Genomic DNA, 143,793 nt, shown 5'->3' with positions numbered 1-143,793 from the left:
CCGCACTGTAGGTTCCCGCTAAAAACTAAAGTAGAATTAGGCTAAGGTAGTCGCTCTTCTTCACGTGATTTTGGTGATGGTCTGACGGGTCTGTGTCTCGTTCGTGATTGGTTATGGCTTCGAGGCATCCGATGTTGGGACGGAAAACTTAGATTGAGGTTGTGGCTTCTCCCATTGGTGGCAATCCTTCTCTGCGTAAATGTTTGAAACGGTTGACAGTTGAGGTTCAGGTGTAAAGGGTTACTAATGTCGGTCGATTGGTGTCTCTAACGTGGAAATGGCCTCGGTGGGGTTTGCGTTGATGGCGTCGCACGTAGCCCTGTCCACTGCGAATAGTGCGTTCTACATCCACACTACTCTCCGTCTCCTCCGCCCAAGTCGTTCTAGTCCTCACACAACTGACCCTGTCCTTGTCTCGCCTACCCTAGCGTTTCGCGACAAAAGCTGGACTAGAAGCCGCCAGCTAGAAGCCGGCCACTACCGCACCCACAGCTACAGGGCGATCGACGCAGGCGGTAGGCGATTGGCCGGATTGCAGCAGACGCACGAGTGCCTTAGCCGTAAGTTGCGCTGGCGAGCGGACTGCTGGCGTCGGTCGGAGCAACTCGTGGCCGGGCATTGGCAGGCTGGTTGGAGCCGGTCCCCAGCGCCAGCACCGTGCCCCTGCTCCGTACTGCGGCCGCCGGGGATGGCAGTGGTTGTTGCCGTTGGGCGCAGCAAGCTTCCGTGCCGATAGGAGCACCAGCACCTGAAGCAGCACCGGCAGCACCGCAGGGGAAACCCTTGGCCGTGTGGAGCGAGGGAGCGATCCCATACCAGGGACCATCTACCCAAGGCGTGGTAGAAGATATCCGACACCGAACGGGTGGTGGCCCACACCACGAACGACCTTCCTCGAATGTAACGCGCGTAACGCCACTTAACCACGTTCGGACAGTAGTAGTGTCAGTGCCACTGCCATCAGCCGACAGCCCCGAATACCAACGCTACGTTATCCCCTGCGAATCGAAGTTACCGAATATCCACGCACCGGCAAGCAGCTTCGCGCCGGGCACGTTCCAGGCATCGACCGGCCACACTCTCTCTCGCCAGCCAGTTGTCGACTCCAGGCCCTGATCTCATCGACTGTTTCTAGCCGCCCGGTCTAGGCCATCTTCTGACCACTGCTCAAAACGCACGACGCCGTTGGCCCGCTAAGTTTAATAGTCCTCCTGTCGTCGTATAGGGTCTACCACCCTCCCGTCTGTATTAGAATTCGAATATATAGATATACATTGCGTCACCCGAGGAAGGCGAAGGAAGAACGAACGAGGGTCTCGCAAGTCTCAGTGCCTACTTAAATACAACATAGACCACACACCAACCGACACACACAAGCAACCACACACGTGTATAGAAATACCTAATATAGTAATATTTGGGCAAGCAGAAGAACATTCGGCATATCGGCCCCGCGATCCGTACCCACGATCTAGTCAATCGCTGAGGTTTCATCTCATAGTAGTGTAAGTCGACGGTGGAACCAGAAGCGGCAGCAGCAGCAGCAGCAGCGGCGAGTGCTAGCAGAAGAGCTATAGACAAGACTTTCAGAATGAAACCGAACGATATTGTGGAATCTGGCGGCGGCGGCGGCGGTGTTGCCGCCGATGGCGCGCGCCGGGACAGTGTCGTCCCGTTCGATACGCTGGACGCGGTGCTGCTGGACAGCCAGGGCCCGGTGGCGCTCGGTTCGCGGGCTGCCAGCGTCCGCTCGAGCATCTCCAGCGCCGGCACGGCGCCCCTTCCGCACACAGTCATTTCGCTCGACACGGCCATGGCGTTCCGTGCCGGGCCCGGTACCGGTGCCGTCGGGGGCCCGCAGGCCACCGAGTTCTACCGGGTCGATGACGATAGCTATCGCCCGTTCACGATTTACGGTGGAAATGGTGAGTTCGTTTATTTTTCGTTTCGTCTTTCTTACTTTTACCTTCCACTGTTCGGCTTCTCCTGCCAGCAACGTTCTTCCATTCCTGTCTTGTTGCTCTACCTTTGTTTGTTTATTTTCTTCTCACTTCTCTTCTTCTTTAACTTCAAATACTACTACTTACAGTACCAACCGTTTCGGTTAAAGTTCGATCAATTCTTTCGTCAGCTTCTTTCTGATATTCTTCTATTACCACTTTTACATTTATTTTCTCTTTTCTTCTCGTCTTTCAAGTTGATTTTACTACTCTAGTTACTCTCTTTACATGTTATATCATATATTTTACATCTCTTTTTACTATGATTATGCTACAACTTCTTTATAAACCACTCAACGAGATGGCCTATTCAGGCAAAGGTGTAGTTGTATGTACCGAGTTTTCGTACACTAAGTCTCGGTCAATCGAGTTCGAGTTGTGTGCTGCAAAACACCTTCACCGTCTTCAATCGAACAGAAATATACATGTCTGCTCAAATCTTATTCAGCATTTCCGTGGGCTATCGGTGACTAAATAGTTCGACCATATATATTCTAGGCCCGGAGCGGTTCGGTACCTGCCTTTGACGGCTAGTACTAAAGCGTGATTGATCATGATCGAATCGGTTGGAATTCAGTGTGATGTTCCGTTGTGTTTTTTTTCTTTTCTCCACGGAATGCAGTTGTTGATTGCAAGGTTAACGCAGCTGTTGTACCTGAGGCGACAAATGCGCATCGCTTCCGCACGCGAATCGGTTTCCGGCGATTCGAGTAAAAATAAAACAACATTTTCGCGGAATTTATGGTCCTCATCGAGAGCGTGCTGCTCGAGGTAGCGGCTTATAGACAGCGAGCAAAACGCGCCCCCTGCCATGGTGAGATGAATCACCGTTACGAATCGTAAGGTTACGTTCGAGCAGTCTTACATTGCCTTTACATTATCGGATGGAGCATCACATGCCTTCTCCCGCTCCCTCTCGACCCCTTCTCCTTCAATTCTGCGTGGGAAAATGTTCGGCGTGTTTGGGGTCCAGCAAGTAGAGCGGGCTTTCCGTCTGGTTCAGGGGGCTTCAAACTTAACATTGGTCCGTGTTAGCCGTCTCTCCTTTCGTCAGGGTTGAGGTTTTTTTTTTTTATATACATACCGAAGTTGCTACTCCGACAATTAGACACCGGTGCCACCACCAGCCCCCGCCCGTCTAACGATATGCAGATATGCAGATTGCGTCGGTTACCCTTAACCTGCATCGGACCGGGAGGGGGGAGGTCCACCGGCCACCACTTGCCTCTATCGCAACTAATCTAGCCAAATTAACTTCCACGAGCTACAGCTAGCACTCGCGCCGTTGTCTCGGGCATTCAAGTGGTGCGCATCTCCGCGTTCCAACTTTATTTCAGTGGAGGTTCTGGGAGAGGACGGGAAGGGAGAGATGATGCGGTTGGAGACAGCACGCCGCTGTTTAGCGCTGGCTCGAAGTCGAAACACCGCCACCACCACGCGGCCATAAAAAAGGCCGATCGATTAAGGGAATCTGGAATCGAGATTAGAGGACAGGACGCGATGTAGAGTGTGGCTCACGCAATTTAAATCACGACCAAAGATATCGCGCCCGACGGGAGGGCGGTAGATTGTACCGCCGGGGCTATACACCTAGTGGTCGTCAAGTGTTATCCACCTTATCGGCGCTCACCCGACCGGTGGCAATAAACGACCGAAGTCAAAGGGCTGGCTGGGCGATAATGATGCGAAGGTGATTTTATTGTCCCCAAGGAAACTCTGCTCCCGTTTGCATTAGTCACGCTTTATCGGCATTCAGCTGCACCAGACGAAGTCGAACTTCTAGCCTGGCGCCTTCTGTCGCCAACCTTTGGTCCCTTTACTTCTGCCAATATCTAGAACTTGGGACACCCTCTGCCCGTCATGTAACCCGTCGTTCCGTTCGGTGTGTCAACCTTGGCGTCCCTCCAAACACCAAGAACACATACGCCACATGAGCAGATGCTAGTAAGCACGTGCCCGCTTGTAAGGACCGGTCACGGTTTCAAAATAGAACTCCCAGGACCATCTCGGCCATCGGGGCATCGAGCTGATGACGATGATGGGTGATGGTGAGGCAATCAGCCAACCGTTCGGCTGCGCCAATTAGTCCGTCTAAAGTCGCGAGTCGTCCTTAGCCGATGCCAAGGCACTGTAGAGTCGTATCCCGCGCACGGGAGGAACACTGGGATGAGGGACGGGTGTTATCGACTACCAGTTGATTGTGAACTTCCACGTCACGTTCCACTAGCAGAGCGTTCCGTGTGTTGGGTGCGCTCGTGTGAACAATGGTGACAGAAGAGGACATAGGAACGCACGCAAACTGGTCGGACATGGGAAAGTGGACGCAAATTTTCACAAAACCCGTCGGCAACAGCTATTCTTCACCTACCTGAGAGCAATGGAACTAACTGGTTTGCTTGTTAATGGCCGGAAGAGGTCATTTTTCAGCTATTTTTTTTTTCCTACTCCCAAACTTGCCAAACTGGTGAAATTACTCGATCTCCCCGGGGACGGGGGACGGGGAGGGGGGTGGGGGGCAGAGAAGCTCTAACTCAAACACCTCGACACCTCTCTGCCGATGTGGAAAACGTCCCTTTCCCCCCCTCCCCCAAACAAAAGCAAACAATCGGAAAAAGACAATTACACGACTCCTATCATACGTCCCAGGTGACATCTCTATATGTCATGTGTTTGTCGTGTTTGCACCTTTTTGTGTGCAACCCCCCCCCTCCCCTTCAGTACCTTCTTCCTATGTCCAATCAGGACGGACAACGGGTTGAACAATAGATAAGGGGTAGTGAAAAAGTGAAACCATGATGGAAAAACAGCGACATCAATTTAGCGCCTCACCCCCGTGTCGGCGGAGAACTACATCCGAGGCCTGGGAATGTACTGATAGAACCGGTAGGGCAAAGGTAGGGTTTTCGGGATTGACGGAAAGAGATTACAAGTATGTGTGTGTTGGAGGGAGCGAGAAAGAGCGGCAGATAATTAGGCAGCTTCCACCGCTAAGGTACACACGTAGGGTAATTAATTTAGTAGCACTGTTGTTGCACCTGTCGGGGCAATAGCACAATCAAGTTATATTATCTGTCAAATCATCTCCCTCATATAAGCCTATTATCATGCTGTTGTGTCGTAGCTGCTGCTACTGATGATGATAGTGACAATGATGATGATCATGATGATGATGATGATGATGCTACTGATCGGTCACGGTCGCAATGGGGAAAGACCTTCAGAAGAAGCGGGTTGTGGAGTTGGGTTATCTAGGAATGTATTGTCTACCCGTGCAGTCGTCACCGGCAAATGACGTGAGGCCCGTTTATATTTGGAACAGGTGTAGTTTCTTTCCAGTGTAGTGCTGCTAGTGTTTTGGCTGTACAGTTGAATAAAAAATGTGCTGAACGTAGCCGCTTCGAGCTGCACTTGTAGAGCGTTGAGTAGCATGCGTTAGCTTTAGTCCTTATTGTAGCTCCAACAGTTCACCGTTCTGTTAGGCCCTTTGTTCCTAATCTGGATCGTTTCTTTGTATCTCTCCTGTAGCAGGTGATGGATCCGGAAAGCCAGCGTCCACCACCGGCTCGCTGAGCTCGATCATCACCACATCGATTGCGTCGTCCGACCCGGACCGTGGTGATCACCGTGCGAGCAGCAGCTGCTACACCGGTAGTTTGGCTGGCGATGTTGGAGATCTCGCCGGTCCGTTGGAGCAAAAGCAGCGTCCCGCCGTGACCGCGTTGGAGCGCGCCGGAGACGGTGGTGGTGATGCCGATGGCAACGCAGGCGGTGGCAACGCTGGGTCCGAAGTTGTGCCCGCCGGAGGAGATGGGGGAGACGGTGGGCACGGTCCGGTCGCCGCCATCCGGACGGAGAAGTGGTGGCAGACGACGCTGCAGATCGCCGTACCGTTTTTCATCGCCGGGTTCGGTACAATCGCGGCCGGTATCATCCTGGGACGCGTAGAGGTAGGTAACGGAGAGGTATGAACGTTTATATAAGTAAGGATGTGTGGGCTCTCCCGTGGGCTGCATGAACCCACCTACTACACTAACGTTCCTCGGTCCGGTCAAAAGGTCTGACCGCCGCAGCGCTAACACACTTGCATGGCTTCTACTCTCTACCACTCGACCTACTTGATACCTGATTCTCCAAAAGCCTTCCCCCCTACTGCGATAGAATGGGCCAGTGTCTCTCATACGCTGCAGATAACGCCGCGGAATGTGCAACTCCAGCAGGTTCGCCATTGACGACGCCGCGCAGGAGCCATCAACAAACCCGAGTCGACATGGTCGCTGATGAAGTGGCTCCAGCCGCAACGCTCCCTGGTGTTCACCAACCGGCCCTGCCGGTCGAAATGAGCTGATGTCAGTTGAATGTTATGTCTATTTTGTCAAGCCCTTGTCGTACGTTTGGTATTCCACCTTTTCTTTCCGCTCGCCAACAATCGTAAACGAATCAAACACCTCCCAGATAAGTGTCCACTCCCGTGGCACTCACCGGAGACCTCTTTCGCGTTATCGGTCCGTTGCGTGATTCTGCGTTGACAATTCCCAGATACTTCACGGCGTACTCCAGCGCAGGCTGTTTACCTGGCGCGAAGCTGACTTCGAGCCCGCGAGCGAGAGGTGTTTTTTTTCCCCCCGGACTAGAACATTTCACCCGGAATGCTATGTTTACTCACGCGAAATCAGGACACATACGCTGTGACAGACATAGACTGAAGATTCCAAGTACATTGCACCCTCCAGGGAGTAATCATTCCAGCGCTTTTTGACCGCTTCGTCACTAAGTCTACGAATCGAGCGGTTATCTTAAGAGACGTCGTCACTCCAAGAATCGTGAAGCACAGGTGTGTTTCCTTTGGTGGGAATCCCCAATCGTTTGAAGTTGGTGACCTGCAAGTATCACCTGTTGTCATTACACTCTCCACCGGCATAAGACGTTATCACCAACCAGACTGGACTACGTTTAGAACTTACCTACGTATAAACTTATTTACCCCGATGACTGATCGATTGGTCCTTCCAATATTTTAATTTCGCAGGGACGCACCACGATGGGCATTGACATCGGTTTGTTCACATACCTGTCTCCGGTAGGCCTCCGGTGTGCTGTGTTGTGTGTGTTGTTACCGATTTGATCTGTTTGGTGTGCCTGCTTACTTACTCTTTTCCCGTTGCCCTCTTCCGGACGCGTTCATCTCCACGACAAAAAGTCTACGACGACTTGGACTCATGAACTCCCGTGACTTAGAATTGTGTGGCTGTGTGTCAGTTTGTAGCGTGCGATGTTTGCGATGCGATATCCTTCACTGTCGTAGTCGCCGAAGGATAGTCATATACGGCATTACTCCATGTGTCCATCATCTCACCAGTCAGTGCTTGTCGGCGTGAGTGCCTTCACACGCGCGACACATCCTCCCGTACGTCGGCGAGCTCATGGCGACGATTAATCTACTCACGGACAAGGGCACCAGCGCCTTACCTTCTCGAGTGCTGGGGCCCACCGTCATCATCCAATCAATCAAAGCTCCATCCTTACTGTAGCGTAGATCCAGCCATCCCCATAACACGTTGCTTTAAAGTTACCTTCTTCTATTCCACTCACCTCCCAATAACCACCCGGGGATCACCTTCTCTCCAACGCCAATGCCATCAGAACTGGAATGTCTTTACCCAGATCTCGGAGCTGTTCATCCTGGTGCCGGCCCTGCTGGGCCTGAAGGGTAACCTGGACATGTGTCTGGCGTCGCGCATGTCGACCCAGGCGAACCTCGGCAATCTGAACGGGACGCGCGAGATCGTCAAGATGATCATAGGGAACATCGCGCTGGTGCAGGTGCAGGCGATTGTTGCCGCGTTCATCGTCTCCATCTTTGCGATCGTCGTCGGTGCGATCATGAACCAGAGCTTCCAGTTCGATCACGCGATGCTCATCACCGCGTCCAGCATGTTCACCGCTACGAGCTCCTGCTTCGTGCTCGGTACGTCTACCCGCGTGAAGCGCCGTCTCCTGCGCCATGACACTAACTCCTCCACTGCTCCCAATTCACAGACTTTGTGCTGGTCGGCGTGATTCTCTGCACCAAGCGGTTCCGGCTGAACCCAGACAATCTGGCCACGCCGCTCGCCGCCTCCATCGGCGATGTCGTCTCCATCTCAATCCTCTCCGGCATGGCGTCGCTTCTGTTTGATCACATCAGTAAGATGACCGCACCTCACGGTAGACATATTCCGGAAGGTACCTAAATCGTGCTTTTACTCCCTTGCAGAAACGCACCTCTGGGTTACGTTCGTCATGGTCACCGGGTACTTCATCCTGCTGCCGTTCTTCGTGTTTGTGGTGTACCGGAACAAGTACACGAGCCGCGTCCTCACCTCCGGCTGGGGTCCGGTGCTGGCCAGTCTGTTCATCAGTGGGTAAGTGTGATCCGCGTGCGAGCTGCGAATTGTCTGATGTCTAACGTACCTCTCATTCCTACACACACCCCAGCATGGGAGGTCTGGTGCTCGACACGGCGGTCGGCATGTTCAACGGTTTCGTCGTGTTCCAGCCCATCATCAACGGCATCGGCGGCAACCTGGTGTCGGTGCAGGCGAGCAAGATCTCCACCTTCCTGCATCAGAGCTCCATCCTCGGCATCATACCGCCGCACGCCAAGATCGCCGAGCTGCCGTGGAGGGCGTTGATCCGAGGAGGTACGCAGCCCCGATTGTTTGACCTCCGTTTCAGCCTCACCAACCCGCACGGGTGTGTTCTCCGCTCTTCTCCTCCACAGTGCCGTACGCTAAAACTGCGCGCATTCTCATCATGATGTCGATTCCCGGGCAGGTGCTGTTCGTGTTTGTCGCCGACTACATCCACATGTCCCGCTCGACGATCGGCTTACCCTTCGTACTGACCTACCTGTTCGTCAGCACGCTTCAGGTGAGCCTTCAGCGCGACGTAGACGCAGCGGAGCGAGGTGCCTATAATGCCCATCATTTCAGATCATGCTGCTACTGTACATCGCCCACGTCATCATCCATCTGATGTGGAAGCTGAAGATCGATCCGGACAACTCGGCCATCCCGTACCTGACGGCCCTCGGCGATCTGCTCGGCTCGAGCTTCCTGATGCTGGCGTTCCTGTTCCTGCGCTCCATCGGACACCCGTACGGCGAGGAGCACACCGAGCAGGTCGCCGGCTTCACCCTGCTGACCACCGAGCCGTCGTACAACAGCACCGTGCTGTCGGACCTCATCCACGAGGCGTCCGGCTTCTAAGTACGGCCTCTCAGTTGCCGGCGTGCGGAGCACTAGGAGCCGGAGTGGTTGTGGGTTGAACGAACGATGGGTGCCTGCCCTGCTTTTTCTCAAACAGTTTCACCCCGCCCCCCCCCCCCCCCCACGCCCACGCAACGGGTCAATAATTTTGCACCAAAATATTTAAAACAGAACTACATAAGACTACAGACGGCCAGTTAGCGTACTCTTATTATATATATATATATATTACCTAGTAAGTAAGATGGATGGCAGGGCAGAGGAAGCGCGCGAGAAGCAGACGGTGGAGAACGCAGGGAGAAGTTGTAATGCGCGTAAAACGTGAGACGCTAGCCCATTTCAGACGGGCGGGAAATTTAGGAACGAACGGACGCCTAGAGCCGAGTGGTGCACCCTTCTCGAACCTCCCCTCCCCTCCCAAACAAACATCCGGTGATGGTCACTGGATCAGCAGCAGTATTAGCAGAAGGAGTTGGTCTTGCGGTTTTCTTTTCCTCATACATTTGCTGCTAAGCATTGTGCGAAAACATCTGTCGATTAGTGTGAGTGAGGTTTTTGTTTTCCCTTCCGGCACCGTGTGCCTCATGCTCATCTTTTATGCGGAGTATGATTTCCATCCTTGCCACAGGCGGCCAATGATTTTTCCTCTTTTTTTTTACTATTATCGGCTCGCAACCACTCGCCCGCTTGCTTTCGCGCTCTCGACAAAAACAATCTAGACCGTTTGTTTGTTTCTATAACTTTTAATTAGGACCTAAGCAGCACGGCAAGAAGCATTTCGAGCACCTCGAGGTTAGAAGGAGGATGAATACTGTTAGTTAGGATTTTCTATTTCTCTTGTTCGAAGACGCTCGTTTGTTTGATTGTTCGTTCCGTTCCTTGTCCATTACATTTCACATCGCCAAACGTTCCATTTCCATTCGATATAATCTATTCTGTATAGTAGTTAACAGAAAGGCACGGTTTTTGGGTGGGGGAGGGCGTTCATACCACACGAGCAATCCCCCCCCCCTTCCCCTCCCCCAACTGCCGCGTTGTAAAATAAGTATTTAAAGAATTTCGAACTCTGGGCATTGCGCCGCACTAAGGGGTGGATAGGTGAGAGACGCGCTAGCAAAGAATAAATGCATGTAGCAATGTTTAGGAGGAGAGATATAGAGCGAGGGAGAGTAGGAAAAAAAAAGAAGGATTAAGTAAGGAACGCCGGGACGATAGAGTCGTTAGGACGATGCAAACCGGGGGACAGGGGTTGAGCGGTTAGGACGGAACTACCAAAATGTACAATAAAAGTTAAGCAGTTATAAAATTGTGAATCCTAGAAACGGCACACGGACGCCTCCCGTGTGTCGGTAGCGAACGAACCAAGAGAGAGAGAGAGAGAGAGAGAGGACGAGGGGGAGAAGAAGTAGCGAAAGAAAATTAATCAGACCTAAGGTGCAGGTGATTTCCGTCGCCGGCGTGCCCGGGATCGAATATTAGTTAGTAGGTGGTGGAGCGGTAGGTTGTTTCAAGTTACCAATCTGTGTAGGCAAACAAGGGGAAGAAAACAAGAGAAACCATTACAAAACGTTGAACTTTTGCTCAAGGAGCTTTCCAACGGGGAGAGGTTGAATGTAGTAACATGAAACAAACAGCTAGCTGCACTGAACAACAACCACAACACAGGGCAGAAGATAACAAAAAACATCTTAAAGACAGATCTCAACGGAACGTTGTACATGGTTAGCGAAAATGGAAGCGAGTAAGAGCGAGAGGTCCAAGTTACTGTTCACTTAGGAGATAGTAGAGCTTAGCTAGTAGTGGTTGTTGTAGGGAAACGAAGGGACTCGCTGGGAGCTGGGAGAACATGGCTATCCCGTCGTTGAAGGGTAAGATGTGTGTGTGTGTGTTTGTTCCGCCCAACGAAAAGGGAGGAAAAGTTGGTTGACCAGTTTTCCACCCTCCCGGGGAATTGCAGCGCCACAATTCGCGTGCCACACATAATTGAACCATTTTTTTTCTTTTTGTACCGAATGTGAAATCAAATAAAACGGAGCAACTTGAATCGAGCTAGCTAAACCGTTTACATTCCCCCCTCCCGCCCCCCGCGTGCACGAAAACCCGTTCGCACGACAAGGAAACAAGTAGTCGTACGGTTTGTTTTTAATTTCTAATTTTAAGTCTGTCTCATAGTAAAATTTAGCCAAAGAAAGCGCGCTACTGTGGAGCATCTAGCGCCAGCCGGAAATTATAATTTTTAGTAGTATTAGCAACTAGTAACGAGCACATTGTGAAAGTTTCAGATGTGTACTATTTGTTTTTCGCTAAATGCCGTACAATGGAAATTGAACGATCAAAAATGAATCCGCACAAAATACTGGATCACCAAGGCAATTGACCAAATGGAATAGGCCGGGAATTCATTGAAAAGAGCAAAAAAAATATGACAATTATTTTTATTTTGTGCAGTTATATGCATAACGTTTGTTATAAAAATTGGATTTTACTATTTATGTGTTCCCTGTTCTTATACGTTCATGCATTTTGTTTTTTGGTTTCTGCATTAGCTCCCGTATCGTGGAAGGAAATCTCCTTTCACTTCTTCTTCCCAAGAACATCTCTTACTTTTCCACCACTTCGTCTAAGACGAAGTTTTGTGGTAGCCTAGTATTTTTTTTATGGGGCGAAACTCTGCAAAATTGGGTGTTGGTACCAAATGGATCTTATTGGCCCTGTACAACCTTAGGAAGCACGTAAATAGTAAAAACCTATTTTTATAACAAACTTTATGCACAACTGTATAAAAGAAAAATACTTGTAATTTTTGTTTTGCTTTTTCGTGGATTCCAGGCCTTGTCAATTTGTCCACCAGCGCTCCAGTATTTGGTGCGGGCTCAGTTCTGACAGTTCAATTTCCATTGTACGGCATTTAGCGAAACAAAATAGTACACATCTGAAACATTCACAATGTGATCGTTACTAGTTACTAATACTACTAAAAATTATAATGTCCGCCTGGCGTCACTAGAGGCGCCACAGTAGCGCGCTTTCTTTGGCTAAATTAACTATGAGACAGACTTTATGTTCTAGTAGTACCACATGAAAAAAGCATCAAAGAAGTGCCTAAGACGAGCGAGGAAAGATAGCAATGGACAGGGAGGAGAGTCGTGACGAACGGAAGAATCTTTAATCGGATGCGTGAGCCTCGTGCGGGACATCTCTGGGAATGGAGTTTCGGAAACTGCTCCTTTTTTGGCGAACCACCATTCAACGAGGCTGAAACAGATTCACTCACAACGCTAGTGCCGAGGGACGACCATTTGCCAGCGGGAAAGGGAAACACCGGGGGATTCTAACACTCTCCAAATAGAGGCTGCCAAAACAAAACACAAAAACGGAACCCGCGAAGCGATCAATTCGACCTTTTTATTCTGTGACAATAACTTTAAACGATCTGTAGTTTCCGATTGGTCAATTGGAGTGTGCCCCGGCTTTGGCACACCAATACATCAACTTGCGAGCGTGATAATGTTCCGACAAAGGGTAAAGAATTACGTAAAAGGATTCGGGTTCGCGATGAGAACGGAGTCCGAACCGACTTCGGAGATTTAAAAGGTCCGTTAGGGAATATAAAAAAAACCCCGCATAAAGAGGACAGAAACGGATCGGAAACGGCGTAAAGAAAACGAAACGGTACTAAACTAGAGCTAGTGGCACGAATTCGGCAAGTGGCTTTGCCGAAGGAAGACGCCAGGAAGAGTGATTTCGTTTCTTCCTAGCTTTTACCCCGTTTTTTTTTTTAAACTGCGATATTCAAAAGGCGTCGGAATTCGAGTTCCGTGGGCAACTCGCTTTGCCGTGAAAGGGAGACGATGCGAATGAAAGCAATCATGATAGCAAACAACAGTTCGGAACCATTTGCAATTCCACATTTCCACCTGCCATCGGAATGAAGGAAGTTTGTTCTTCTGTTTTTTTTTGTGATCTCATCTCAACAAACAAACCGGGGCAGAGGCGGATCATAGGGTAAGCGAACTAAGCAGCTGCTTGGGGCCTTCGAGTTATCGAGGACCCCGTCCTTTTTGCCCATTTTTTTTATTTTAATGTTGGATTAATTTTTACTATTTTTCAAAAAAGTTGCATGTCACATTTTTTAGGTTTTTTAGGAGGAACAAACGTCACATTTTTGAGGTTTTTTTAAAGTTCAAATATAAAATACTGATGCACTAACATATATAAAAGCGATCAGTCTAAAGATTGTTTTGCAGAAGAGGAAAATTCTCAGAACAGTTTTAGGATAATGGACATGGAGTAGCAAAAGTATTGCCTTGCTCATTTCCAAACATAGTTCTAACGCGTTTGCACTGTTCTAACCTTTTCTTTTCGAACTTTTCACTCAAAGGAACTTTTCCAGTTTTTAAGAGGCTCAATAACTAATTAGATTTAAAAACAATCAGCTTACTCGTCAATTTTGTTCATAGAAAATACTATTCGTGAAAATTTATTCTCCTAGGAAGTTGGCAAACATGGTTTCGCATGAAGTATGGTTTTGAAAATAAGGCTTTTGGAATTTAAAACTTGGGATAATATTGAGGAAATATTTTGTTTGCAGTGTAGATGAATTTTTTTTATATTTTAAAATATAAGGTTGAGTGTAATGTATGTTTTTGGGACCTACAACTTGTAGCTGCCCGGGGGCCTCTAGAACAATTCATCCGCCTCTGAACCCGGGGTGAAAATTATCTATTGCGCATGGGAACACGGGATGGTAAAGCGTAGGAAAAGCGGAAAGCGGCCGGACTGGGAACAACACACAGAACTGAGAAAGAGGAAAAGAGCAAGCAAGATGAGAATAATTTAAAAACACACACAAATCCTAATTAAATGAAAATATATCTATATATTATATGTATACATGTAGAACCGTTGTACTGGAGCTGGCGGATTGGCGGATTGACACGAGGCTTCCGCTGTGTGATACAAGGGGGAGGAAGGAGCAAACCAGAATCGAGGAGCTAAATCGAAGGAAAAATCAAAGGCAGTGGCGATTGCGGAAGGAGGTTGATGTGTGGAGAGTGCGAGAGAGAGAGAGAGTATATTTTTCCAGCAAAAATTAACTTAAATGTTCAATTGCGAGTGCGAGATGTTCCGCCTATCTTAAGGCAAAAGGCTAACGTGATTAGGTGAAAGTGGAAGCGACTTAAATTTTGGGAAAGTAGGAACACGGAACACGAAAGGTCTGGAATTGAGCTGAAGGGTAAACACGTGTGTGTGTGTTGGAAGAAATAAAGCGAGAGGAATTATGGAGGAAAAGTTACATAGGACAATAGGTTAACAGGCGAAGGTCGGAGGGCGATGTGCTGCTGCGGAACGGAAAGCAAAACCATACAAACGAAAAACCAATGAATCACAATAATAAACCGCGAAACCAAAACGAACCACTTGTACACACACACACGAGCGCGCGCGCAACCGGAAACACCGGTCAAGCGGTTCCCCACATGGACACTGCGCACCGGAAACTCGTGTAATTCTGTGTACGTGTGTGTGTGTGTGTGTGTGTGTTTGCGAGTGGGGCTTAGCCGCGTGATTTGCTCTCGTCGTGGCACTCGTGTAATTTAATCATCGACAAATTAAATAGAAGTAATAAAAAACAAACCCAAACATAACACTGTTTGCATTTAATTGGAACCCGATTTCATCCGGGTAGAAAGAAACTCCAAGCGGGAGAGTGTTTTCATTTTGAGTATTTGAGTTTCACAATCTTAAATTTTACTATCTGCAGAAAATGCTATTTTTTAGTATTACCTTAAGTCGACGAAACCAGATTAATACACATTTTGCATTTACTATCTAAATGGGTTTCCACCTTAGTGGAACCATTTGAAGCAAGCATGACAATAGATAATCGACGTCCGACTGTATAAACAAACGATAAGCCAATCCATGAAGTAATTATAAGAGTTGCAAAACTTATGTATTATGTTTTTAAGCACGTTTTAAAGTTCTTTTGCTTTATCGCTTAGAAATAATGTTTTGTGTAAGCTTGCGGGATAGGTAAAGAAAGGTGATCACATATACAAAATTAAGTTCAAAAACAACATTGACTACCCTTAAATCTAGTTTATAGGTCTAGTAAACTACCCTTAAAATCCAGACCAAAAGGTGTTGCCTAATACAATTGTATGTATGTCATCAAAATTCACCGCTTTTTGAGTCAAGCCAACATTATTTAGTTGTAGAAGAGGAAAAGGAGGAAAAAAGATGCTACGACATTGATACTCATTAAGTACTCTTGCCAATATTGAAATTGCGTGTTGTTTAAGAGCACTTCTACCGTCACTCCACGATATGTACGGTGTGAAGCTACTAAATGAAGTCTGAGATGAGATTGAGCACTTACACTGTGACCATAAGATTTAGAGACCCCAAATACTACGAAAATGATACCCATATTGTATTTTATCCATTTTTGAACTAGGCGGTAGGATGGGAAGCTCCCCTTACCCCTTCCTCAAGATGGATGAAATTATATCTACCGTATAAAGGTAGACTTAGTAGATTTTGCGTTGAATACATGTGATAAAAATTAACGCTTTTCGTTTTGAGGATTGCTATTGTTTCACTGAAGAGGAGGAGGGTAGAGGGAGCCTGGGCTAATATTGAACATTAAGAGTAAGGCCATTCGATTTATAGACCACAAATACCACGAAATTGATGCCCATATTGCCTTTTTACCATTTGTGTGGTATGGGGTAGTGTTAGAACCCTCCCCCTCCTTTTCCCCTTCCCCTAGATAAATGAATTTTTAACCCATGCTATGTCCCTACGTAAGCAGCATGTGCACCAATTTTGGTGAAAATCAGGTGAATAATCGTTGAGCTAAAATTGTTTTTCTTTAGCTTTAGAGGGTAGGTGTTTGGGAGGGGTTGGGAGGTATGGGGATATCAACAAACGAAGTTCAGATCATTCAACCTTGGAAAATTAGTTACCTTCCTGCCAAGTTTGGTGCAAATCGGACCGGTAGATTTGGCGTGATGCGAGCACATACATATATTTACATATTTATATACAGACAACGTTGACTTTTATATATTAAAAGAAGAAGAAGAAGAAAGAAAATGTACGCCAGGCGTTTTCTTCTGCACACTTAAAAAAAAACACCAAACGGAAAAACCTGTTTCATGAAAAACTGACTTTAGATGTGTGTTTTTATTCACTTTGACTCTCGACAAACATCGATAATAACCCTGTATAATGAAATATGTATATGAACTGTGTTGTGGCTTTACACTTTTGCGTTTTGCTCTCTTTGCCTTATGGTGGTTCTTTATTTCGGTTTCGGTTTTACATATGTGTACGATAAGTGCTTCCATTCTCACCGTTATATACTTTTCATATGACATGTGTTTCTTATTTGATTGTTTTCCTTTTTACTCCTTACTATACCATCGACCTTCTAAAACAAATCTAAATAAAAAACAAAACTGCATCCAAATGGAAATGGTGGTTACCTGGTATATGGTATACCTTCTTTTTTCTTATCTGTTAAATGCCAAAGCTAAACATTTCACCATTCGGGATGGCTTTTAAAAAAAAAAGAACCTCTTACTTAGAAGCAATCCTCGATGTTTGCTAATTTATGTAGTATATATATGTATGTCTATTCCGCTAGAAGATTATGCATAGTTTAAATGGGGCTAGAGAAGTAACGTAGAAAGGTTTTGGGTTTTCGATTCTCTAAAGAACCACAATAGTAATAGTGTCTACTTAAAATGAACATTACTGAATATAAAACCGTACCAAGGGGGCAAAAAAAAACCGAGCGGGTTACTCGAAATCCAATATTGCTTTGAAATTCCTGGGACGTAAACTCGATCGGAACCGGAACCGGAAGAGTCATCTGCCATCTCTAGTTTGTTTCGTAAACTTCACTCTGTTTTTTTGTTTTTCTCTACTCATCCGTTTCACCTCCTCTAATATCACTGGGTATCGGGTTGTTAACGCTCCCCTGCACTGTCGGAACAACGCGCCGGATGCCCTTCCGGTTATCTTTCTTAACTACACCCTTGTCGGTTCCTAACCTGTTGGCAGAGAGGGCTTTGGAAAAAAAGTTTTGAACGTATCGTCCCGTTTTGTGGTTTTCTTTTCTCTTACGTTTCCGTTCGGTGGGAAATCCCAAACCGCACCGCACGAAGGCGGAGGGGCACGAAGTTCTACTGAAGTTCTTAATATTTTACAGCGCTTTGGGGCACTCTATACTTTGTCTAAATAAACGCTTTGCTAACTAAAAATGAATTCAAAAAGGTTTAAAAAAAATATATGATAAACTACATCATACCATACCTAGTGGACGTGTTCGATTCGTCCAGTATTGAATTTTAAATTCACCTTTCCTCCCAAGTGGGACCTCTCTCTAACTCTCTCTCTCCTGCTCACTCTCGTCCGGATAGAACGTAGAGTTGCGTATCGAAAAACAAAATCTACAGAAAAAAAAGCCTTAACTTTTTAAACATACATCTTAGCTGTATATGTTTTGCCTTAGCTTCCTAGTGTCCACCCATCAATGTTGGTTTGCTTATTAAACTTATCCCTGACAAGCACACACCCACGCACACGTCTCCTAGCCGGGCGCTTCACCACCCCACCCCAGCACCGTATTTCATCGTGCCACCCACCCGTCCCAAGCCAAACAAACCGAATCTACTCTGGCTGGCGGTTTTTTTTTCTCCCCCGATCTCCTCCAACTGTTTCCGCTATCACAGGCAATCTTGTCCACGTTTTAGTCCCAAGCACCCGAGCATGCACGCACGCAAACACACACCTACATCACGCACATTCGTTTTACATTCCTTACACGCGAGCAGCAACGCAATTGTTGCGGAAGTTCCAACGTTCTGCTTTGTAACCGCAGATTCTTCATGGCTCCTCTTTCTCTTGTGGCCTAAGTTCTGTTCTTATCCTATGTTATCTATGAATTATGTATTTCTTATTGTTTTCACATAATCCTTCTTTTGTTTTTTTTTGTCATATGATTTTCCATTCCTATACCATGTTTCATATTCGATTTTAACGAAAAATATGCCATCGTTCGGAAGAAACAGGACGTGGCCAAACCCTCTTCTTTACAGGTGAGATATGGTACATATGTGCTCTCTACGGTCTGCTTCCGATGTATATTTCGCTTAACCTAGTGCACTATTACTAAGGGAACTCTCTTTCTCTCAGCTGTTGCGAGTGTCGTCGTCCTTACTAGCTTCCCGGTGGAAGCTTACGCTTCCGCTGGCAACCGATACCGACACCCTGCATCCAGCGGTACAGTCGCACGCTCATCCCGTTCACCAGCTGGCGGTACTGGGGTTCTCCTGCTGCCGCACCCTCACCCCGTTCGTCCGTCCTCGGTTGGGGTCGATAAAGCTGCAATCCTGCGTCTTCGTGTTCCGCTTCGAATACCGTTCCTGCACCTCCCACCGGTTCGTCATCATCCGCCGGCTGCACACCATCTTCCCCACGCTCCACCGTTTCGATGTACTGCCAGCCATCGTCGCCGGCGCGTTCCTCCTTTCCGGCGTTGGCTTTCTTTGGTCTGCGCGAGCGGTCGGGGGCGGCCTGACGCGCCGGGAGCGGCCGATCGACGACGATGACCTGACGTGGCCAACCGGGCACGGGCAGCCCCCGGCCGCCCACCCTGCGCGATCGCCGTATGGCGCCATGTTATAACGAACCGCTCGAGTCGCCGTGGAACGGCAGCAGACTTTCGCCGGAGGACGATTGGGCCAGCTCGAGCGAGGCCCGGCTGGCCGAGCTGAAGCTGCTGCTGCTCATATCCTCCTGGTCGAGGTGCACCAGTGAGGTTGACTGCAGTCCGCCGCCGCCCCCGCCACCCTGCCCGGTAACCTGCTCCACGTGATGGTGGTGGTGGTGGTGGTGATGATGATGGCGCAACAGATCGCCGGTGCTGTCCTCCATCCCGGCGGGCCCGTCTGGCGAATCCCACCAAACGCCAAAAATGGAAAAAGAAGAAAAACGAGAAGAAAAAAAAAACAATAGAGTTTAGCGAAAGTTGTACAAATGTTGGTGTGTGGGTATGACGACGACGGGCAAACGGTTTCTCGAAACGATATACAAACGCTGGAACGCGATCTCCATAGCAAACACACACACATGTCCCAACAATTAGGAAATGAACCGAACGAATCCACATACATTCAAACACCTCTCCTCGCTTAACAGTAACAATACATTCGCTTTTGTTTTGTATTTTTTTTTAGTTTTTTGTCTGTTTTCGATTTTTATTAGTTATTTATTTTTTGAGTTTTTTTTTTGTTGTTGTTCTCTTTTTTCCACCGTCCACGAGACGATTTTTCTAACCGTTAATAGATTTTTTTTACCTGCTTCAACGCAATATTTTTTTTATATATATATATATATCTATTTTTTTTCTTTTGTCTTGTGTTTTGCTTTACATTCTTTCTCAGTTTGCAGAAAGCCGACTTAAGCTTGCTTTCCCCCAGCTTCTTTCTCCTTACTTGGTTGTTTTGTATAACGGCCTGAAGTTAGATCTACGTGCTGTTTTATGAACGCTCTCCTCGTTCTCGCTTGCTTTTTGCCAAATTTAGCAGTTTTTAAGTATAATTGTAACCAAACCGGGTTTCGCATTTTCGCTCGCTGTGCTTGCGCGCCATCCATTACTACTGTTCGGCTTTCTCGATTTTCTAACTCGGAATAAATATATAAATAATCACATTTCTTCGGGGCTGTCAGCTTCCTGTATGCTGTACGTGTGATTTGTTTTTTTTTTGTTTGTTTGTGTTTCGACCTAGTTTTCGTTTGATGATTACTTTCGTTTCATAAAAGGGCTCCCTATAGGATTTCAGCACGTCCGCTAGGCTTTCCTGTGTTGATAGTTCTACGTAAACGTGTTGCTTATTTGTGTGTGCTGTGTGTCTGCGTGTTCTTATCACCCTATCCTTCTAAGATTATCGTAAGTGTTATTGCAATGGTAGCGGTGTAATTGATGCATGCTACTGTGCTGTTTCACTTTGACTTTGCTTTCGGTTTCGGTTTATCCAGTTTCACAACGGTCCCAGGATAATTTTTAAGCTATTCTTTTTTTTTTCTCAGCCTTTTTTCAACACTTTCTTTATCGTTTTTTTCGTAGTTAGTTTTTTTTGTTTTGAGTTTTTTTTGTGTCTATTAAAGAGTAACTTGTTTACCTATCCTTTTCTTAATTGTTTAAATAAATTTTATTATTATTTGTCGGAGACAGACGCCTCAGTGTTAGAGGGCCATTTCACGCCAATGTAACGTTAGAAGGGTATTTGATTAGGCAACGTTTAAAATTACCGTTGAAGCCAGTTGCTGCTTATATACCGAGAGCATACACTACCGCAATCCAGCAGCGACAGAAAACTGGTAGAGAAAATGGAGCAAAACATACCAAACCGGGGCACGACAAGTCAGTATCGTCGGAGGAAAAAGATTGATGTTTGTAAATTGTTAGATGGTTTGTCAGGAAACAGCCACCCTCAAAACAAAGGTAGGTGTTTTTTTCTTCATACAGAAAATGTATAGTTTGGCTTTGCAGACGAAACTAATATACACCTATTAATAACCTAAAGAAGATGAAAACAGACGTGCTTTTCCTTCTTTCTTCCGCTCCGTGAAAATGGGGGAGTTTTCGATTAAATCAGCACAAGTGTAAAAGCCGTTCAGTGAAAATCTCGCCCCGGGGAAAAAAATCGCTTACAGCACAAACTCCCGATTAAAAACTATTATTCTTTTTGTTGCGTCCTTACTCCATACTTTGTTACATGTTAGTTCTTTTTTTTGTACCGGCGAACACACACACACACACACTCAAAGTTACTCTGTTTCACGCGCAACTCTCCTAACCAAGTCTATGTCCTTTTATATCAGCACTTTTCACTTCAATTGCTTGTAATTTGCTTCGATTTGGGGTGTGTGTGTGTGTGTGTGTTTTGCCGCCTTACTTCGAATCTTATTGACTCACAAACCCTTCAGCGGAGACGTTAAGCTACTGATTTGATTGCTTTTCTATTCGCTTACATTGCTAAAAAAACACCACTTGAACAGTAACAACAAACGGCGAACAGGTGAGAGAAAGAACAAACGTGTTCGTTATTCTGAGCGCGCACATGATTCGAAAGGGTCCTTTTACGGACCGCATGCTGTTTGCGCTCTGCCAAAGCCAAGGTCCATTCCGCTGGACTTGTCGTGCATTTTTCTCCACTCGTTCTCTCCCTTTCCGTATCTAATTCCTTGTGTGAGCTGTCCGCAAAGCTTAAAAGCTAAAAATTAGACGATGAAAAACGAACAAGCTAAAATAACTTATCTGAGAACACGTGTGCTCCGTGTGTGTGTGTGTTTGTGTGTGGACGAAAAGGTATTCTGATGATGATTGGTGCACATTGAAACGCCTAAACCTAAACTCGAACAAGTGCAGCCGCGCGTGTCACACATTGTCGAGGTCGAACGTTGAGCAGCTGAAGTAGAGCTTCCTCGGCATGAAATTCGCTTCACTTTGTACATGGGGCCGAGCTGAAGATCCAACCTCGACACACTCCCGCTGCCTCCGGGGGTTGGGTTAAAAAATGGTTTCACACACACACGCATATCAATGTCTCATCTCAATGGCTGTGCACGTCCATCACGATTACCGTTTTATAGCTTTGATTAACAACGATTAGAAACACAACAGCAAAATTGGACGTGACGTGCGCCTCACTTGTAGTACGAACTAAAGAAACAGGTGTCCAGATTTGAGCTAATCCCTATCAGCTAAAGACACAAAAAAAACATATCGAATAGCCCCACCGGTAACGGGCGCGTGTGAAAACCCTTTTCCTACTCTTCTCTCACATTTCCCGGGAAAATTATCCCCCTCTCCACTCCACGCAACCCTCTCCCGTTGTTTGTTTTTCCACCGTTTTTGGGCCGGGATCCTCCAATCATTAGAGATAATCGGAGATGCTTTCCACAAATATTGCTTGAGACGTTCGCACGCAAGCGGTAGCAGCGCCCTCTAACAAGAACGCCAGGAAGCTCGAACAAAGCTGCAAAGTCATTTACTGGTGTTGTCGCGTGTCGATGGAAAGCATTTTATCCAGGATGGACCAAGCTGAGACCAGCGTTATTGTTAGATGACGCTACGGATGCATCGAAGGACAAAACTTATCCCCGCCGTGGGGAGAACTGAGATCGCCTGCTTTTAAAGGTAGCCGAGCAGCAGGAGGCCGAGGGCAAAGTGGTGGGAAAGGTTGAACAGCAGCAGCAGCAGCAGCAGCAGCAGCAGGAGCAGGAGCAGCAGCAGGTAGGAGAGCAGCAGCAGCAGAACGAGCAATGATGCCGCCGCCCGGAGCGCCCACAGCACCATTCGCTTCGCTAGCAATTATTTGCGCTTCTTCTTGGACTTTTTCTTGCCACCGCCGCTGCCACCAGCACTGTTTCCACTGCCGCCACCTGCACCACCGCCGCCGCCGCCGCCGCTGCTGCTGCTTCCTCCACTTCCGTTCGACGACGAGGAAGGCGCCACGGGTTGCTGTTTGCATGGGGCGCCGGCCGCTTTCGGTTTGGTTGCGGCGTTCTGCGTGGTCTGCTTGCTCGTGGTCTGCTTATCGTCTTCCTCGTCTTCTTCGTTTGTCGACTCGGTTGGCAGTGGTGTGTTTTTGTGGTGGGAGGGCGACGAAGCCTGCAGTGTAGTGCCATCCTCATCCTCCAAGGCTGGCTCGGAGGGACGCTCCTTCTGCGTGGAGGTTGTCGTCATCGTTGGCAGAGTGTGACCGACTGTGGCCACGGAAAGCGACGAAGAGGAAGTCTTGTTGCTCGGGATGAGCGGTTGCAGCTCCTCGTCGTCTTCCTCTTCATCGCCGTCCTCCTCGTCGTCGTCGTGTTCGTCCTGCCTGCCCCGCGGGGGTGCCGGGGACACGACCGTCGTCGTCGCCGTCGTGGCCGTGCTGCTGCTGCTACTGCTGCTGTTGCTGCTAGCGCTTGCCGTCGTCGTCACCGTGGCGCTGGCGCTGGTGGTGGCGCTGGTGGTGGTGGTGGTGTTGTTGACATTGCTCCGATGGAAACTGGGGCGTTTACGGCGGCGACGCTTGCCCTCATCGCGCTCGTCTGCCTCATCCTCCTCCTCTTCATCCCCATCAACCTCTTCGTCGTCTTCCCGTTCCTCGCTCAGCAAGCGTTCGTTGTTGGGCGGCGTCCTGCTGGCCTGCTCCATCTCGTCCTCCTCGTCCGAGGCCGACGACAGCAAACTCACAATGGTGCTGACCCCCAGTGGTGGTGGTGGTGGTTGCTTCACCGCCGCCTCCATCTCCAGCTCGAGGCTCTTGTAGTCCGAATCGTGTCCCTCGAGCGACGGTTCCTTGCGCATCCTAGCAACCGTTTCATCGCCACTTCCGGCGGGAGACGCCTCGCGCAGGCTGGAGCACATCGCCAACAGGATGTTACCGCGCGTCAGCACCCCCTGCATCTGCTCGCTGAGGGGGCTCTCGAAACTGATCAGCGTCCGCTCGGCGTCCTTCTGCTCTTCCTCCTCCTCCTTGACACCTTCCACGTCAGCCGCCCGGTCATCCTCCGGAGCTGCAACCATTGCTGGGTCGTTCTCGAACGCAGGCAGCTCGAGCGGAGGCAACGGAGGCGGCGCACCGAAACCTACCATTTCGTACAACTCATCCTTCGGGGGCGGTTCCGGTGTTACGGTTCTGGAGGGATTCTCCCGCGGTACCACCAGCTCCGGGTGGGCTCCACCAGCGTCCCCCTCCTCCTCGCCGAACAGCTCGAGATCGTCGATTTTAAGTGCCTCCAGGGGGGGTAGCAACTGTTCTGGTGCCACCTTGGCGTCTTGCTCCTTGCCAACACCACCACCTCCTCCTCCTCCTCGCTTGTTGGACGACCGCTGCTTGTCACCGGTGGCGGTGGGTCCCTTTTTTACCGACGACGGTGCGACGGCGCCGGCAGGGTCTGAGGCTTTCTTCGACTTCGACGCCAGCGGTGTGGGTTTCTCCTTGCGCGGTTTCCCCTTGTCCCTGTCCCGTGTGGTAGCAGTTGGAGCTGGTGGTGGTAGTTCGATGTTTTCAAACTCTTCGCAGCTCGTCGAAGCGGGCGGAACAGTGGAACCTGCTGTTGGGTCTTGTTTCACCTGCACCGGCGCCGGTTGCTTTGGGGCCGTGTCGGTGCGCGGTGCGGCTGGAGCGGTGATCCGGCTGGCGTTGCCACCGAAGTACGCCAGCTGCTTCTCCTCGATGACGGGCACGATGAGATCGCGTCCAATGAGGGACGCCGGTTGGCTGACGGGTCGCGGTTCGTAGCCGCCGAGCGCCGCCAGCATGCTGCCGCCGGCATGGGCAACGCCACCACCTGCTACCACACCACTCCCCCTCCCGCCGCCCGACCGATCAAGCGACGAACCGCGGTACCGGGCGCTGTTGCTGCTGCTGCTGCTGCACACGTCACGCACCGTAACGACGGGCCGGAACAGCGCCTCGTCGCAGTTCTCGTGCAAGTACGGTTCCTCCTCGCCGCACTCCTGCATGAAATCGTCCGAGCCGAGACTGTCCGGTCCTCCGGTGCCGCTACCAACGCCACCAGCAACACCAACACCACCACCACTGATCGTCGTCACCGTGCCGAGCGGGTTGACCACCTTCGCGATCGTGATGCCACCGCCCGCCTGCCGCCCGCTCGCGGCCGACTCCGGCCGAACCGACTGCTCCGAGGAGTAGCAAGGGTAGCCGCCCGCCGCCTTCGCCGGACCGCCGCCGCTGTGAACAACTAAAGCACTAGCATTGCCGCTACCGTCGCCGGCGCCAGCGAACGCCGGCTGCTTACATTCAATGTAGCCTCCCGTGCCATCGCCACCCTCGCCACCCGCCGCTGGGCCCTTGCCGCATCCGCACTGCTGTTGCTGCTGCTGCTGCTGGTGCTGCTGCTGATGAAGGTGCAGCTGTTGCTGCTGCTGGTGATCGCAGATCGAGCTCAGCGAGTGTGTCGACGAGTAGATCGAGGTGGACGAGCAGGACGAAACCGAGGAGAGTCCGGTTCCGGTGGAAGCTAGGGGATGATGGGTGGAGGTTGAAATCAGATGTTGTGGCTGCTGCTGCTGCTGCTGCTGTTGATGCTGCCCTCCTACAGATACGCGCGCCGAAACCACAAAATTTCCCGAAAAAAAAAGAGGATTGTGTTTTGGGAGGAAGTGAAATAAGGATTGGCCGAAAGTATACATGACAGGGAGAGAGAAAGAGAGAGGGAGAGAGAAATAAAGAAAGAAAGAGGTGGTGATCGTCGTCGATGTCGCAAATGTTTCGTCGTGGCCGTTCATCGCACCAGAGGCCAGGGACAGGGTTCGGAGACGGAGAGACACAGTAGCGACGACACGTCCGGTGTTGGGAGTGGTGTAGGCGGGGGGGAGGGCACGCACGAACCCGACACACCCGAGTGGGAGGAGGTGAAAAGGGTGCAGTAGGACCAGTAGCAGTAGTAGTAGTAGTAGTCGTAGTAGTAGATCAGAGGGCGGGCGTCGAGAAGGACGTGACGGTTTTTGCGAACACGGTTTGCGACGCGGGGCCGGATACACACGCACACGCACGGAGAAAAAGAGAGAGAGAGAGAGAGAGAGATAAAGAGAGAAAGAGAGAAGGGAAGAAAAAAGAAAGAAGCCAAAGGCAAGTATTTTAGAACCGGTGTTCATATCTTTCTGGTAGGTTTCATCATTGTTTTGTGTTATTTCATGTTCTGTTGGTACTTTGATTGCGTTCCGTAACGGAGGTTTTTGCTTCGGGTTTGGTGTTTTGCTATTATTGCATGTTTTGCATTACCTAAACTACGTCGCAAACGTTTTGGAACGGAAAAAAGCCTGCTTGCACAATTCAAATACATTGTTGTTTGTGGTACGCTCTTTCGTTCCATATAACGCAAACGGGCAACACTTGTGCTTTGCTAACTACAACGCGTTCACTAAATCTGTTCGATTTGCTACAGAGAAGGTGCGGAAAAACTAGAACACAACATACAAAAACGAAAAAAAAAGCGCGCGTTGCGAATCATATATTCAACAAGGGCTATTAGCGCCAGGTTTTCCGGAAAACAATCCTATGCGACACACTGAGAGAGAAGTTTGGGTAGTGATGGTGGCAGCGCACGTGGTGATAGGGGGGGATGGGTTGGCCATTGGGGAGCGCAATATGAACTAGCGAGAAAAATAACAAAACAAAAGAAGCTCTCCTCTTGCGCAAATGCTTTCAAACAAGATGAAACAAGAGCAACGAGTTAATTTGAACTGCCAAATGGTGCAGTAGACAACACAACAACAAAATCATGCGGTCGCGAATAAAGAGCAAAGAAAACAAAACCAATTTACTACAAACCGTTAATTAGTAAGCATTTGGAAGGTAAAGAACAAAGTAAGAACTATCAACAAAAGAAAGTAAAACGAAATGTCACACAAAACAAACTAGAGCTTTGGAAAACACCCTTGTTCTGGTCGCCTTAAAGCCTTAAGAAAATAGAATCATCTAGCAAATCTAGCAAGAACTTTCTTCCTCGCTGTTATAAAAAAACAAACTAAACGCTGTTGCGCTCGAACGAAAAACGAACTCGTGGGTAACCTAACTCCTTCGATGTTGCTCATCGTTTCTATCGCGCGAGTGGTTTTCCTTTCGCTATCCGGATTATCCTTTTCATCCAAAACACTTTGCTTCTTTCATCGGTTCCGTTTCCGTGTTCGAAATAAAGCTTGCCTTTGGCGTTCTCAATTTTATCATCCAGCTTCTCCTCTCCGCATCAACGCATTCTCTGGTGGGGCCCGCCGTACGGTGAACGATCGAATGGAAAGGGGCCAGATTGAAGAAGTGGATACAGCGGCATAAAGGAAGTGAGGGGAAGAGTGAGAGCGAAGAGAGTCAGAAAGAGAAAAGAGGTGCGGAAGGTGCGGTTGACATTGGTTTTTGCAACGGTTCATATGTTCGTTTTCCCTGCGCCATATATATATTTAATTTGTATATGTTTTGAATACGTTTTGAAACGCTTTTGTTAATAGACTAAAATCTTACAACAAGATACGCGCTCGAGAGCTATGAATAAATCTATTAGACAACGTATATCCCTAAAAATTCCTAACCTAAATTGGGTCGTGTTTTGCTGCTTTCTAATTACATTTGCTCTCGATTTCCCTTGCCAGTTTCAGTCGCTTTTTGGTACCGCATTGCATAACCACTAAAGGACAGCGTCCACCTTTTAACGCATTCATAAATGCAAAAGTTCTTTGCATACGCACATTCATACACAAACAACGCTTCACCCTTTTCCATCTGCCGCGGGAAACTGTGCATTACATCGGCATTAAAATCCAAAACAAAACACACAACGGAGAAATGAAAAAAAAAACCACTGGCAGCACATTCGTATGACAATTGGTGTGTGTTTGACTCAACACTATTGGAGTCGGCCGTTTGCATTGGGGCACGTTCGAACGAGCATTCGAAACCAACATCAAACATTCTTAAAAACCGCCCATGTGGAAAAGAAACGAATATATCTTCTTACAAGCTAATATTCCATTCGACAACGAAAATATAATATAAAATAGGTGAGATGTTATCGTGTTCGTGTATGTCTTATCGAACCTAAGAAGCGTGTGGTAAACAAAGCAAAAACCATGAAATCATCTGGCGGATGCCAGCATATGGTGGGTGCGGGTTGGGAAAGTGAGTGAAATTGATGAAACATCAAAACGTGGGAATTAATTTAGGCAAGTCGAATGGAAAAGCATTTAACGTGAACTATGAAAAAAGGCAGTACAGATTGAGCAAACATTTCAACGAAAAAATGGGTGTGTGGAAAATAGCGAAAACACTGTCTCACAGATGATGAATAGAATTGACAATGAAATTATAATGTGCTACAAAACTGAACCTACAAATGATGTTATTGCCATAGGCGACGGAACCGAATTGATGTAATTAGAGAAGCGAATCGGCCCGCACGCGAACACAGTGTGTACCTTTCGTATTCTAAGGAACAAAACAAGAACATAAAACCAAAACCTAAGCAAAGCTAATCGAAACGGAACGGAACAAGCACAACGACGGAACATTATGGCTAGTGTTTGTGTGAGTGTGTGTATTACAATGTATGATGTGCGTGTTGTATGTGGCATGAAGCGGTTCCCCACTCCCGGGATTAAAGATATGCGCCACAGGGGAACCAAGGGGAATGGATGGCGAACAAACAAAACCAAAACGGTTGGGAGCGTTCTTCGTACCTGTAGTGTCGCGTCCGGTCGTCGTGTTTGTTGCAATTAGCGGTGACTCGCGCATCGCATCGGCGAGATCCTCACGCAGCTGCGACTCAACCGGCCCGAGCGAGGAAAACTCCGTATCCAGATTTTCGTGGTGCCGAAATTCGTTCATGTTCATCATACGCGGGCTTTGCTCGTAGCTGCCTGCGCTCGCGGTGTGCACGGAAGAGGAACGGAAATGAAAAGGAATAGAAGGAGAAGCTCCGCATTAGAGATCATAACTGACGCGAGCGATGGAAAATATGAGTGAAAATTACTACATGATCCAGATTCAATGAGTACGGGTACCAAGGGCCTCATCATACCTCCAGCTAAAGGCATGTTCATCGGGTTGGAGCGCTGAGGAGGGCGGTTGTACAGGCTGCCCCCGGCACCGCCGGTACCACCACCGACACCACCACCACCGCCGGTGCAAATTTCCACGGCGTCCGTGTCGATCGAGGACAGCGGAGAGCTGGAGAAAAAAAAACGATGGAAACAGTGGTGAGAATGGAAAGCGTCAGCGACAGGTCCGTTTGGGTGACACCTACCCGCTCGGTGTGTTGTACGTCTTGAACATAAACTGTGGCCCCATCCAGAGCCGCCGGTGCGGACCGGCGTGCGTGATGATTTCCACCTGCGACAGCCACCGTTCGTCGTGATCGACCGAGACGGCGCTGCCGAGCTGTTTGTCGAGGTCGCGCGCACTCGACTTGTAGTGGTACTCGCCGTAGTCCAGCTTGGCGCCCCCGACGCTCTCCTCCAGGAAGCGATCCTTGATCAGCCAGTTGTCCAGCGGGAGCGGTGGCTGGATGTCGCCGGTCGACGCATTCTCCTGGCGCTGCAGGCACCATTGTGCCTTCGCTTCCACCTCCAGCTCGATCGGTGTATCGTCGCAAATCTTCTCTCTCGGCGTGCCTGAAAGGATGCAGTGAAGGAAAAACACAGGTTAAACGAGTGTGTTCAGTAGATTGTAGATTCAATCAGGTCAGAATCAGATCTGCTACGATATCCTTTTACAAATTGGCCTATGCCTATGGTACATTTGAACGTAGAAGTGACTAATTTGACTGACTCGTCAAGTAACTCGCTTACCCGAGGCATGCTTTGGCTCCAAATCGTACTGGATGAGGGCACCGTGGGCAGCCATGATGAACAGCGAGTCGACTGGCTTGCGCTGAATACGGTGGGCGGGTGTGTCGCGCACGGAACACCCGGGTGGATCCAGCAGCCAGGAGCGCGCCTTCGCGAACGTGGCGCAAACGCGCAGTGGCTTCACCAGATCGTCCGACGAAGAGGAGGACGAGTTGCGCTGGCGGCCGTGGGAGCCGTGGGACTTGCCCGCACCAACGCCACCGCCGGATCCGAGCCCGACGACACCGCCACCGCCACCGACACCGCCACCGACGACCCCACCGACTCCGCCGACGACGAGACTAGCCGGCTGGCGTAGTTGCGCCAGTGGCTGCACGATGGTCGGATGCGGGAAGGGTGGCGTGCGGGGGTTCGCATAAGCGGACGCCGAAGGTGCATGGTGCGCGCCGGAACCGCCCTCACCCGTCGCCAGATGCGAGACGGGGCTGCTCGAGCGCCCGTCGATGGAGAGCCCGGCGGAGCGATGAAACCGGGAGAGCCGATTGACGACGAGCGGCGTGCAGTGGGTGCGAACGCCGGCCGGTCCACCGTACGGCGTGACCGGGAAGACGTGCGTGGTGCCGCGCAGCGTCGACACGGCCACCCAGCGCGAGTCGAGCGAAAACGTGATGTCCTGCACCTTGGCCGTCGTGTCGCCGCGGTGCAGCACGTACAGGTGATGAACGGCCGCAAGGGTTGCCCCGCTCGGGTGCGGATGCAGCCGGAACACGTGAAAGTCGTGGCCCCGTCGGTCCGCCGTGAGCAGCAGCATGCCTGGCGCGTCGAAGGCGAGCGCTACAATGGCCTCCGAGTGTGCCAGAAAGTGCGCCACAATCGGGTCGCTTCCGTGGCACGTGATGGGCGTGCCCGTGGTCGGGCTAATGTCCTTGATCGGATGCTTGATGTCGAGCACCGTCACCACGCCCGGCTGATTGCCCTCGCCGCCGGCTCCTCCTCCCATAAGCAGCCCCCCGTGGTGATCCGCTGAGCCTCCGCCCAGACCGCCCATACCGCCCAGACCGCCACCACCGCCTAGGCCGGCACCGAGTCCGGAACCGCTTCCTCCGCTGCCACTGCCGCCACCAACGAGACTCGAACCGAGGTGGCTCCCGGTCAGCCCGGCCGCCACCTGCTCCCCCAGCTCGCGTAAACCCTTGCCGAGACTTTTGGCCGCATTCAGCACCGTCGCCGTGTAGCTGGTGACGCCGTCCCCCTCGCATCCGCCGCTCGAGCGCTTCGACGCGATCAGCCGGCGCTCGGCGTACGCGATCCAGCGCGAACCGAGCGCGACCGGGTTCGGATTGAGGCCCGGGCTCGGATGGCACGTCGTCACCGTGAGGCGGTCCTCGAGCGTGCGCGCATCGAACACGGCGATGCGCTCCGGAAACGTCACCACGATCGACGACCGGTTCGCGAGGATGTCCACGATCGTGCTCTTGAACTTGATGCTCTTCACCGTCTCGCCGTCCTTCAGCGAGACAAAGTTGACGGCGCAGTACTGGTAGCCCCCGTTGCCACCGCCGCCCGCCGCCGCTGCCGCCGCCGACGCCGCCGCCATCCCTCCAGCCGATCCGCCCGCCACGCTCGCGCTCTCGCACAGCGCTATCAGCGGGCGCTTGTGCGTGTACTGATCGACCATCGATGCATCCACCGTCGTCTCGCGCTCGCCGGCGGCGCTCGGTGTGGGCAGCACGCGCAAACACTTGACGCTGCCGTGGCGCCAGGACAGCACCTCGATCGCCTCCCCATTGGCCGGCACGATCCAAACCTACGGTGTAAAATAAAACGGTTGAGCTTCAGGGCAAGAGCGTTGTCCTGTGAGTCTTACCTGCACGCCCGTGACGTAGCCGAGGATGAGCAGCAGTGGGGGCGCGATGCCCCCCTCCAGCTCCCAGTCGTCGCCCAGGCAGGGATCGCTGATGTCGGCCGCGTTCTCGAACCGCACCCACAGGATGTGGTCCTTGCTGTCACCCAGCGGCGTCTGGCCCTGCAGCGTCACGTCGTTGATGAACCCGGCCACACTGTCGATGATCGAGCGGTCGCTGACGGCCTGCGGGGGCACGATCGTGGGCATGCAGCGCACCGCGCCGCCTCCACCGCCTCCACCACCCGACGACCCCGCCGCCAAGCGGGCGCGCTGAGAGTCGGCCGACATTTTCCCTTACGATGCCCTAGCAGCGGTGGAGAAAACAGAGGGGAGAAAAACAAATTGATGATTAAAACTTAACACCTTACATGAGGGAATTGTACCAAATGGGTTTAAAAAAGGGTAAATTTTGGTCGCTTGTGCATCGCACCACAAATTGAGTATATTTATTTAACCAATTTACAACTTGAAAAGACTACATTTTAGCGATTGCCTTGCTTTTATATCGCTGAACGCCCTTATCTTGTCATTTCCTGATCGCGTCCTGACATATGTCAAATGTCAGCTGTCGCAGCAGCGGCTCCAGTGGAGATTCGTAATCCTACTATGAAACTCCACAGCAGTTGAAGTTCCTACGAAGACATAATCGTCTGGATGCCATTGGCTTTCAGGATTAGTACAACAACTTTAAGATTATTAGGTAACGATTTATCAGAAAGGAAAACTTCAAATAAACCGTTACATAATAATCTTGGGCATACGTATGTTACGCCCTAGACTTTAAAAAACTTGTACTGGACTTGAAAACACACCACGGTACAGGGAAAACTCGCAAGAGTTTTTAGTTTTTCCATCCAGTCCAAAAGAGGGGGTTGGGGAGGATTAAGCAAGTTGGCACAAGTTGGCGGTTGCTCTATTCTCTGTCCCCGTTGGCAGTAGCATTAAATTTCTTCATTCTTTTCTCACTTCAAACCCACCCCCTCCCTCCCCCGGGCTGCTGCGGTGGGACTGGGACGGGAAAGACGAGTTGCTTCCTAAAATAAACTTTGCAAGCATCCGGTCAAGGGCCTAGGGTTGGGAGGGGGAAGGGGAAGGTTGCCGAGGATGAAATGCGCCGCATATTTTGAGAAGTTGACAACTTTTTCCACACTGCACGCTGCATCTATCCATTGCTATTGCATAATCGATAGTTCCGAAGCAGATGCAGGAAAAGTTTTAATAGAATTAAGATAAAGCAAGTATTACAACGCAATCTTAAAGTAGCAATACGAAGGGGTTAAAGTACGGAAAACAGAGTTATTTTATAACGTTCTGGATCACGATGAACTGTGTTTTAATACGACCACTTTGGTTCGGCGTTCTTTAACCCCTTCATACCGCTGCATATCAATAACCGCAAGCAAGCACGGTACGAAATAATCACCCTCACACACGCGCGCTTTTGATCTGAACCTCATGCAAGAGGGTTAAAAATAATAGAAACAGTTGTTTCGCCTTGCACTGGCGTAAACGGCCTTCGCCGTTCGCGTCTTTCCATGTCGCAATAAACAACAATCCTCCAACGGCCAACATTGCCTGCAGTACACGCATACACACAACGAAGTTAAATCCCGCTCGTTCACGCTGGGCAAATTGTGTGCTATGAAGGGACAGGAAAAGGTATTTTAGAGATAGAGCAAAGCGAAGCCAACACGTGCAGTAATTATAATCAACTAACTGTAGATCTTTTAAGTTTAAAATTGTTGCTTCTTTGTTTGTTAAAACTAATCGATTTTCCTACTCAAGCATTAAACAAAGTCCTATAAACAAGGCCAAAAAATAATCCTGGTGTAAGCAGTCAGAGTGGTAGAAACATCAGAACAATGGTTTCTAGTGGTATTATAGAACTCGCCTCAACGGCGGCCCTGAGAAAGATGATTTGAAAAACAAAAACGATACAAAAACCGAGGCCGAGGGGAACATGCTCTGGTCGACGCTTAACACGACGATGGCCATCGAAAGCAGCTGATTTCGGAGCGTTATTACTACCCCTACTCCCGGTGCCTGCTTCCCACGACTCGGCCTCGCCGTCAAACAAGTCAACCGTTCGAAATGCTGGCATGGTGCATTTCGAAAACAGAGTTTTTGTCTGCTGAAAGTATGTATGTAGTTTTTTTTTTTGCTACACAAGCAGCCCTTCTTCAAGTGCGTTCTTTGGCAGAATTGAAAGGGTTTGGAAAAAAAACATACATCAAATCAGTGCACAATGGGACACAACTCAAACTTTCTACTTGACAAATTTGATCCATTCCTAAGCTATCTAAAAATAGTAATTTTAGAAACTACAAAATGAATAAGTCCTCCATCAAAACGTCAAAACGAAAAGAGATATATACTGTAACAACAGTTTGTTAATTACTGCTGTGATGAAAGTGACCATGGCCACTCGTGAAGCGATAAACTCGATCCAACTGACCAAATTTTACATGTCCAAAAATCAATAAATGCATAACTACTATTCATTTTTTGATATTTGCCTTAAATTTTTATCTCTTAAAGTTTTTCAAGTCAATCTCGTCATCCAACGTATGATCCGCTGACCGTCTGTCCTCCAGGCCCACCGTGCAGCGCGCCTCAGTGTGAAGAAAAACTACAACCACATGCCCGCGGGGTGTGTACGCAACGCGACCCGTTCGAAAACACGAAAACCGTCCACGCAGATGTTGTGTGGGTCGAAAAAGCAATCGCATGCATTCGAGGCTGATGTGTGATTTCGTTGAAAATAATACATAACTAAAATGAAAGAAAACAAAAACGGAAAAAAACACACACAACACTTTAGAAACCAGAGGACATCGGGCGACGCATGTGTGTTTTCCGTCAACGTCATTGCAACGATGGCAACGAATGTGTGTTCCTCTCAGAAAACCGCGAGCTGAAATGTGAATGCACAAGATGTTGCATACGGGCAAGCGTGAAAGACGGAATGGACGATGAAGAAAAAGCCCTCAAAAAAAACACCTCCACAAACACATACAGTTATCAAGAAGATGAAGGCACGAGTGTTAAATGAACCGATAGACGGGTGTGGAAAGAAGCCCCCCCAATAGAACAAGAAATCGTTACTTCGTTCGGTAGGAACAACCGAATTTTGAACATGTTTACACGTAGTACGTTTTTGATTACAAACGTTCGAGCGCGGGCGTGCGCACCTTCCTCCGTGCGGTCAATGAACCCCGCGCAGCACATTCCGAAAGGCAAATCACGATCCACCAGATTGCCTCGGAGGCATCAGCTTCGTCGGCAGTAATTGCCAAGGAATGGCCGCTGGTTGACATATACTTCCACCGTGCGGATAAACAAGCATGCACAGATGATTTGGGGACAAAGGGGAAGCTAAACGAAGGCGTAGCGAACTAACTCCACGGCGTCTGCAGACTTCCGTCTCCGTTGAAACCAGGTTCCCCGCATGCGGAACCATCTCACTACCACACCACACGGCTGCAGCAGTGTCCGTGTTTAATCGATGCACACACTGTCTTGCATCCTCGCTGCACCAGAAGCCCTTCCCCAAACCACGGGAAATCGAAACAAAGAGAACTCGAAGAGCGGTCGGAACCCCTCTTGGACGCGCAGAGCAAGTCCTCAAGTGGTTTCTGCTGGTGCAAAGTACGTGTGCGTATCGCCACCGAGCTGTGCAGCCAAATTAGGTCAGCGAGGAACAACGACGACTCGCGCACTGCAATGACGCCGCAGTCGAGTTGGGCTAGAACCTTCGATCGGTACAAGCACACACACACGCACACGCGTGGATCCCCAAGTTCCGCCCGAAGCCTTTGGATAAGACCAACTCGTCATAAATCCGTGTTGAACACCACATTTTGCTTGACTGGCTGGGCTTCTCCTCCTAAAGCAGTTTTCGAAACGAGAAACCATTCGTATAAGAAATCCAAACCAGCTCCTCATCAAAGTCGCAAACCAGGCAGCTTATTATACCGATTCTTGGCTTCCCTATTCCGTCCGGGGTTGATCTCAAACAGGTCAATCAATTTGTCGGTCCATTCTCCGGCGAGACGATAATCCAAAAAACATTAATTTTTCACAGTCTATGTGAAATAAAATATTGCATCTTCGGTGAAACAATTCACTCACATCTCTTCCAGTACCAAACACTTCCAAAACAACATCAAAGCACTCAAACTGAGGTTTTTTCAAAGAGCTTATGTTTCAATATATAATGTTGAAAACAAATGAGGAATGGATGGCGAACATGTACAAACGTAGTAGAGTTTGTTCACTCCGCAAATTCCGGGGACGATTCCATATCTTTTTTAACGAACGAATGTGGTTTCCGAAAACCTATCTCGAGCTTTATCAGTTGACTGCTGAGCCGTGGTGATGACCTCAATCAACGCTGCCCTTCGACGCTGCAGATTGGAGCTGCTAGAGCGGATTAGAACAAAGAGGCACATTGCAGCCGTTCCGGGCTCGCGCCAGACACAAAGACTCCACTAATACATCATGCAGCAGAGGACGCAGAAGTAGTGTTTGGGGGGGAGAGGGGGCACCTTGGTGACTAACGCCGTAAGGCTCAGCTCACGGATTACCACAGAGGGCTGGCTATTTATCGGACCAGCAGTAACCAGCAGGTTATCATCAACAACGTCATCGTCATGGCGGTTCGATTGCCACCATTACCCTTCCAACGTACTGACGGACATTGTGGGTACATGTGTGTGGTAAAATCAGCTGTTTCATGTGCGGGCAACACCCCTCCACTCCACTCGGATGGCGGACGGGCCGGGGAAGGGGGGGGGGGGGGGGGGGGGCCCTTTCACGTTTGTCTTGGTAGGTTTTTTTTCTTTCTGCTGCTGCTGCAGGCAATTGCGGCTCATGTTGCAACGATTTTGCCCTTCGCCTTCCACCTGACCTTTAGTTCCTCGTCCCGTGCACCGTCTTTCCTTCCACGACAAGCAACGAGGCGACTCGGCTCATGGAAAAGTGTGTATTGCTTGTATTGCTTTGTTCAGCCGTTATGCATTCGCCTGACTCGAACGATCCATCATCGGAATATCCGCACGACCACAGGCGAGCTACCCCGGGCGGGGGGGGGATGGCACTGACCACGTCTTCGCTTCTCCGGACACGTTCATCCACCTCCCCTGTCCATCGCTGCGGTTTTATAGTAAGCTGTTGTTGTGCACAATCAACATGGCCGCTGTGAATGTCGGATCTCGAAGTTCAATCAAAGTGAAATGTACATATAACATGGAATATTGCACTCGATCGAGGCACGGCAGGTGACGGCCGATGCTGCCTGCGCCGTGTCACACTTGGTCAGTCCCCGCGCGCTCCTCTGCCGAAGAAATCCCCAAGGTTTCCACACCACCACCACCACCATCACCGTCCCGTGCTGTGGTGAGGTGGTCTTAAAAATAAACGCTGCTACCAGCGCCCGATCGTCAAATGCATCGCCTTCTTCACACGTTCGCTCGAACGGGACGGTTGAAGATGGCACGTACCAACTCAAACAACCCGGGGCCAATACCTCGAGAACGGCCAGAAGAAGCCAACCAGTTGCCAGTGTGTCACGTCGACGGGCGACAAGAAAAGTACAAACAAACAAATTAGCAGCAGACCAACTGAAACGGGGGTGGAGGGGAGGGGGGGGGGGGGCAGGGTCGATGTTGGTGACGAGCATTTCTATCATGCTGAGCGAAACACAGGCTTCAATCAAAGCTGGCCTGCCAACCGGGCACAAGGGGACCGGAACGTGCCGGAAAGGATAACAAATAATTGCATCGAAAGCAGTACCACCAACCTGCAGCGACAGGACATCGTTCCAGCTTCTAACGTCCAATAAAACTGGTCTCTATTGAAGGCTATGGGTTCCTCTTTATCGCCGACCTCGGTTACGGGGGCGCCAGCGCAATTTGAAATCGTTTTATAAAGTAATAAACCTATCCAAACCGAAGAAAAACAAGAAGGCTACTAGAGAACAGAACCGGAAGAGTCTGTATCGAGTATATTAGCGAACGTATTCGAAGTGCACTCCAAGGATCAAAACAAAAGACATCTTTCCAGTATCAACAACAAGTTTCTAGAATGAAGGTGATTTGTTCACCATTCTCGTCATTTTTAGTGACACTTGGATGTGCGATTCGTTCAAATTGATTAATCATCAACGTAGAAATAAAATCTTCCGCCAATAAATGAGTCATGCAAGATATCAAGCGCCTTCGTTCCGATAACAACTGTCCTGAAAAGTGGCACAGTATAACACGAGCAAGTCTTCCATATTGTATTGAGCATAACAGAAATACCTGATGTTGATGTGTTCATTGTTCGGCGGAAGGGAATGTTTACGCCACCTAATCATCTCTTCGAAAAGAAAACACGCAAAATCATGACAATTTCACAAGCCGTTGAAATGTTGAGCCACGCAATTTTCGTAGGCGGACTTACGAACTGCTACGCATTATGCTTATTCAACAAATAAACAACGTTTATCCGCTGCTATCTATCGCGCAATAGGAATTGCAACGGAGGCAACCGAGACAATCACCGTACCGTACTAAGAGCTTCCATCAGCACATCTCAATCCATTTGGGCGTTTAAAAACTCTTTGGATTAAAGTGAAATGGACCGGGTGTGGATGGACTTAGGACAAGACTGGAATATAAAACCAGGCGCTAATTCTGCTCTATCATATTGCTTTCGTTTCGTTCGAAAAGAAGCAATTTAATCCATCTTGGCTTTTTCCTAGAGCTTCGTGGAGTTTTTTGCTGTCCACTTGGATGTTTAAGCAAATGGACGCATCGAGTTGAGCAATAATCTTGTTCCACCCAACTCCAAGTCCCGCAAAATCAGAACAGCTTTGTTTCCTCGATGGCGTTGCAGACTCCTGGAGATGGGATGTGAAACACATCGTTGACAAGGGCTGAGCTGTACACCAGCAGCGTTCCCGTTTCGTCACCATTGGTTTCGTCGTTGTACTTTCTCGAAGGAAAAACGCACTTACTGCCCTAGCTCTTTTCACTGGCTGCCTCCTCTCCCTTGACTCCCTCTAAAGTAGGTAACCCTTGCAGATACTGCAAGCCTGATGAAAGCAGCATTGGGCAAGACACGGTATCGCTTGCTTTCTTCCTTTCCTTTCCTCCCCTTTTCTTCGTACGCTAGTTTTCGTCCGGCCGTCCTTTTCTGTCCCAGCTGGCGTACAGTGCGTACAGTTTTTTTCCCCCTGACACACCCCTCGGGCTACGTCACACGTCGGTCTAGGGCTTTGCTCCTACCCCACCCCGCACACCTTGCCCGGGACCGTGCTGCTGCGGGAAAGCCAAAGGGGATGCAAAGCAGCTCAAAACAAAGACGCAATAGCGACGTCAATGCGTCTGCTCCTGAGGTGCGTTGTTGTGTAGTGTAGGCCATTAGGTTTCTGCTGTTGTACGCATATATTACGCATGTACACACACACACCCGAGCAAATGCAACAAATGGGCACCGAAAGAGAAGAAAAAAAAAACCACACCCAATCCATATGCCATGGGGTGGGTTATTTTTCGGCAAAATACGGCGTATGTTTCGGGCAGGGTAGGAAAACGGCCATTGAGGTTATCTTTCGTAATCGCGAACTTCGCTCAAGGGCAGCAAAACTCACTGCAAATAGAGAAAGAGAGAGAGAGAGAGGGAGAGCGCTGAATGGGGTGTTGAGTGTTTGAGCTGTTTGTTGTTAGTTCGTCAGCTGGGGGGCAAACGCCACCGAAAAGCCTGCTCATATGGAGAAACGGAACCAAAACAAAAACAGACTGTCAAATGTCAAATCTTCCAATCTGTACGTAAGGATTCGAATTTGAAGTTGCTAACCACTGTAACCAATGGAAACAATGTTAAGGAAAAGTATCTGAAAATACAATACAATATTTCACACAAACCCCGCACACATACACATTTCCAACAGTTTGTGTGGCTGCAGATGCACGTAGGCGCATATTGTGCACTGCACTAGATAAACCTTCTCTTTTTTCGTGTCGAGTTCAGGTTCACGACGCAACCACAAAACACTGCTGCTGTTGCTTCGTCCGCCCCTTGCGTCCTCCCCCACGAAAAACGTTTCGCCCCCCACGACAGAGAACAAAGAAAAACCCAGCAGCAACAGCACACAGACCGCACGAACACAACCACCATTAGCGCAACCAATACCACCACCACCACCAGCAACGGTAGCCTCGATTCGCCTCGCAGCGACATATCACGATTGCGCAAAACAGCAAAACACCAGAGCAAAACAAATCGTGACGAAAAACAAACACAGCTCATCGCGGGCTCAACTTCGAAGCATCGAGGTAAACAAAAATACGGCGGATTTTTTCGGTAAATCACACCTCCCTCTGCGCCCTTGGTTGAACGTCAATCGTCCCGCGGCAAAAAGACGCGAAATGTTGATGCAGCATATATATTTTAATACATTTAATTGCCAACGAACAACATTGCGATGCACTTTTGTTTGCAATGCGTAAATCGTAATCCGTCGCGGAACGAACCCGCCGCCGTACACCGTCATCGAATTTTTTTTTTTGGAAGTTGATGAAGTGGATTGGTTTTGGGTGAGACAGAGAAAACTCATCGAGCTTGCTTCAAAAAACAAGTGACAAAATGTCCTGAAGCCGAATCAAATTCCGAGAACAAGATCTTAATGAATTGTCACAACTCATAAACTTGCGAAATGAGCAGTACGATGATGTCATGAAACTGCAACGAGAAAAAGAGGAACCATAAAACCGGAGATATACAATATGATATATAAAAAAGGTTTAAAAAACTCCATTGGGAATCTGTTGGGTGTTCAACACCACTCATCGAAAAGAAGCAGCGACATATTTTATTATTGGAAACCTATGGAAAAATAACCTATCCAAAGAAGGTGTGAATAAGTCGGTATCAAAGAGACAAAGTAAATTCATGAGCAAAGTGTTAATCTCAACGGGAACGAAAAGATTGTCCGCAAGCAACATGCAACAGGCGAAGAAAACCCGTTCACATCGATGGGCCACAACACGCCTAAGCATAAAACCACAGGAAGGCATGATAAGGCAAATCTTCGTCATCTATAAGGGAAACCCAACAGGGATGGAATAAAGCTGAACGCCATTTGGCCTCCCTTGCAAACGCAAAACGGGGGCACGATCAAAACAAACACACAACAAAAACAACTAAAAAAAACACTGCGTCATAGTCTCTAGCCCCCTATCGGGGGGTCTGCACACGTTCCTGTAGTGGTAGGTTTATTTGAAAACAAAACGAACGCACACGTGCACAGATTTATGTGTCACAGGTGAAATTATACATTGTTGCAGGATTGTAAATATTTAGAAAAATAGTTCGTTGGAGGCAGAAGTTAAAAGCAAAACTGTGGGATTTACCACACATGGTAAATGTTTTTCGACAAACTGCATATCTTTTAAACATAAAGAAAGAGTCGGCCAACTGCTGAACTGAAATATCGGGGATGAGTGCTAACGATAATTCACCCGTAACCAAAGTTTCTGCCGTTCGTCATGTTCAAGTAGTGAAGGGAAACAATTTGCTAAAACCACCACGATCGGGTTTAATGAGCACGTTCACTGCTAAAGTAGCCCCGGATCGTATGGACAATTTATCGCACCTTTTGCGGTATACCGTTGCGGGTTGACGGTTGACTTGCCCCTCACGCCATACGGTGACTGTATCTGTAAAGTGCATAGGATGGTCTGGCCCACGCAATCCTTTGCATTTGTGGGAAAGGTGGTGTACGTGGATGGATTCGCGAAACAACGCGAAGTTGACAATTATCTCATGGCGGGTGAGGCTGTTAGCGGCCTTCCGGCCGTGTGCTGTACTATACAGCGCTTTACAAAGCAAATGAAATTTCCACCAGAGCAAAATATCGTATTCTCAGCATATCGGCAACAACACCATAAAACAAGATCCATTACTAAAATCAGAGAGGAAGATTTTATAGAAAAAAAAAATCAACCGAAGACTATTCCTGAGCCACGGTGCAACAAACCCTCGAGCTGATTTCGCACGAGATCGCAGCGGTGCAACTGACGTCGGTCACGTTTGCGATCGCCCGGTCATTCCGTTGCTAAGCTGCTTCCAACACCGATTGGATGGATTCGTGCCAAAGTGGTAGTGTTGAAAGTGACAAAGTTGCCCCTCGAAGTCATTTTGCAGTGTACTATTGCATCACTTCTATCATCTTCTAAATGTCCGTTGCTATCCTCTGCAGCAACAGCAAGTGGATCTAGGGCCTTCCAGCAAAATTTCTGTAGGTTTAAAACCCAATCTCGGTTTTGTTGCCAATAAATCGGAAGTTGTTTTTCAATGGAATGGAAAATGGCTGGTTAGGGTTTCTATTTCTTGTTTCCACCCAACCCACTCCTCCCTGCAGATGTACGTGGTTCAATATGAGCTTACGATTGAAATTCAATCCGTCCAATGAATCTTAATTTCCTTACATCCCCCCACACACACACATTACCATCAACTGACAATTTGCCTTGCAAAACGAGCCCCAATTTCTTGATTCAGACCCTTTTCTTTTGCAGCCAAAAATCTTCCATTTTGCGTAAGGCTGTGTGTCGCTCAACAACGGTTGGTCGCTGTCGGCTCGGTCAATATGATTGGAAATATTCCTTATTACCGCACCCGTTATGCATAAGGTAATGCAATATATGTGTAATATTGCTCGATACGATTATTGTTGTAAACCCTGGGCATGTTGATAGTGATGTTCGATGCTGATAACGATACGATTGGGTATTCTTAATTAAGTACTGCACCGTACGTTGTTTGTGTTATTTTAAATCCAGCCGTGTGTTTACTAATAGTGAGTTTGGCCCGTAGGAACGACGGATCTATTGCAGGTACTACAACCGCACAGCCTTTTTCTGAGAAAATATTTTAAATATATCCCCAGAAGCTTTTTTAAAGCGACCCTGAAGTTCAAAATTTTCCACTTTTGAATAGTTTCCTGCGATCCGTGGGAAAACGAAGGAAAATGGAACGTTGAAACGAAGTTAGCCAAAGGTCGCCGAAGAAAGTTGGTATGAATTGTTCCCGTTCGTCCTTTCGTCTTACTTGTGAATGAATTGTATACGTTTCCGCCGCTTCTTGGGAGATGTCTAGGCGGGTCTCCTGAAAGGGACCAACACCGAGTGCCTGCCCTGGGACGGCGATTAGTGGAGTGAAAGGTAAAAGTCCGGCAATTCACGCCCCATCGTCCTCGAGAAAGGGATGATGCTCGTGGCGGAAGGGCGGACAGCTGAAAAACTTATTTAACTGTAATCCATCTGCACTTCTCATCCTCAAGCTTCGTACGTACCTCTGCTTCGCTGCTCTGCTGCTGCTGCTGCTGCTGCTGCTGCTGGTTGGCGCTTTTGGTGGATTCTTTACATAATCTGCTACCGCCTAGTGTGCTTGGTACTAGCGCTGCGGCTACTGGCGTGGTGGTGGTTGCTGGTGTTGCTGCTGCTGCTTCTGACCGTCGTCCACCATCATCCGCCGCTTGAGCGGGGCCCCAAAACCGCAGCTCCGCCTCTGGCTCCTCCGCCTGCTGCCCTGCTGCTGCTCGCTCGCTGCCGTAGTGCCGTTGCTAGTCCATCGTGTCGTCGCGCGTGCCAGCCAAGGTGCAATCGCAAGCTTCACTCGCTGGCTGCCATCGGGGTTAACCCGTGCGCACGTGAGACCGAGGAGTGAAAGGGTGGCGAATACTGCGTCGTGCGTAAAGGTCTCCCCTTCTACCCGGGAACCGGAGAGGACAGGGCCAGATTGTTACTCCTCCTTTGCTCCTTTGTGACCGCAAGGGGCTGCAGCAAGCGGTTCTCCCCGGTTCTCAGGTGCTCCGGTGGGACTTATTTGACTGGCTGAGGGGAGTGGGAGGGTGTGTTGCAGTTGATTGGTGTATTTTTCTCTTTTTTTCAGCACGGTTGATGGAAGTCACACCGTCGGTGCAGAAGGAGGGGGGGGGAGGGCACCACCTTTCCCGCTCCCAGCGCTCCCCTAGGGGCCGAGACGGAAGCAGAGTGGACAGACGCGCCCGTTTGCCAACCGACTTTTTTTTCGAAAAGATATAATAAAACACTGTACACAGACACTGACACAAAAACACAACGGTAGCCCCGCGCGATGCACGCGAAACTTTTAAATTAACTGATAATTACTGTGGCCCCGTCGCCAAAGGGAGAAACAAGGGCAAGGGAGGTGGAAGAGAAAGAAAAAAACAACACTATTTAGCGGGCAACGTACGTGGTGAGGAAGGGAGGGGGGACGAGGGGGGAGGGGGTCAGAAAAGAACACTAGCACTTGGGATACACCCACACGAGCGAACGCGGCCGCTCGAAAGGCGAAATCGGTCGCAATTGATCGAAAGATGGCAGCGAGGCAAGTGAAGAAATTAAAACAACAATGCAGGCAAACGCCTCAGTCCCTTGAAAGTATTACAAAGGGCTAAGAGGGCACTAAACTGTTATGCCTCTGGTGACGACGACGTTTTCCTTATGTCGTTCTGGTGCTACTGCCACTGCTGTCAGTAGTGTAGGGCCCCAACCAGTCTCTCTCGCAAGGCTACAAGGAATCCTTGCACACACCAATACTGTTCTGCTCGGCCACGGGCAGGACACGTCGTTGGAAGGATTTTCACAAACCAACCGATGGCTCGCCTTTTTTGTTCGAGTGATTTTTTCGACGAAAACCGAAAGATAATGCAAGACGCGATCGAAAACAAAAAGGTAACGCACACGCGCGCACGCACGCACAAGGTCTTTTACACTGAACTTCCGATTGCAACGATCTTTCCGGTTGAGCGGGCGTCGAGGGAGGGCGGGCGGGGTGGGCCTTGTGTTATTGTTTTCTCGTGTCCCTCGCGGAAAAGTTTTTTTTTCGCCCTCGCGACAGAACCAAAGGAAGGGAAACAAAAATGGCAACCTGCTGGTATTGGAAAACACCTTTGCCAACGGAAGTGCTGCTTGCTTCTGCCACGGTCACGGTGTGCGCCGTAAGGGCCCTCTGCTCTTTATCGCTGACTTTACTGCTGCGCTTACTGTCCGCTATACCTCTACTGTGCGCTGTTCTGTGCCACCACTTGATAGATGTTGACTGCTATGGTGCTTTGTAGCAGTGTACGCTGCCGAACCACGTCTGTTTTTCGCTCAGCTGCTGCTGTAGCAGAGATGCATGATGACCGCGCTCGAGCTCGCATGCCCGAACTGGCCCGCTGCGAGAGTGTGCGTGCACTGGCGGTACTGCCAATCAGTCTGTTTGTCTCCCGCTCGCACGACCCCATCGCTCACTCCTCTCCTTCTCGCTCTCACCCTGCTTTGTCCGTTATGTGTACCGAAGAGAAAGGAGGTAGCAGCACCAGCAGGCCCGTCTCTGGTGTTGGTGTTTTGAATGTGCACAGTTTCTTGATACGAAAAAGTTGCTTATAGTGTACGCAATGGTTCCAGAATCTTCAAACTTGAAATGCCCTTAACTCCAAACCATCCGCTTTGTACTGGATCGGAGATTAGATACTGCAAAATGGTGCCACATTCGGAGCCCTGGCCTCCACTCTCCATAATTTGTATGCTTTTGATACCACATAACGTATGTGACAGTTTGTATCTGTTTGGCTTCCAAATTGCAAGCTAACCACAACGGCAATAACACAATAGTTGAAAACCAATGGCACAATGAGTTTCTTTAATTTCTGGGCTGATTATGATAAAACTATACGAACGTAAATGCTTCAAATTTACTAACGGAAAGCGCGTTGAAAAACACTGTTGATGCATTGGTTGGTTCGCTCTCTTTCGCTCTCCATCACTCTCGATTTCCTACGGCCCAAGGCCGTTTCTGTCACTCTCTGACGCACCAACCCAGCGCTATAAACCCGACTCCGGAAAAGCAATATGGCGGTTCTGCTTTTAGAAATGTCACTTTGAAAAGCGGTCAGTATTTGTTGCGAATGCATCATAAGAAGAAAGGATAAACTTTTTCCAGCTAAACAAATGTATTCTAATAATCTGTTTCTACGATAATTTTAGCAGAATTCTAAATTTTCTACTCTTTGTCACCCTGTGTAACTCGGTCAATGCAACGGGCAAAAAATAGTCCGACTGTGCAAGTGATATTACAAATTCCACTAGTGCTTCAAGCCACATTAGTTTCCTGGCGGTGTAATTTATGTGTGATCTTTCTGCTACATGATTAGCAGGCACAGATGCATTTCAGGACATTTGTCCAATGGCAAATTTACTGTAAATTCGTACAAACAGATAGAATAATCCACTTTGTTCAATGTTTTTCTTCTGTCGTTTTGGGCAGGACTACAATTTAGAGAACTACAGAAATATAAGCAATTAATTATGGGTAGTATGGATTAATTTTGGAGTATGTAAGTGTACATCAACACGTCTCGTTTCAAGGGTTATTTTTTTAGTGAAAAGGAAAGTTGGTACAGCCATTCAAAAGACGAAGGAAATCTTTATATCTTCTTTAAGGATGTATGTTGAATAGATTGTTTTGAGTAGAAATTAGACTTGTTTTCAACGACTCTCATAAGATGTCGTCCAAATTTATCTTTTCCTTCCAGGTAATGCAATTTGAAATCATTTTCCATAAGCAGTGTACCAGTTTCGCTTAAATCATCTAGCCGAATCGATTCGGGTCTTTTCAAATTTAATATTCCGTTCTGATATTACCACGCTGAAGCCATCCTCAACGGATTGGATGATCCCACCCATAAAAACGGCATCCACCCTAGGAGGCTTTGAAGTTTGTTTTATGTTTCTTTACATTCCGCTTCCTGTTTGACAGCTGTTCGCGATGCGGTGTACTGTTATTGTTCCCGGCACAAGCCAAACAGTTACAACGTACCATTCTTGTGCAACGTACGCGTGCTAGATGACGGAACAGTTTATCTTATCAGCACGGAGTGTGTCGCTTTAAAACGAACGAGTTAGGTGCTGTTGGCTTCGTAGTTTGCTCGTCGACCGTGTGCACGCAGCAATCATCGCAGCAACCGGGGGCGCCGTGACCTAGAAGGTTCTAGTGAGGTGCAGTGCGTAGAAAGCAATCAATTATCAAATCAGCAATACGAGACAACCGGCAAGATGAGCACTCCAACGTCGACGCTCAAGTCCTGCATACCATTTCCGCTGGAGGAGGACCAGCTGGTGGAGGTGGTGGAGAAGGCGAAGGATTGGGCCATCATGCACGGTGCGGCGATGCGTTCCAAGCAAGATTTCAATCCGGACGCACTCCAGGTAAGTGGCGTACACGGTCATGCACGGTGCCGTTGGCGTAGCGGAGAGTTACATAATCTTATTTCCGTCAACAGTTTGCCCCCTTCATCCTGACACCTTCGTCGTTCCCGAGGGTGGAGTTCCAGAAGGCGGTCAATCTGCAGCCGGTGCTAAACGAACTGATTCACACCGTCGCCCACGACAGTGCGTTTCTCTTCGACACTCTCAAGTCGACGGTGAAGGTGGATGATTTTACGCGTTCCCTCATCGAGATCTACCGGACGGTGCTGGACGAGGGCATTACCCAGGTAAGGCTGTTATGGAGCACGGTTTATTTTAAGTTCGTATTCAGCTACCGCGAGGGAGCACCCAAAATGTCCATATCTCCGTCCACTCGAGGGTAGTCAATAGCAACCAACGAGGCTTCCAGTAGGTCTTGCTTAAGAGTAGGCAAAAACGACCGCATAGATCAGGGTTCCCGTAGGGCTTTCTCTCACCACCTTATCAACTGTCTTTCGTAGACCTAAGATTGACAATTTGTTTTTCGAAATTGCTGAGTCACACCACGATGACTAGAGATCGGACAACAATAAGTTTTAGAACCACTGCTGTCCAGATTGTACCCAGACCAGTTTCCCATCGCGGCCTATTGGATTTGTTTGGCAAAACACGCTGACAAAACATTTGTTGTACGCTGAGTCTAATTTTCCGATCTACTATACATTTATTTCCTCCTACAACCTTGCCTGGGAATCGAAATGTTTGAATCTCGAATACACTGTACACTGAAACACATTGGAAACACTCACACACACAAACACACACGAATACATTACCTATACATTTGTGCACACTGAAACGAAAATCTCGAACCCTGACGGACGGAACACGGGGCGCCTCCATTCGGCCTCGGCGAACACACACGTGCACGTTGCGCGGGAAAATGCGTGGCTTTTCTTCCTCCCTCCCTCCCTCACAACCCCCCTTGGCACGGGGGTCTCAGCCCGTCAGTTTGGGGCTGCTGCGATCGGACTTGATGCTGGAGACGCGGTGCGACAACATATGCAGCGAGCGAGTGAATCCGCTGAACGCCTACTGCTGCTGGAAGCAGGTGGAAATCAACACGATCGCGTCCGGTTTCGGTCACCTCGGACCCTCAAGCAAATATCTGCAAAGGTTTTTAGCTCTACACTTTATCATTTTTGTCTCATTCCTATTTCTTCTTACTTGCTCACTCTCCTATCGCATCTCTTTGATCGCACAACATCCTTGTTTAAGTTACTTTATTTATCTCCTTATCTTTGCTGATCACATTTCACCGTTTCTTTACTATCAGTAGACAGTAGTGTTTACTTACCTTTTCGTCTTTTCTGATCTCATTACACTTTATCTTTGCCATCCGTAGTAGTAGTCAGTAGAAGTTAGTCGTTCCCACGTAGAGTTGTTTTCTAGCTAGACAATTACTATCTCTGACTGTCACAGTACCTGTTACTACTACTTACAATGTTTCTTCTACTTACACTTTAACCTTCTCCCCCCAATGCACTTAAATAATCGTTTTCGTCGTGAACCCGCAGGAAGCTCCTGTTGTTCCCCCTTCGTTTGTGAAACAATGATTTGCCGTTTTCCCCCGAAAAGCTTACACGTGTGTGAATACGGCTGCACGAATACCGTGAGGTCCTGAAGCATGGTGACTGACACAAAACAAATGAACGCTCCGTCTGTGGCGGTGGCGTTTGTGAGACGTTTCTAAACATTGCCTCCCGGAAGCTAACCTTCCTACGTGCAGAGTTCCAGTTACAGTTGTCAGTTTGTCATCCCGGTTGAACCACCACCCCCCGTTGCCCGCTTCGGTTTGGGTGTTTTATCGTGACGTGCGCTGCAATACTTCCATCTATGTATAACTCATTTTCATTTCACAATACCGTTTGTGTCCTGTGCTCCAGTTGTGTGTTCACGCTGCCAAACACCCGATTTCGCCTCCACCTCACTCCTTAATTGGTTACGGGTCTTACACCATAACCCCCCACAAACGCTTTTAGCACACGCCAGATAAGCGCTTCCAAGCTGCACACGCAATGAAAACCAATTGATAGTTGGAAGAACTTCTTGAGGCATATAAACACATACGTTCACCCATTTCGTGAATCCGAATCCAATCGCTACTGAAAATGACGGAGATGATGATGATGTTGAGACCCTTGGCGTGCCCACGAAGTTTATTGTGGAGATTATAAATATGTATCTAGTATTACGCTATATTAAGATCGATTTACATACTAATCGATGTAACCAGTAGTTGTTGTAGGTACACGGTATTTTTCTACATTAACTACTAAGGCTAGTTTTGATACCTTCAGCTCGATGTAGCCACTCATCCTGGTTTGGTAGTCGGTGTTCAGTCCCCCCCAACTGCTGGTAGATAATTAATACGCATTGCTAATAGAATGTCTTCTGTTTTATATTTTCCCGTAGTTATATAGCATGGCGTTTGCCTTAGTCGTCCCCGGCATGCTACGTGTTGAGCGCTTCCTGTTGCCGTTGAGGCAGCGCTGTACAGTTGAGTGAAGAGTAGGGCCGTGTTAGCCTTGCCAGTTCACTTCCGTTATCGCTAGTTCCGTTTATCTCTTCCCATTCCCAGCATGTCAGCGTTGTCCGCTCCACTTGATCGTTCGCTTTTCCACCAAAACACACAGATTTTTATTTGTTTTGCTTTCGATTTGGTTTCCTCCTCCCTTTTGTTGATCCGTCCACTGGTCGTCTCGGAGCACCAAGTTTCGTGACATTGCAAACGAAGTGTATTCAAAGTCGCTCAAGAGCTTATTGCTCAATAGGAGCCAGAGAACTCCGAATTGTTGACAACCTTTTACTTTTAACTTATCCCACATTATTTGACAAGCATACCCGGAATTATAGACCGTATTGATCTACTGCCACATCTTTGGGGGAAGGGCTTTTGGAAAGATTGTGTTCCAAACCAAGCCGTAAAAAGTGTGTTCTCAAATGTTATCCCACTTAAGTGAAACGATATATGTATGTGGCCAACACTAGATGGGTCCTTCTGGCCTGCTTTAGTATTCTCTCCTCCCTATTGCGTGCTTGTATGTGTGTTTGTGTGTGCTTGTGTATGGATGTACGTGCATTATCCTTCGCTGCCAAGTGCAACTTGATACTTTCGTTTTGTTTATGTTCTTCGTCCTGATAGAACCTGTTTAGCTTCAGCAAGAGATACGCCACTCGCGCACGCTATTTGCTTGAGAGATCCGTGCCGAAATTCCGATCTCATACATATACAAACACACACACATATATACAAACACGCACCGTGCTGTGGTCAATGTTAAAAACTTAAGAAAGGGCAGGGCATAAGGACATCTACTTCACGCAAGGTTCGGCAGACAATTTGACACATTTGACACATTGGACACTTCAACAGACCCACGACTACTACAGGGCAGCAAAGCTAAGTGGTCAGCGATCAGGATTGTTTCGATGCGGGAAGCGATGGCAGGCCGGCAAGCGGTAGTGTAACGTCGCTATCAAAACATTCAAGACACCACACGAACAACTACAACACGTCCGTTTCGCTACTGATCTGATTGTTCCCCTTCTTCCAGACCGTAACGCTCGCACTGCTCCGGTCAGACTATTTGCCCAACTTTTCGGATGCCATCAAGCAGGTGGAGATAAATACGATCGCCTCCAGCTTCGGCGGCATCTCGACCAACATGACGCCAATGCATAGGTACATTTTCTACTTCCTACCCCGCCCCTTCCCTACTCCGCACCATGCGATCTTTTTCTCTCGCTCTCTCTCTCTTTTTCCTTCCATTCACCTCTTTGTCGCCTTTTCTGGCAAACATTGTCGTCCCGGGGACCATCCTTTATGGTCTTCCATAACTTTTTCTCTCACGCTCCACGCTCCATTTTGTTTTCTAAGCCCCCCCCCCCCCACCCGTCCCACCACCACACGCTCAGTCGATGTTTGCTTCTGGCTTCCGGTAAAATTTCCTTTCTTTTCACTAAAACTTTGTGGTAAATTTCAGTTCGTAGCGCCTTAAGGTTAAACAAAGACTTTTACAGCAGCTTAGGAATATTTGCACACCGTTGTTAGAGTATGTTAGAGTTTCCTTTTCCGTTTCTTCAGTTTTATTCAAAACGTTTCAGTGATTAATTGTCGTTATAGGAATGGAAACTTACGGTTTTGTATTGCTATATTCATAGATAGGTTCGCCATTGAAAAAAAGGCGTAGCAAGGCGCTATTAACTAAAGTTGACTATTTTTCGCCATCGCTGTTGCACTTCAGCTTACACTCATGCACATGCAAACAAACACATCGACACGACATTTACATTTAACTAAACACAAACCACCCACCAAACATGCGCACCATGTTGACCTAACAGCTTTTATTGTGCGTTCTTTTAAATTCTTTGCCGTTTTCTAACACTTTCCACAATATTCTCAGATGCAAGCTTGAAATGATTCCTTTTCGTGTGTTATTGCTGTCGCTACTGGTATCGGACAGTCGTTTGTGGACTTTACAAGAAAAAAGGCCAAATTATCCTTTCCTTAATCCCCTCCATTTCGGTTTGCTCCGTTTGTTTGTGGGTTTTCTGTGCGTGTCTGACTTACGTTGGCTGTGTTACTCACGCCCCATTTTACACATTTATTTTTTGTCGCTGTCTTTGATGGGCATGTCCACTTACCTACCTTCTGGTTGCACGCCTCTCCATTCCGCATGTTCGTTTTTCACGTTACAGTTTACTTTGGTATGTTTGTCCTTCCACCCATTTAGCGGTACAATGTTTTCGCTGTCGTGTTCACAAGTCCGGTTTTCTTCTGCTCGTTTTTGCACGTCTTCTTTGTTCCTTACAAATCTGGTATCTGTTGTCTGTTGTTGTTTCTAATCTCCTTGTAGTGTACCGTCTTTCGTGTACAATATGGGCACCTAGAAGGAAGGTCTACCTGTGTCCCTTACTTCCCTTGGCAAATGGGTTGACCCTGGTGTACGTTCATCTAATTTCATTGGTCCGTTTTGTGCTGCGTCTCAACAACATTGGTTTGGGGGTCTCCCAATCGCGGTTTGGGTTTAGGTTAGCTAACGTTCAATTGTTAGTCGCGGTAGCTCACAAAACAATAGTGTAAAAAATACTACCAGCCCATGTACGATTATATAAAATGCACAAGCTGGACTAATTCGGGGAAGAAATACAAAACGTATTACCAATCAATCAGTAGCAAACAAACTCTTTAGAAAAAGTGATAACAACCACTTCCAACTATATCAATTAACTCTATTTAGTAAAACAATGTGAATAGTAAATCGAAAATGGTAACATCCAGTTGGTTATCCCAGAAGGCGAAATCAAGAGCAGACGATACCAGAGCAGCTGTAACCCGAAGTGGCGCTCTTCCTGTTCGCAACTCGTTTAGCCTCTCTGACTAAATTAACAACTACCGGCTTTGCCTTACGATTAATAAGCCTTTATTCTTGTTGCTCGTCAAATGGAAGATTTAAGCAAGTTCCATCTCTTACTTTATTTTATACTTTCTTCCTTCGCCGTCCTGTCTCTCATTTTCATTTTCTTCCTTTCTCTCTCACTCTATCTCTCTTTCGTTTTCTCTCTGTTTTTCTTTGACTGTCTTTTTCCTGACAACTTTCCCAGCTTCATTGCACTTTACATTTTCGGCATTTTTCATTTTCCATACGGTAGCAATAGGAACAACGATTTTCGACAACTACAAAGGAACTAAATTCAAACACTCACTCTCGTACACAAACTCGCACATTGACAGTTACACCTGATTCGTTATGCTAGATAGTAGTTTGTCCTGGTAGTGCATGCACAGTAGTTGTACTAAAAGTTAAAATATTCGTTCCAATAGCATCCCTTCACCCCCAACCCCATCTCTCAACCCCTTCCGCTCCTAGTACCCGAGTTATGTTTTTTTTTTTTAGTTTATTTACAAAGCCCACCGGACTCCCCGGCACCAGGGACTTGCTGCCAGTGTTCCTGTTTATAGTCCCATGTTTCACTCTCTGTCTCTCTCTCTCTCTCTGTCTATCTCTGCATAGCCCAACCGGGCGGTGTTAGGCCGCCTGCTTGCGCCTGTACAATATGCAGCGTCCTAGACACCCCCCCCCTCCCCCCTCCCCTTCCCCCCACCGTCCCATCCGCCGCGACTGTTTGTCGCCTACCATTTCCGTGACTAATCCTTGTTTTTGGTTGTTTGTGTTCGCCGTCGCTGCTGCTGGTGTTTGGCTGGCTGGACTGAATCGCTCGGAATGGATACGCCAGCTATATCCTGACGGAGTTGGGCTACCGGGATAAGCTCGTCAACGTGAGTATGCGCTCCCTTTGGCTGAGTTGAGTTGGTAGCTAATGATTGGTTTGTTTTGGTTTTCGCCAGCTGCCGGAAAACAAGGCCCTGTCGGGGCTGTGTGACGCGATGGTGGAGGCGTGGAAGCTGCAGAACCGTCCGGACGCGGCCATCCTGTTCGTGGTGGAGGACGTGACCTACAACATCTGTGACCAGCGGTTCCACGAGTTCTACATCCGCTCGACGTACCCGCACGTGCCCGTCGTCCGGCGCACGCTGACGGAGATTCAGCGGGCGGGTCGGCTCGGCACCGAGCGGGAGCTGCTGCTGGCGCTCAAGGAGGGCGAGCCGGCGGTGGAGGTGAGCGTGGTGTACTTCCGCGCCGGCTACGAACCCGGCCACTATCACGGCGCGGACGAGTGGGCCGCCCGGCTGCTGGTGGAGCGTTCGCGCGCCATCAAGTGTCCGTCGATCCAGTACCATCTGGCCGGCACGAAGAAGGTCCAGCAGGCGCTGGCCCGGCCGGACGTGCTGCGGCGCTTCGTCGGCGCGGACGAGGCCAAGATCGACGCGATCCGCGACGTGTTCACCGGGCTGTACTCGCTCGACCCGGACGAGGGCGGTGCGGAGGCGGTCGCACTAGCCAAGGCCAACCCGGAGCGGTTCGTGCTGAAGCCGCAGCGCGAGGGAGGCGGCAACAACGTCTACGGTGCCGACATACCGACCGCCCTGGACGCCATGACGCCGGACGAGCGCTCGGCCTGGATTCTCATGGAGCGCATCTTTCCACCGCTCTCGACCGGCTACATGATCCGGCCGGGTGGGCCAACACCGCCACCCCTCGTGCAGCTCGTGTCCGAGCTCGGCATCTTCGGAGCCGTCATCGGGTGCGTACTGGAGTCAATAGCTCAAGCTTTATTTGACTTATGTGTTAGGTCTGCAATTAAGTTCTCCCTGTTTTTGTATGAAAATGTTTTTTCATTTTTAAAGTAATGGTAAAAGATTACTCATTGCAAGTATTGGCCATCGCTTGCAACATCCTTTTGTCCATCATTTGGGCAGCGCTTGAATGCCGTCCCAAAACAAAATGTTACTCTTTGGACATTATCCACGTATCGAGTCATTTTTTAGTTTCCTCGCGTGATCTGACTTCTTGTTCACTCAGATCATGTGCCATGGACCGGAACCGGTGAAAATCTGATGGGGCAAGGTCTGGTGAATGCAGCGGGTGAGGTATAACATCCCATTTCAGTGTTTCCAGTAAAGTTTTCACTGTTCCAGCTACTTGAGGCCGAGCGTTTTCGCGTAGGAGAATGACATTGTCGAGCTTCTTCGCGTATTGAGGTCGTTTTTCTTTTAAAATTCGACTCAATCGCATCAGTTGTGTCAGATAACGTTCTCCACTGACGGTTTTGATGGGTTGTAGGAGTTCGCTTGCATCCTCGTCGACCACTATTTGATCGTCGCTGAAGTTTGGCGATCTTCCTTGGCGCTCACGGTCGTTGACATCGAAATCGCCATTTTTAAAGCGCCCAAACCAACCAAGGCACGTAGTTTTTACTAAGAGTATCGTCTCCGTAAACTTGTTGAAGTGCCCGAAACGCTGCAGCAGCTTCTTCTTCTTGGCGTAACGACCTTGTTGGTCATGCCTGCTCCGTTAAGGGCTTACAAGACTTGTTTCCCTGTTGTACGTGGATAGTCAGTCCTCTCGTACAGGGGAGGGTCCGGTCTCGGTTGGGATTCGAACCCACGCCGTCGAGGTGGTGAGCCCCGGCGCTCATGGGCCGATTTTCTAACCGGCGCTACCGCTCGGCTGTCGCGGACCCCCGCGGAGCAGCTGTTTTCTGCGAATTGAAGAAGAAAAGTAGCACTTCCTGCAAATGGTGATAATTCGGCTCGAAATTCGACATTTTTCCATGTAATATAACTATATTATGCAACAATTAAATCACCAATCTGATGATACAGTTTGTTTACTATACGTCTAAGCTAAAATTATGACGATTCAGATAACATCAAAATCGTCAAGCGATATTTGTTTACAAATAGCGAGAACTTAGATGCAGACCTAATATACTATCATAGGTAGCATCTACGTTCTGGTGCATCCTCTTGTTGATACGAGAGACTTATTAGACTACCTCCTACCTCCGACACTCGCTTCTTCTGCTAGAAAAACGCTCTCGATCGCGGCAGTAATATGCTTTTCCTTTCACTCCGCAGGACCAAGGACAAGATACTGTACAACAAGCAGGTCGGCCACATGCTTCGCACCAAGCTTTCGACGGCCAACGAGGGTGGTGTCGCCGCCGGGCTCGGAGCACTCGACAGCCCGTACCTGATCGACTAGCTCCGGTGACGCTCCTGACGAGCTGCGCCCGATGAATCTACTTGCATTTTACTGTTGGGTCAACACGGTTACAAACTTATTCAAATATACACATGCGCTATACAAGCCATTTGGCAAAAAAGAACCAAAACGAAGTTGCTGTTGTTGTTTGCTTGAATCAAACGAACCAGAACGTTAGCTGATGATCGGATGTGGAGTGATCTGCGAGCAAGTGTTGCTCCTATTGCAAGCTAAAGAAGAAGGCGCGGTTCGAATTTATTGTTTAATTTTTTTGTTATTTTTATTACATCTTCATTTCGACACATTTTTTTGGACACAGAGACTGCTGCACGCTTATGTGAAGTTTTTGTTTTTTCATGGTTTGTCTTGTCTTGTCTGTCGTTATGTTTGTTTGTTTGTTTGATGCTGGCGTTTTTCGCTTGATGTTTTGAACCTTTTAATCGGCTTGTTAATCCTTTCGTACACTGTTGTGACTCTTCCTTTGTCTGTGATGGGGGGCGGGGGGAGGGTAATTATTTAAAGCGTTAAAATAACTAGCATCTACCGCCCGGATCCCGGTTTACCTTACCTAAACTTATCAAATCGGTCGATCACGGTGTTGCGCGCGTTGTTTTTTTTTTTTTTAATGTTGACGCTGCATCTAGTTCCTATTCGTTTTCCTTAGTTTTTTTTTGTTTCGTTTTTACTCTTCTTCCGCTTCCGCTTTCGGTTTGGCGCTGCCCGCTGTTTTAGGTTGGTGTAGTGTCTACATGTCGACGACGACGACGTTCGTCTGCTTTCCCGCCCCCCTTTTTTTTTAAACTATTCAAGTTTAATTTAATTTGTTTTCCTTTCCTTCCTTCAGAAATTGAATGGTAATGGCACAAAAAGCAAAATTTGTCACTTTAACATTTTCTCTTCCCCAATATTTTCCCAACTCTGGGCGTGAATTTGTTAGTCTATGTTGTATGTGTATGGTTGTATGTAGCGTTTTGCTTTTTTTTTTTGTTTTTTAAATGACTTTCAACACTCTTTTAGTTTTTGTTTTTCCTTTATGTTCCGTTTGGACTCGCGGCGGCAAAGGCAAATAGAACCATTTCGCGTTTGGTCGGTGAGTTTTTGTTTTGTTTTTCTTCCGACCCTGCTGCTGGCCAGGGTCGTCGGCGGACTGGACCGGCAATAGGGTACAGGATGGATAGGTTTCGGTTTTGTGTGTGTTGTTGTGTGCAGTAGAGTTACGGCGGATAGTGCTTTTTTTTTTTTTGTTCGATACGGCATAGGATGAACAGACGTTTACCGCTAGCAATACTTTACACGTTAAAAGGCATTCAAACATTCAACAGCACAACGGGGAAAGAAGTGGAAAACTGGTGTGGTGAAGATAGACGAAGTGAGATCGAGAAAGAGAGAGAGAGAGTGTGTGAAAGGAAGAGAGTTAGTGATTAAGTGATAACATGTCCGAGTATTCGTTTTTGTTTGTTTCGTTTTTTTTCGTGTGCAGTGTGTTTAGGGGGTGGCTTCTTTTGTGACTGTGTCCTTCGGTAGTGTTCCTCCTTACCCGTTCTATACACCAATTTAGCATAGTAGTGGTTTGTTTTGCATCCCCCAGGGGGAGAGTGGGGAAAGCAAGCGTGGAAAAAAGTGTTCGCTCGTTTCTTATCCTTCCATTTCCGCATTGTAGAACGGTGCTAAACGTTTCCTAATTGCAATGCTTTACTCTTCCGCATGCTTTTCGTTCTTCCCTTGTCTTATATTTCACATTTTCTTCTCGTTTGCCATACATACATACGTCCTGCAGCCAGGACGAGGAGAGCGGTTGAGCCGCCACTCGAGAACCTTTACTAAGAACCATCCACCGTGAGGGAGTGCGCGACAAAACGATCAAACAGAGCAGCAAATCTTACAACCACCACACTAAGAAGCAATTGAGCGAGCGAAAAAAAGGGGATAGAATCGAAACGTTCCAACAAATATGCGCGCCGCAAAAACGCTGCACCCACTCCGACTAGTTTGCCAGCATCATTCGAGCATTCGAGTGCAGGATGTGCTTCCCGTGCTACCTCAACTACCTCGTTTTGCCTTTACGTGTTTCTTTCACCTATCTGCCCAGCTACAGTTTGCTCTGCTAGACGAATCCGACCGGGGGAAGTGGCTACTGGATGCGTTCATCATCATAGCAAATAGCGCAACAGACTCTACAAACTAAAACAAAAAATATATATATTCATATGTTATACCTAATATATCCATTTATAGTTTACGTTTATATCACCACATAATTGTTTACAGGTCGGTTTTCAGTTGCAATAGAATGGGTATGTACGGTCTGGTGTGCAGAGCACGCTTTCGTTTTTCACTTGTCTTTTCACTTTTCTACGACCATTTTCTTTTTCACATTTTTGTTTTTTTTTGCAGTTTTCAACATCAACTTCTTTTCCTGTTTTTCCTCCTCGTACACCTCGTGTGAAACGGTGCACCCAACATGAAGCAGACGCACTGAAACGATACATAAACCATACTGCAGCATTAAATACACATACAACACGACGAACATTGGCGATCGGGCAATGTCGATCCCCCACCGTTGCACACATATACTAATACAGTTTTGCTGTTTTGCATCTTATATTATCCTAACACATGACACTCTGGCCCTTCCGGGGGTTGAAGGGGCGGGGGTGGGAGGGTGGGGAAGGGGGGATTGATAGCGTTGTTTTTCCGATTTCGGGCCTTTTTTTTCAAGGGCAGACTAGAACCGAAAATAATGGCGTCGGTTCGTTTGTTTCTCTAATCCGTCTCGACTCATTCTGTTTCGTTTCCTACTATCCGGTTTCTGTGTCTTATATCACGTCTCTCTAAATTTCTTCCTTTCGTTTCCTCGCTTCTAATGCTGATCGATGCTGCATGAAATAAATTTTGTGTATAGATATATCTATAATTGGCGTGCCACACGCACGGTTGTTCAAGAGTCCGTAGAGTTTTGTTTCCTTTATGAATGAAAGCATAATAAATACTTGCTCTAACATGCCTTCCGACGTTGGGTAACGATTTTAGGGAAGATTAATTGTTCTTCGTTCACGTTCGTCTTGTGGTTTGTTTTTTGGTTGCACGCACAAACGCGAGAAAAATACTGATTCTGTTTTTCAACTGGGTTTCGTTTAAGTTTACGTTTCGGTAGGATGATGTTCGGCAAACTGTTTACAGGAGTTATGTTTTCCCATTTTTCCTTCTGTTTGTTGTGTGTGAGTTAAAAACAATGTCTGTGGCATTTGTAAATCGATGGTATAGTGAAATTTGTAACTGCTGGGCGATAGGTGTCCCGTCTTCGTGCCCGCTTTCGGTGCATTTTCATTTCAGTTTTATTTTGTTAAATTCTAATACTTTAATTTTAACCTTCTGCTCTTGCATTCATATCAACACATCAACGGTAGATGATAAAGACAGTGACATAGAAAGCGGGGACAGAGAAAAGGGAATCTTTTGTGTGTCTGTGTGTCCGAGAGGGAGGAGGAGCAGAGCCATTCTCCGTGTTTGCTGCCCTCTATGGGAGAACGCAAATAAGCAAGCTTGCCTCCCCGCGTGCTTGCTATTCTAACTTCCCTTGGGTCAACCGCGGTATATTTGCACGGAGTTAAAATGAAACTAACATGGATTGCAACACATCGCGCTGCAATGTAAATGCACATGCGTGGCGCTGCATCCCGATTGACTTGGTTAATATTATTTAGCTTCGATTCCCTCCCTCCGCCTGTCGAGCTGGTTCGACTATTCCTGCCTAGTTTCTTACGTGTAAGCGTGCCTCCGAGCGTGTTCCGATAGTAGACTCCCTTACTATGGGCGAATACTGTGCAATGATGAAATCTTTCAAGCGCTACAACACTTCCGATTCTTACTCCTGCTGCCAATCCCTAAACATTCGCGCCCATCCCGAACGATGTACAACTAAGCCGAACAATATACACCTGCCACACACCCCGCCGGACGGTTTTTTTTGTCTTGCGGTTTTGCTTCGTTATTCTTCTTCCTCTACACTTGGTTTCTTTAGAAAATCTACTACTTAGCGCGTCAAATCTTTCGCTGACCGCACGCAAGGAAGCATCCTTCCCTTGGCGACTAAATGCAATAATTAGTTTACGATTAATCTCACATATGTCACGGAATAGGTTGCAGTTTCACAAATTGAGCCAATCGGTACGCGAAGCAACCGTGCTCGCGTTTAAATAATGCAAAATAAAACTAATAAAACCAAATATCATGCAGTAGCGTACGCTAGTAGCTTATTTAAAAAAGCAACCAACAAATGCTGAACATATACGAACACACACATACACACACATATATACTGTTCCTTTGGGGAGGGTGAACGTGTTGCCTAGCTTTAACGTTTTTGGCGAATCACCTTATTACTCTCTTACACGTGTGCTAGCAGCAGCAAGCTGTTGGTGCATTTATGAATTCCTAACTAGAGTGTGTTTGTTCTCCTATTTCATAATTATCCTGTTCTCCTCCTCCACCCTACCGCAGCCTTCTCTAACTCGCGAACTCGTTATGGTTTGATCTTTTGTTAATTTATTTTTGCAATTGTTAGCTTATCTTACTCATTTACCTTTTTTTTTTTGTTTTAAATCTAACCGCTTTCTGTTCGAGGGAGCTAACAATACTGACAATTTAAAAAAATATTTAAAAAATACAGTTTAAAGCTAAAGTGCAAAGTTTTGTTCGATTCTTTTAGAGTGTGGCTTTTGCTAACCGCCCTTTCTTTTTAACTTTGTTTCCGCAGTGCCTCTTTCCCGCTAGTTCATCAGTGCGCGTGTGTGGTTATGTTTCTTCTCTTTCTCGGAAAGATTCCTTCTCGGTGGCACACGAATTAGCATCATCAATGCATCGGGTCGATACCGATACCGGAAGGGAAGGTGGTGTGTTGTGCACACACACACACATACGCCGCGTTAAACATCTGATCTAAACGAACCGTTCCTTCATCAATCGGAGCTATTGCGTCCGTGTTTCGTCCTCCCTTTGCGTTCGTTTCCGTTGCGTTTCCTACAGTATTTGTTTGACAAAGGGATTTTCAATATGGGATTTCGTTTCTTAACATTGACACAGGAGGTTACAATCATTGTTTTTTTTGTTTTGCTCTAATATATAATATATATCAATATAACCTGTGTATTTAACATTTGTCATGCACATATACGAATATGTAGGAGATATTGTACGATTGGGCGTGTTGCAATTAGGGAGTTTGGGTAAGTGTTTGCGTGTGAGTACGTTGTGTTTTCAGATCGACCTAGTTTCTCCTCAAGTGCACGCAATCTACATTGCTCAGCGCAAGCCTCTTCCGCAGCGAAGGAGTTTCGCGCGCTGCACTTATGGGACGAGATTATTATGGCTGCAGCTCGGCTACGCAAGCGGTAGCAGCGGGAGCGATGGTAGTAGCAGCAGAAGACGATGGGGGAGTAGCAGCGTTGGCGTTTGGCGGCAACGAGCGGCATCCGGGCGACGACGCGCGCGCGGCCCTTACTCGCATCAGACCATCACGAACGCTTCCTCGCCGCGAAACAGGAACGGGTATTGGTCGATCATCGTCTGCACGATGTCCTCCAGGTAGGGGCGCATCGTCTCGAAGCGCATCATATCGGTGAACTCGATCGGCAGGAGCGTTGGCCACCAGCAGATGGCGAGATTCTTACTATCCATGCTGTTCAGTTTGGAGTTTTCCGACACCCTGCAATGAAGGAAGGTGCAAAATTGAATATGTAGAAGAATATGTCTCACGTAGTTTTCTGGTGTCTGAACCATATTATTTTCACCACTGACTTGACCCCGTCGTTGGCATCCCAAACATACCTAACAAAGTGCTGAAAGATGTAGCTCAGTATCGCAAAGTTGTTTGGCGGCAGCTTGTTCAGCAGCGCCCGAAGCGATATCAGCCGGCAGCTGCGGTCCGCCTTCACCTCCATGTTAAGGCTGGTAATCGACTGCAGGGGGCGCGAGCCAGCGATCTCTTCCAGCTCGCTCATCATCTCCGCGCTGAACAGACCCTTGAGGCGCTTGACGAAGAAATCCTTCAGCGCAGTCGCGACCGCATTGACCGGTATGTCCAGCTTCTCGATGTCCACGTCCGTGTCTGCGAGGAATGGATGGGATTGGGCTAATTTAATAAATTCTGCTCGATCATACCCGAGTGCGAGTGCATTACCTTCGGCAAACTTTTGGTTGAGCAGGTCCACATGCGTCCGGTTGCCCGGTACGCGGTAGATGCCCTCCGAGTCGAGCCCCTCCTGCTCGATAAACTTGACGCACTTCTCTACGAACAGCGGCACCAGCGGTACCTTGTCCGACTGCTTCAGGCTGGCGAGGGCCGCCTGCTGGGCCTGCGCACCGGTGGCCGCACTGTTCTTCGAGTTCTTGCCACCGCTCTTCGAGCTGCTGCGCGCGTCCTTCGACTCCTTACTGCTCTTGCTACTCGTGTCGATCTCCTTGCCGAACCAGTTCTTCTGCTTCGTGATGAGCTTCTCGCGCTCGCCACCTTTAGGCAGCACACCGAACTGTTGGAAAAGAAACACTGTTAATTGATTCAGACAAACGGGTTTCATAGTGCCCTAACACTCCTATTTTGTTCGATTTTGCACAATGTGTTAGAATTTTATGATCAACACTTTTAACAAGATGCTCGAGATAATAAATAATGAGGGTTCAATCATTAAATTATTATAATGATTCCTCCAACGATACGAATCATATTTCATTGAATCTTGCAAAAGTGTTCTTAAGTTTCATATTGGCAATTATGCTGACTTAAACTATTATCATACAATGTTGGATTCGCATTGATTAAATAAACGCATAAATGCCATCGAAATTGAGGACGCTTACGATCGGCGAGTTGTTGTCGCGCGGCGAGGAAACGTCCACGCTCGACTCGTCCTGCTCGGCGGGTCGCTCCGGCTTCTCCATCCCGCTGCCCGGCTCGTTCTTCAGCTTCTGGTACATCATGGGCATTCCGAGGGCCGAACTGAGGGCACTGCCACTGCCACCGCCCAGCAGCTCGACGCCAGCGCCGCCACCCGGACCACCCGCCGACGAACCGAACGGTCCGAGTGGGATCTTCGGCGGCTGCACCGGGATGGCGGTGCGTTTCTTGCGGTGTCGTTTGTGCGGTTGCGCCTTGCGGTTGATCTTCGAGTAGCCATCGTTCGAGCGCTTACGTTCCAGCGAGCTGGAGTCGCTTTCCGAGTCCGAGTACTCTTGGATGTTGAAAACTGTGTAGGAGGAAAACAAGGAAAGTAAATCATGTTTGTGAAAGCTGTTCGGAGGAAAGTGCCCCGCGCGACTACGTACTCTGCTCCTTCTCCCTTCGCTGGCGCAGCTTGTTCTTGTTGGTGCCCATCTCGTGACCGCCTGGTCCGGAGCCGCCCTGGCCAGCGCTGCCGCCGGTGCCGGAGGAGAAGGTGGTAAATAATTGACTCGCCACATTGTTGACCGCGTCGCTGAACGCGTCGTTGATCTGCTCGTAGCCGGCCTCGTCCTCGTACTCCTCGCTGTCGTCCTCCGGTGCGGCGAGCGGCGCGTGCTCGAGCTGCTGCTGCTGCTGCAGCAACTTCTTGGCCTTCTTCTTCTCCTTCTCCGTCATCGGGATGCCCATGCCGGGGTGGTTGTTGCCGGTAGCCGCCCCACCATCGCCACCCGGCCCTCCGCCACCTCCACCACCGATGTTCATCCGCGCAATCGCCTCGTTGACGATGGCGAAACTTTTCAGGTTCAGCTTGCCCGGCTGCTTCAGCGTCTGGCTCGGGCCCTTCGGGCGGATCTTCTTCGCGAACGACGACTGATTCGGCCGGCGACCGGTGGTGAACGCGTGGTGCGCGTTTACGTTCTTCCACAGATCTTCACTCTGCTTGTTGTCCTGCTTCTGGATGAGGAACCCATCGTCCAGCCAGCCTGGGTGTTGCAAAATAAGCATGATGCTAATTATAATATGATCTTAAACAAGGGCGAGTTCTTCACATACACATATGGATGCAAAACACTCAATGCAATGCTGCGTTTCATACATGCTGAAAGATTATGTTATCTGAACCATAAGAATCTTTTTTTAACACAATAAGTTTAACCCATTTAAATCGTTAAGGTAAAGTAAAATGTTTTCAAATGTTTCCTGTACAACGTGATGAGTGATCACTATTTAAAGAGCGAAAGAGTGATCACTATTTAAATCTAATTACAATCCAAAATAGAAAATTAATACGAATAATACAAATAGTCAAAAGTAACCCCAAATTAAATAGCTAAATTAGCTAACCAAAGTAATAAGCTAAATTTAATGTTCATTTGCAAAATATTCAATAAACCAGGTGTTTACCACTTAAATACGGTTAATGTTTTCCCTAATTCTATAATGTTAAGTTATCTACGACTCGATTGAAATGATTTAACTATATTTTGTTACTTAATTTTATCTATTTACAACTCGAAGGCGAACGCAAAGTGTTAAAAGGAAACAAAAGTATACAGCTAACAACTAAGTATTAAAACACGAGGGAAGGAGGAAAACAGGAAATGGGATGATTACAAGGAACTGCACGTGATTTACACAAAACGCAACGCAAGCTAGTAACGTGCACAGGTGCAAGAATGAGTGTAATTGAAGTGAGTTCAACCTGAATCGTAAGTGTTGATCGAGTCCTTGGATCCGCTGACGTCGGCTGCTTGTGTACCGCGGGGTTGAGTTTAAAGAAGGAATAGTAACAAACAGAGCACCAGGTTATTAAAAGGGGTTTTTTGTTGAGTGGTAAAATATTATTAATACATCGTCGGGGCCATTCGGAAGTAGTGGAGCGGTAACCATAACCGGAAAGGTGAGCCACTGTAGAAGAAGCAGAACCCTAAACCACGAGAAGGGAGTCACGAGAAGATACTCACAATTGATCTCCTCCAGGCTCGACTGGGATTGCGAGACGGTGTTGGCCTTCAGCTGGCGCAGGATGGACGACGGTGTCAGCAGATGATCGGGCGGTGCCGGCTCCGGTGGTGTCGTCGGTGGCGGGTAGATTTGGAAGCCCTGGTTGCTGCCACCCTTGTCGAAGTCGCTGCTGTCCTCGTAGTAGTACATATTGCTATACTGCTGCTGCTGCTGCTGCTGCTGATGCTGCTGGTGATGGTGGAGCTGCTGTTGGTGCTGGTGTTGCTGCGCTTGCTGCTTGAGGCTGTCGAGATCGTCGAGCGAGTTGATCGAGCGGTTGTCGAACAGCTGCTGGGACATCTTCTGCTGGTGTTGATGCGGGTGCATCTGCTGCTGCTGCTGCTGGGCGTGGTGCGGGTGGAGCGGTCCCCCGCCGCCACCGCCACTGCCCCCACGGTAGGTGGTGGACGAACCGTTGATGAGGTAGCTTTCGTACCGGGGCGGCGGCTGTGGCACCTGCTGCTGGTGGTGATGGTGCATCGAGTGCTCCATCGTGCCCTCGCCGGAGTCGATCGTCAGCGGTTCCTCCATGTTAAACGCGTGCTCGATCTCCGGCTTCTTGTCCCACACCTCCTTCAGGAAGGGCGCGAACGAGGCGAACCGGAACTGACCGTCGTCGTCCGAGGCGGTGGCGAAGTGGGCCCGCAGCTTGTCCGCGATCGCGTTACCCTCGGTGATGAGCAGCTGCGAGAGCTCGCTGGCGAAGAACGCATTGGCGCCGCCCTGCTCCGACACGGCCACGATCTGCATCGGCAGGTTGGGAATGTTGAGCGAGAAGGCGCTCAGCGTCGACAGGGACGCCTTCCGCTTGCTCGAGTACAGCAGGATGAAGCCGTGGATGAGGTCGTCGCGGAACGCGTTGGCGCCGTGGTAGGACGAGAGGATCAGCTCGACCCGCCGCTTCGAGTCGCCGAGGAACATCTCGAAGATGATGTTACGCTCGCCCGCGCTCACGCACGACTGCTCCAGCATCATCGCGCTCAGCAGCGTCTCGACGGAGAACGGGTCGCCGCAGAAGATGCACATGATCAGCCGCAGATCGGGCAGGTCGTGCAGCGCCAGCCCGTACTTGAGGTCCTCGAACGGAATCGACTCGATCACGCTGTTCAGCGTGGTGTCGACGAACTTGGCCTGCTGCTGCGACACGTAGAACTCGTTCTCGTCGATAAACACGCAGTGCAGCTTCTCCGCCAGCGACTGCCCATCCGCCTGCAGCTGGTGCAGCGTGCTCTGGCCGTTTTTCTCGTCGCTCATGAACACGATGTGCAGATTGTTGACGCTGTCCTTGAAGTCGAGATTGTCGACCAGCAGGCGATCGAGCACCTCGTACACGTACTGGAACGTCGCCCGGTTCGAGTAGCAGCAGATCAGCCCCTTCGATTGCAGCTCGAACGAGAACGAATCGTTGTCCCGGTTGATCGTCTCGATGTTCAGCCCGTACACTTGGCCGTCGAAGATGTACTCTCCGTTGTCGTTGCAGTTCTGGTGGATCTTGTCGATGAAGTCGTTCGCGATGTAGTCCAGCCCGATCACTATCAGGTTCAGCTGCAACTGGCCATCCTTCTGCGCGAACCGAGGGTTTGGTAGGCTGTACAGACAAAGAGAGAAAGGCAAACGAAGCTGATGATACGCTGGAGACAAGTGGAGAGAACAATTGCACACACGTACTTTTGGTTCGCGATCAGTATTCGCTCGATCAGCGCGTCCATGCAGTTCGGGAAGGCCGGACAGTGCTCCCGGATCGGGCAGTGCACGAAGCCGAGGTGCTGGAACAGCATCACCTTCCGGTCCTGGTCGAGCCGGTCGAGCAGCTTGTAGCGCAGGTCCTCCTGCAGCACGTCGGTGATCTCCTTGATGTCGTTCTGCGTGATCGTGCCGGACGGCTCGATGTTCTTGAAGTGGTAGAACCGGTCCGCGTGCTCCATCAGCAGCTCCTGGAAGTTGTGCTTGGCCGACTCGACCAGCTCCCGCTGGTGGTTGTCGTAGATCTGCTGGCAGTCGTGCTCGGACAGCGCCTCGAAGCACTCGCGGCCCATAAACAGCACGCGCACCTCCGACAGCTGCTTGCCCGGCGTCACGTAGCCGGTTTCCTCCAGCAGCTTCTTGAACTGCTTCTTCCACCTGCGCGGCGCACACGAGCGTTTGGGGACGAGCGGGGATAAAACGGATGCAACAGATTGCGATTAGGCGTTGGGCAAACATTTAACAAAAACCGACCAACCAAAACCCGAGCCTCATCGCTCATCATCACTCAAACACCCACACGCACACACTCTCGAGGTCGGGGCATGGCATCGGTCGGTTGTGACGGGAAGGGGGATGCGGGGCCCGGACATGGGACGGGGACGGGGATCGTTTGGTAGTGGGTGTGTGCCAAGTGGGGCGGGACACGGAGTGTGTAAGTTTGTTGTTTGCGTTATTTGTTTTGCAGGTTTTGTTTTTTTTTTTCGGGGGGCGGGGTGGGATATGGAAGGACGAAAATAGATAGAATGGAACATTTCAATTCACCTCTTTGGCATCCTGTTGGCAGGCACACACAGACAAACGCACACAGTCACACATGCGCACGCACACACGCACGCACACACACACACACACGCGCGCATACGTGACGGGTGGTGGTGTGGTGGGTGGTGGGTGAGGCAAGTGTTTAAGATTTACGTTTTTTTTTACGAAACCACAATAGGCAAGCACAAGACAGACAAAAAGGTACGAGAATGAAAAAAAAGAGATACAAATACAAGAACGTTTAGTTAGAGTGAGTCAACGGCGCGCTGACGATGCCATCTATGGCGACGGCTCGGTACAGAGTCGTAAGTAGGAAAGGTTTTGAAAGAGCAATAGTTGAGTAGAGAACATAGGTTAGGGCGGGTGGGGGAAAAAAGCGGGACGAAGAACGCATAAATCGGAGCATCTAGTAAAACGAAAGTATGTTTGAACAAATGAACGGTAAAATAAAAACAAACAAAAACCATAAAAAAACGAAAACACAAAAAAGGAGGAAACTAAAAAGCAGCCGACGAGCGAAAACGAAAAGCGTAAACAAAACGGTTCGCTCTACTACTGTTCGCCCCGTTCATCTCCACTACACGTCCTAGGTTTACGCGAAAGAGCAACGATAGTTGGCAGAAACTATTGCCGACGGGCCTGGCTGTTCGACCGTGATTGCTGTGAAACACGAGAGACGCGCCCCCCCTCAAATCCATGTATGTTTTTCTTGCCTTTGTTCCGCGCCTTGATCGTTCAGCAAACAATGCACCAACTTCCTTCTCCGCGCGAAAAGTTTCGTTAGGAATTTGTTCCGTGCCGCGGAAAGGGAACCGGTTTTTGCTCCCACAGGATCAACGGACGTCCGGACGATTGTTGACTCTAGCTTTTTTGCTTATAGAAGCACACAACATTAACACAGCAGCTTCGAAACAAATTGCACGTCTACGAGGAACCAAATGTTACTGGCTCGTAAACGCATTGCGTAAACACAGTTACAGGATTGCAATTGTTTTAAATCGACACGATGTCGGAGGGGTGAGTTTTTCACTTTTAGAACTTCTCGGAAAATTATCATCCACAATCATTAAATGCATCTTGTTGAAGAGGTTAAGCCTCGGTGAACATCATTGCTTCCCTTCGGAGGGCGGGTGCAGGAAAAAGGCAAGTAAAACATGGTTCATTTAGTTTTGCCAAACTCACTTTCCAAATCCTAATAGCTAATCGCAAACTCGAAACCGAAAACAAATAAAAAGAGAAAAACAAAAACAGGTGCAAGCTAGTAAAATCGAAATGGCACAAATTTTCAAACTCGAATAGAACGCAATCAAAACCGGGAGATACCGCGGAAAACGCAACACAAAAGTTCTAAATAAGTAGAACTAAAACCCAAATACAGCCTACAGCACACGCGAGGAAAACGAGGGCAAACAGATGTGGAGCAAGAGAAAGTACGGGTAGGTAGGGGTGGTAGTATTGGATTGGTTTTTGGGGCGGGGGTGGGGGCGCCAGGGCGGCGGACTTACTCTAGCCGCTTCTGCTCCTGCTGGAGCGCGTTCATGTGGTTCTTGAAGACGGTTTCGGCCTCGGGCGTGTCGAGGATGTCGAACGGTATCCGGTTCTCGTCCTCCATGTCGCTCATGTCGCTCAGCTCGGCCCAGCTGCCGCCGCGCTCGACCGCGTCGAAGAAGTACTGCTCGTAGTCGATGTGGTTGCGGAAGTAGCCCCGTATCGACGCCCAGTCGTTGAAGCTGTCCAGCTCGATGTTGATGCTGTTGATGTCGGGCAGGATCTCCTGCAGCACGCACGCGAACGAGTCCATGTAGCTCTGCAGCTTCTTCGACTGGTAGTCCTCGCGCAGCTTCTTGATGTGCCGCCGGAAGATGCGCTGGCCGGCCTCCTTGCCGAACAGCTCGAGAAAGTCGTTCCACTCCCGGTGGCTGGCGAGCTTCTTCGACGAGGTGGTCCAGATCGAGCGGTGGTCGGTGATCTGCGTGCGTATCAGGCGCGTCACGAACTCGGTGCTGGTGGTGAGCAGGTCGGTCCGCTGCTTGGCCGCCTCGCCGTACGACGGTATCTTCGAGCGCTGCTTCGCCTTGTCGATCATCTGCGCCAGCACGATGAACGCCAGGTCGATGTTGATGCTCTCGTGCGCGGACGTCTCGATCAGCAGTATCTGGCCCTTGTACTCCTTGCGCGAGCAGATCTTCTCCGCCTCGCGCACGTACAGCTCGCTCGCGTCATCGTTCTTGGTCGTCACCAGCACCACCGGCTTCTTGTTCTTCAGCACGTTGTTGATGATCTGCGTGACGAACTCGACCTGCTTCTCCACCGTCCGGTTCGGCACGACGCTCACGTCGAACACGCACACGAACCCGTCCACCAGGAAGCGGCCCTCGGGCAGCACCACCTCCTCGTACTCGTGCTCGATGCCGAGCTGGTTCTTGCAGATGTACTTCAGCTTCTCCTGCGACGACATCCGGATGGCCGCGCACCGCTTGATGTACGGCTCCATCTTGCCCACCTTGAACGGCTGGAAGGTGGCATCGTCCACGAACTCGGTCTGCTCGATCACGCTGAAGTTGTAGTCGACGCCCTCCTCGGACGTTTTGCGCACCTCACCCCAGTACAGGAAGTGATCGTTGTTCACTACGCGCCCGCTGAAGTCCGACTGAAACACGGAAAACAAAACAAGGTTTAGTTTCGGATCAATATGTTTCGCTGTTCACACGCTGTACAACACTCACCTGACTCAGCACCGAGATGTGGTCGATCGCGTAATCGTCTGTCTTGGGGCGCACGAACCGATTGCACAGGCAGGACTTGCCCACGCCCAGCTGCCCCTTGTCCTTCTCGACCCCGGAGAGACCCACGACGGACACATTGATCTGTTTCATTATTCACAACGCTCCTGTCGGGAAGTAGGACTCAGAACTTCGTCGAACCTTTGCGCGGCTTTGGGTTACTTCAGACGCTTAATGCTATTGCACTCTGTTTTCTTTCGCTGTTTGTTTGTGTTGTGGTTTTCAATTGGAGGGAGTTGTTCTGTGGTGGTTTCTTTTTTTTTTGATCGCACACTGTACTCAGTCGAAGATCCTCTTAGCCGCCTAGCCTCGGCTTGCTCGTGCCAGTGGGAAGTGTGGACGTGTTGTTGACGGTGCAGCTGCGGGGTTTAGCGGTACACCTCCGAGGCGTTGTGCGTACGAATAGGGTTTGAATTGACGTGACTCCTTCCGTTCCGGTGTCGTTTGCGAGCATCGATCCGTCTACAACCTCAGCCACATCAGCGTATGGTTCGGCACGGACATGGGCTGTCTATCGGGAGGAGAAAGTGGAAGAAGAGTAACTTAGGTTAGAATAACTTCAACAACAAACACATTTTAGTTAGTCAATGTTTCTATTTTTACGGAACAGAATGTGCAAAGAAACTAACAAAACTTTGTTCAAAATGATTCCTTCCATGTATAAAACGTCGCAAGGATACTCATTCACGGCAATGTATAATAAAACAACTTGTTTAAAATTTTAAAAACCTTTTTTAAGTTAAAAAAAAATACATGCTTTCGTTACACAATTTCAGCCTAATGCAAACTGACTTGTTTGATAACTGAGTAATGTTTTCTGGTACTAAAAAATTGTATGGATATTTAAAACTATCAAAACCTTATAAAAAAAATTATTATTCTTGGATTTAAAATGTTCTCTTTCAGCAAGGCTCTTCTTTGATTATACTGTTATACTTATGATGAATTGGTACAAAAATGTTTTATAAATTGTGACCAAATTTCGTGCACTGGAAAAATGTTTTTTCACTCCTTGAACCGACACCGTTTTCCACTTTTCAAAATGTATCTCTTTGACTTCGAACAATCTTCTGTGTATTGCTTAGTATTAATTATATGCACTGTTTTATGTTAATCACTCTGTTTTATTTCAGTTGTTATATTTGTTTAAATGTTTTAATGATGGTATTGCGATTGCGACAACGATATGCTTGAAATTTATAAGTTGATTATAAACATGTTTTCAATGTTCAAATCGAAAAATGGACTATAATATTTAAGAAAGTGCTTTCACAATGGTTAACTCTTTCTCGGGGCGCAATGTTTTGCCAAATTTGCATACACCACACACACCCACACGGACACAGTACACTTCTACGTTAAGTGTTTGTAACTTCACACTTTCTTTTCCGGGAAACTGTTTGATGCAACAGGTCTCCCCCTGCGTTGATTTGCGAGATTGCAATGCAAGGAAGGAAAGACACTCGCACACCGTTGCACAACTGCACCATTCGACAGGTTTGAGGGAAAAGATGACGGTTGATCGGAAGCAGGAAGCGAGCGGAATGGTACGGAAAGCCAAGAAGTCAAGGTATGCTCTCAACGACGGATTGGTGGTTGATTGGTTGTTGAGTGGCGGATTGTTGTGGTGTGGAATGCTGGCCGCAAGTCAGCGGTGTTCACCGGCTAGAGGATCGCACTGCACTGTTGCACAAAAGGATCAGGTGAGTGGAGGCTTTGGTTGTGTTGGTTGCACTTGGATGGGGATTGGCTTGATTGACAGGTGTTGGTCTTCCAACGGTGGAGTTGCAACTGAACGACTGCAGCCCGGCGATGGCGCTATTTATCTGATTCCTGCCCCGACAACGATGATCCATGCACACACACAGCATGTCTCCTCGACCGGTCACACACGCACCAGGATACGTACCGACAGTTCGAGCAATAAAATAGCAATATAAATCCGGACAATCCGGTCGCAGGGAAAAAAGGTGGACAGTCGCCAGCCCGGCTGTTGCACGGGGCCATTATCATGCCGGGAGCTCATCCTTATCAGGAAAATGTCCCCTCCAATCTTCGCCCCTTCCCTGCAGCAGCTCCCAACAAGCGGTAGATAGTCGTCAATCAATCCGACCTGCTTGCTCTGCGTCTTGGCGATGGCAAAGTTTCAAACCATACCGGCGTTCTCGCACTTCCCGGCATCCCTTCACCAAAGGGGGTGAAGGAGGCGGAAGGGAGGGGGTGGGGTACCCGAAGGCGACAACAAGCGCAAGCCGAATGGTGCGCGATTGCGCATCAGAACACGGGACCAGGGAGAGATGTAAGATGGAAGGCGTGTGTGTGGTGGTGGTGGAGGGAGGGGGAGGGGGGAGGCCACGGGGTGGGGGGATGCACTATCTGCAGACATTCTACCACGCACTTAAGCATCTCCCCGCGTTTGGATGTTAAAAATAATTTAAATAGCGTCTGACAATATCATTAGGAAATGGAAAACCATCGCAATCATTGGAAAACAAACATTAAACCCTCCCCTTCCCCCTTCCTCCCAGTCGACGGTGGCATATGGCACAGAACAATCGCGGGGTCATCCTGTTGATGGTAAAATAAGACGGAGCACTCGCGACCACACAGTTGTTAGCAGGAATGCGCTCCGGGGAAAACCTTTTTCCTTGCAGACATTTGCATCGGTATTTGCCGATCGTGGACTGCGATGGGATGGTTGGAGGTGTATTGCTTTATCAATTACATACTTGAGGTGAGACGTGTTACATCTTAAGAACGCTAGCAGGTTTGAGAAAACGCGGCAGATTCCACCAACTTGTGAAATTCAAGGACTGCTATATTTTCACCAGACATTTCTACAATCCGTTCTAATCCTTTCCCATTTGATATGGCTGCGTGTTGAGGTGTAGTGCAAGTCCCCGATTCTGTGGAAGCTCCTCCGACCCCCTTTTACCACCTGGTTACAGCTACTCCAGCTGCAGTTCTAGACTACTAGAGTTCCTCTGCAAAATCCTAGAGTGACAGAAGGTTCCTGGTGTACGGTGGAAAATCGCCACTGTTTGGTTTTCATCCTGCACCCTCCTCTTGGCATGTGCAGCGAATTGTTCCCGACCATACACCTACTCCCCTGTCCCTACTGCCCTTTGGGAGGTAGCTAGCTGGAAGTCTGGGACATGTCCTCACCTAGGACTAGGAGGAATGGTTTAGATTGAAGGGGGTAGGTAGGGGAAGGGCGGAACCTTTCTGGTAGGCACTTAATTAGCTATTCTACATACTTCCAGTGCGATCCCGACGCCGCGTTGCTATGTTTGCCCGTGTACGCTGGAAGCCATGAAGTCAACTTCAGCGGAGCACAATATGGCCGTCGTCGCCAACGCGCTCTAGAGCGACCTGTTGGCTCGGCTGGTTGTCTAATTTCGCGCTCGCTCGTGCTTTGACCCCAATTAGAGGAGAAAAATCATTTAATGTAAAACAACACCAACGGTAAGTAAAACAATTGAAACGAATTTTCCGCGGTAAACAAACTCTCCGCAAGGATCGCCCGGTAGCCCGGCGAGCTTCGGCGTAACCGGGGCCGTGGGGTTTTGGTTAGTTAACGATGTTCAGCGAACAGCTTGGCAATTATATTAAAATAAATTAACAACAAAAGCGGCGCACAAACTGGAAAACAACGCAAATGAGAAGAAAAATAAGCATGGAACAAGCATGTTTATTCAAAACCAATCCGCACACAATGGAGGCCATGGAAACGGGTGTAGGAGTGCTATTTCCTCGATCGCAGGTTTCCAACAGGATGAAGCGATGAAATTAAAAATAAAACCCGAGCAAAAACAAAATTGATTGTCCGGATTATCCGGAGTGCATCCTTCCGGCAGTCCGGGAAAATGGAAAGAAGCAAGGAGCGAGGGGAGGGACTCGAAAAAGTATCCGTCACACAGCTGACTGGACGATTAAACCGGTTCAGGCACACCGCGCCAGAACTGGGTTTTCTTCCGGGTTTCCGGGCAGAAACTTTCCACGCCGCTGCGATGGATATAAAACCCCGGCTTACCGAAGAACGTACTCGGAGGAGCGGCTGCTTAAGAACGAATACGCCATTTTTCCCGGTGCGTTCCGGGAGGTGCAGCAATCGTAAAGCTCGGTAATGTCGGCCGGAAGATTGCGCCGAACGCATTTTCTCCCGCTCGGCTGGACACATCGGACACCCACGAACGTCAATCACGACTCATCAAACATGGCCCACATTTCCTCCCGGGGGATATGCAGAGATGTCATAACTTCAGGCAGGAGAGTGGGTTGTCACACTCAACGCACCGGATTGGATATCCCCTCCCGGGTGGACAGGATTTTTATTAGCGCCGCTGTAAAATAGCACAGTGGTCTAGCGTCTGCGATTCGGGCGGACAATTCTACATGCAATATTTTACCACTTGAATGGCTCATTAAACTCGACCAAGGAGAGTCCATGTTACAATCCTCTATAATCCAAATGTTTTTGAGAGCCTTTCCGCAATGTGGCTTATCGAAAATGCAAAACTCCAACGCTGATCGAAATGTTTAAATCCACTCTTTACTTATTTCAAAGATGAAATTGAACGTTTGTGTGTCTGTCTGGCCTCATATGTTGTTTAGAAAATATTGATCTCATCCAATTAATCAACAACAAATATTGTCAAATACACATTCCAACAAAGGGAAAGGTGGTTTGATCATTAAAACTAGAAGTAAAAAATCACCAAGTGTACATTGTCAACCAAAATAATAGTGATGAGAATAACAACTCAACAAGATTTGAGTGAACCATCATTACGATTAAGTCGATTTTGTGATTTAAAACGTGTAAAATGATGTATTAATCTTCGAGACGATTTGAATCCGTAACAGGGATTCGAATCCCAAGAGAGTGAATGAATGAGTAAAAGAGTTGTTAGTCACGCGAATTCGAAGTAGAGATTCGACTCCTAAATTAAGATTTGATTCTCCACGGCGACTAGCAACTCTTTTACTCATTCATTCACTCTCTTGGGATTCGAATCCCAGTAAAGGATTCAAGTAACATTAAAGGATTCCCAGTAAAGAATTCAAAAGGGAGTAACAAAAACAACCCGTTAGGATTGAAATCAATCATTCATTAGTAAGTTTCAACTCAATCATTCATTATTACTCATTACGCACATCACTACAAAATAAACCATAAGTATTGACTTGAACTCTAGACGTTCTAACAATAAAAGTATGAACTTAATATCAATTTCACTCTTCTTTTGTTTCATACCGACTGGGTGCATTGTAATTATTTTATCGGCAAAGTATAAACCATTTACTGATTGAGTTATGCTCAAACCTCGGGATGATTGTGGTGTCGTTCTCCAATAGGAAAGATATGAAGAAGTTTTTTTTTATGGAAGCTAAGTAGAAAGGAATGACTTGGAAAAACAAGCTAATGATACGAATTTATCTAGCAAACATTCATTATAAGAAAATAACAATATACTTGCAAAACATTGGGGGTAACGAAATGTAGCTCAATCGTTTGTGAGATCGTTCGTTAATCGGGTAAGAAAATTATACACTCTTTCATGGTTCTTTCATGACTCAACAAAATAGGTGACATACGTAAACGAAATTGAAACAGTTTTTAACCGCGTTCCTCCTCCGCCACTCGCCCCACTGTGACCGGGGCCCAGGCACGTGTGCGGCGGTGGAGTGTTGTGGAAACACACTGCGACAATCAAAACGCTCGCACTGTCCTCGGCGATGAGCAATGGGTGGGGAGCACTCCGGGTTGCCGAAGACATCCTTCTTCGAGTGTCATCGAGCGTAGGATAGTAGTAGTAGTAGTTAAATGGTCGTAAAAAAGCCAGCCGGACGCCATGCAATTGTACCGCCATTTCCACGCTCAGCCAGGGGCCAAAAAGTGCCACCGCTGTCCCTAGTTTCGCACACACACGTAACCGGAACGCAATTGAGTGCAAAGCGATGCACTAAAATGCAGTGCAGATGCACACACTTGGCTGCTGTTTGTTTTATGGGCCGGCGATTATGTGCACTGTTGTTAAAAAGGTCGTAATCGCAGGTTCCCGGGACGGTCGGGAGAGGTTTGCGAATTATTGCATCGTTTCGAAGGACGACGGTATTCGGGACGTAAACAGCTGAATATGCACACACACACTGAATGACGGGTAAAAGTCGGAAACGACACGGTTTCGGGCACACTTAATCGGTTTTAGCTATTTCGTTCGTTTGTTTTTTTTTTACATCTTTTCCACCACCACACCTTTACCCGACTTTCCCACCGAATCAACTTGTTGGCGAACATCAAACCCGGCTGGCGGAAAAGCGGAAGGCTGCTTGCCTTAGCTGTTTTCGAAGGATGCGCGAATGGTTGATCGCTTTCTGTTTTATTTTCCCTATTTCACTTGACAATTCTCCGTTCGGGCATCCTTAAGGAAAACAAAAACAACACGAAGAACAAGGAACGCAAGGAACGCAACCGTGATCGAACCGTGAACGTGATTGAACGGATTTACGGATAGGGAACGAGGGGCGATGGGGGGAGCGGTACAAAGTCCACCCTCCGGAAAAGCGCCACACAAAGCGGGAAAACCCCCCCCCGGGTTGAAGTGAAGCTTCTGTCAAGGCACGTCTCGAGTATCGTTACATTTCGTGCGAGCAAAGCAAAAACGAAAGTAAAAAGATGAATACATTTTGGGTTCGGTTTTCTGCTCGTGGTTTTACGTTTGGCTTGATGTGTGTGTGTGTGTATGTGTTACCATTTCCTTGTGCCTTCCAACGGAGTGTATTCCAATTTTTCCTACCCCGTTCGGGAATGTGCTTTCTTTGCTGCACGTTTTCCCAGCTCCCCGAACCCCTTTTTCCTCAGCAACATTTTTTGAAAAGTCGCCCAAAAGCGGATTTGCATCCCATGCAAACGGGAAGGTGGTGGTGGTGGTGGTGGTGGTGGTGGAACTTTCTAGCGAACACCAAGCGAAAGCTTGCACCAACAGTATAAAAAAGAAAGAAAAAAAGAACAATATCAAAACGAGCCGGAAAACTCAAATTGGTGCACATCGATCGGAAGCGATGGAAAATGGCCTCGGGCGGAAAAGAAAAAAAGGAGAGGGGGTTAGATTGGTGCAACTCCAACATCCAAACGCAGCATCGCAAGACAGCTCAAACGATGGGAAAATTTTACATGCACCCTGTTTTTCTTTTCCGTCCCCCACGGGCAACCTTTTTTGGTGCAACACTTTACTTTGTGTGTGTGTGTGTGTGTTTTTTTTTATTCCTAGTCAGCCGGAAAAATCCTTTCCAAGGAAAGAATTCTGGAATTTGTACGGGCTAGCAGTAGCAAAAATGGGAAAAGAAAACACTATCCCACGCCGTGAAAAGCAGGGAAAAGGAGGAAATAATAGCTGCCAGCGAATTTGCGTTGCAACAAAGGAGGAAATGCAATGGAAATTATTAAAAAGGGTTTACCAGCCTTTATTATGATTTTATTATGTTATCTTAAATTTTGCTACATTTATATCAAATCGTAGTACAATAGAAAAAATTGAAAGGTGAAAGTGGAGTAAAAAACAGCTGAAAATATGTATCTAATTACATTTCTAAAAGGGGTATTAAACGATTGCAACTTTCATTTGACAGCAACTGTTAAACACTCATTTCACTCATGTGAAACCCAACTCTTGTCTAAAAGCGTAATAAACAAGCAAATTTAAGTTTAAATTTCACTTAATGTAGCCAGTCAAGAAATTTATTCCATAGTAATTAAATTTGTTTGACATTTGCTAAACTGACAGCTTTAGAAAAAGTCAACAGTATAAAACCATTTTAAATGATCGTTAAACGAAATAAACAACATCGTTTTATGCGATTTAAGTTCGCTTACATGATTCACAACGCAGAATAAGAATAATTATTAATTTTAGAGATGGAATAATATAGCTTGTTTACTATTCTGCATAGTTTGTTTACCCGTTCACAATTGCCGGTTGACAGTTAACGTTAATTTGTTGTGAATTGAGTAAACGTGTGATGAATTCGGAGACTTTCAGTCAACTGAAATGAAAACGAATGAATGTTTCCGATGAATGAAAGTTGCTGTCATAGTCTTACGAGCCATAGGACATTCATTTCAACTATATTTGCCACTGAAATATACTTATTTCTTAAATTTGTAAATCAAATTTAAATTAGAGAACTGTGTTGGTACAGCTGCAATCAATCTAACCTTTGACGTCGCTCTTTTGAATCAGATCCACCATTACGTGCTCGGTTTGATAAGAGTTTCGGAACAAGTGTGCACCATTGTTTCCCCCAAAATAAACCGGTGGGGGATACTCTTCCGGCCACTGACTGCACTCTAATCATTTCCCGATTGTTTTATGGTCTAAAAATATGAGCATCACGGCGTACCCTCCTCCGCCCTTTAGCCGGCAAAACAAGATCATATTTGTGTCGCCCACGGGTCGGTCGAATCTCGCACCGGGGGTTTGGAAACGCATATGGTTTTCCCTACTGCCCGGGAACCTGATACGTACGGCGTGTGCAAACTTTCTCAAATGCAGCGGAAATGGATGGCCGGTATTCTATATTTATGTGGTTCTAAATGTGTAACAAAACAGTTCACCTAACGACCGCCACACACACACACCGTGCGGGAGGGGGGAGGGAGGATGGTTGTGCTGTTTTGTTTTTCACTTTCCGCAACCGGAAACTACTTTCACGTTTCACAGGACGACGTGGTGTTTGTTTGCGTCGGCGGAAAGGGAAGCCCAGTAATTGTTTCACGGAAGGTTCCCCACCGCTCCACGGCACGCTAAAACCCAGTGGGTGGCATGAGGCGAATGGGTGGAAAATGTCGGCAGCAACTTCTCCTCCTCAGTAGCGTAGGTATGCCACGTGCCATGCTCGCACAGCATCCAGCGTCAAGACGACGTAGACGGTGGTCTTTGCTCGCTGAAGCCGCACAGTGGATGGAAGGAGAACCAAACATATTTATTTATACGTATATATATATATATAAATCGACGCACAAGAGAAGGGAAAAACTACCGTAATAAAACGCCCACAGAGGCCTCGGAGCTCCAAACGTTCAGCGAGACACGATACCACGAGACACCGCGAAGCGCGAGATGGTATTTAAAATGTGTTTCTCCTGTGTGTTTTTCCCCATATATATTTTTTTTAACCTCCACAAGGTTCGCGACTTACCACCGGCCGAATTCTTGCGGCATCTTGTTTTCCTCTACCCCATCTGTTTGCTTCATCACAAGCTCGTCCCCTCGCTAGCTTTCCTCAAAGAGAGGTTATGTTCCGCAGTGTGATTTCCTCCGGTAGGCAAAGGCTCGTGGTCGAGGGATTTTCCACCGGCAGAGCGTTTGGTCCAATTTGCAACGTAAATGCACCGTCCTGGCTTAAGCGGAGGGATTGTGGAAGGCTCGATAGACTGGGGCGGGTGTTGTGCGATTCGAAATATCTCACAACAAGCACCAACAAGGAAACAAAGATGTGCCGGTCTGCCAAGCTCGGCGGGAAGCAAAGTTCATAAATCTACTGATAGTTACAACCCTCCTCGCTCCTCATCTCTTCGCTCTAATACTCCCGAATACTCGGAATCCATTACCAGCTACAGTGGAAATCATATACATCACCCTCACTAAATGTTTCTCCAAGCTCCCATTGGCAAACGGCACCCCAAAAGGTGGCTGAAAATAATTTCAAACCTTCACACCGACACCTGCATCCGGGGAAAATCCTCAACCCGGAGGCACGTGATTTGCGATTCCGGAAAATGTAACACAAAGCCCACCACCAAGTTCAATCTTTTCATTTTTCATGTTTTAAGTCTTATCCTCCGTTTTTTTTTTGCTGCGTTCACCGGTGGAGTTCCGGGCCGAGCGTGGAAAATGAATAATTGATGAACGGCCAGGGAGGAAAAGGGGAGTAAACCCCCGTTTGCGGTGGTGGTTTTAAGGATAACACCACGGAAAACTAGAATTACGGAATGCACCACAAAATGAACACACCGAGTTTCTTTTAACTCGTCATACCAATATCCGTTTTGTTCTCCGTTCAAGACAGTGTTGGGCTATTGTTACAACATAGTAAATGTAAATTTTGCCACAATTGTCTCTAAGGCATCTGTTTTAGAAATAACCCATCAACTTCTATCTCTAACGCAACTGCTTTTGCCTCGTAATTTACTATTCTAGTTTCTGCTCTAGCCGGAAACAAGAAAATAAAAATGAAACTGTGGTTATTCTAGATATTCCTCTGATTCTAGAGCCTCTGACAATAATAAACTTTAAAAGATTGATACTTTACAGCTAAATTATCCAAATTATGTACTTAACTTTTATGAATTTTTCGAGTGTATTTTTGCATTCCAAAACCCACAAAGTGAAGGTAAACTGGAGTATATGAACGTGTTTTCATAACTGCCAAACATGTCTTGTCACTTTGTTGATGCACCGGTAGTATATTATTCAATATTTGTAAAATTCTTTGCATTATTTTCCGTTTATAGGTCACTTTTTATATGAATTCTAATGCAACGGATAATCTACAAGTTTAAAAACACGCTAAACAACAAACTTCTTCATAAGGACATATTTGAAATCAGAGACAACAATAGATCAAATAAGTGGAAACAGGGATAAAATCTTTGAAAATAGTAGTTGAAAAACTTGTCTGCTGCAAAACTCAAAGCAAACACCTTGAGTGAAAAAAAAACTCAAAACAAACACCAAAGTAAAAACAAACCCTGTGGTTGGAGTACATAAAACAGTACAGTTACAGTACATAAAATATGTTGATAAGAATGACTAAGTAGAATCTACTTAAATGGAAAAGCCAACTTGTGGATTGATTGAAATAAAAAGCGCTGAAAACCCCTTCCAGGTTGAGCCCTTGCGACTCTAGGGATGATTTTTTCGCTCTCTGTTTGTTAACTGTGTGGTTATGTTGCAGCGACAAAAACAAATCGAACCTATGCACAGCGCAAGCAACAACCATCGCCAAGGTGAACCGATGACGATGAGCAGAAGTCGAGTGTTGCCAGCCTCACAGTGCGCGCTTCCCTCCCTGTTGGTGCCCGGAAAGTGTGTGACAAAAGCTTTCCGATTGCAGTAATAGTCCTGCCAATAGCGCTTGCGGATGTGACGGTGCCCTTTGGCCCTTCGGGGCTGGATCCGCTGGAGCCTCGCCCACAGGACGTCCGGGGATGCGCTACAGCCCGCTGGAAGGCGACGGGTTTCAGAAGCCATTAGGGCGGAAAGAATATAAGCGGCACCAGCTGGCGCACGCTCTGCACGGAAAAGGTGGTAGGTATATCCGTGCCCGGGCGCTTACAACCCAACTTTTCCCAAAGCCGGCGCGCACCCGGTGGTACCGAGCACCCGGAACGAGTAGCAACCGTCGACAAGTGTGGAATAAGCAATTTTCTCCATTCTACGGGCGAGATCTCTCCGATGCCGTGCTTAGAGATTCGTTCCTTCTTTTCCGAGCCGGTGACAGCTGGGAGAAGAGGACTCACCGAAAGGGGATTTTCGATAAGGCAGGAGGACTACGTCTACGTCAGAGGCCTTTGGGTTTGCAAAGGACGATAGAGTAGCACTCAAGTCAGGATAAGTTACAGGCAACTGTAGTACATGTAAGGTTCTCCAAAGAATCCGAAGATAGCACGCAACTGGAGCGTTCTAACTATAGTTCTAACTACTTAGAGAGAGTCCTAAAAACCAACCAACTCCAGGAAAGTAACATCCCATTCGATTCCTTTGCGTCCACTTGGTCAGCATCACAATAGAAACATTCCTACATTCCCACACGCTTCGGTTTGGCTGGGGAATGCTTTTCCGCAAGTCGTTCCACGAAAAATGCGCGTGATATGGTGATGAACGCCAGGCGGTTGTCGCTTCACACTTCTGATAAGCTTCGCAAACGTGTTAGGAAGAGAGCGAGAGTTGCATGTGACGACGCGAACAAGGAGGTTGACAGTGGCGAATGGAGAGAAATTGTCGCTAGATAAACGCAATATCTGCGAGAGTGCGCGCCGAATTCTTTTGTTTTTGTCACGGAAAATCGATCGAATTTCTCCGGACTCCACGGCCTTCGGAGCTGATAAGGACGACGACGATGTGGCGTAAGAAGTAGCGCAAGGAGCCGCGAACAGTGTCACCGGAAACCGTTCCGCGTTCCGAAAAACTCCAATCATCGCCAATCGGAGGGGATCCGTTGTCGCTACGAGCGTTTCGTTTCTGTCTGTATGTGGGTGTGTGTTCGCCTGCCGTTACCAACCACTCCCAAGCCATTCATTTTCATCTATTTTCGGTCGGCTGTCGGTTTTCTAGGCGCCTCAGCGCAAGTCCCCAGAATACCTTTGCCATTAGTAGGTGGATGTTTGAGGATTTAAGTGTCAATGGAATGACTGTTTGCAGATAGCAGTGTTACGAGCCAATACTAATCCAATTGTTTGCCTTGAGACCGAAGAAAAACGGATGCATATCTCGTTGTCTTTTACTTCTCCGACCGACGCAGAGCTTCTCTTTTCGAGCTCTGCGAAGTATCGCATCCAAATAAAACAATAATATGGCTGCCGCTTCTTTATTGGGGTTTCTTCAAAGGCAGGAAAACGAATGAATCCTGAAGAGGAAATTCGTGGTCGTAATTAAGCTGATCACGGTTTGGTTTTAATCACCCTGAACTAAAATTAAAATACGTTCGCGGTTGGAAATACGATACCAACATAAGTCTGGAACTCCAGATATAGTCCAGAATTTTAGAACACTACAGTGAAGCTACCGGCGAAAATAAAGTCTATTAGACATTTATTGCCATCGATTGTAGTTTCCCGAACGGTCGTTACATTGTGTCATCCGAAGAGCGCTCGAGGAAGAACTTTTTACAACCGAGACGAGAGCCAACCCTTCGGAGATATCCTGGATTGAGCGTTTTCCATGGAACCAACCATTCCACGCGCTACTGTTGTTGACCTGCAAGTAATTGTCCATTGTACAAATGCAGTCGCAATATCGGGACACCCTACGGGGCAGTTAACAGTCTTCTATGCGATGAAAAGCTCAGCTGTTGGTGTGCCAAACAATTCCGGGAAACTGACAGAACAAAATGCACCGAGAGTCTGGTAAACAGCATCGTTTCCCGGGGAGCTGGTTGCGACCCGTGATGTCTGATGCCTGATTGCCACCTTCTGCCGCTCAACGACTAGAGGTCATCAATTGGCGATTGACTGGCGTCCAGTCATGCGAAGGCGTTAGGTCGATGTTAAAATCCATTTAAGACGCCAGGACACGGGAATCAAAACAACCAGGATTAGCTGCACCGGGCAGGAGAGGGTGAAGCCAATTAGCCATCATTTACGTCCTTCACAGATCATTAGTTATTCTTTTTAACCGACGCACAATGATTTGATGTTTTGCTTTGCTTTCCAATCTCCTTGAGGAAAGGTGAAGGAGGACTATGGAGGAGATACCGTTTTTAAACAGGTGTGTATAGATAATAGTGAAAAATAACTGTTTCGATCGATCAGCTGAACATCTTCTTCTTCTTTCGATATGCGAGTCGGGGTATATCCTCCTACGCTAAGTCGAACAATTTGTTCCCTTACACGTAATCAGAGGCGTACCAACTCTGTCCGAACTCCTATCAAGGGGCTCGTCCTTTAGGACCGGCTAATAATAGCCATATGTCCACCCGCCGGCCACGGGAGGGATAATTCCTTCCGTTGTCAGGACACAAGAACTCGTGGTCCGCTTGATTGGCTCAAACAGAACGAGATGTGCGGCAGCTAGGATTTGTCTGACCTGAGCTCCAGCTCGGCGTCACCACGCGGTCGTGCCGTAACCTTACTTTTCCGCTAACCCTTTCAGGAAACTTATGCACTGCTAACATCCGCTCTGATGCACTACCGAACTGAAACTGCAGCTGAACATCATGTTGCTTTTACCGCTTAAACAGTGGAGTTCGGTTTGTTTACAAACATGAAAAATTTGACATTTGACATCTGATTTGTAAAATGGGAAGGGAGAAATGGTGCTCAAACTATTTTAGCTGTTTCTGCATAAACCAGCTATCAAACAAATCAAAAATTCATCAACACTTGTATGAATGTATCAACCTCCAAACAAAGGTCACCAAAACCTAAGGCGCCATTTTTATGGTAAACCGATGATGTTACGTCAAACACTTCTTTAATAATGGCTGCATGATTGCAGAACCTTTGTCGGCTGGGGTTTTTCCTACCATTCCTCAGACCTCCATGAGATCACACACTCACACACACACACACACAAGTCGTAAACATCGTTTTTCCGTTCAGTTTTAAAAGAATAATAATCAGTTAAAATGGGCAAATGATAAGCGAGTAAATGTTCATCGCAAAACGTCATCAGATGTGAAATCGGTCCTGTAAGTACGCTTGCAAATGTGTCGTCTCTCGTGTTGGCATAACCCCAAGCCTCTGCCTCTCGAGGTAACCTTCCTTTCTCGAAGAATATTCACATTTCTACACTTCTGTGCGTTGCGCGAAAATGCAATAAACGTTTGCATTACGAATCGACGCCATCGGAGGTGGCGGCTGGAAACAGTAAGTTACCATTACTGTGCCGCCCTTCCCCTACTTGCACCGGGGGGATGTAGAAGTCCGGAAGGCTTTCTCTTTTATGAGACACAAGTAGAATGGCTAATAAAACGCCCATACACGCGAGGCTCGGTCGTGCCGTAGGCTTTTGCAGACCTGAAGGGTAACGTTCATCGCACTCAGAAGGGTGGCGGGTGTGTGTCTGTGTATACGAATGACTATGCGTTATTTCCATCGAGGTGATGCTGTCAAAGCACGGAAGGAAGCGGGGTGGAGGAACAGCAGCGCTGCACGCATAAGTGTCGATTCTTAGTTCTTGGTTTTGCAAAGCATACAACTCTAAGGGATATAATAAAAAAAACACACACACACACGCGCGCCGAGGAACTCGAAGCTGCACTTTCGTCAAACATAACCTCCAAACGATAGAAAAGGGGAGAGGCGTCAGGAAAAAAACAACTTCCTTCCAAGGGTGACGCAGGCACGCAGCTAGCTTTTATTGAGCTTTTTTTTTATTTGTTATAGCACGTGTCGGTCGAAGAAGGAGGCGATTTTCTTCTTCCCAAGGGCACACAGCAACAAGCCAGCGGGTTCAGTGTTTGCCCGTGTCGCCCTGCGGGGACCCTTTTCCGAGCCACGCGAGACTGTCCGATGGCTCCATTTCGACGAAAATAGCCGTTTCTTTTTCTGTGTGTGTGCGCTTCACCGGAGGTAAAATTAACAAACCCCGCCCCCGCACGTCCTTTTTTGTCGCCCGGGACAAACACCCCCACAAGGATATTCAAGGTGATGCTGCGCCCTTTCATTAGCCGGATGCTTCCGATATCTATAAACGAGGGTAGGAAAAATGAAAAACAAAACAAACCAAAAAAACAAACCAACTAAAAAGGAAAGCTACCCCACATACAAACACCGACGCCGTGGTCGGGGAAACTTTAGCAAGGTTGATCTCGTTGCCCACAGTCTCCCTATCAATAGCCCCCGGTTATTGGAGCGCTTCGCTGCTGCTTCCCAGAAGCGCCACAAGTGGCTGCGACGGGGAGGGGGTGGGAGTGGTGGGGGGGAATTTTAAGGCTTTCGGAAAATTCCTTGCTAGCAGTGGGAGGAGGCAGGGTGCTCGAGTGCCTCGGCACGAGTCGGGTGGACCGCACCGAACGAAGCAATCTCCAATTTGATCCGCTTTTGTGTGGTGCGAAATGAGGTCTTAGGTCTTAGGAGGCGGCAAGGTGAGAGAATTTTCCGCGCGGGGGGAAAAGGGAAAAACGTGAATCGCAATCTTCCCAGGCAAGGTAAGCATAAGTCCTTGACCGAATTATGGTTCGGGAAGGAGGAAAACCAGCACGATAGCTCGCTTCACTGGCGAGGTGATGCCATTGAACATGCAGTAGGGATGCACCATAGGAGACCACCACCCCCTCTGGAGCTGGTTCCGTCCACATGCAGTTTATTTTCATTTTTAACAACCTCCTCTCAACATGCAAAATGCCAACAAGCGAAAACTAGGAGGGTGATTTAATGGAAAAACGAAAGGATTTTCAAGGATTCCTAAAACCCGGGCGTCCCTCGATACTCCAGGGCCAACAGCCTTTAGTATATTCTCTCGTGCAAGGATAACTATCTTTCAACAGGATAGCTTTATCCAAATTAGACTCTTTCTTATCCAACAATAACTCTAGAAACTCTCCTATAAAGAAAGGAGAAAACATCTTAACTAGTTTAATTATGCGTTTATACAACCTATGTTTATGCTTCTTTAAAGATAAACATACAACGATAAATTTGTTTACGATTGTTAATTGATGTTAGGAAAACATTGTAATAACAGTAAAAAACACATAAACATAGTAAAATGCAAATGGAAATGTGTAATGAATCAGAAAACATTAAGGATAGGATAGAATTAATCCTTTTTCAACTTTTCACCACCCCTTGCACGAAAGTGACAGAAGAAAGTGTGTTCTAATTCTCTTATTTCAGGTCTTAGAAGTAAGTTCACAGAATATAAATCCTGGCAATAGCCTTTCACTGTAAAATGGCTGTAAATTAAGCAGGAAAAACGCAATCCATGAATGCGATTGGAACTTTCCTGGACTGGATTGGTTTTATTGATTAATAAAACCCTTCGTTGGAAGTTTTTAAGATCAACCCGCATAAGATTGAACATGCACGACTCAAACGGAATGATAATTAATTGGAAAAATGAGCTCACTAGCCCTTCGTAGACAACGACGACAGAAATTCGAGCAGTTGCAAACAGCAACATCCTGTGGCAATCAACCACTTGACCTTTCGGTCGCGTGAACAAACACTGGAGTCGAGGAGTTCCAGAGTCGTCCGGATGAAAGGAAGGTACATCCCCAAAACTAAACGGGCAGCTTCAAGCGGGAAATGGCTCGTGGGGGTGTATGCCAGTGCACTGGAAGAAGGAATTAAATAGTTAATTGATTTGTAATGCTATAGTTGATAAGTTGGTTTTGCTAATCATACCTAGCGGGTATTCTGCCATTATAGAATTTAACGTAACCAAGCCGATTGGGTAGAGTTGCATACATTTGGGTGCAAACAAATATAGCATATAGCCAAAATCATTTAGGATAAACCTACGAATTTATCATCTCTTAGCTCGACAAGATTGTACAGAGTTTAAACAACACAAAGTATTCCCTTTCTGTACCAGAAGACCATCACATGTGTAGCCTTTAGCATCTTTTAGCGAAGGAGGCGAGTAAGTTCCATTTGTGGCGAGGCATTTTTGCTGTCCGAATGATGTGAAATACTTGGAAATATGTTCTACAAAGTACACTCTCGACTTTGATGTCGCTCCGGTTTTATGCGTGCATCAAATATAGTGTAGCTTAGCATCCGACAGCAGGATTCTGGGTGGGTGTAATAAACGCCGCTACAATGTTGCAGAACGACGAGGCAAAGTCTCGCCACCTTGCGCTAACATTGGCGCTCATCTCCCGTCTCCCGAAGCCCGGAGTTGCCGAAATCCGTCGTCCCATCGGCGACTTCGAGTCCTTCGAAGTTTTTGCTTCTTTTTAGTGAGGTTAAAACGTGGTTAGTGCTTTCCAGTGCACTCGCTGCGGCAGAGCCGCGTGAGTGTGTGTGTGTGTATGTGTGCGCGCGCGCATGGACTACCGAGCGAGCACCATTCAGCAGTCAACATCGATCCGGCGGCGAACCGGCGAATGGACACACCGTAGGTTGGAGGTCAACAGCGTAGGCGGGTAAAGGTGGCATTACACCCAGAGACACTCTGCTCTCTCCCTCTCTCTTCGCAGAGTGTTAGAGCGGGCGAAGTGAAAAGGTGCAGATTGATAGCCATCTACCATGCGATTGCCACACGAAACGCTGAACGAACGAACGATGGTTTGCTGCATCTGCCCACAGGACACCAGGGCACCGCACTTACACACACACACACACTGTCCGCTGTTTGCTCCCCGCTCACTAATTGTATTGCCATCGCTACGTCGCGCCCTTTACGTTTGACGTTTGCGGTCGTGCACCCCCGCGCGTCAGGATAATACCATTGCGTATGGCTTTCGGTCCGTTTCCTTTTTTGTTCCCTGCCTCCCGTGTAGGTTTATCCTTTGCATATAGTGGTTGAATCCAGCACCAAACCCGGGACACGACCGACGTACGATTGCGATAGGGGTTTTGTTTCCGCCGGTACTCTGCCCGAAATGCATTGATGTGAATGCGTGACTTCTGGTGGTGCACAAACACTTCTTCCACCCGGACCTGAACCTCTTGTCGGACCGTCTGACAGCGTCGAAAAGCGAATGTAACTGGGAGTGCGAGCACTAGTGTCTGCGAGTTTGAGCTCTGACAATTGATTTCCAAAGCTTTCGAGCAGATCCGCCCGTTGGCAGAACCAACCATCAGAATATGTAAAGTGGTCAAAGGAGGATAAAGCGCTGGAAAATGCCCAGATACTCGATTTCGTATCGTCTAAGCCAGGGGTCGGCATACATTTCCTAAAAAGGACCAGATGATTGAAAAAAAACCATAAGTGCGAGTCGGATACCTTAAATGATGATTCAATGTATTCAAAGTAATACTTAACATTTTTTAATAGAGTGTCAGGTTTTGAAATAGTAAAGTTAAATTGAATAGTGGTGTAAGATAAATTATACGCAATTTAATCATTAAACTTTTTGTTACATTGTTATACTTCCTTTCGTTGAATGTCCATCGTTTGGTTCGTTGTACTTTTAACTAATTTCTTTGTACAATACTTGACATTAATTCTCTACACAAATTATTTCAAAGTAATTTGTTTTTGGTTTTTTTTGTTTTGTTGGCTTACTCTCAGTAGTGAAAATAAGTCGGCTACGAGAAGTTTTCAATGTTGCGTGTCTTATTTTATATAAGCACTAAAATGTTTTTACTGGCCGGACTTTGCCGACCCCTGGTCTAAGCGATAGAATTGTACACTCACAAATGTATAAAACCTCAAAGAACTCTGAGTAAATTGTCATAAAAGACAATTTCTTTTATACAGCAATGATCACACCATCATTGAACAAATTGTATTGCAAAGTAGAATTGCACCGTGAAGGGATAACGACACAAGCGAGAAAGAAATACAGTACGAAACAACAAGAGTTACTTTCTAATCTTGCAGGAAATAGTTACAATGAATCACAGCTCACAAGCTTAGGAGCAACAATCAATAAGCAAACAACCCTTAGATAAACTTAAGAAAATTAAATCCTGTTCTGTCGCTGGTATGATATGTGTGTCATATAAAAGGACATCCACACCTAGTCCTGACTTTGTGTCGTTCGCTTCACCGCTTTTGGCGAAGGCAAGATACGTCGTAAAAATGTGTCTCCCAAGAGCTAATTTTGCCACTGCGGAGATCCACTGGAACCGTGATTCAGAGAAAGTAACCAAAGAAGTAGACTCTGCTTTTTGCCGCCCTATTGCGTTTCGTCTGAACGCCAAAGGATGAGGGTAGAGTTTCCATTCCAAGTGTGGCTGTATATGTGTGTGTTGTTTTTTTTTTCTGTTCAACCTTTTTGGCCTAACCCTTAGTAACTAACCCCCCTAAGGGTTTGCTTTTTTGTTCTTTTCAACTTGTCCGTTCGCAAAACAGGGAGATAGGTATGTGTGTGTGTGTGTGTGGAGTCAGCTTGTTTGGGAGCCATAATAATCCACTGTCCAGACTGTCGCCGGCTCGTACTTCCCCTCCCCTCACCCCTGCTCCCTCTCAGGTCATGTCCGCGGAAGGTCTGGTTTGCCAATTAGCGTATGTCTTGGAGCGATTCGATGTTCGGCGGGCACCGAGGGCAGCGACCGACCCCGAGGTCCCGAGAGGCCGGGGGGTCGGTCAACGCGCGCGAGACCTTAGAAAAGCAGAGATCGGGTCCAGGGGCATCAATCTTCGTAAACAATCCTAGTGCGTCTTAGTCTGCCAACGCCGAAGGTGCACTGGAAGGTTTCCTTCAGATGTAAACCGCACCCGGAAGTGAAGAGCCCTTTACCGTAAAATTAGCACATTCTCGGCACGGTTTCGGTGAAAATTCGAACATCGCAATCAAAGCCGAAAACCCTGAGGGTTCAAAACTTACATCCATCCAGTAACCGCACGATGCGTCATCGCCAACAGCTCCATCATCGACTTTTGTTGGACGCCAGAATTGAACGAGTGTCTCTCTCGTTTCACTTCACAATGGCGACATCAACAATAGTGACGGATATTGCACCCGGGCCATATTGCAGGTTCTACTATTAAAACGATTCGTTGCTCTGGCACAGCGGGTATTGTATATCAAGCATTCGGATGAAAATTGCTGCTTTCGAAATAACTTGATTACTTGAAGTATTGCTCAATGAAAAGGGTTGTAAATAATAACTACACAATCCAATTATGGTCGATGAAGATTAAATAGTTATGTTGACCACATCCAAATTAAGTAATGCAGCGACGGAAAGTAATTTCACCGTTATTCACGCATTCTTATCAGAAATAAACACCAAGATCCAACATTCAGACTGGAAAAAAACACAGCACCTCCAACAAGAGAAGTGTTACCATTCGTAATGCTGCGAGCGATAGCGATCGATCGATTCCTTCGGAGCTTAATGTTTTCCGTTTCTAATCCGCGAAACATTTCGGTCAAAGGGTCTGCGTTTCAAAAGTTGTGAGCATTAATTAGTTTGAAGAAATTCAAAACAAAAACACTCTTCTATGTAGCAAGCTAATTACATTTCCTACTTGCCTCACTGGGCAATATCATGTATGTGTGTTAGGGTGGGCAGTTTACTAAAACATAATAGTGTTTTGTCATTGGCCAGCATAGCAGAAACAACTCATATTGTTCGTGAAGTAAGCCTTAGCATCCCATGTGTTCTCTTTAGAAATGTTTAGGAGAACACCCGACCCGATCCCGATGTTGTAAAAAAAAGTTTACCTTTTAAAACGGGTCTGGAATATAAAACACACGAGTTTAATTAAAATCCAGAATAACAAAGCAAGAACAGGAAACCATGTTAGGTTTCATGAAATGTTTTAAACTGAATCGCTGTGAAGTAGTCAACAAAACGGTCAGCGAGCAGTTGAAAACATTGTAATTCTTCAACATTATACGAACAAACTCAGTGTTCAATGTTAATTTGTACCTAGTTTCAGAAGCGGTGACATGATAGTGTATAGTGTACACACAAAGTAAATACAAAATTAATAATTCAAAAACGAGTATTCTTTGCAGGGAGTTTGGGTACGACCTTCCCGTCCCGCGTAGTTCCTACTGTGCAAAGGGGCGCCTTTACACTTGTAGTAGAGATCATCGCAGCACTGCGCGTTTGCTTTCTCCCGTCGCTCGCACCCCACTTCATCCCGCGTGCCGTGCGAATTGCGAATACATACGGAGTGTATCCAGCATCCCATGACATCATCTGTTTGATTGTGCGGATGACCGATCAGCTGCTGCGACTTGCTCTCTGATGGCGCTGTTTCGTATCTGATTGCGTGTTTGCGGATTTATTTTTATGTTTCTCATTCGGTGTCGTTTTTTTCTTCTTCTTCTTTTACATTCATTTTGCCCGCCGTCTCGTCAACACAACAACACCCGGGGATCGTTTGAGATCGTTTGCGGTTGCGTCTGTCGCTGCTGGATCGGTGTGCTCTGCTCTTTTCTTCCTTTCATTTTTGCGCATCCAGACATTTGGGAAATGCGCCGAAAATGTCACGCCAGGTTGGTGGAATGCGAACCGCTAACACCGCGCGTCCCCGCTCCCTTCCTTTGCTACCATCGGAGCACCGGAATAAGATCGTCTGGGAAGTAGGGCGAGCGTGTGTGTTACGCAACGTCGACGTCCGGGCTGGCTCATCCGAGCCATTCCGGTGCCCGGCTGCTCGGTATGATAAGTTAATGTAATTAAATACAGCGACTTGGAGGGATGGTAAAATAGCAAACCTTCCACCCGCGGCGGCATCATCTCCGCACGAACACACGTACGCCACGACGTACGGGCGCGGAACTGGTATGCGAATGGGATTTGCTAACGCTGAAGACGCGATGACGGCGGCACACCCACACACACTGTGCCGTTTGGCCGTTCGGAGGTTTTGCCATCGCGTCCAACTCGACACTTCCGGCCGTATCGGTGCCGATAACTTGACTTACCGGACGTGCACATCTGCTCCAGGCGAAGCGGAACATCGATTCCCCAGTGAGGCTACAATCTTTTACTAGCAAGTAGAGTGTAGAACTAAGATTCGTCGCCTCGTTGTCTCTTCGAAAAGTGTTGTGTGCAAATTAACATCGACAGGGAAGGGTTCGGTTTTACTTCAAAGCGAGGTACAACATCTGTTCAAACAGTGTTTTTTGGTTTACAGAATGCGAAAAAAACATCCCATTCGCATATGTTATTCCAGGTCTAACACTAACTTTCAACAATTTCCTGCAAGATGTGCCAACTTTAATCTTCTGCCCTACTTTGAAACTTCGATAGAATTATAATGAAAATATCACCACCATATAATCAAAACAACATGACCATATGGACATAGTGGTAACATTAAAAAAAACTAGTCTTTCGCGAGCAGATCTTCCATTAACCGGAAGCATTGGGCAACCATTTCATAACAATATCAAACATATATTTATTCAGATTGGGTTTCCATCGCTACCCGTTATTTACACTTGCTCATGCATATACCGCTTTATCCTTCTAACTTTTTCTAGATTAGATAAATAGTGTTCGATTTTTTTTTCTCGCGCCCCAGACCAGGCTTTTCAATTGTTCTTTCCATCGAACAACCCGATTTAAATTAGTTTTAAATAAAAAAATCCAACTTATACACGAAAACCCTTATCTTCTTGCAAACGAAACAAATAATCCAATTCCATATTTCATATCGACTGGAAGGAACCCCGAAACAAACTATTTCTCTTCCGTTTAAAACAAAATGGATCCTTGCAGAATACTTATGCTATTTAATTCAATAAATTGTTATCTTAATTCCAGTGATTGCAAGAGGTACAAAGTAAATGATGTATTTATTTATAGCATCTTTTGCCCAGCCTTGCCATAAAGGAAGTGATCATCCACCCACAGTTCCCCAGATCTCACACTACCGTTGCAATGTCGTCTGGTTGAGAATGATTTCCGGAGGAAATGCAAAATGTGACTACACACACACACAGTGTAGACGAAGCGATCGCTTAATCGTGTTGTGGTGTTTCGTGCACCTTAGGTCTCCCGTTCGTCCGTAGAAACGACAGCCCTTATCTCGCGTTCAGCCGGGCGAACGAAATTAGTAACGATTACGAGGGCAAGATTGTTCTACATACCTTCAGCATGCCTCCAGCATGGCAGGTTGGCGGCTCGGCTCGGCTGTGTTGACTCTGATGGTCGTTTGATAGTAGAGGCCTGTGGCGAGAAACGGAAGCTGACAGCCAAACCTTCGTGGTTGTAGGCGTTCGCTGCCCGGACTGGCTCGATGGACGCAATTAAGCTAAATTAAGCAGCCCCACGAATCCGGCGAACAACTTCGTTGCTTCCCTTGCAGCTACACTTCTATGTTGACTAGACCAAGGGGTTTGTCCGTCTGCGTCGCCTTGCGTTGCGGTTGATTGTTGAGGTTTTTTGGCAATTCTTACGTCCTTCACAGGTGCTGTGGAAAAGGGGGGCAGCGTTTTAGAGAGTTTCCCTGGCGCAATCCGTTGTACGGTGGATGGAGGGTGGGTTAAAAGGACCCCCCAGTTAGCCCCTTCGGCACATCCCATCCAGGAAAAGGGATTTTAAGTGTTTGGTGTACAGGGAAGAACAACAGGGAGCGATAACAAGTGGCGAAACGACATCAATGATTGACCATGGAGAAAACACCCCAAAAATAACTCTACTTCAGCTGAAAAACAAACAAAAACACCCTCTCAACCGATGAATGATTTGGACAGACTCTAGTTTAAGGAACCTCGGACCGATATTTACACGAAACGGGAAAGAATGCAACCTTTTTAAGGCGTACAAAAAAGCTTTTCTTAAGGTATGAAACCAATTTCTCCGCAAAAGAACATGCCAGAAGTCAACCGAAACATTTAGCAGGATCTATGGATCCCGTGGGCATCTAAGTATTGTGAAAAAAAACCCCCGTAACGCAATTCGTGCGTGGAAAGGCAACACGTTGGGGGGCGGGGGATTGCCGTGAGTTTCCCGTGAACGTACGTTTGTTATTACGGTCGACAGGACGGGGTCTCGAATCTTGCGGCGGGGGAAAAGCAACACAGCAGGAAGCGGGAATATAAAATCAATCTTCCACCGGCTTCCGGAATGGAAGGAAAAGCGAGATGGCGGGGCAAACCGAATACGGAATAGACGGTGGTTCCGCTTCTGCTCGATCCAAGCGGAGGGCAGCCGGGACCGGCTGTGCCATTCGCACAGCATCCGTCAAACCCGTGTGCACATGAAATATCAACTCACGTACTCGGCCCGTCGTGGGCCAACGACAGGAGCAGACGGATGCATTCCACCGTGGCGGAAAATGTACCACCCAACTCTTCCCCCGTCCGCCGGTTTCGATCATCTATCCTTCGGGCAACCCTCGCCAAGGAGCTCGCAAACGGGACACGGATTGCCTTCGGGAACCGTCGTGCGTTTTATGAAGCAGGCAAAGCTGACGGGCAGGCGTGAGGCGGAGTCAAAGGTCTGATAGTCGTCCATTACACGCAACACGACGAGGGAACCGGGAGTTTCCATTTCTGTTTTCCACGCGGGGTGCGTTCGAATTGTGTTGTGGTTTGTTCCCGCTGGAAAGAAATACGTTCCACTTTAGTATATCCACCATTCAGGTTAAAAGATAAACTCCAACTCAACACCTCCACCAGGTGCGATGTTTGTGCGTGTGTTCAACTGGTAGAGGAAAATCAATAAACACTTTCCATTCGCCACACGTCGTTGCTACTTTGAAACGGGACGCACACCAAAAACGAAACCCCACGATCCCCTGGGGGACCGAAAAGTCGCTGTTTTCCATCACATCGTTGGCGTTGTTGTTGACAATTTTCCATTCGTTTGGCGGCACCACAGACTTCACCTTTGCACTTCATCCACTCACCCGGCGTGCGGCGTGGATTTAATCGCCTTCAGAGGAGAAAGGGAAATGGAAATCGAAAACCTAAAAACCCGGTGTCCGGTCACTTTGAGAGGAAGGTTAGGTTTTTGGTGTGGTGTGGCCTCTGCCTGCCCTGCCTGGTTGTGTCTGTTCCTTCTTGTATTGTTTTTTTTTTCTGCCGGCCGTATTTTCCCCCAGCACCGGGAGTTTTCCAGGACCAGGACAACGAACCCCGTGTGCCCTTTTGCCACGGTTACACTTACAACCACACCGAGCCCTATATTCGGTACCGACCGATAGCAGAGGGTCGTTATGATTGGTTGTAATTTATTGTGACGACGACGACGACGACGGTGCATCGTTGCAACATTTGCATCTGGTGGAAGGCGCGGGGACGCCTTTAGAGGGCGCTGCAACAGCAGGGAGAATTGTTTCCGGCTTTTTTTTTTTTGTTGGCTCCCGCACAACACAAACTTGAGCGGCCAGCGCAATCTTCCGATGTCCTCATCGTCCGTCGTCCACGAGACCGGCAGCTCGCACGGGGAAACTCCCGCACACGCTACCAACGCGTATGTGTTGGTGCTGGAAGAGAGCGACATTCCCTGCCAGTTCCTTTCGTTTCTGGTTCGAAGGAAAACCCTCTCTCTCTCTCGGTCTCTCCCTGTCGAGTTGCGATTTTCCCGGACGGAGAGGATCCGCCATGGTGTGACGAACGGATCGGGATTCGATGCGGTCGCACACCACCACACCGAAAGGATGGCTGGCTGGCTGCCGGTTTTGGTGCGCACAGTGCACGCACGCAGCACCAGAAGTTCACCGCCAGGACATCACCACCAGGAGCAGGAGAGAAAGCGAGCGAGAGAGAGAGAGCACAAGATAAAGTCAAAAAGATCCGGTGTAAGAGAGCACAAGGATACGGCGAAGTAAGGAATGTTTTCCACCATTATGGGAGAGAGGGAGAGAGACAAGGATTGAGAAATTCGAGAGCGTAACTTAGGTGTAAAAAGATAAAACAACAAGTAAAAAGGCAACAGCAACCGATAGGGCGCAGGGCCAATGATGCTCTTTGATGATTATCACCCGTTTTGTGGATGATGGCAATGACGATACTGATGGGGGAAGCAGGGCATCCCGTTGGCCGTGTCCTTTGCAACCGCCGTGCAACAAGGCGTTCGGGAAAAACCCTAACCCCAGGGGAACCAGATCAGGGTTTGCTCGACCGGGAGAGAGCTAGAGGGAGAACGAGCGCCTTCGGAATCATGCACCTCCTTGCGATTCCCGCCGACGCACAGTGGCTCCGGTGCGAGGACTGTTGGTTGGTAAATTATCCTAAATCCTCGTTTCCTTGCGGGGAATCACAATTCGTTTTTGGAGCGCACTTCAAAACAAAACAAAAGATCAGCAAACACTCCCGTTGCTTCCAAGGCAAATTAACAAGTTGACTGAACATTTCAATACCATACTTCAAATATATTTCAATCTTACTAAAATCTGGGTTTTTAGACCGATGGTGTAATTGGGACTATATTATGCAAAACGGTAGTTCAAGAACACCAAAAATAAAAAATAAAACAGGACAAGGACCTGCAGGTGAACCACTGTGCGCCGCCTAAACAAAGCCCAGGACGTTACATCGCGCTCCCAGACTGACGGGAAAGGTAGGAGTGAGGAGGTAGGAAGAAAAAAGGTTGTATATACACAACCACACGGACACACACACCGGGATGAATCATGCCCATAAAAGGACCGCGACCAGAGAAGCCCACGCGGAAAGGGCCCCGGTACGGTCGGCTGATGGGGCGTGTGGCGAGTGAAGGGGAGGGGGATGTGTTTCTGACGGTATCTCGGACCCTGGCGGTTCCTTTTCGCCGTGCCAGGATGTAAACGGAACCGCGAACCGCGATTGTCCTTCCTCGCGATGATGCGGACGGGGTCACGGTTTTTGAAGTGCCGTATGTGCTTGTGTTTGTGTATGGCCGCATTTAACATCCAGTACCATTGCCGAAGCGCAACCGGGGTTTTGGTGCCGGCAAGCAGGGAAAGCTAGAAGCGAAAAAAAAAACATGGACGTCCTCCGCGGATCGGTCGCTTCCAGTTTCCGTCCGAGGATGGGTAAATTAAGAAGCAAAGGATCCGGTTCTCGCTGCAGACAATACGGCGAGGCTCTTCTGTGTCAATTATTTGTCTTCTTTTCGGTGTGTCCAAGGCATTACAGCAAACAAAGATATCCTTGTGTTCGATTTTGCTTAAATTTGGCCGTGCGCGTTCGTGGGCCTTCGTTGGGAGGGCTTGTTTTTCTTGTTTGGAAGAATGTAGCTACGGAGGAGAAGAAGAAGTTACGTGACGGCATGGTGGCCCCGGTGGCCCGGCGGGGTCGCTCTTTTGTATGCCAGTTACTGCACTCCCAAATCCGTCGTATCCGTCCACGGTCGGAATTCCTCGTGGTCCAACATCAATGCGCCGGAGCGTATTCAGAGATTTGATTGCCTGAGTATGTGAGTGAGTCTTGTGCTCGTTGCTGGACGTTGTGTTGTGTTGCTTGTTGTTGCTGGACGACCGTCCTCGCCTCGACCTTTTTCTTTCCCTGTTTTTGACCGCCACCGACCCGCGGGCACGAGACTCGTTGCCGCCGGTTCGAAAACCGCGGAACGTCGTCAATGGAACGCCATGGAGTAGCGAAATTGTTACAGTTTTATTAAAGAAAAAAACAGAAAAGCAAGAAACCACGATGAAGGACGGTATTTTTTTGCACACGCGCGCGCACAGACGGATACGCACAGCTAGGCAGACACACACCACGGCTACACACACACAAACACAACTGCGGCCGACACGTGCGCAGCAGACGACGAGAGACCCTTGTACGCACAAGACGGGGAAACGGGGAAGACGGCCCGGGGCCCTGTGTAAAGCGTAGGTGACCCGTGGCACACGGACCCACGGGCACACATACACCAGCAACCGGGCGGGCGCACCAGACCCGGTCCCGTATAGATCTTTCCGCAAGGACATGAAACGGGGGCAGAACGGCCCGTTGCCGTGACGCATTTACTGACCACTCGCTCCTTCATTTTCCCTTCAATCTCTCGCTCTCTCTCTCTCACTTTCTCTTTCCTTTCCCCTACCTCCGCCGTCACTAGGCGAGTGCAAATATCTTCCCTGTGCATTTAAGGACATTTGGCGCACCAGCCCGGAGACAATGGGGCAAAAAGAAAACCCCATCCTGCCAAAAGCAGGTCGAGCGTCGGACGGATCCCATTCATCAATGGGACAGATACCGAGAAGCGGATGCTAGGTCTGGCGAAAGGCCCTAAAATGACAACAACAATAACGGGTGTGTGGACAACCTCCAGGTGTGGGGGGAAAGAAAAAGGATATAAACCATGTGTCGGGAGGGATTTGCGTAGTTTTCCGGGCCACGGGGTGCATTTGCGAAATGCGAAATGAAACCGAAACGAACCCGCAAATGGCGAAATCGAATGGCGGCTGTTGAGAGAAGTGGGAAGGATGGATGGATGGATGGATGGGATGTGGATGCTGGCCACCCCACTTGCCCAGAAGCCTCCAGATCGCTTCCTCGCTGGCAAGGCTGGACCAGTGGCTACTTTTCCTCCTCAGCGTGAAAGGGCTCTCTTTACCGTCGAGACGCGGCCTGCCTGGGAATGCTGAATGGCGGCCAAACACGCAGGCGGCCGCAGAGTGGGCTCTTCGTGGCTGCTGATGGACGGGAGCCTGGGATGTGCTTATTATTGTTATTACTTCTTGTGCTGCTTTTATCTGGCGGCCTGCTGGCCACAGGGTTCCCTTTGCACCGCCTCGCGCTCCAGCACGACGAGAGGAGCGTTTTCACTTACGCGCACATACACAACCGCGGCCGAGGCACACAAACACTAGACACAACCACACATAAACACACACGCGCGCGCACTTCGCACACCGCCAAAGCAACAGTTTTTTGGCCAACAAAACCCGCACGCAACTTGGGCCCTCTTCTGCGGGGTCAGCCAGTCGGATGCCGTCTTCCTTTCGGATGGCTTCCCCGACCCCCTTTCACTCGCCCCCCGTCCCACACTGTCGCTCACGCACACCGTAAGTCGCGGATGGGGGCCAAAATGTTCACCATCTTCGAGCAGCAAACGTGCTAAATGTTGCTTCTTTTGTACCGTGTTTTGGTTTCCAACTTTACTTTCTACACCGTTTGCTGCTTATCAGGAAGGCGACTGGACGACGAACGCTGATGCTGGCTGGCTGCTGGTGCTGACTGGCTGATGCTGGCTGCTTGGCTGCTCTAGGGGCTCGCACACACTGTGACTCGGGAGCCCGATGGGGCGCTCGTCGAGGGGCAGTCCGAAGCCTTTTCCGTTTCTGACGTATCGCGCGACGTGCGTCTGCCTGGAGCGGGTACGAACGAGTGAGTGAGCGCGGCGCACGCGATGTGAATGGCTGCCGCAGGTTCGGCGCACCGGACAGTACTATTGCGCTCTCACACACGCTCGGAACGCGAGCGAGCAAACCGGTCCCCGTGATCCCATCCCGTGTTAGTGGAAGCGAGCGAGCATGGGCCCCTTTCGGTCCGGCACACGGCGCACGGCGCAGCTGCACGCTCTCCGAGCTGTCAAACCGACTGACAGTAGGTGATGACGGTGCAGCGTAACTCATCGTACGGGGTTTATTATCAAGCAAGCTCATGCCTCCTACCACCAGTAGTTCACTGCATTTCCAACGGATGGCGCTACAATGTGTTCGTTCATTTAAAATATCCAGTAGCTGTGCATTTATGGATACAAATTTATAACCTTCTAAAGCACGAATCATTCATCCCCTCGACATGCGTGTTTACTTAGCCTGCATTAACAAATATAGTACGGTTTTAAAAGCGCTTTCCACAAATTTCTCGCGATGTTCAACTGTGTGTTTTACCTTTAGTCCCATTGAACGCACGTTTTTCTCTTTTTTGTAAATTGAAATAAAAATCATTGGGGAAACGTGCTTGTTTCCCAGTTGAAGAATTACTCTTAAGTTTAGATGAAACGAGGATTTTCAAGCTTGATGTGTGATGAATTTTATGCATTGTACTTAGCAAAACGGGTTGGTTAGGTTACGACTCGAAAGGGGGAAACATTTACAGCTTCTAACATTCAGAAAGTTTCATCTTGCCATACTTATGATTTATGCGTAGTTGCATAAGTGATTAGAATTAATTGTTATACTTTAAACCGATAAATTAAACAATTAGCAACGTTAAATGTTTAAAAAACATATGCTATACGTGGCTACTCCTGGACATACTATTTTAATAAAACATATGTGTTGGAGGTAGTGATGTAAACATTAATAATTTAGCTAGCAGTATTTTACACCAGAAAATGGTCGTCTGTTTATTTCGAAACGAAAATTGCCGGTCACAAATGATAGCAGGGAACAACAAGGTTATTTATTGCCCGTGTTCAGGTACTTTCTCACGCTCGGTACGATTGTGCTTGTGCTCTACCCTACTTGAAGAGTGTTCAATCTCTCGACATCTTTATCCTGTAGGGTTGAACGGGGGTGACCTTTTATTGCACTATCGGGTGAATTGAATTTATTTCAACTACATATGGTGGTGCTGTAACCACTTTCTTGTTGAACAGCCAATTGTTAACGAACCGTAAGCAGCAGGACGAGTCGAACATATGTGCGACACATGTTTTCCCTTTGATCGTCACTCAATCGTTTCGTTGTACACTTTTTCTCTTTGTTTAGAAGTTCGTAGATACGAAAAAGAATTTTACATATTACAACGATCATTTTCATTCAAATTATATTTACACGTTTTCTTTTTTAACATAAAAGCCACAGAACATAAAAGCTTCGATAAAACTTAACATAATGTGCATAACTTGCTCAATGAAGCTTAAAAGCGTCTTAAGGATGCTTGTGTCGTTTGTTAAAACTTACAGTGTGCTAGCTTTTACCCAGGGAAAGCGTTATTGTTGTGAGATTTGAGTGCTTTTGTAGAGGCTCAACATTCAAAAATTATTTGCAATTATAAAAATACAATTGATAATCAAACATCCCACCTGACAATCCATTCGTTGTTACAAATTTTAGGGCTTAATGTGAATATGTAGCTTTGACCGCAGGTAATAATAAAACACATACTTCACAACGTAAAAACATAAGGGAAATATTTCCCTTCGAGCAGTCCGCTAGACAGTTGCGGGGGACTCCTATAGTGCACCTTTTTCCCAAAGTTTCCAATCGTTTGCTTCATCGGCTGTCTCTGTTTGCCTGTCCGCGCATAAAAGCACGCTTTCCCGCAGGACGCCGCCGTTTGCCAATCGCCATTTTCCGGTTTTCGGCACTCCTCCTTGGAAGCCCAATTGCCAGTAGCGTGTGGCGTTTGGTTGGAGTTACTAGAAGCGATTCGGTCGGACAATGGATAAAGAACCATCTTCGTAGGCGTGTCAGAATTTATCTTGTCAAGCATTTAGCAGATGTAAATTGATGTTTGCCGTAACGTTGCAATTCTATAGTTGTAATAAATCGTTAACATAATAGAATTCCTTCTTCTTCATTCAATGGGAAAAGCAACGAAAACTCTATCGGAATGTGATAGCAAAAGTTTCACCAGCCAACACATACACAAGGCTCCTGGTTTAAACACCAAAAAGACTGGAAATTAGTGAAGCAACATTGCATTAAAACGCGTGACATGAAATGATGTTTAAACACATGTTTTTTTAAACATCACGAAGTAGTTTCTAGAATGTCCCACCTTGTTCTCTTTATTTTCCCACCGGAAATCATATGGAAATAATGGAGAAATACACCAAACGTTGAATGTATGCACATGCTGAAGGAAGGAAAGATTATGCAAAATACAAATGCGAAAAATCAAGATTGAACGAGGGATGCCCGGGGTGACACATGCAACAGTACGGCGCATCCCAGCAACGGGAAGGGGTGAGCGGTAAAAGAAATCACGCCATGTCCAAGCTACCATTTTATTTATTTGGTTAAATCCCCCTACCGTTCGGGTAGCCGAGGTCCGGTTAGGTCCGGCCAAAGGATTCGACGTACGCTCGAGGAGACGGGATGACGCCGGGGAAGGACAAAAGGGATAATAAGATGTGGGTGAGGAGGGGGGCCAGGGTTCGTTCGTTTTTGGCTGTGTTTGGTATGGTGAGTACACATGCTGCCACCCTCCGGTGGGATGGTAACATCTGTTTTAATGCTTGAATATTAAAATAAACACTTTCGCAATCCTTGCCCGTTTCGCCTGTTGGCAGCTGAGGGCGAGGAGCAGGGGAAGGGGGTCGTTCTGTTGCTGTTGAAGGGAAAGCAGGGGCCGGATGCACGAACCGCTCCCAACGCTTGAGTGATGAGAGGCAGCTGAAGGCGGCACGGTGGTTTTCAAGACAAGACGTCATTAGGATTGCCTTCCGATTAACCGAAAAGGGTTGTGAAGAGAGTGAGAGAGAGAGAGCTGGTGGGGTGGGAGGGGAAAGGGTCAAAGGAAAATAGCAACGCCAGAAGTTGGTTTCGTCGACGTCCGGACGGTCTTCTCGGCCGGGCTCAGATTGGTCAATGTTTTTTCATTCTCCTTCTTCCTCTTTGGCCGACACATTTCCCAAACCCGGAAAGCATAGCTCATTCGTTTTTCCGACGCGTGAAGGGCCGCCCCGGGGGAGGGGAAGGAATGGAGGGGTGTTTAACCTTACCCCTATTGCGAGGTGGTGATTTTCGGTCGATGGCCATTTCATCGGCATGGTTTTCCACGATCCTTCGGGGAAATCACGACCCAGCCCCAGCCTCCAGACTCCCACCAGGGACGGGGTTTTCTCCCGCAAGAACCGGTCATACGCTCGATACGTGGCCTATGCCCATTAACGAGAACCTGCGGCCGTATGAGATTCCCTTGCAAAGCCGGGCAAATGAGGCTCTCGCAGCAGCAAAAGTCATTTCGGTCGGTATAATTAAGCTTTAAACAGTTTCCCTTCGGTCTTCGGGAACGGCGCGTACGGGGTGGACTCCTTGGACGCCGAACCCTTCGAGCGCGATGCCCTCCCCTAAGGCACCGGGACGACATCACATGGCCCTGGAAGGGATTTTTAACCTTTTTAAAGCGACAGGAGATTCCCCGGAACGAGCATCGCTTTCGGTGGGTTTACTTGTTGGAACAGAAGGTTGCGAAAGTGGTGACAGGGATTGGCTTTAATAGAACCTGCACCGCACAATTGACAGCACACCAGAGTTCTAGCTCTCCCGGGGTTCTCATGATCCACCACAAGAACCTCAATATCTTATTGACATTTACTGAAACTATTTACTCGATTGAGTCAATTCCTCATGACGCCATTGTTTCGTTCGGATTTCCTATGACAAGGACCTACAACTAAGCGTCGTGGTAGCTAAGGAGGTTTTCTTTTATGGTCTGAACTTCCTTCAACTCGTGGCTTCCGTCGACGAACCTCTTTGCACCTAAGACCAAACTCCTGGCGCGTAATGTGTATGCTTTCGCAGAATCCGCTCTGTTGAACTCTCGTGTCAAAAGTTGCATTCGTGGTCACGAGTCCCGAGCAGACGACCTGTTTGCATAAGCACGGGAAAGCTGGACGGCATCCTTATAGTCCTTGATGTTTGTTGTTCTCATCTCAAAACTGGTACCAATGAGCATCGCGTGAAGCGAGTTTCTAAGTAACGTGACACTTCACTCAAGTCTCGTGTCACTCGCGGTACATCGTCTACCGAAAAGAGCAAACATTGAACCCTGGGCAGGCACGTTTAATTGTCGCGTGAGAACTTCGGAAAAGGTGAAACTGACTCTTCGCCAAGTTCCTACAGTTGGTTTTTTTTACCGGGAAGGAAAGGTGCACGTGACGGATTGTTATTGCTCTGGGTTTTTCCAAGGTTCTTATCATCGCAAATGCGCTTGGTTTGTATACTACATGGTAACAGAAATTGGATGATTGCGGAAGTGCTGGTAGGGCTTGGAGAGAGTTTTTCAACAGAAGCTATACCTCAAAGAGATAATGCCATTGTTGTAGTTCCTCATACCTCTCCTGGAGGCTCAACCACTAAAGTTCAGAACTCTAAATACCCTTAGAGAAGTGTAGTACTTGTAGGTTTGAGAGTACCAGTTTAGACCTAATTCATATTGATAGATTTCAATATTTTAAATGACAGATCGTGGAGCTGTTGACAAAACTGACTAAATAACGCAGATCACAAATCTTTCTTCCGTAAATAAATCTTGTAACCAGCATAGTAAAAGAAGGTAAAGAAGATACGTAAAGAAATTCTTACAAGGCAATTAGGTTCCATTGCCCTTGTAGAGCTTCTCCTAACTCTCGTTGAGCGCTCGCTTCTAACTCCAAACAACCTCCTGGTGCGTAAACGTGAGTGATTTCTGTAGAAGCTGCATTCGCGGTCACGAGTCTCGACCAGCCGTCCTATTTGCATAAGCAGGGAAAGGCGGACGGCATCATTGTAGTCCTTGATGTTTGTTTTTTCTCGTAGAAAGCTGGTACAAATGAGTATCGCGCGAAGTAAGTTCCAAACTAACGTCACGTTTGTACCTTTTGTTCGTGTCTCTCGCGTACATCTTTGACCAAAACAGGGAAACCAAGTACAACCACGTTTAACTACCGCTGGTGACCTTTTTCATAAGTGAAACTGACTTTTCGTCAAGTGTGTACTGTCAGAATTTTAAAAGGTCAAGCAGGAAGTAAGTGTGCAAGATGCACGTGACGAAATGTCATTGCCGACTCTTGGACTGGGGGTTTTTTTTTTTCAGAGGAAACAGTGATAAGAAGGAGATCTGCTGGAACTTTGGTTTTACCTTGCTGAAGACCTTCCTCTCAACAGGTTATTGTCATTGCGGCCTGTAATTTACCACTTACGATTAACATATATGACATTCGGTCTTGGACTGGGTTTTGCCAGGTAGTATATCCAAGAAGTTTGTAGGCGACACTGAGTCACAACAGATACTGAGGCATTGTTTTCCTTTAGAGTTTCCGAAACCCAAGCGGTCGCAGAAAACAGGGATAGTTTAACGAAATCCATGTCAATATTTTGATAAAAAAAGGAAGCCGCCCAGTATGAGGGCACGTTTGATGCTGCGCTACCCGTGTGATTGTTTATCAGTCGCCGGTCGTTTTGGGGTGGTGAATGGGGGTGGTATCCGGCAAGAAACCTTTTCCCAGTTCGCCCCCCTCCCAGCTAAACCCCCCGCATGGTGGGTTTTCCCTTCGTGAAAGCGGGTATTTAGACCCGAAAGGTTTCAGGCGGGCCCGCAGCTGTAGTCCTTCCCTTGTAAACATTGAGCGGTATCGTCAGGCTTCGTGGTGGTTGAGGAAGGGGGGGTGTGTGGGGGGGGGGGGGGGATGTTTGGTTGAGTAAATGAGAAAAGGGTAAGAAACGAAGGGAAAGCAAGGGAATGGTAAAAGGTTCATATCACAACCAAATATGTTCATTTTCCGAAAACGGACAACGGAACGCCACGCCCCACGCGTCCGGCTTCCCCACCCCTCCTCCCCTCCCCAAGCTGGATCACGTGGACTCATCACGTGGTGGCGTCAAAGGGTAGCCTTTTTCCGGCTCCTCGGTCGGGGTTGTTGACGGTCAAAGCCAGCGTTCCGGGACCGGGATTGCTGTCCATTTTAATAAAATCTCACTCGATAAGCACCCCATCCCCCCGGGGTGGATGAAGGCAATGGAGGGGGCTGCACTCCCCTTAACCCTTTCCCCCTATCACTCGTTGCCCACACCTCAACCATTCCGTGGAAGTGCCTTTGGCCGGTTCCGATTGTTCCTTTTTTTTGCTTTGCTTTGGTTTTTGCCTCTCGAATCCCAAACGACGGGATTAAAACGGAGCAGCACTGTGTGATAGGAAACCGCTACCATCCAGCGAAGGGTGGAGGAGGAGGAGGAGGAGGAGGCGGCGGTGGTGGAGCTAGTGTGAGAAAATGGCAAACCAATGTTTGCGTGGATCAAACCCGATTGAAATCCCGTACCATTGGAATCCATTACCAGCTTCCGCTGACGTGTTCCAAGCACTGGTTTTTGTGACATTTCAAGCAAATTTTCCAAAGCTTTACGTTAATGCCTCGTTTACTGAGTTTTGAGTTCAACCTAATGTGTTGAGAAGTGTTAATTCGAGTGCACTGTCGAAAATGTAAGAACAAGCACTTAATAAATGTAAGAAATGTAATATAAACAACCAAGGATCTGGGTAAAATAATCACACAATTGCTGATACTTTATCAAGCCAAGGCAATTCTCTAAAGAAGAAATCAAAACATAAAATTAATCAAATAAAAATTAATAGGATAAACACAAAGGAGAAAAACAAAACAGTAAGCTATTAAAAAAACATCGCAAACTGTCTATTTCAATAGCGACAGAAAAGAAGGGAACATAAAAGAAAAAAAAAACAAACGGCAGCAAAAGTGTTCACACGCAGCCAGGGAGGATAAGAATGAACCGTGGCGTTGAGTGGAGTGATTTTTATTACATTTTCATGCGAACGTTCGCGGTTTGCACGTGCGGTAAAAAAAAGAAACCAGGAGCGAAGAGATGTGTGTAGTACGAAAGAAAAAATAAATAAAAACTTCCCCGATTGGTACGGGAGATACAAAAAAGGAAAGCAGAAGAGCAAACAAGACACATGCCCTGGGTATCGGGGGAAGGGGGCACGCCATATGATGAAAGCGAATGATACGATATGCAAATTGACGAATGATTCGATAAGCGGAGGCTAATTTAATTTTTTCCACTTGCCATCCGCGTGACAGAGGAGAATGTATGTTTGTATGAGTGTGTGAGTGTGTGGGGAGGGTGCTCCGGTGGACGACAGATTCCAGAGGATCGGTATACACTTCACCCACTCCAGAAAGCGACGAGGAAAGCATAGTCGGGAAATTGATGGTTCACTTCAATTCGCGCGTCATTGGAGTGCTCACGCCACGTTCCGGGCGTTCCGACCTTTCCCCCCCCCGGGTGCACCTTTTCCTTCTAACATCTCCGCCTGGCTTTCACTGTTTGCTACAATTTTCCCAGCTTACACTCCCGTCGCTAAACATCCAATCAACTCCTTCCCCCGGCACCGGCAGCACGAGGGAACAATCGAAATGAAGTGGCAAGGGATGTTCTGGTGCAAGGGGTAGGGAGTGGGTGAGGGGAGAAGAGGGAGGGGGGGGGCACTTGTTTGTGCGATTAAATTTTGTTTTGACAGGATTTAAATCCGCGAAAAACTGACGGAAGAATAATGTTTATCAATTTGTCTGTGTCTGTCTCCTTCGCGAGGGTTGCCGCAATGGTTGTTATTTCTCATTCTCTCTCTCTCTCTTTCTCCTCTTTCCTCCATCTGAACTCTCTTCCCTCCCTCCCCTCGTTCGCTCCCAAAGGGATGAACCACTGTTCGTTTCGATTGGTGTTCGCAAATTTTTGCGCAAAATTCTCCAAAGGGGAAACGGGTAATTCCATCCGGTGCTTTAAAAAAACGCCCAAATGGAAGCGGGGGGAGGAGGTTGGGGGATGCACGTCAATAGAAATCGCGAGTGGGGCAAAGTTTAACACACCAATCTGTGCTTCCCGAGCTGGTTCGTTTCCGTTTTTTTCCTCCTCTTGGCTTCCCCAATTGGTGCAATTATTTTGCATGGTTCCGTTTTGGGCAATGATTCAGCAAGTTCTCGGTGTTGCTACTACTACTACGCACGGTGTTAGTGCCCGGAAAAGCGTGGACACTAAATGACAAGCCGGTTCGAGCTGGGAGCTGTAACGAACTCGATGCTTGCATTTCGTCGAAAGTCGATACCGAGGACTACCGTGTTTTTTTTGTTCGGGCGAGGAAGTGTAAGAGCGTATGCAAACAACAAGTGAGAAGGAGGGAGGGGGGGGGGGGGGGGGGGAATTTTCGCAATGAAAAATGGGACTTGAAAAAATTGATTGTAATCAATCAAGCCAAGTACGGATTTTTCCATCGCCCATTTCTATAGCCCATCGCCCGGCGAGGAGTAAAACGGAGTGAAAAAGTGAGCACAAAAGAGTGCAGAAGATGGGTTGGGGGGAGGGGGAAAACCCTGGTGGGGAAGGTTTGATACAAAAAATGTCGCGATGCGATCACACTCAAGCAGACTTTACGGATTCGAATCTATTAATCGTCATTAAGCTGAACGCGAGCGAATGTTGGGAATGTTGTTTGAGACGGGATTGATCTTTTTGTTACCAGCGAACAACGTGCCCTTCCTCTACATGTGTTACACTGATAAGTATCCAACAACTGTTTGTTGGTTTAACTAATACTTACGAGTGAACATCGACGAGCCTTCAAACGGTTTGTTTGAGTCGGTTTGTCAAACTGACGAGTAATATGGATCTGTCAACGTCTTGACAGCCTGTCTCCACCTGTCACAACAAATGGCCCGGTGCAGGTCCCAGAGCCTGGCAAAGGGTTCACCACAGTACTGCATGTCCATTAAAATAATGGAAGTTAAAACCCACCGTGATGTTCATCACGGGGCTAACAACGGAAACGGACTATTGTCTCCGGGAATGGAGCAAAAAATCTAGCCGCCCCCAATCCGTCAACGAAGGAACGAACCTGACCAGGGGTGCATAACTTACAGTGTTACCGCAACGTTCGATCGGTCCGATTTCCAAGTGTGGAATGTGTGTCCATGTGCAGGGGAACCTTGATGGGTTCGGCTTATGCAAACAAGCGAGACTTTCATCATGACGGGATGGTCGGAGAGTCGCAAGCATCATTACTAATGCATCGTCCCACTCCAGGCCGGGAATGTACCTTTGTCCGGCGTGGGAAAGGGTCGGGTCCACTTGCCGGCCACCTCAGATGAAGATATCTTGGAACCGGGTCCCGGTTCCCGCTCTTTCATAAATATGCATCAAAATCGGTTTTCGAAAAAGCAGGTACTACCGAACCCCCCATTTACTGCCCCGTTCGAACAGAGATTGTGCGATGCTTCTTGCGGGAGTGTGCCTGACCTTCACCGGTTCGGAAGCAATAGGACATAGGGTACACCTTCATCCCATCGAAGGGGGCACGGTCTTGGCCTCGGCCTGTCGAAAACGGTTAATGTCTTCTACCAACCAGTCAACCAACCAAGTCAGTCAGTCAGTTAGCTACCCACACTCTCTCTCACACACACACACACACACACTCACCGGCGGAAGCTCGGGAATTAAATTATTCATTAATTCGATTGTACACTCGCCGGGAATGGGTTGTGCGTCTCCTCTACCTCTAAAGGGAAAGGTTACGACCGCAATCGATGGAAAAGGGGGTTGAAACCGGTCGGTGGCCTCTTAGACCTTCTCACACCCACCTACAACGACTGGGTGAAAGGTGAACACATGCAAATAGGTACTGGTCCCTAGAACCAGTGAGAAAGCGGGGAATACCTAGTACAACGAAAGTACAACGAATGACATTGTGAAAGGGTTCTAAGCATCTATGTATAACAACTTCAATGAAGCTTTCTTCGAGGTTTCTAACTTTTAAAACCTTCCAAATACTAGAAAAGATAAGATTACGAAACTATTAAGATAGAAATTGATACTTCTAAATTAAATGGACGACATCTTGGTGTGGTAAGTGGTGAATAAGACTTGATAACCACTTTTCTATTTCGAAACGATAGTTATTATATACATCTTCACATGAAACAAAGCAAAAATGAGCTGTTATACTCCTTCAAATGGTAATTTTCATCTTTATGTGTAGTTATTTACTTTAAACTTTATTAGTAAGTAATACATCCGAAGAAGTTAAAGTCAAAACTAATCAAGAAAGCGACTCTTCTATGCAATCCATGATGATATTAAGCCTTTTTATCTTACGTTTTGAAATTGCTTCCTTCTTGCTGTTCGTTCCTATTTAGAAAGATGGAAGACTAACACGCTATTAGTCATAAATTTGTTTGTTTTCAAGTTCAGTTTTTGTGTATGTTTGTAAATATATGTAAAACCATAAATGTAAAAGCCGTCGTTTTTAGCCAGTTTAAGTGAGTGATAAGCTAGCAAATCGTTATCAAATCAGATTTCATGATGGACGGAGGGGGAAAAGGGAGAACGCTAGATGTTTTGTTGCTCTCCATTTCTTGCGTCTTTTACGACCCCTTTTAAGACGATGTGCGAATCGCAGGGACGTCCCATTGAAGAGCGCATAAAATGTTCTCCACTCATCCGTTCGCTTCTTGGAAAAAAAGGGCTGCAACTATTGACTTTTTCAGGGCGAAATCCTCCCTCCCCCACCCGCCACCACCCGGTTCGTTGTCCGATCAATAATATTTTATTGCTCCACGATGGAGGCGCCCGGTGCTCCACTCCTGGTCAATAAATCAAAACCCCAAAGGCACCGTCTCGGGCGCGCAGAATAGTTTACGAACGAGAATAAAACCTATCGGTGGAGGATTGCAGAATCTGTGCTGCGAACAACGGCTTGTTTCTTTTTCACAACCTTACTCCAACCCAATCGATGCTCGATGGTGACCCATTTGTTTGTTTTTAAATGCAATTTGCTCTATGGCAGGTTCACTCAAGCAGCGCCGGCTGGATTGAGCCATCGCCATCGTTCCGATTGACTCTAACGAACCGGCAACATTGGTTAATCGAGTGGCAAAAAGGATGCGGGTGTGATGCTGTGGTTTTTTTTTTTTTTTTGATTGTTTGTTTTCCTAACATTGTATACATCTCTTTGGTTATCTTGTTGCATGCTCGTTTCCAAATGGAATCATTCCTCTCCAACTCCACTCTTGAACCGTTGCTGATAGTTGTTAAAACAAAAGACTGTAATGGAAGTCGATGAAAAGTCCCTCTTTACTTCCCCAAAGCACTCTTCACTACAACTAGCCAGAGTCTAAACAAGGACTCTGCCTTACGGTGTGGATTAAATGCAGCAATACACGAGTGTCGAGAGTAGAAAAGAATTCATACCCACATGTTTCCAGCAAAAGAGCTGCTTCTTGGAATGTGTCGCCCGAATGAATGTTTGATGATAGGGTAAATCATACACAGCGGGGCGTGTGACACCAGCTTGTGCCAAACGAGGAGGGGAACGCTTTCCAACGTGGAGCTCACGAAAGGTTTGGGAAAAAAGGAAGAGATTGAAGAAGGAATCAAACATGAAGATCCCAACGCTACCACTGTCATTAGTTGCGGAGACATTGCAACCGCCTTCGGCTAGTTTCGTTTACCGCAAGCGAAACGGAAGAAAAACGAAAAAGAGAGAGAGATAGAAACAAACTGGTTACAAGGCGTGGGTTCAAAAAGGAAGAAAAATAAAAGGTGGGGGAAAACATTAAACTCCATCGTTAAGTGCCATCAAAAAAAGGGACATGGAATTATTTAGCCCGCGTTCCGGTTAAACGGTTCCGGTGCCCACTCCGACACGCAGCACGTTTCGGAAAACTATCCATTTCCGAAACGCACCACCCACAACAAGCCCTGTTTCATAATTGAATCGTGAGAGTTAAAATGGAGCAAAACGTTGATGATTAACGACGTAGCTAATTTTTCATGTTGAATAAATAAAAACATTCTACGCAGATGGAGAACGAAAAAAAAACACACACAAGGGAAAAGGAAGTGAAGTGAAGGAGATTCCTGCATATCGCGCCAAACTGGATGGTGGGAACTGTGGTGGATGAAATACTTGAACTTGTGGTTGGTTAGAAATAAATCTGATTTCTGTTTGCTGATGCTGATTGTAAAAAAACCAATTTAACTTTTCTTTTATCCTCAAGCAAGGTTGATGCATATTGTGAAAGTGCAAATAGTGCTTTATAAGCTTAATATTGTGAAAATTATTGCCGTGTGAACGATTTGCGAAAACAATTTTTAATTAATAATTAGCCAATAAATTAAGTATTTTTTTTTTTTTATGTGGCACGACATCCCCTAGTGGGACAAGGCCTCTCTCCAAAGAGAGTTTGTTTGACCGAAAGACGGTATATTATAGATCGGTGGTCAGCCGTTCGTAATACCGGAGGGTGCAGACTCGAGATTCGATCCCACACCTGTGGTGTGGTGTTTCCTCGCGCTACCGCTGCGCCATGGGCACCCCCAAAAATTAAGTATTAAGAGTTCAAATTATTATCGTCCCTGCTCTACTTCCGATATCGCCCACCGTGCAGCGGTCGACTCGTAAAGCACGCACAGGGCTTGGAAGGGCAATTTTGCGGTTTTGGGTTGGAAATGGTTATTGATGAATAATTAATCGCATGAAATGTGTGCCTGGGATGGGGACGTGACGGAGACATTTACATGTGGTAACTGGTCGGGTAAGGGAGGGTTGTTTACTGAATGTAGTTGAAATGCACCGACGCGGTACAACAGGGCGCTAAAATATGGCAAACATTCGACTTAGTTTACGGTGTATTTAGCACCGGTTCTTCACAAGACATACATTTTCCTTTTTTTTCCACTCCCTTCCCGCTTTCCTTTTTTCCTCCTTTGCATTGGACTTGCGCTCACAACACGTGAAGGTTGGCACGTTTTGCCTGCGACGCGTGGATGGGCCCGTGACACACAGTAAAACATTTTCGAGATATGATGGACGGGCGGTGAAGCGGAAAGGGGGTTGGACACAATGAAACACATTTAAAGCTAAGCAAAGAAGTTTAGCATCGCGGGCTATTTAGCATCAGAAAGCGGGCGAGTAAACAAACAAACAAACAAACAAACAAACAAACAAACAAACAAACAAACAAACAAACAAACAAACAAACAATGTCATTAACGAAATAAGCACCAGGTAAAAGGAAGCCAGAAGAGGTGTGGGATGAAGAGAAATAAAAAAGAAATCCAAAGGTAAAGAAGACGGAAGTTAAATTTACATAACAATCAGCGGTAGAATGTGCCTCCCTCCAGCACCATTGTGGAAGGTCCTGATCAGAGTGAAGATTCGCTGAGAAGGGAACACGACCACCGCCTACTGTATACAGTTTTTCCCTGGACACGGTAGGCTTCGCCAGAGAGCCTCACTCACGTGCCCTATGCACAATTATGCATGCGCGGATCGTTTGTGTGCGATGCTTTGTGTTTTTCCCTCTTCCACTTCGAGCTGCTTTGTTCCAGTTGCCTTCTGTAGATGTTGTTTTCCTTTTTTTTTCCTCCGCGCAACAATGGCTACAGCGAAGCAGACGGTTCCCCCCGACGAAGAGTCCCCGTTGTGGAACGGGACCTTAACGGTGGTGGTAATGTTGTTTGATGTTGTGCAAGTAATAATGCTAACAATTTTCCGCTACATATAAATTCATCAGCATATTACGCGTTACGCAGCTCCCCATCAGGAGATTTTCTTTTTTTTTTTATTCGTGTGCTCTTGTAACAAGAATGCGTACGTGTACCTTTTTTCCATAATGTCACATTTGCAGTCAACATGTCGCTATCTGGATATCTTGTTCGTTTTATGTTTCTACTGCAACATCCTTGCCTAGACAGAGGCACATTTTTGATGTTTCTTTTTCCACCATGTTGTAGTATTTCACTTTCTTATAAATAGCTTCTTTATATGCAGTTGAGTACAACGTAAACTTATCTTTCCGTTAGCATTGTTTAGACGCAACTAGTTGGAGATTTACATTTAGTTTTAGCTCTTGATTTATGGATTGAATGAATTTACATAACAATTTAAGTTTGTAGTGTTGTGTATGCATGTTTTTGACACTGCATTTCAAGGCACACTGCTTTCTGAGCTACTCACTTTTTCTCCCAAAGTTGTTTTCCTTTCCATGAAAGATGTTCTGAACAAATACAAATGTAATACATATTATATAACGTTATTTAAAGAATGTCGGTTGAAAATTGAAGACATTAATAAGTTGTACATACATCAAAATAGTTACGTCAAATGGTAGAAAAAGTTAAAATATAGGAGAATGGTTATTCTTTCGATAAGAGCTTATCAGAAGTAAAGAAAATAGAGGAAACGTAAGGGAATAAGTCATACGAAGGCTTTGTTTTTGTTTTTTCAGCCATCAAACTATATAAAACACCAGAGAATTGACGGAAATTTTCAATATGTTGCGAGTTTAACTACCAATGACCAATTTTACTACAGTTACATACATTCCAGTACACAACAAAGGAAAAAAAGATCAAAATTAAGCAAGTGCACATTGTTTGCTTTTACTAATTTTTTGTATTGGCTCGTTTGGTATCACATTTTTCCCGAGCGCACTCGAATGGAGGATGTGGCTAAGGTGATCCTTATCACAACCATCAGAGCGCCAAGCGTAAACAATCACTTCCGTCTCACCCACCCGCTTCCGGGCGAAAAGGGGGGTGGGCGAACGGGTCATGCATAAAACATAACCGTGACGGTTGTAGAAACCGCGCAAATCCGCGTGTCGCTTGTGGTGAAATTTTCAACCACCCTTTTGCTTGCCCCTCGGAGCAGTTTTTTTTTCTCCATACGAGGGAGGAGTCGGCAGTGACATGGAAAATAAAAATATTTGATGCTGCACGCTCCAGCAGCGACACATGACAACGATGGGTGGTTGCTGATACCCGTTTTATGGGACGAGTGCCGGTGGTATCGCTGCCAATACGTACCACCGCCACCGCTTCCATCGATGTTTGTTTGCCTTTGACCTCCAGCTCGGTCTACGTGCGAGGGCGAGCCGTCATAAATTTGCATCAAAAACACTTTATTACCCAGTTTACAACCATTAACATACTAAATCAATTGACTGTGAGCTTCAAACCTGGGGGGAAAAAGGTGATAGGTGTGGCCAGGAGATCGCTTCCGGTTCCGCGGTGAACGGCTTGCTGCAGATGAGTTTTCCCACAGCTGAGCTTATTTTTATTTATTGTAGTGTGTGTGTGGGAAATGACGATGTTCCGTTACTAAGTTTGTTTTATGTGATTAAAATTGATTTTCTAATGAATTACAGGTTGACTAATGTTTTAACACGTTGAACGTGATGTGACCCATATTGTGGGTGACAGCAGCAGCGAAGTAGGCTAAAGTAATTACAACAACACATCCTGTAACTAGGCATCCTTGTATCAAAATCACATTTTAAGGCTTGGTTCAAATGAAAGAGAAATAGAAATGGGGAAGTTTGTTTGAATGATAGCGGAGCTCCCCGTGAACAAAACTGGACAATTTTTACACCGTTTGGTGACAAAAGTATATACTTTAGTTGGTCAAATTTTCAAGCCATTTAGTTATTCCTGCTCCAAGATATTCGACATGCAAGAGGAGAAGCGAAAACTAATTGTGCAAAACTATCTGCAGAATCCATCAGTGTCATCTCGTGAGCTGGCAAAACGGTTAAGTTTGCTATATCGACCTTTGCGCAAGTGATTAAAAAGTACAAAAAAACACAGACGGGTGCCCGTAAGGTACAAACTAAGCGATGGAGAGGAACCGTGAATCGTCAATTGCGATTGAGAGTCATTCGGAAAATCAAAGCTAACCCAAGCATCTCGGACTATAAATTGGCCAAAAATCTTAACGCCGACCGTTCTTCTGAACGGCAAATCCAACTCCAAGAAGGCTTTAAGTGTTTTCGAGTCAGTAACCACCAAACCAAACCGCATGGTTGCATTTTGATGTACCATGGAACCTATATTTAAGCCGATTTTAAACAAATTCCCAGAATTAAATTTCATAAGGCTTATGGTCGTGCCAACGTCCCCAAGAGGCTCAAACTTTATTTCGAAGACAAATTCGCTAAAAAAATATGATTTGGCAAGGATTCTGCACATGTGGCAAAAAGACCACCGTGTTTGTGACGAACAAGAACATGATTCCGGACTTGTAATAAGAAGGAGTGCCTTAAGAAACGAGTTATTCCATTTCTTAGGTCTCTTGATGGTCCAATCATGTTTTGGCATGATCTAGCAAGCTGCCAATATAGCAAGGACGTGCTACAATGGTACAACGATAATGGTGAGAAATTCATATAAAAAACGATGAATCCACCGAATTGCCTCCAAATTTGCCCAATGAAGCGATATTGGGCAATAATGAAACAAAAATTAGAGAAGAAGGGAGAAGTAACTAAGGACATAATACAAATGAAGAATTGGTTTAATTTGCTGGCCAGAACAGTGACTAAAACTGTTGTGTGCTGGTTGATGGGCGGTATCAACAAAAAAGTTCAAGAATTTCTTCAAAAAACCAAAACGTAATTTGTTTTAATATTTTTTTTAAATATATTAAATCAAAACCTATGATTCATTCAAACAAAGTTTTTCAATTGGATTAATGGTATAAAAGATACACGCAATACAAAGTGCCCCATTTCTAAATGAACCAAGCCTTAGTAACTATTGTAGCCTACTAATACATTAGTGTAAAGGCTGACAAGCAGCGGTCACCCTCAAAAAGGGTGACGTAACTGTCAATGTGAAGCTGTAAGATTTTGTACTAAATTGTTGGCGTTTTATTTTCTTACATACAGTTGTCGAAAGCTAAAGCTAACAAATCATTACGGTTGGATATAAATTGTAACACATATGGACCCTTTTCTACCCTTTGAAATTTAGTTCCCCTTACCTGCTGAAGCCTTTCCTACCAAAGAATTGTTCTCTCATGACTGATAGCTGCCCATAGGCTATGTTTAGGAACAACTCTACTTCATTTCCACCCGGTAATGGATACGTTTGTGGGTTGCGCCGGCGATCACTAATCACTTCGATTCCTTTACCGGGTTCCGGCTGCCTTTCGAAAGGATAGCCCAGGATAGGCATCGATGTAATCAGCACCCGACAAACCTCCGGATCGTAGTCCGTCGGCCGCGAAGCCGGTTCAAAGTAATCTCGCGCCGGGTATAGGTTCCCGCCGCACGCCGCAAGTGGAAGCCAATAAATCAAAACCACATTAAACCTTCGGCAAGCCGCGTGGCAACTCTTTCGCTTCCGAGCGACCGGGGCCCTTCTCCAAGCATCCGGAACACATCAAAAGGCGGAGCGGCCTGTTTCGGGCGTTCGTGGTCTGTTATCGCTCGGTTACGATTATTCACGGTGCCTCGCCGCAGACGTCGCCGGTGGCGGCGGCCAGGAACGCCCGCTGCCTTACGGTATGTCAATAGGTTTTGACAGAGTAGCTCCCATCCGTCAATCATGCGTCGAACCGGGGGCTCCTGGAAGTAGGCCGGGGTGGCTTGGCGGGTGCCGCAACCTGCGCCTTGCGTTCGTTGCGGTGTGGTTAGAGTTGGTGCCGGCAGGCACAGACACACACCGTAGGTGCTTGGGCGAGCTTACGCGTCCAGGGCCCGTCTGTGCCGGCTACCCTTTATCGAGATGAAATATTGCGATACAAGCCATAACACACACACACACACGCACGCACACACCGTGGACTTGGAGAATTCGAATCCTTTGATGGATGGCTCGGCATGGAAAAATCTCTCCGCTAGTGATATGCCCCGTGTCGCTTCCTCCCGCCAGACAGTCGCTTCTCGAAGGGTGCGTGCGATAACGGAGCGTTCCAGACTTTCCCCGACGTTCGGCATCGATTCGGGTAAATATTGAACCCCGGAACCAAGCACCAAGCACCAAGGCTCGAAGTTTTCCACGTCGAGCGTCAGGGACGCTATCATCATCATCATCATCAGCTTTCGGTGCCAGCGGCATAAATAAACATATTTGCAAGCGCTCCAGGCTGCGGTGTGTGGCGCGAGCGCGTCATATGTAGGCCTGCGAGCAATGATGCAACGCAGTGTGAGGTGTGGAAAACTTTTCCAATTTGATTCCCGGGCAGGATCGGCGCGATGTTCTAGGTACCCGCGGTTGGCGTACGTGTCGTTCTGAGGCGCCACGGGCTTGGGAGTCTTAGTCCCCGCGAATTTCCTGCAGGTTGCTTCACGCCGATTCATTACTAATGCTACTCAATCTAAAGACTCCCCGGTAGGTCAGAATTGTAAAAGCCTACATCGTAACACTCACCTGTCGTTGGTAGCGACCGGAAATAAAAAAAGAATGTCATCTTTTGCCTAGTACTTCGCTTTCGCCATCTCAGGAACCTACTCCGGAACCGGTGGAAAAGCAGAAAGAAGGCAAATCAGAAGTATAAATCTTTAGCCATTTATCGATAATGACAGGAAATTAAATGAACTGCTCGTCCGGTCCTGGTGTTGATCACCTGCGCCAACCCCTGGGGGGGTGGGCTGGTGGATTGGTAGAAATTTATAGCCACCGATCGTCCCAAAACACCCCCAGAGACCGAGCCTCGAGATCGCTTGATTGCACCCGTAGCTCGGCTTCCCTTAACCGTGCGGCATTCGGCATCGTATGGAAGAGTTAAGGCGGAAGGAAAGGGGAGTATTACATCAACAACAACAACCGGGGCGGGGAAAAAGAAAACAACTACAAAACACGGCTGTGCGCGCTCGGAATACGCGAGAAAAACGCACCGGGAGCCCTTAATGGCGCACGGTCCACACCGCCAAGGGGTCAGAGGTAATTGCTTTAAACGCCAATAAAGCGTGTCGATTACGCTGGGAGGGTTGCAGCGGGTTCACTGATTTATTTGCTCGTTTGCTCTATTTCCGAACAGCCGGTGAGGAGGGGCCTCCTTAGCCTTTTACGCAATCGCTTACACCCGGGAGCGAGGAGCCCGCAGGCGGAGATAGAGGTTAGGATCGACCCAAGGCGGTATATCCCGAGATCGTGTGCCCTGGCGAGGGAAGCGCATCCTGCGTGCTAGCGCGAACAGGTTCTTAAAGTCTTCGCCAAGCGATCGTAAATAATCACATCACGTGCTGGGAGATGAATTGTCTCCGGGTCTGCGAAAAGCTGGGAAGCAATCGCATCCAGTCATTCCCGGCGCATGGCGAGGAATAAAAAAAGAAGCCCGCACGAAACTTTGCCAGTTTGTCCGGCGATGAAGGACGACTTATTTTGTCACTCCTCCACGGGCCAGGCGAGATTCTGAGTGAGTGTCGAATACGATAAAGATTATAGCTGCTCGCGGGGAGCTGCTGGGAAAAGGATTTTCCAGTTCACCGACATCGACATCCTTTCCTCGCCTCAGGAGGTGGGTCACCTGGGATCTTAAAGTCCACGAACCTGTTGTCGTTCGTCGCTATAGGGCCGGCGATTGCCTTCAATTGCCACAGCGGAGAATGGTGGTGGTGGTGGTGGTGGTGCAATAAAAGGCAATAAAGAATTTCCCTCATTGATGGCGTGACCCCCGGCTACCCGGCCTCCCGTCATCCTCATCAACTTCCCCAAAAGGCAGTGGCAGCTAATTCCCCGCAGGCCTTGGGAAGTCCGTGCCGTTCCGCGGCATCGCGAATCCCGCCCCCGTTCCCCCGTCCCCCAGGACTAGGTCCGGGCGTTTAGGAACCGGGATCAGAACCCCATTTCCAACCTTCCCTCCTTTCCTTCCCCAACGGGACGCTTTTTTTTTCTGCTCCTCGGAACGGAAATAATCGAAACGGGTCCCCGGGGAGCAATCGGGTGTCGTTCCGTGGCGTGAAGACAATTTCCCCGAAATAAAGTAAAAATAAAACAAATAAAAGAATGGAAACGGCAAACGCGTAGCAACCCGCAGCGGAGAGTGCCAAAGGAGGCGAAAGAGTTGCGACGTGGAAGGAGTAAAAGGAGTTGTTTTCAAGAGATCATAAAACAAGGACAAGCAAGGGAAAGAAAGCGATAGGGGTTTGGCAATCCTACCTTTGTAATAAACTGCAGATTCTCGATTTCGAATCTATTCAGCAAATGTATTTATTGGAGGGAAAACCCGGATAAAGTAGACTGGGTGACACTAAGAATACTTTGTTTACATTCCATGAAAGCTTGGACTAGTTTGAGGATAGAAGTGACGTTTCGTTCGAAATGTTGTCTTTTATTTCGATGTTTGTTATTGTATTTCAAATTCTGAAAATTGGTGACGGATTCCCAGAACAATCTGCAATCGACTCAAGTATCTTAATGGGATATTACTGACTTAACCTGACAATTTACTTGATCCTATAAACAGTAACAGCAGTAGAATCAAGTTATGGAATAGGATTATCCCTGCACATAAACTTGAAATAAGTCGGAAAAAATGAGGAACTGTAAATACACAATCCGAATCAACCCCCTAAATGTTACCTTCCTTCGAATCGATTGACGGTAGCTCTAATTTGGTATTTTATGATCACCATTGCCACTTCGACTTGGCTTTTGTAGCCAGTGTACCATTGTGAGCAAGAAGAAAAGGGAAGGAAAAGAGATGGATTTACTCTTGGTTTTGTATTTTCTGGGCAAACAAATCCACAACACACGCATTTCCAAGGGGGATTGGAAAATAACTCCGCAGTTCCCTGTTTCCCAGCTCGACGACCTACTATGAGCAATCTTCTCCCCGATCACACGATGGCGATGGAGTGGAATTGAAATAAAACTTTCAATATTTTGTACACTCCTTGCGCCGGTCAGCTGCGAATGAGATGCTTGTTTGCGGGCACGATTCGCTTCCATTCGTGTTTGTGCGTTTTTGCTTCCCCTTTGCTTCCCCAACGGCATACACTGGCTCGTGGAGGGTTTGATTGACGGCGAGTGTGCCTTCAATAAAATGGTGGCCACAGAGAGATTGTGGTTTGCATTCCTCTTCCCCGAGCACTGGACCCGGCTAAGTGACCCGGATGTGCCGCTGGAAGGAAGCAAGGCAACGGGGAGAGGTCGAGTGGGAATAACGAAAAAGGCCCACATCCACCGGAAAATAAAAAAAACCGATCGCCAAAAAGGTTGTGCCCGGATTGTGGGCGCAAAACAAAAAAAAAAAACAAAAAAAAGAAAAGGAAAAACGGCAACCATCGCCTTCGCCCGTCGAGGCTAGTGGCGTAAAATTTATTGTCATAAAATTCTCCACATTCCCCCCTTTGCAAGTCTATGGTTTGTTCGTTCGGTGCGTCAAAAATCCAAAAAACAACCCCGAACCGCCTTCCCGAAACGGGTAACAGATTGCTCAACGACGACGGACATCGGACTTTGTACCGGAGAGAAGGCAACAAGGAGGAAATAATAACCGGGACCGGCCGCTGCTTGGTGGTAGATGGCGTTGTTGCCTGGGGGGGAAGAGTTCGTTTGGACGGATTTTCCCAAATTTATGCCCTTTTACCCGGATGGTGCCACTGTGCGAGTTTATTTTCTATTATTGTTTCGAAATTGATTTATCAAACAGCACAACAATTTATCTTGCAATAAGTATTTGTGTTTTTATATCCCTGTACCCGTCCACTTACATATTACTCATAGTGCTTTACAATACACTATTTTAAATTTTGTTTATGTGTTGTGTCTCTTCTTATCACATCTAATGTGGTTCTTAAATAAGACGTAAATACAAATAAGTCTGACTCCTTTTACTTTCTTTAAAATGATCCTTACGTTGGAACGTTAGTTAGTTAGTTAGTTAAGCAATTTAGGATGTACTGTTTTAGGTACGAGTTTATTTTGCATTATTATTTTGCAATCGTTCTACCAAACAACACAACAATTTGTCTTTCAATGAGTGTTTGTGGTTTTAGTTCAATGTATCTTGTGCTTTACAATACAATTGTGCAACCTGTTTTTTGTGTTGGATTATTTATCTTCTCACTTCATGTAATGCCATCCTTGAATACTATTGAGTCTTTCTTTTTTTACTTCTTTGAAGTGATCCTTCTTTTAGAACGCTGTTCACTTGAGCAATGTTGTTTATCCTCATTCACGTTTAATAGTAATTTCCATGTTTTCTGTTTAGTACACGAATTTCATGCATTCGTTTTAGTTTTAAAATTTTCTATGGAACCTCTAAGGAAAGCCGAATAGGATGCGAATCGAACGTGTTCCTGATTGAATGCAGTAATAATCTGTTATGTGTTTTTCACCGCTTCAACGTTTGCTTCCCTCGGGAGTTCCAAATTCCAACGAAGTAGTCCAACGTTGAGCCAGCGCATCGACAGTAACACCGCGCTAGGGGCGAAGATGAACGATAGGATGAGTGCTCAGTGGATTGGAATGTTTGCTCCCCTTGCTTCCCCAAACCCTGCCAGCTCAAGCAGGCAGTGACATAAATCGCTTTCTTACGCACCTTCTTCGATGCTGCCGGTGATGTTATTCTTGCTCGTCCCCCTCTTGCTAGCCGCGGGAAGAAAGACGGCGACTGCACTTGCTCCTAACGAAGCTACTCGCCGAGACGATAAAGATCACGGCTGGGCAAACGATGCTTGCCGGCGATTTTGGGGTTTTGCTAGGAATGATGACGGCTTCCCGGCTTTGTGTACGCGCCGTCGGAAAGATAATAAAAGAGCTCTCCGGGATGGCAGTGAGGGCGGGCAGGGCAGAGTGTTAAAAAAGATATCCTTACGGGCGAATGGGAGCAAAATCTGTTGCCTTCCAAGGGCGACGGTGGACCTGACTCCCGCCAGACGCATACCGACGCTAGTGTGCTGCCAGATTTCTCCCTCTCGGCCGGACTCCGTGTCATTGGGATTCCGGTGGCAAGTGGCTTTCTTCGTAATAGCATTATCGTTAAAGCGATTCACATCAATCTCGTGCTCCCGCATTGTCCCGGTTTCGGAGGCGACTTCGACTAGTTTTTACTACAAGCGTTCCTTTAACTCCTTCCTATTTTATTATCTCCGCGACCTTGCTCATCACATGATCCTTGGAAATTGCTTGGTTTACAACCGGGTTTGCTTTTGGTCGTGCTGCGGAGAAACCCTCACCAAAAAGGCTCCAGACGCCCGTGAAACTCCAAACGATGCACTCGCGCGGTACGGGCTGCGTTTACGGTGCCATGTTTAGAGAGTTCATTGCGAGTCTGCAAACGACTTCCCAAACTCTCGCTCTCGTACGACGCGACGCTTGGAAACTTTCCCATTCGGAATCGGGCCATCACTCCGGGTGGCTCCGGATTTCAGGTTGATTTGCTAACGCCGGATTCGCCCGTACGTTCGCCAACGGAAAATATTTTTTTCCTTCCCCCACTGGACGTGCCCGGCCAGCCATAAAACGTCGAGCAAACCGAGCAAGCTGGTTCGCTGGTTTTTTTCTTCTCTCTATCTTTTACCCCGAAGTTTGTTTTCCCATCTTTAGCAGCGTGCAGGGGATAAGACGGATTTGGTGACACCTCCCGGTTCCACCTTCCGAGGTCGAGCTGACCCGACGGTACCGAACCGTGTTCCGGAACGACCGGATTACATAAATGTTTATGATGCTAATATGTTATTTTATTGTATTTTAATAGATATCATGATTTTATCCTCCCGGTGCAATCACTTCACGGGAGAGCAGGAGGGGTTAGGGTTCGAGGGCAATGTATGAACAAGATTATTTTTATGGCTGGACAGCACTTCCTGCTTCTCGGAGCGAGGACGAGCATTTGTCCGGGTCTCGGAATCGGAAAACGCACTTTTAGCTTGATTGGATTTATTCGTCCCGGTTCGCTCCGGATGCATCGCGGAGTAAATCTTCTGTCGTAAATCTTTGACACCTCACTAGCCCCGATGAGATTTAACGGTTCGAGAGGTTCGATGGGGATTTTTCTTTCGTCATACCACCATTAGAGCATAAACTACTGGAAACTAATTGAAAATATTCATCCACCATCGCTGTGTACATTTCGAAAAGTTATTTACTTTCACGAGCAAACAAATTGTCAAACCTCAACGATAACCCCTTTAAAAGGTTGAAAGTGTGTTTCCTCGTCGCTAGAAAGGCAAGCTCAGCCGAGATTTGGGAGCGATTTGCGAGATAAGTAAAGCGGAGGGGGTTACGAAACGAAAACAAATCTGTGGCATCGCATCTGGAGGGAAAAATGGTAAAAAAAAGAGAAAAACTGCAACGAAAGTATCAATGGAGAAAAAAAAAGAATAGAGACACACAAGAGAAAATCTGGGTCGAGGGTGGGGGGAGAAATGGAAAAATCATATCGTTTGATTTGAGAGGGGGAAAACAAAAGAGCGCAATAGGAAACGGCACGTTTGCAGTAGCATGTCATACTTCCGTCTTCCACCAGGAAGACCGGGGCAAGGAAGGTTAGCGGACAAAGGTAGATAAATGCTTGTATAGAAATTCAATAAATCTTTCGAGATATAAATCAAAACCGGTATAATGCTATTATTCGGCAAAAGGCAAGATTTATGGACACTCTTCGGCAACAGGGCCGTTGGGCAGGACCCAGTTTCAAGTGGGAAAGTGTTGTGTTTTCGGATCGTTAAAAAAAAAAATCCACCCGATTTTTCCGAAGGCCGCAAAAAAGGAAGCTGACTGGCGCCGCGGCCTGTTTCCCACGAGTCGACACAGTTTGCGTACTCGAAAATCAGCAAAAAATTCCAAAGTCGAAGTCAGTCAAAGCGAGTTGAATAGTGTCGTGTTTAAAACGGTTTAAAATCTATAAAGCTTCAATCAACTACGTTAGTAGTTTATAGTTTAATACTTATTAAAGCAGTTAAGTCTACCATACCTTATCGTCAATGTTAGATTTACTTTTCGTAATATCGTTTTATTTAGTTTTTCAATTTGTTTATTTTTAAGGAAAAACTAGTAAACAAGTTGTTCTAAACATGAAACACTTGTTAACACACAAGTAAAGACGAAATAAATGCAACTATTGGTACACGTGATATGTAAATACATTAATACATTACTGGAAAACTTAAAAGGAAGCTAAAAAGTAGATAAGCATATACAATTCCCATGTATAAATATAGAAAACGCTGCAAAGTGCTTCAAGAAGATAATATACAAGTGGAAAAGTGTGACGTGTTGTATATGCACACCAACTGTTCATGTAACTTATGTGATGCTTAAGGTTAGCCAACAAATAATTGAATATGCACCGATGCAGTTGGTCATTACCATCTAATCAGTGTAAAGAACGCCACCTCTGGGTGATTCATGAAAATGGCATCCACCCCGCTGTTGCTTCTGGTTCGGTAGCACAACCTGTAACGAGCAAACACATACACACACACACGCTCCTCAACAGATTAGGTTTTTAGGATGCCTCAAATACCGTTCCATGCCTTCCGTTTTCAACAGTTGGCAATAAACTCGTGCATTTCCCTCGCACTGGTGCTTGTTACCCCCCCCCCCCCCCCCCCCCCCCCCGCCTCCCACCACTGTGAAAAGCGGGCCCGGGCGGATGTACCAGTGCTGGCCCGTTTTTGTGTGCTACCCGGTGTGGCGGTGCAAAAACATGGCAAAGTTTTAATGATCATTATGATATTTTTCGAGAATAATAATATTTTTCGGTAATTGGAAAATTTAATTGTTCTCACGTTGTCATCGAACGGCGGTTGAGCCGGTTACCGTTTCGGGGGAGGAGGCAGGATCGGCAAGTGCATAAAACCCGAAAAGACGAGAGACAAGTTTCCGGACACGCAGCGAGGAGTGAGGGCAAAGAAAGCGAGTGTTGCATGAAATCACCGGGTTAACGAAGATACAGTTTATTTACCCGGTTGAGGGGATTTACTCTCACGGAAGGGTAGTGGGTGGGTGCGGTGTCTATAGTCTCGTCTGCAGGTTGATTGTGTGTCGGTTTCGAAGCGAGAAAAAACGATCTAAATCGCAGGAACGTCAGTTAGGATCATTTTCTAAATGCATCACACTCTACATAAGAGAGTTAGGAAAAGTGCAGTGATTGCTAACTGGTATGTGTTTGTTGCAGGTGGTTATACATGTTTGTTGAAGCCTTTAATGATGCCATCTTTAGGTTTTCCTTCCCAAACGAATGTAACAAAATAAAACTGACAATTTTTCCTTTTTGAAACTATAACTAGGATTTTTAAAGTATTATATACTTAACGGCAACAATGATCATTCAAACAAACAAACAAACAACAATCCTCGAATAGCCCAGTTTACCAACGGAGGTTTATTTTGAATATTTCGCATGCATGAAAAACATTTGTCTGAATCCCCGGAAGAGCGTTTCCAGGGCATCTACGGGTTTGTTACGTGTCCATGGATTTGTTGAATTTCACCTACTTCTCAATCGTGCGCCTTTCTCCTCCTTCTCCCCTTTTTCATCTTCCCTTTCCGCAAGCTGTTTTCTCTCTTACAGCCTACAGCCTGAAGGTGCAGGGATAATAATAAAGATGTTAATGTAATGTACTTTTTATGTCCAAACTGTGTACCATTCAAATTGAGATTTTATGTCGGTTTCTACATTTTCCACCCGGGGTTATGGGGGGAAATGGTTTGATTCGGGTGAAATGGCAGCAGGTTTCCAGGAGGTCCCCATTTGTTTAGGTTCGATTGATGCTGGTAAGAATTTAAGTGAATCTTTACGGGCCGGATCATTGTTTTATTATGATTTTATGAAGCCTTCTTGAGGTCATCCTTCTGATGACACGGGCTGTGGGCGACACTTCTCGGGAGGTCCGTACGGAATACGAGGGTTACAAATTAAAACTGACACCACTATTTTACGATGCACCAGTTGCCGGCTTTAAAGTCAAGTCGTCGTAAAAACAGAGCCCAAAAGCGGAAGGTCCTTGGCTAGTTAGGGCAAGTGCACAATCAGTTGAACCTCGCCAGGTTGGACGTAAACTTTACGCTCCCATCAATCCAAACGTTGCTGTTGATTTGGCACACGCACACACACACACATCAACATCAAGTGACCTCAATATGATGACGATGGTGTGAATTGTGGTAATCCTGGGATGAATTTTACGATGACATCGTGCGTGCAGCAAATGCGAAACCCGGGGCATGCGGGCAACGGAACGCTACATGTAATAAAACAATTTCAAACAGCCGTCCCAGGGTGAGGCAAATGGATAAAATGGATACAACATCATGCTCCCGATAAGACAAAAGTGATGTTTCTTTTTTGTTTTTTTCGGTGGTTCGGTCCAATGAAAGCCGCCGAACGGGGTTATTCCGGACACGTTCGTTCGTCGGTTTTATTTCATTACATTCGCAAAAAGGCAGCCCAACCGCCACACACACACACACACACACACACCGCCCAGCAAGCACACAACATTTGAATACGAAGGACTCCGACCGCTTCCAGCGTAAGCTTCTGCTCGTAGGTAAGCGAAAGGATCCGAAAAATGGGATAAAAAGATGAACCGAAACATATAAATTGAATGGCCAATGGAAGGAAAATAAAGCAAAAAATATAAGGTAACCAAAAATGCAAGCGAAAAAAGAGAAAAGTACATAGGATTCAAGGAGATCGAGAAGAAAAGAAAAACGCCAACAAAATACCCACCGTGTTCGTGTGTGTGTGTGTGTGTGTGTGTGTGTGTGTGTAGGACACTCGTGTACACGCTCTGCATAACTAAAAGGAGTTGTCCGTTCACGAGACAAATAAAACTACACACTCTCCGCGTAGTACGGTATTCGGTTCCGTTTCGGAACGAAAAAATACACAGAAAAAAGGAAAAATAACACACACACACACACACACACCACTGGAAGAGACATGGTTGGAGTGGTTGGAATGCCAAAAACTTTCAATCTATAAAAATCCATAAATTTAACACCAAAATAGAATTTTAATCCTCTCGTTCTATTTTTCGCCTTTCGTTCAGTTGTACGATGTTGTTTTTTCTCTTTTAGCCAGTCTGTTTCGGTTGTGTGGACAAATGTGGGTGGTAGGGTTTTAAAAGGAATATTTCTGTTTTAATATCATCTGTTGATGATTTTATTTAATTTTATTTATTAATATCTTTTTGTTGAAGAAACATAGATTTTACTAATGAAAATTTGTTAAAGTAAGTTAGTTGCTTGCTTAAGACCAATTATTTTCGTTACTCAAAGGAAAGAGCGTTAACTCCTACAGTCTGACACTTGCTGGACAACTTTTGCTGACAAGATGCGTCACCGAACACAGCCAGAAGGTCCTATCTTGCTTACTCGAACGGACAGCAACACTTAAAAAATAGTATAGCGTTAAAAAACGGCAGCCAAATTGTAGATCGTTGGGGGCTCAGGATTTTGGCGCCTGAGGACAAGTTCCAGCTCGGGCTCAGACCAAGAGGCTGCCGGGATCCATTTCTACTTCGAGTGTCCAGTTGAACGCCTCAGCGGGAAAAAGTAGTAAAAAACCAGCCGTATTAGTTCGCTTGATTTTGTGTACGGGAATAATTTTTCCCCGACGTCGAACAGGGGACGAGCGCATCTCCGAAAAACCAACGAAAGGAATCGTGAAAAAAGGGCCTGAGAAAAGCAACGGAACACCCTAAGTGGACCGAACGAAAAAAAAAAAAAATGAAAAAAGGGTGCACAAGGGGGGAAAAACAGAAGCAGCAAACGAGGGATGCAGAATGGATTGGACACACATAAAATTATGCATAACAAGATTTGACATTCGATAACCGGTCGTCCGGTGGTAAATATCACATGACGTCAAATCGTACCCGCCCGGTACAGAGGGGATGGTGAGGGAGAGAAAGGGGGGAGGGGGGGGGGGAAAGAAAGGGGGTTGTTTTTTATCTTCCCATTTTCCGTACAATTTTTCTATGGTCAACTTTTCGCACGATTTAGCCTTCCTTCCACTGGTGAGGGGTTTTGTTTTTCCCAATTGAATCGATACGTTCATTTGCAAGCATTGTCCGCCGGTCGGGTTTTGGGTCCTTGAGAAGCACGTTTACCACCTTCCCTCCCCTCCCCGCACCGCCGCCGTCCCTGGTGTCCTGGAAAAAATAATACCAAAACAGTAACGGTGGTAAAACAAACAAATGGAATGCCCAAATTTGTGACACATTTGTGACATTTGGCCAAAACAAAAAAAAAAGGGACAAGCAAACCTTCATCAGTGTTGAACAAGGAGCTCGGATCGATCGCTGAACTCTCCGGAGACGGTGCCGGTTGGGAGTCGGCAGGCGCCCGTCATAATTTGTGGTCGACTAAACGGGAGGAGGTTAGGTTCGGTATTTGCGTCAGGCGTTAAATAGCCAACGACGTATTGACGTACAATCCCATTAAAGGTCCACAGGAGCTACCGAAGGGAGGGGGAGGGGGGGATGGAAATGGAAAAAGGAAGAGAGGGAGAAAAGGGGGTTGAGAAAATGATATAAAACACGGCACTGCCTTAAGATTGTTGCGTCGTAAAGTCTCTCCAACTGTAAGACCTCAGTCGCATCCTCACAAACATAGGGCTGCTCACTTAGTGCCACCTTCGTACGTACGTTCGTGACAATCCGCCATAAAGCAAAGGGAAAAAAGGTTCGAAGGTGGCGTCTGGCTTAGAGCTGGGAAAGGAATTAGTTTCCAAACATGACGGTTGACGATGAACGAACGGGAAAATGATAATTCCAGCCCATCATTCCGCACATCGCTCACGCGTGACACCAAGTGAGGGAGGGGGAGTGGGAGGGAGGAGGGGTTTGCGGAGGCTGACGATTAGCAGTGGTGGGCCTGGTGCTACTTTACCACCCCCCCCCCCCCCCCCTCCTTCCCCGCTCCATTGCTATATAATTTCCCTCAAATTATGCCACCGTTAATCTATGATTTTCCATGTGTTCACACGATTAGACAGCACGTGAGAGCCATAAATATGTGCCTGCGTCGACTGCTTGCCTGAAATCTTACCCGGCCTAGGGTGGTGGAAGAGGAGGGAGAGTGTTGGAGGACGAATTCTGAGCACGTCTTTCATTTTGGAGCGTTTGAGTTTCACGTCGACGTCACTCTTGGTCGCCTTCACCGTACGCCGCACATCCTTTTGGCATTTGCTCGACTCGAGAAAGGAACTGGAGGTTTCGTTGCCTTTTGTACCGGAACAACACACTAACACCCCGGTTCCCGCGTTCCAACGTGGGCTCTGGTTCTTTGCCATTGCCATTTGCCTCCATAATCATAATTGTCCCGAGAGATTCGCGTGTAGAAGCTGGTATAGTGCACAACAGTTTGCGCGACCTTTTGCCGGATTGCCTACATTTAGGCTGAGCGGGTGGCGTAGTAAAAACGTCAACGACATCATAGTAAACAAGCCACATTGCGAACGCGGAAGAAGTAAACCGGTGCGGAATTTAAACAAATGACTTTCTTGCATGATTTGTTTCCGTAGGAGTATGTTTGCGTTACGTCTTCGTGATATTTGCACACTAACCACCTCCAGCGAAGTTACCGCACTATTCGCGATGCACAAAAGCGCTCCGTTGGAGTAAGTGAGTCGTGTTGGAAGGTTGGGAAAAGATCACACAGAGTGTCGGTAGGGAGAGTGTGATTGTAAATGCATGAATTTAATTTGATGATGAGCTTTTATTCGTTGGTGGTGAAGCGTTAAGGAAGGCAGGAATGCCAGCTCCGCCGTTTGGCTTTATCTGAGACACTACTATTCAACAAGTTTCCGGCAAAACAGTGAAGGAAAATATCTCCCACATGTGTGGGGTTGCAATAACATTAAAACGTGAGGATTAGGAATGATTTGTAAACAGCTTGAACGTTGAAGGCGGATTTTAAACATGGTTTTGTCTACAGGCTGCTATAACGATTTAATTACGATCAAAAGAGTCAAATTTCAAGAGTCATTCCTCAGATGATGACAATATCCAAAAGGTGTACCTCATACACCTCCTCGTTCGTTTGTTGGGTTCGAAATTATGTCACCAACAGCGGACAGCAGTGTGCGGTTACGTCTCAATCCGGGCTGATAAGGTTCTCCCAGCTCCTTCCAGTAGAAAACAACCCGGTAAATCCCACGATATCTGCTGCCGTTCGTCAGAGCCATTAGCTGCCAAAGGCATATCCATCGATGGAAACGATATGACGCCCACATCTGCTTGTAGCAATAAATATTCATACATCACGGGGGCCCTCGAGCCATTTCGGGCCAAATCCTTTTCCGATCCGCCGCAGATTAACTCTCCGGAGAGTCGACGTTGCCGCAAAAGGACCGGTTGCTTCGTACGCAGAGATTTCAATTTTTGACCGGTCGGCTTCGTTTGTCGAGTCATAAATTTCAATTTTCCACCCCAAGCCGGGTGGAAATCTTCGGGGAGAAGGGGGGAAACGAAAAAGCTCGAAAAACAGATCCCTTATCGCCCGCTCCTCATCTGCATCTGCCGATGATTGAGCAAGGGGTTTTTGCTCGGATGACAAATGGGGCAGGCGGCGCTAGGTGACAGCAAGGTTTGGCCACACCCGGTGGCCTGTAGGGTATTTGGTCCTATTCTGCTTACCTTCTTGATAAGATATTCCATTGTTGTTGTGCTACTCAGCGTCACGCAAGTTCTTTTTCTTGTGACAGATATATGTACGGAAAAAGAGGTTGAGTCGACAATCTTGAAATCTAGGAATCTGATGTTAAATACTCAACGAAAATGGAAGAAGACTTGAACCGGAGTCTTAGTTCCAGAATTAAGGCTTAGTCCTGCAATGCCCATAGCCTCGAGAGACATTATGTGTCACCTGGATCTCCTAGGATTTTAGAGTAATAGTGAGATGTGCTAGTAGAATAAGAAAGGTAAGAGTAGAGATCTCATGCTAGACAAACATTTTGACTCAGACCAGGTTGGCGACTAGACCAACGCTCCTCTTCAGATGACTGTCGGGGTAATTCTTGAATCTCTCAACGTCCATCATCAGACTCATCATCAAATTCATCAATCCATTTTCAGAAGGAGTTTTCACGTGAAGCACACACTTGAGCTCGATTTAGAAGTACTCCAATCCAATGCAAACAACGAAAAAGGGGCAGCAACCGCTACCGGATGGGTCGGATACTTACGTTATGAACGTTTTTTAATTTCTTTCCTGCCTATAAACGAAGGAACGAAGGCGCTGTGTGTTATCCTCTTCGTTTCGATTGTTTCATTCATTTCTTAAAGAAGCGGGTACGAATATTAAAACCGGAAACGCTACCGCGAGGGGAAGAAATTAAACATACTTGCCGCATACTTTGAAGTGGCACCGTTGCCCCCCCCCCCCCCCCCCCCCCCAGAACCCTCTTCCGCGGAGGAGGAGACGAAGCTTTAAACCGGTTGATTTCGAGGGGAGGTTTGCTGCGAGGAGTTTGTTTGGAAATCGGTCGCCGTCGCGTCGATCAGCTGTTTCGAGGCAGTCTCCAAGCGTGTGTGTGTGTGTGTGTTCGATGATGATTTCCGAGTTGGTGTTGGAAGTTGGTGCCGAGTTTTGTGTGACGGAGGTTCCGCATCGGGGAGGGGTGAAAGTTTGAGGCTAGTGTGCCAAACTTCCCCGCTAGTCCCCTTTTGCCTCGCGCACTTCCGCGCCGTTGAAGACAAAACTTCAAATTGAACTTAGAAGCCTAGTTTTTTTTTTGTCATGCTCGGTCCGGGAAACCGGGAAAACCAGGAGGCATTGAAAATACGGGGGTGCGGGGTGGCGGCACGGCTCGAATGTCACAAGTTTTGTTTTTCCCCGGGACGAAGTATTGTTTTCGCGCCGTGTTTATGTCTGCACGTATGGACGAGTGTGTGTGTGTGTGTGTGTGCACATATCCAAGGACATTCCCGTTCGGGAATCCTCGTTCCTTCCCCCCCTCCTGAACTACTTCCCGCCCGCTCCGCCGTGAAAAACTTGCACTCCCCGGGACGAGATTGATTTTCCACACCGTAGCAAAACTTCCCGCCCTTTCCGAGGCTAATGAACTTTTGTGTGCGCTTCCGGTTCGCTCGCTGGAAAGTGAAAAGAGGCAAAAGTTTGCGCGCCCCACCACCACCACCATCACCACCGCCCGCACCAAAGGTCGGAGTCTGGCGGGGAAACTCACGCAAAACTGGGCCGCTGGGCTTTTTTCCCGGATCGATACCGGGCCGGCCTATGCCTAACGCGCCGTGTACGCACTTCTGGGTGGTGGTTTGTTTCACGCAAAACCCAAGCTGCCAAATTGCAGTTGCAAAGTGGTTCACTTCAAAACCGGGGATGTACAATGACCTAATCAGACCACTCTCAGGGATTCGCTTTCGCCGTTGTTCATTTAAATGCCAGCAAAAGGAAAGGCAGACCAGCGAAGTGTGCGCACTTCAAACTGCGCCCCCTCCCCCCTCACGCTTCTATTTCTTCGCCAGCGGAAAAGGAAGTTCACGACCACAGCTTATAAATATTTATTTACAGTGTTCGTTTTTCGTCCTGCTCCGTTTCGAGGGATTCCCTCGCAAAGACGGGACTTCATCTCTCAATATTCGGGGTTTAGCTTTATGCCGCAGTGAGGGAAACACTCGTGGTTTTACGGTGAGGTTAGTTTTTCCCCTCAGTTTTTTTGTTTTTTTTTCTTTTTCTTCTTTTCTTTTGTTGCGATATGTGTGAGTTTGTGTTAGGGAGGGTTGAATATTGGAAAATGATACACACCGAAGGGGGAAGTACGTTCCTTTGCTCTCCTGGCCTGGCATGGTGGCATGGGGAAGGGAACATACTGGGAGATGGTGATATAATTATTGATACGCCACAATATGCAGCCTAATTTTTGGGTCACGTCACGGGAAATTCAATAAACCTCAGCCGTTGAGCGCCCGCGCTCTGATTGGTTGCCATTCACCTTGGGGTTTTCCCGAGGGAGGGATGGAAGGGTGGAACAAGGTAAGGCACGTATTTCCGCATCGCGAAAATGCGAGCGCGCATCGAAGCGTGGAGCGCCATAGCATCGACCGTTTTCCCATGGTGATTTACACACACACACACACCAACCCACCTCACGTCGCTTATAAGCCACTGGCCTTCCCGGTGCCGTGCCGATTACGCGTAATTGCGAGCTGCTCGCGTCCCCACGGAAGGGGGGGGGGGGATGAATATTTCCCGATGGAAATATTTGTCCAATTACCGGCCCGCGCAGAGGGAAAAGACCCCCGGGATGCACCTGACACCGCGCGGCCAAACGCTGCTACGAGCGCTATGGGGCACGGGGGGGGAAGCGAAGGAAAGCAACAAGACAAACGCGCCTCAATCCTTATTACGCCACGCCGACGACGACGAACTGCTGAAGGAAAGCGGTGGAGGAAAATAAAACGAAAAGTATAAAACCGGACATAAGACGCGGTGTAAATTGAAATCATCAAAACATCGTTTGCATTTAAATGAGATATTATCGATAATTCTTCCATTACTGGTCGTGCGCGCACGCGAGACTCCGGACTCCTTAGCTGCCGCCTTCCCTGTGTATAGCGACTGGTGCGGTTCGAAATCGGTACTGGTTCGGATGTATTTATTTTCGAAATCAAATCGGCTCAATTTGGAGTCGTTACCGATCGGTATCTCGCCTGACGAGCGAGATTTAGAGGAAATACATCCATTCATCAGGCGGGTTCATTTTACGTTCGACGACTACGTTCCCTCGTTCCGACTTTGGAACCTAACGTTTGCAGAGGATTCTGGGGCCAACTGATCTATTTTTGGACAACATTTCAATAATTTTGGAGAATGAACCTCTAACTGATTCCTGGTGTCTCCTCCATTTTGGAGATTTCATTTTCTTTGCTGGAAAGCAATCGGTGTGGGTTTGTTTATCCACTTCCCAACAATGGAGCAATTTGTATGCGCTATACCTATGTGCTACACAATGCCCATCCCATTAAGTGTTATTTGGATGAAGACTCCTCGAATGATGGCAGAAGAATTGCCTCCCATCCAAGGCTAAGGAGGCAACTTTCCCGTCGATTACTCGACAGGGATGTCGACTTTCTCGACAAATGTTTCGCCGAAATGAGTGCAATTTTTCTCCCGGTCACCTGGTCAGATTGAGCCGGAACGTCATAGTGGTCGTGGAGTAATTGGAGAACTCCGGTAAATGGGGGGATTCCTCGGTGGAATTCGGGAACAAAATCAACGAGCCATTTATCGGAGTGCTTCCCCCTGACCGGAACGAGTTGGGTACTGGACGTTCAGAAGAAGCCAGAGACGCTCAAATCATCATTCCGCCGAGAGATTGTGTGTGAATTAAATGAAGTTTGCGGTTTCGGTAGATTTTTCATGCCCATCACCACCGAAGCTCGGTTTGGCTTTTTTCGTCAGAGGAGATGGGGATGTTGACTGACGGTGCACCGGGAGTGTTTGCCTCATCATCCAGAACAGGGGCCGATGATGCACGGTGGAGATGTCTTTGGTCTCTCCGGAGAGATAGTGACGGTTCCACGGACCGCTGGTCGTTTTCGAAGGAAGGAAAACTCGAGGGGGTTGATGAGTTAACGCAACGAAGTCGGAGGAAACCATGTCCAGACCAGAAGTGAACACCCCATCGCAGGAAGGACCTGCTAACAACTCCTGAACTGGTTTGCTACTTTAAGAGGCTCTTAAAGGGTTCCGTATCTCGCAGAGTTTTTTGAAGCAGGGCCTACCTCGTCGGTTCTGGTGTCTCAAGACTGTAAATAGGTTAGGTTAGGTGGACTATAATGTATCTTGTTGGTAAGAAAGCTTGGAACTTTTGAACGGTAGGCAGGTTGTTTTGTGGGAGCCAAAGAATCTGCACTGAAAACTTGTTCAAACTGCCACCAGTGCTGAAGAAGTAAACCCATGGTATACACACACACACATGCAACTAGGATTCTACGAGCTGCAGATTTGGGATGGAGTAGTCAGGTTCCGATAAATGATAAATTAAAGAACGTTACGTGTCCGGACCGGCATCGAGTTGGCTTTGGTCCCCTTCTGGTACTTCTTCTCTTGTGGTGCCGTCGTCGAAATGAGCCGTCGTCGATGTCGACGGTGCCGGTAATGGTGGTGACAGATTTTTATCCCCTCTGCCTCGGCCCACTAATCCCTCACGCTCCGGTGGACTCAGTTGGTGGTTGCGGGCTTGTCATGCGGTTCACCGCCTTCACGGTATCGAAGTTATTCGAATCCACGGCTCGACACGCCGGCGAACAAAACGACCAACCGGGTACCCAACGGCAACGGCAGCCTCCGTGTCCTGCTAATGACATCGATGACTGACACGCGATGGTTTTCCCATTTTGCAAATGTCGAAGAAAATTGCACTGTCGGTTCGGGTGAGAAATTTCATTAATCTTCATAAAATGTCCAGCACCGAACGCGCGCGCGCGGCCTTCCAGAAGGGCGGGCGGCCTGCCTAGCGGCTCACTCGACACCCGCTTTCGTCCCCTATTGCCTTTGACACACTCCCACTCTCCCCCGAACCGCAGTCTAATTTGTTTTCTACCACACGGCAGCCCGCGTGAAGCTCGGGTACGAACGCCTTTTCGGCACGCAAGCCGACATTAAGGTGACGGTGTATGACGATCGAACGTTCCGTTCCGTTTCGTTCCGTTCCGACGGGCGACATTAAGCGGAGCGGACGTTAAGACGGATTTGATGTGACTTAATGACTTGTTTCGACGTGCCACTGCGGCGACATTCGTTACTACTGGTGGCGGTGATGTGAAAGCGACCGTTCACGGGTGTGCCACAAATTCGCAATCGAGTGCAAGCTGTAACCGGGGGTTGGGATCTCTCATAATTAGCGTAGCCTCTGACGTGCAGCTATTAGTGTCAACCGGTACGAAGGGGCGCACGGGTGTGGTGAGGGAGGATTTGCGATTGGTGGATGGAAAATGAACACTAAGCCTCGAGTTTAGCGAACGGCCACGCAGCATCGGCATGCGATGCTGTAAGCATACGAAACAGGCTTGTGAGAGAAGCGAATTGCTGGACGTGCTTTCAATTCGAAGAACTCGAAGTAAAACACTACACTTAGCCTAGTTCATTCTAAGTCCCTATTACTTGTTTGATGTACTTGCAGTTGCATACATTACGGCGCCTGTCATTTTATACAAGTCCTTGTTTGTTTTTCTCTATTTGGACAATTGGCTGGAGGTGCTTTCATTCAATTCAAAGAACTTGAAGTAAAACACATATTTGCTGTACTTGCAGTTGCATACATTACGGCGCGTGTCATTTTATACAAGCCCTTGTTTGTTTTTATTTATTTGGACAAATGCCTGGAGATGCTTTCATTTAATTCAAAGAACTCGAAGTAAAACACTACACTTAGCCTAGTTCATTCTAAGTCCCTATTACTTATTTGATTTACTAACAGTTGCATACATTACGGCGCCTGTCGTATAATACAAGGGCTTGTTTGTTTTTATTTATTTGGACAAATGCCTGGAGATGCTTTCATTCAATTCAAAGAACTTGAAGTAAAACACTACACTTAGCCTAGTTCATTCTAAGTCCCTATTACTTGTTTGATGTACTTACAGTTGCATACATTACGGCGCCTGTCATATAATACAAGTGCTTGTTTGTTTTTATTTATTTGGACAATTGGCTGGAGGTGCTTTCATTCAATTCAAAGAACTCGAAGTAAAACACTACACTTAGCCTTGTTCTATCTTAGTCCCTATTACTTGTTTGATGTACTTACAGTTGCATACATTACGGCGCCTGTCATTTAATACAAGTCTTACTTGTTACTTGTTTGTTTTTCTTTATTTGGACCTTGTTTAAAAAGCGGTTTCCGGAATCACCAAGATTTCGTGCAAACCTAGGATGGCCAAGATACCAAACCGATGTGGTCTTTACCAATTTGCCGAATTGATATTCAAGCGAAACTCCTGGCGGCTTCACCCGCTGCCGGATGGTAACCCACGAATGCTTTCGGGTGTAATTTGTTTGTCAAACATAACTTAAACCGCACCGATACAAACGGCAGCGTACCTTGACAATGTTCTCCCGGAGAAACTTTACGAGCCCGTCTGTTTACCTTGCGCTTAACTATCGTTTTACGGTTTGCCATCACTAAACGGTGAACTGCTTCGTGCTTCCGCTGTTCCAGAGGGCTGGTTGAGGAGCGATGCTGCTGCCAGGGTTTCGTTTGTGCGGATGAAGGTCAATTTAATCTTACAAGTAGGCTCCCGGATGGCACATCTCGCTGTTTAGGCCGCGTTTAGGCATACTTCTTTGGCGTTTTCTCTGCTTATTTAAGCCAAATGTAGGTCGCCCGTATGTAGTACGCGAGCGATCAGGCGGAACGCTTCGTCGAAACGCTCGGAAGTGTATTAACCCCGTGTCAATTCCACCCACCAATTAACGCCCGGGTTGTGCAAAGCAAACGAAATAAAACCATATGTGGTGTGGGTGGCCCTAAAGTAAACTAGTGTGGCTCCAAACGGGTGAGTCTTTGCGTGTGGTTTGTTGCGGAGTTTGCGAGAAGGTTGGCAGGCATGATTAGCTAATTTACTTCCATCGAGCGGTGGCAAGAAGTCGGTGAAGCTTCGGGAACGAATCGCAAACTGGGTACGCGTGTACACAGATCAAAATCTGCCTATGTAGACCTTCCCCATGTTGTTGAATCACTTCACCAGCTCCCCCCTCCGTGCGGCATCCGGTCCATCCTAAAAGCCGATAGCTACACTTATGAGCTTCTTGCAGCACAAGCCCCAACCTCTTGGCTCCTCAAGTGTGCGCGTTAAACGGTGGTTTGTGTTTGTCACCCGTAGCGCTCACCTTCCCACCGATTCAAGTAGGTTTAATCAGGTCCCTGTCCCTGGTGTTCAACCTTTTAGAGCCAGCCTCTAGCTTCCTGGGAGTCCAGGTGGCAAAGTGGCACACGGCAAGCACAGTGAAACAACGTTTACCGCCTCGTCTTTAAGTGGTTTTCCACCAATACCTTGAGTGGAGCACTTGTCGCCCGAATGCGTACAATATTTGTAGAGGCTCCAAGGCGCTCGGGAAAGGGGGGTAGTGGCCTCCATTTATGAACACTTGGTGAATGTAGAAGAAAGAAGAAAGAAAACATTGAAACAGTAACAACATGTTTCTTAAATTCTAAATTTAAAGTCAATCTCAAGTTCACTGGTTTCAATACAAGGCATGTCATCTTCTGAAACAAAGCAACATTTCCTTGAACAGCAACTCAGACACTCATTGAAATAATCAGAGTTTATAAAATATGTCTTAAAGTCAGTAATAAACACTATATTGAAGCAAAACGATAGATTTTTACGAGAATAACAAACGAATTTCATCGCAAGGATTGCTTTGTGGAGCTGTCAAATTTAAAATTGTCAGAGCAACGCATTAAAGATAGTTGCGCTGGAGAAAAATGTTCACATTACCATGGAAATGACATCTACAAGTGCTGGTTTGCGATTCCGAACGTGTTTGACAACTAACGATAACTGAAAGTTGCATTCTTTTAAATTGCCTTTAATGAAATGTTTTCAAGCGTCTGACCCTAAATGATAGACGGTGCTGGTGTACTTCGAAGTGTTTTCCCGAATTGCTCGGCCCTTTTTTCCCATCGCCACAAGTACCCGTTCGTCAACCACTTTCCCGAAGGTGAATTGCACCGTTCATTACACCTACCTACCTACCAACCTTTTCTCCCCTCCCGGAGGCAGGATTCATTATCCCGTTCGTGTGAATTTCAACCCCTTTTTAATTCGCAAGGCCGCCACTTGGCGGTGACACCTATTGTTTGGCGGGACATCCTTCCCGGTCCCGGGAACAATGGGGAAGAAAAATAAACAAAAACACCACCGAGAAAGCATCCTGGGAAGGACGAGACGGGATGGTATAAGAATAAAAAAAACCCGGAAAAGATCAACCAAACCATCTTCCCAAGGTTCGTAAACACTTGAGCTGGGAGAGACGTTGCCCGCTGGGAATGGGGTGAGTTTTCGTTCCGAGGTGGAAGAAAAGCTGCTGTGTGTATGTGTGTGTGTGTGTAAAGAATATGAGTAGGTTTTTCTTTTCGTTACCTATTTTAGATTGCTTCGGTGGAGAAGGATTTTCGGAAGGTATCTTCATCCGGTTTAACCATCTTACAAAACAAAAAAAAAAACGACAAAAAAAGGTCACAAGGAGCAAAACACCCAAAGGAATATTATCCGAATTATCCTAGCCGAACCCGGTTAGCTTCCTGTTTTTTTTAAACCGCGTTTGTTTTTTTTTCTGTTCATGTGCTTCTCATCTATGTCTATGTCCTCCGGGCTAGTTTCAGCAGCGCCGCTGAAGTGGTTGGTGACTTTCGCCTGCAGACAATAATTAGAAAGAAACCCATCGCCGTAACCGAGGGAAGCAGCAGGTTCTAGCGCTCTATCTCCGTTCGAATCGGCCTCTAAGATGGGAGATTCATTTGAAGCTGCGCTCGAAGAAAAAAGGGATTCTTTCCTAAGGAGGACCAAACGGAGACGGAAGCGGATGGAAACAGAAACGCTGGAGATGGAAACGGGGGGGAGGTAGGTAAGAAAAAAAAACACATTCATCTTGAAAGGGAAAGGCCATAGTCAAACACAAAAGGGAAAAACAAAGCAGCCTGCTGGGCAGAAAGCATTCAAGTGCGCAAACAATGAATCACGGCAAGTGTCAAGTTTTCGCGCGCGCACTCAGTCGGACCGGGGCACAAAAAGTGAGAGAGAGAGAGGGTGGGGAAGAGGGGGAACCCCGGTAACGAGCCGCCAAGCCGACGGGGGTTTCCCGGATCCGGCTTATAGAGCGGTCAAGAAGATAAATAAAATTTAAATTAAAAACAACATATTAATTAAAGGTGCTTCCGCCTAAATCACCGCCAATCTTTTCTGATGTGACCGCGATGGGGCTTCCTTTGGGTTCGTTCGTTCACTTCCGGTTGCTGTGGGGGGTTTTCCTTTTTCCTTTTTCGCAGAGAGAATGGTTATCCTGCAAGGATGTGGTGGATCCGCGTGCCGACGTCCGGGGTTTGCGTCGTTGAAGGTGTTCCTTTCACTTCCACGAAGGCGAAGGGTTTTTTTTCTCGAAGAGCGAACGCCTCCGACCTCAAACCGGTCTACACGCAGTTAAACACGTGTAATGAATGGTCCTTATTTCCCTGCGCACCGAAGCAGGCCAGGCCTCTGGGATGGGGTTGTCTTGCGTAATTTTTAATTTATATATCTCCAGCTAAAGCGAGGACTCTCACCCTCGAACACGCCTTAGGCTTATCGCCGGACCGACGGAGAGGGTTGCGTTCTTGTAGGGAGACACTTTCCTAACCCAACGCGTGTCGGGATAGCGACGTAGTTTATGCCGCACCTCGAGAGACAATTTAAAAGATTCGCTTGGCCATTTTTCCAGGGGGCGATGGTTAAATTAGGAAATTATGGATGAACCGATAAAGGAGCCACCAGTCGGACGGACTGCTCTTAGATAAGAGGTATAGGCCTGGTCGGAACGAGTTGAAGGTGGGACTTTCGAGGTCGAGAGATAAAAGGAGTTTTTCCGGCTGCCATTCAAGCCATTCCGGGCAAACGGCGGGAATGCCGCGCTATCGGGTGGCAATGTCGACTTTTGGAGCGGCGGAAACGTCACTCGCCACCACCGCTAATGATGATGTTGGTGCGCGTGCAGTTCTTCGTAGGCCGTGGAGGCCATCCGACACTTCGTGTCCTAACTAGCGCACGGTGTTTAAGCAAACGCTGCACAAATCGGCCGCGGGACAAGACCTTAGACAAGATAATAACAACTGGAGTCCGTGGACACAAAATACCGTCACGTGGACCCTGGCGAAGCGCCTCCGGAAGCGCCGACGAATGAAGCAATCAACGTGGTAAACGTGACGGCTGGGCTTTTTCCTCTCGCACATAATTGACACCGGACAGGAACGACGCTACTAGACGCTGCACCAACGTGAGGCTGTCGCTCAACCGTGGGTGTGTGTGTGTGTGTGTCATTCACATCGCTAAGTGCTCGGTCACGCTTTTCCGAGCCGTGCAGCACCTCTCGAAGGGCACAACAATCAGGTCGAGCGCGAACAAATAGAGAGAGAAAAACAAAAAAAAAAAAGAACGGGGTCGTGGAAAACTCATGAAAAGCAAACGTCTGCAAATGTCATCACGTGGACGTGACGCGCGATACCTGGCACATACACGTGCCCGAAAAACACACACACACACACACACACACACACACACGAAGAAAAAAATCATCCACACTCCTTTTGCAGCTAACCTTTTTTGTTTTTGTTTCGTACGGCGGTCACGAGTTTTCCCGGCGACGTGTTGAAAGGATAATTTATTATGTGAACTGTGCCCCCGCACACCGCTCGGGAAAGGGGGCCCCTCCAGCAAAAGGAGCCGGTGGTCCGGCAAGCCTGGGAAACAAAGAGCCAGATGGAAAAACGTAGCAAACCTGGAAAAACCCACCCTCACCCCACGGCATGGGGTCAGGCTAATTACGCCGGCGGAAAACGAGCTCATTTTCCGGGCATCCCACTTCCACGGGCTTACACGGTTTCACACATGGTTCGGTGCACCGTGCCCCCGCTTTCCCCCGGGCAACCATATCGTTTTCACAGTCGATTGCGAAAGAGGAAAACCAAGTGCGCGTGGAAGTGGAAATGGATGGAGAAAAAAGAAGTACTGCGATGGTCAGGCGCTGCGAATGAAGTCGCGCCGTTTTGCCCGGAGGTCGGCGATTCGGCAAAAGAACCCCGAAGGAAGTCGCACCGCACACCGACATGGCACCCTCATTAATTAGCGGATTAAGTGCTCTCGGGTTTCGGGAGGTCCTCGCGCAGGGTGTGTGACATGCACACTTGTTGCCGTGGCTGACCGGCACGACCGGACCGGAGCATCATCATTAATAGGCCATTAAACATTCCGGTGACCGCTTTTTCTCCCCCCCGCACAGCATACATCTCGGGGCATATGTACCGTGTAAAAGCGGTGTGCCGAACTGCTTTGGGCTTTTTCTTTGGGAAGGAAACTAGCGAGTGAGAGAATGGACCCAAGTTTGTGGTCTGAATACTCACTATGGTTTTTTCTTTATTATTTGCGCCTAACTGTATGCAACCAACAGAACAACATACTGAGAACACTGAAATGAAAAGTTCAACTGAAAGAAATGAGCCAAAATGGAAACTAGCAAAGGAGAGAATGGACCCAAGTGTGTGGTCCAAATATCCACTATGGTTTATTGAATTATTTGCGCCTGAATGTATGCAACCAACAGAACAACATACTAAGAACACTGAAATGAAAAGTACCGCTGAAAGACGTGAGCCAAAATGGAAACTAACAAGGAAGAGAATGGACCCGAGTGTGTGGTCTAAGTATCCACTATGTTTTTTTTAATTATTTGCGCCTAAATGTATGCAACCAACAAAACAACATACCAAGTGCACTGAAATGAAAAATACAACAGAAAGACGTGAGCCAAAAATGGAAACAAGCAAGGAAAAGAAGGAACCCGAGTGAGTGGTCTAAATATCCACTATGGTTTATTGAATTATTTGCGCCAAAATGTATGCAACAAGCTGAACTACATATTAAGAGCACTGAAATGAAAAGTACCGCTGAAAGACGTGAGCCAAAATGGAAACTAGCAAGGAAGAGAAGGAACCCGAGTGAGTGGTCTAAATATCCACTATGGTTTATTGAATTATTTGCGCCTAAATGTATGCTACCAACAGAACAACATACCAAGAGAACTGAAATGAAAATTACAACAGAAAGACGTGAGTCAAAATGGAAACTAGCAAAGGAAAGAATGAACCCGAGTGTGTGGAACAAATATCCACTATGGTTTATTGAATTATTTGCGCCTAAATGTATGCAACCAACAGAACAACATACTAAGAACACTGAAATGAAAAGTACCGCTGAAAGACGTGAGCCAAAATGGAAACTAGCAAGGAAGAGAATGGACCCGAGTGTGTGGTCTAAGTATCCACTATGTTTTTTTTTTATTATTTGCGCCCAAATGTATGCAACCAACAGAACAACATACCAAGAGCACTGAAATGAAAAATATAACAGAAAGACGTGAGTCGAAATGACCCTGCATTTATAAATTAAACAAAACAGCAATTGTTTTTCCGGTTTGCTCCAATCGCGAACCGCGGCAATATCTTCCACCAAAACAATCAGCGAAACGCTAAGTAGCACCACTCGAGGAGTCCAATTAAATTGACCCTGTTTTACAATCAAAACACGCCTCATCTGCCGAAAAAAACGGAAAGGAAAATCAATCGATGCACTGTTGAACATCTTTATTATACCCGCGGGGACGAAAAAAGGGCCATTTGCTTGAGTGTTATTCTTCCAAGCCCCACCCTTACTCTCTTTCCCTTGCGAGGTTAATAACTTATCTTCGAAATGTTGGAGGATACTTTTTTTCCCCCGCGACGATCGATTGTTTTAATTTCCATTTGATTAGTTT

The 143,793-nt window shown here is 47.4% G+C and overlaps 4 protein-coding genes across 5 annotated transcripts; 2 read left to right on the top strand and 2 right to left on the bottom strand.

Moving 5' to 3' along the window:
• The first annotated feature begins 1,146 nt into the window (after positions 1-1,146).
• On the top strand, positions 1,147-9,247 carry LOC131290643 (solute carrier family 41 member 1). The gene is made up of 8 exons (XM_058319806.1): positions 1,147-1,925; positions 5,526-5,947; positions 7,641-7,965; positions 8,037-8,183; positions 8,254-8,401; positions 8,475-8,680; positions 8,761-8,909; positions 8,972-9,247. Exons 1-8 carry the CDS (start codon positions 1,592-1,594, stop codon positions 9,245-9,247), a joined length of 2,007 nt encoding a protein of 668 aa, XP_058175789.1. The 5' UTR covers positions 1,147-1,591.
• A 13,390-nt stretch (positions 9,248-22,637) lies between these two features.
• On the bottom strand, positions 22,638-31,812 carry LOC131290642 (uncharacterized). Its single transcript, XM_058319805.1, has 8 exons — positions 31,486-31,812; positions 29,619-31,425; positions 29,075-29,441; positions 28,802-28,998; positions 28,452-28,688; positions 23,241-25,375; positions 22,837-23,144; positions 22,638-22,689 (listed from the first exon to the last, which is right to left on the bottom strand). Exons 1-8 carry the CDS (start codon positions 31,810-31,812, stop codon positions 22,638-22,640), a joined length of 5,430 nt encoding a protein of 1,809 aa, XP_058175788.1.
• Positions 31,813-46,396: 14,584 nt separating this feature from the next.
• LOC131290466 (glutathione synthetase-like) lies at positions 46,397-55,441 on the top strand. Of its 2 annotated transcripts, none has more exons than XM_058319616.1 (6): positions 46,397-46,787; positions 46,862-47,074; positions 50,384-50,511; positions 53,070-53,112; positions 53,182-53,978; positions 55,315-55,441. In XM_058319616.1, exons 1-6 carry the CDS (start codon positions 46,635-46,637, stop codon positions 55,439-55,441), a joined length of 1,461 nt encoding a protein of 486 aa, XP_058175599.1. In that variant the 5' UTR covers positions 46,397-46,634. The 2 variants fall into 2 exon arrangements, with proteins under 2 accessions (XP_058175599.1, XP_058175597.1); XM_058319614.1 differs by lacking the exon at positions 50,384-50,511 and adding an exon at positions 47,770-47,942.
• A 5,422-nt stretch (positions 55,442-60,863) lies between these two features.
• Positions 60,864-98,605, bottom strand: LOC131291367 (rho GTPase-activating protein 190). Its single transcript, XM_058320567.1, has 13 exons — positions 98,469-98,605; positions 93,071-93,393; positions 69,620-70,187; positions 68,399-69,543; positions 66,894-66,905; positions 66,054-66,506; positions 64,346-65,973; positions 64,084-64,128; positions 62,765-63,364; positions 62,300-62,685; positions 61,623-61,971; positions 61,271-61,550; positions 60,864-61,148 (listed from the first exon to the last, which is right to left on the bottom strand). The coding sequence occupies exons 3-13, from the start codon at positions 69,767-69,769 to the stop codon at positions 60,950-60,952; spliced, it is 5,247 nt and encodes a 1,748-aa protein (XP_058176550.1). The 5' UTR covers positions 69,770-70,187; positions 93,071-93,393; positions 98,469-98,605; the 3' UTR covers positions 60,864-60,949.
• Positions 98,606-143,793: the final 45,188 nt, after the last annotated feature.

This window comes from Anopheles ziemanni, chromosome X (assembly GCF_943734765.1).
Source record: "Anopheles ziemanni chromosome X, idAnoZiCoDA_A2_x.2, whole genome shotgun sequence".
NCBI lineage: Eukaryota > Metazoa > Arthropoda > Insecta > Diptera > Culicidae > Anopheles > Anopheles ziemanni.
The sequence above is the reverse complement of the archived record's forward strand: the minus strand, read 5'-3'. Positions and strand labels throughout refer to the sequence as shown.

Bases quoted from the DNA above. Each gene is read 5' to 3' on its own strand.
- LOC131290643 (XM_058319806.1), top strand. From the start codon at position 1,592: ATGAAACCGAACGATATTGTGGAATCTGGCGGCGGCGGCGGCGGTGTT. The intron at 7,966-8,036 runs GTACGTCTACCC...CCCAATTCACAG, and splicing joins GAGCTCCTGCTTCGTGCTCG to ACTTTGTGCTGGTCGGCGTG. The intron at 8,910-8,971 runs GTGAGCCTTCAG...CCATCATTTCAG, and splicing joins TGTTCGTCAGCACGCTTCAG to ATCATGCTGCTACTGTACAT.
- LOC131290642 (XM_058319805.1), bottom strand. From the start codon at position 31,812: ATGTCGGCCGACTCTCAGCGCGCCCGCTTGGCGGCGGGGTCGTCGGGT. The intron at 29,442-29,618 runs GTAAGCGAGTTA...GCATCCTTTCAG, and splicing joins GGAGCCAAAGCATGCCTCGG to GCACGCCGAGAGAGAAGATT. The intron at 22,690-22,836 runs GCAGAACGCCGC...CAGTGGAAACAG, and splicing joins ACCACGAGCAAGCAGACCAC to TGCTGGTGGCAGCGGCGGTG.
- LOC131290466 (XM_058319614.1), top strand. From the start codon at position 46,635: ATGAGCACTCCAACGTCGACGCTCAAGTCCTGCATACCATTTCCGCTG. The intron at 46,788-46,861 runs GTAAGTGGCGTA...TTCCGTCAACAG, and splicing joins TCAATCCGGACGCACTCCAG to TTTGCCCCCTTCATCCTGAC. The intron at 47,075-47,769 runs GTAAGGCTGTTA...CGGGGGTCTCAG, and splicing joins TGGACGAGGGCATTACCCAG to CCCGTCAGTTTGGGGCTGCT.
- LOC131291367 (XM_058320567.1), bottom strand. From the start codon at position 69,769: ATGAAACAGATCAATGTGTCCGTCGTGGGTCTCTCCGGGGTCGAGAAG. The intron at 65,974-66,053 runs GTACGTGTGTGC...TTGTCTGTACAG, and splicing joins ATACTGATCGCGAACCAAAA to CCTACCAAACCCTCGGTTCG. The intron at 61,551-61,622 runs GTAATGCACTCG...CATTCCTCGCAG, and splicing joins CAACCAAAAGTTTGCCGAAG to ACACGGACGTGGACATCGAG.